Raw genomic sequence first — 144,179 nt, forward strand, 5'->3', positions numbered from 1 at the left:
AGGATTTTGAAAGTTGTGTAGTGTACACCCGGTTTAAGGTGTATTTTTCATCTGTTTTCTAAATTTGATTTTACTGCTTGCATGAGTTACTTGGTGTGGAATAGAGTAGTCATGGCTCTATGTAGTACTGTACGCCTCCCATAGTCTGTCCTGGACTTGGGGACTTTGAAGAGACCTCTGTTGGCATGGCTAGTGGGGTATGCATGGGTGCCTGAGCTGTGTGCTAGTAGTTTAAACAGACAGCTCGGTAGTGGTGATGAAGTCGATCTCTCCTCTACTTTGAGCCAGGAAGATTGACATGCATATTGTTAATGTTAGCTCTCCGTGTACATTTAAGGACCAGCCGTGCTGCCCTGTTCTGGGCCATTCGTAATTTATCTAAGCCTCTTTGTGGCACCTGACCACACGACTGGCCAGTGGTCCATGTGCAACAAAACTAGGACCTGTCTTGTTGATAGCAATGTTAAGAAAGTAGAGCAGTGCTTTATTATGGACAGACCTCTCCCCATCTTAGTGACTGTTGCATCAATATGTTTTGACCATGACAGTTTACAATCCAGGGTTACTCCAAGCAGTTTAGTCTCCTCAACTTGCTCAATTTCCACATGATTCGTTAGAAGATTTAGTTGAGATTCAGGGTTCAGTGAATGATTTGTCCCAAATAGAGTGCTTTTAGTTATTTCTTGCCACCAATTCTGTAACTGACTGCAGCTCTTTGTGAAGTGTTGCAGTGATTTCACTTGCTGTGGTAGCTGACGTGTATAGTGTAGAGTCATCAGCATACATAGACACAGAGGCTTTATTCAGAGCCAATGGCAGGTCATTAGTAACGATTGAAAAAAGTAAGGTGCCTAGACAGCTGCCCTAGGGAATGCCTGACTCTACGTGGATTATTTTGGAAAGGCTTCCATTAAAGAGCACCCTCTGTGTTCTGTTAGACAGGTAACTCCCGATCCACAATATAGCAGGGGATGTAAAGCTATAACACATGTTTTTTCAGCAGCAGGTTATGGCAAAAACTGCACTGAAGTCTAACAAAACAGCTTCCACAATTTTGATATCAATTTCTCTCAGCCAATCATGAGTCATTTGTGTAAGTGTTGAATAAGCTTGTTGAAAATCTGTTTATTGTGAAATAGCATTGTATTGGGTCAAACACCATTTTTCCCCAAAGTTTACTGAGGGTTGGTAACAGGCTGATTGGACTGCTGTTTGAGCCAGTAAAAGGTGCTTTGCTATTCTTAGGTAGCAAAATTACTTTTACTTTCCTCCAGGCCTGAGGGCACACACTTTCCTGTAGGCCTGGATTGAAGAAATGGCAAATAGGAGTGGCGGTATCGTCTGCTATCATCCTCAGTAATTTACCATCCAAGTTGTCATGAGATGTGCTAAATTATATTTAAAAATATATATCTCTTTCTGGTACTCCTGAAATTCTCTTTGGTGCCTAACATTTTTAAAGTGGGGATCAGTGTGTGTACCGTATGTGTTTGTGGGATGCTCATGGGCAAACGTCAAGGGTATCATAGGTCAAGCTATACAATACAGTATTCTGTACTTATTCACAAGTTTATGGTCAACATACTTTATTTTATGCCGATGTAGTATATAGTAGCCTTTACTTGCTTTTTGCCATACCATAGAAAACTTGCAATCCATTTTTTTTTATCTAGGCAAGTCAGTTAAGAACTAATTCTTATTTACAATGACGGCCTACCGGGGAACAGTGGGTTAACTGCCTTGTTCAGGGGCAGAATGACAGATTTTTACCTTGTCAGCTTGGGGTTTCAATCCAGCAACCTTTTGACAGCCACCCCAAACTGTTACATATTCAGGAAAATATAGTCCTTTTGAAGTGTGTATTATTTTATATGTATGTGTTATTATTTTATATTATATGTATGTTGTTTTGAGATATTCTGTTTATTGGTAAAGGAAATGTAATATTTGTTAATGCCAAATGACTAATACAAACATTTTGTAATGAATCTTTTGAAGACATTTTGTATCCTTTTTTATTTGTATTTACTTAATAAAATTAAATATTTGTATATAGCATCTTAACATTTTTTTGTAGTTTTATGTTATAAACACAGTTAATAAACTGATGACAGCACTCTGTTCAGTATAACGTTATAAGCAAGCTTTGATGTTCATGACAGAAATATGTATACTGTATAGCTTCCTTCAAACTGATCTCATACAGAAACACACAACTAATACAGCATACACTTCAAACATTCACAAACACAAATATTACATTAAAATGGACAGCAAAGAAAGAGAAAATACTGTTCAATCCAGTGTTGTACGTCCCATTTTAGCATGCAGCATTCCAGTGAGTGTGGGAGTGACAGAACATGGCACATGGATATTATAAGGTGTGTGAGTGAGTTAGGGGGAACAACTCAGGGAGGGATTTCTGGGGAAATGAAACTTACACCTTTACATAATGACAGCAGCAGCTCCTATCCCCAGCTCATTGCACTCTAACCCCGAGACACAGGGCCAGGCCTGCCTTCCTACACAGCTACCACTGGACTGACCTGACCCAATCTGAAAGATGGGGCCTTGGACCCTGCTGCTTCTGCACCTACCCCTGGGTAGGCTCTGTCTTTTTGAAGGGGGGCTCTGGGGGGAAATGAAGGGGAAGGCGATATCTAGTCAGTTACACAACTGAATGCATTCAACGAAATTTGGCTTCCACATTTTTCCCAACCCCTCAATTGATTTATTGATTGTTTGGGTCATGCATTTTACTTTCTGGTGAGGACTGCAGTATTTAATGTAGGATGTTCCTCTTGCAAGTTGCAACTCTTGAAGGAGGGCTGTATAATGTACTGTATATTGACACACAGCTTCCCTTATCTACAGTATCTTATCTTCATTGTTATTATTTGAAGAAAAACATTTCTGTAAATGTTTGATGTGTTTGTTTGCATTGTCTCTGGTACTAATATTTTGCTCTGCTAAAATGTCTCTCTGGCTGTCCTGTTCTGTGTCTGTCAATCATTTTGGATGTTTTTTGTGTCGGTCTCACTCTGTCTGTCTGCCTGCCTGTGTGTATCTTCCAGTGGTGTCCATGCTCCCAGCCCCTACCAACGTGTCCATTGTCTCCTTCAACCTGGAGCACACTCTGACCTGGCTGCCAGGTCCAGGGACTCCTGACAACACATATTTCACAGTTCAGAGCCTCAGGTCAGCTCACACTTACACTTCAGTCCCATGCTTTCATTTAGCTTATCCTTATACGTAGCTGCTGAAGAAGCACTTTCTTTTCAGGTTGTCTTCCAGGATGATCCAATGCTTTCGTTTCGTCTGGTTAGTTGGTCAAGGCCAATACTGAATCACTGCAATTGTGCAATGTAGAGCAGTGTAGATATCATCATCAGTGTTGCATTTCCTTAGCTTCTCCCCTCTATTTCTCTCTCTTTTTCTCTCTCAAATCAATTTCAATTCATTTTTATTTGCTTTTTTTCGGCATGACATAAATGTACATTTTGGCAAAGTGTACTTTGGAAATTGAATGATTCATTAATAATATCAATAACAACATCATGAAAAATTGTCAAGATTGTCACAAACAGGACAATCATTAACAACAATAATCAAGGGTGGGAGCGTGGAGTTGTATTAGAAATGGAAATTGTCACGAACCGGCTCAAAGCCCGTAACAAAAAGGAGACAACGTGGAGATAAGGAGTAACAAAATATATATTTATTAAATAAAGTAACTAAGTATAATATACAATGGTGTGTGTAATCAGTAATCAGTAGTGTAAGTGAGTATTTTGCATGCATGAATGTGATAATGCAGGGTGTTGAAAGATGCTAACACAAACAACCACAAAACCACCAAGAAACACAACCAAATCTATTAAGGTATCTGCATGGAGAGAGTCTCCTCCATGAATGGGGAAGTGGTGTATTTATCCTGGGAGACACCGGGCCCAGGTGTCTCCCATGTAGCTGACGACCCTCCCAACTCCGCCCACCGGCATCCTAATAAGGAAACAAGAACAAAGAAAGAACACGGCAGACAGAGTGGGAGGGTCGTCACAAAATCAGTAAGTAAATAAATAACTTGAAGATATGTGCAGGTTGGTTTGTCAGACACTGTCCCTCATTTTGGTTACATTTTAGTCAATTAGCAGACTCTCTTATCCAGAGCGACTAGGGTTAAGTGCCTTGCAAAAGGGCACATTGACAGATTTTTCACCTGGTTGGCTCTGAGGATTCAAACTAGCAACCTTTTGATTACTGGCCTAAGGCTCTTAACCGCTCAGCTACCTGACGTCCAGCAATGGGGTGCGCTGCCAACCCACAGCTCTCTGCGTCCTCCCCCTACAGGAAGGGTAGCCTCTTCTCATCAGAGAGGTCTTGGAAATCTTAAATTATGATTTCAAATTTGGCGAAATGAAACTCTCTAATTGCTTTATATCTCTCTCCCTCCTCCAGGAAGAACTCATGGCAGCTCGTGAAGGGTTGTGCTAGGTTGAAGACCAGCCAGTCATGTGACCTCACTAACACGTTCAAGGATTCCTTCTATCATTACAAAGCCCGTGTTCAAGCCATCACCACTACTCAGAAGTCCAACTGGTCCCTCTCTACGCTCTTCTACCCCTTGACTGACAGTGAGATGCTTTTACTGTACCTTTTCCCCTCCATTTCAGTCCCCTTTTCTTTTCATTGGAATACCGCGGCTCACTAGTCAAAATGCATGTTGAGAATGGTATTTGAGTGAAACGTTGGTCTACTCTTTTTTTATATTAGGAAATGAAAAAATATTGTCCATTCTAGTGGTCCTCGTTACATCATTTACCTGTATAGATTTACCTGTATAGAATCATTCAGTCTTCACTGTAACCTCTGACCCCTGATGTTGCAGCGTTGCTGGGCCCTCCAGTGGTGTCCGTGTCCGGCTGTGGGAACTGTCTGCTCCTGCAGGTAACTCCCCCCACATCCAGGGGCCTGCAGCGCTCCCTGTCCCCCACACAGCTCCTCTACAGGCAGTTCACCTGCAAGGTGCGCCGGACCAGGGATGGATCTCAGGTAGGGCTTGACTTGGTCGTTCAAAATGTGACCCCCAATGGGGTAAGTTGGGGGGGGACTTCTTAGCATATCTCTTTAGCTGACATCTGCTTACAGCTTTGATATTACATTCATTCTGATACCTTGTCCTGTCACGTTGGGTTTGACCTATCAACATCATTTTGAGGTTGTTGTTTTTTACAGTGTAAAGATATGTGAAAGGACGTATACCAAGAAAAGAAAGCAAGTTCTGAGAATGTGGTCAAACCCACACCCGTTATATTTGAATAGAACCTGAGAATAACATCAGGGCATTGATGAGAAAGCAGATCAGTATCTGTCTAATATAAGAATTTAATCATGCACATTTTTCCTCTCTGAGGGTTGTTAATCTTTCATGACTACAGATGTAGATACGTGTGGTTTTTGCCCACACCTTCCTCTCAGGAGCACACAGTCTGGTTTGTGTTCGAGGAAACTGCCTCTTGCTCTGAGAAAAAGTACGCCTACACAGATTCAGGAGGAGGGGTCTCTTCCCCTCATCTCTTTGTCAGTCATCTCATCTCCTTATCTCTAACCCACAGTTATTTGTCAATTCGGTACAGATACTGTGAATAAATAGAAGACAACAATGAATGAACAAATCATTAGTCATAGGACTAATATCTTAGTGAGATATTGATATTATAGCTACACACATGGCTATGAATTAGACCGTTATGGTCAATGATCAATGTGGAGTACTTATCCAAAGCATTACAGCATGGTAAACGGGTCTATAAACATTATATAAACATTGTGACAATGTCTCTGCCTTTTTGTAGTTCAGCATGTGGGTCACCTCCACTGAGAAAACTGTGATTGGCTACCTGGAGCCAGGGGCGGAGTATTGCGTGACTGTCACCCCATCTACAAGCTTTAATCCTCACTCTGTCCCCTCTGAGCCCCACTGTGCCTTCACCAGCCCTACTGCTGCCAACACAGGTACAGTACCAGGGCCTAACAGCACAGCTAAAAGACCACACAGTGTAGTACAACATAGCAATACAGCACAGGTAAATCAGTCTTACACAACATGCACGGACATTATTTTACATCAGTGTTTACATCTGTTAGCAATTATAGTCCGTAACCCTTGGTGTCTGTCTGTCCCCCAGTGCCTGTGGTTCTGAGTGTACTGTGTGCCTTTAGCCTCCTGGTGGTGCTCCTCTGTGGAATAGTGGTCTACAGTGGTCGCCTGCTCTGTATGCACAAGCCTCTCCCCAAAACACTGGTACTATTGCCACTTTATTCAACTGCACAGCAAAATTTAATTGGTAAATTGAACACTGCAGGTGTTGAGAACTCAGCATACGTGAGAACTCCTTCAATACTGTTGGAAAATGATTCCAGGTGAAACTGGTTGAGAGAATGCCAAGAGTTTGCAAAGCTGTCATCAAGGCAAAGGGTGGCTCCTTTGAAGAATCTTGCATTTCAGTAACAGGTGCAATAAATCCATATAACAGATTGGATTACCTTCGAAAAATGCATGTTATTTATATAAGCATAAGATTAATTAATCAACACATGCAATAGGGCATGCTGGGAAAGATGATAATGATGGCTGTGGTTTTGGTTTAACACTGGTTATTAACACCAACATTAGGGTTCTTTTACACAAATGAGTGTTAATGTAACACTTACAGAGTTAATTTCACACCTGAATCAACACTTGAAATGTTACAATGAAAAATCAACACTATGTAACACTGATTAATTTGACACCCTGCTTGAACAACAGTATTTTTTAACAGTCTGTTCATAGTAACACAAATTAACACCACATCAACACCATAACTGCTTACACCAGGATATGAACACAGATAATTTTGCTACTGAAACTTTGCCTGACACCAATTTAATTCAATACAGATTATTATTATTGTTATTTATTCACTCAGGGGGAAGGGAAATACCATCAACATCATTATAATGCTTTTGATATTGCCTCTTCCATGGCTTAACACCCAACCCATTTTGGCTCTACTCTCTCTGCCTGCAGTCCTCTGTTCCTCTCTGTGGTGGTGGTTAGATGCCCACAGATCCCTAGCCTGACCCCTTCAACCTGCTCGCAGTCCTGCTTGTGGTTGGACCCCCATCACCATGACTTTGTCCCTCCCAGGCCATACACAGGGGAGTAGACATGTCGAGGAAGAAGATGATGATGAAATCTATGGACTGGTGTTGGTCTCCTCGAGATCAAATACATATTTAATCCACAATTATCCAGTGATAAGAGTATAAGAAAACATTGGTTTATATTTCTGTCTGAGTCATGACAAAGTTCTATTATTATTTTCTTGTGAATAAAGCTACTTTGGGATTGATTATAACATGTAAAAAAAAAAGGCATAAGCAAAAACAAAATGTGAAATGTATGTCGATTTTTCTATAAATGTATTGAACTATGTCATATTCAACAAGTAGTTAAGGTTTTATTATAGACCTGTAATAAAAGGAGGAAATTGAATACTTTTTATTGCAATTCGTTCTTATCGACACTGAATATAGCGACGCTAGGAAATGCCCAGTGCGTGTCATGTTTTTCGTTTGAACCGTACGTAAGCTTCAGTATTCATGCGTAGCGTAGTTACGCTTACCTCGCAATTCTCAGACCATTCGGAAAGTTGGCTAGACAAACTCTCGAGAGCAGCAACAAGAAAAATATAGCCAACAGAACATTTGAGTGTCGTTGGATTACATTGAAAATCTCTTGGGAAACATGCAATCTACAGTTTTTACTATCTTGTTTGTCAAAGTATGTTTAACTTTACATGGAAATACAGGTCAGTATTTTGCTCTTGGTCTTACCATAGAAGGCATAGCCAACCAACGTGCTGTCAAGCGATTGGCTATGTTTGTTGGTGAAGGTTTTAAACCTCCTTTTGTAGATATTCCTTTATAATTTCACAGTCTATTATACATTTATTTAACACTCATACATTCCTCAATCCATTGTATTGCCAATTGTGGGAACGAATGGAAACACTTGACATTTTGTCGTCGTCATTGCTGTAAATATTTGTTTACTTCCTTCTCTATAACGACCAGGAATGGTCTCTGTTACATTTACATACTGATGATGTAAATACACATAGGTCTAAGGTTTTATCCATCAGCTTTGCTGAATGGCAGATTTGCTCAAGAGTGTTTATCTCTATGAAGCAGGCTTAATTTCTCTAGTACCTCTTAAAATAGTCTAAGACCTGAAACAGTACTATTTCCCCACACCTGCTGCATGATGTACAGCAGAGTATCCCAACCTTTTTTGGTTACTGTACCACCAACTGAATTTTGCTCTGCCCGGAGTACCCTTGATGTGCCCCCTCATCTAAATTTTACTAGTAAGCCTATGGTCTCATGAGTCTGTTGATGGGTCGAATACCCTCAGGGTTCCTACTACCCCTGGTTGGGAACCACTGGTGTACAGTATATTGTCAGTATGTTCAAATGTATATCTCGGTGCTTTACAGCAGTGTTAGCTGAACTTCCAAGTCCCAGTAACATCAGGATTAACTCTGTCAACATGGGATTAGTGTTGGAGTGGGATGCACCTCAGAACCACGCAGAAAACATAACCTACAGAGCAGGGTACAGGTGAGTGGAGACCGTGGTAATATGAAAAACAACACAATGGAGCTAAGTGAGGGTGACACATTGAAATATGAGGAACGTCCTCCTGTGGGTGCTGGGAAAGGGTAGAACTGACACACCTTCAAGTCGACTTTACCAGTAGACTCTCAATGTGTCATACACAGGCATGCTCACACTCTGGCGTGCTCTTTGTACCTACACACGTTCCTACTTTTCTCATACAGTATTGCTCACACTGACACAAACACAGTCAGTATATTTCTAAGAAATGGGTGCAACTATTTCACTCCTATTTCACTTCCACCTCAAAAAGCACATGAAAGAGGATTTTGGCCCCACAATCTATTAGAAACAGCTAAGATTAGCATTCCTGCAACATCATTTTGTTGAAATATAATATAATCTCTGAGAAATTAAGCTAATTGGCTATTTTAATTGATAGGATTCATATTCAATAAAAATAGGACCTAACACCTGAGTTGGCACACATTTTTCTAACAATGAGGATTCCAAAGAAATTGTCAAAGCCCCCCTGGACCCCCACAGACCCCCCACACCAACAATGAGTATATGGTATCAGTTCTCTATGTCTGACAAGTAGTATGGAGGTGCGGCTCAGAGTATTGTTTCTTCATCCTATGCAATGCAATTGTTTTTTTATTCACCTGTTCAGAGAAATTTGTCATTGAAGTTGTTAGGTTTTTACAAATTAAATGAAAAGCTGAAATATGTTCAACCCCTTTGTTATGGCAAGCCTAAATATGTTCAGGAGTAAAAATGTGCTTAACATGTCACAAAATAAGTTGCATGGATTCACTCTGTGTGTGTTAATAGTGTTCTCTGTACCCCACACATACAATTATCTGTAAGGTTCCTCAGTCGAGCAGTGGCTTTCAAACACAGATTCAACCACGTCTACCAGGGTGGTTTACCATGACCTCAGAAAGAAGGCTGGGTAGATATTTAATATCCCTTTCATCTTGGTGAAGTTATTCATTACACTTTGGATGGTGTATCAATAAATACACCCAGTCACTACAAAGATAAAGGCGTCCTTCCTAACTCAGTTGCCGGAGAGGAGTGAAACCGCTCAGGGATTTCACCAAGAAAACTGAGGATGGGTCAACAATATTGTAATTACCCTAAAATACTAACCTAAATGACAGAGTGAAAAGAAGTAAGCAAATATTCCGAAACATGTATCCTGTTTGCAAAAAGGCACTAAAGTAAAATGTGGCAAAGAAATTAACTGTATGTCCTCGGGGGTTCCAGAGTGGTGTAGTGGTCTAAGGCACTGCATCTCAGTGCAAGAGGCATCACTACAGTCCCTGGTTCGAATCCAGGCTGTATCACAACCGACCGTGATTGGGAGTCCCATAGGATAGGACGGCGCACAATTGGCCCAGGCTGTCATTGTTCTTAACTGACTTGCCTAGTTAAATAAAGGTTAAATAAATACAAATATATATAAAGTGTTATGTTTGGGGCAAATCAAAAAAATTACTGAGTAACATTCTTCATATTTTCAAGCATGGTGGTTATGGGTATGCTTGTCATCTGCAAGGATTAGAGAGATTTTGGGGATAAAAAGAAACATGATACATCTATAAGCACAGGCAAAGTCCTAGAGCAGTGGTCGCCGACTGGTTGATCACGATCGACTGGTCGATCTTCAAGGCATTCCTAGTCGATCACCAAATATTTCTGTAGAAAAGCCAACGAACGATAAAGGCTTGCGCTCCTTTTTTAAAATTGTGTTGAGTTGTTGCCGGTAGGTGCACTTGATTCAAAAGTCCTGCGCACCGGATAAGCAAAGTGTTCCCATGAGACAAACTACGCCTACCCGGCGGACCGGCAAATCTGTGACTAAATGGAGTGCACCTACTGAGCTGCCCAATCGGATAGCTCAAATTACCGTGGCTACAGAGCTTCCATGACCCTGGCCACAGACAAGTTTAATAGGCTACTAGCCTGCGTAAGATTTAATAACTTTTAAAACCATGACCACAGAGGGTCATGTTAAGGAATACAGCAAAGAGCTGCTGTTTTGATGAGTGAGTTCGTGTTTAAGTTTATATTCAGCACTGTCACTGTTTTATTCAACACTATTACAAAACGTGCTTCTCCGTACTTCCGCTCGGGCTGCAGCTGCAATGAATGAATAGCCAAGTATTAAAAGCCCTGCGTTTTATTATTATTAGCTGCTCGTCGTGTCGATTTTAATATTAAGGAATATTTAACTTTCTCTGGTCATAGGAACAACATTAATTTGTGCATGAGGCAGATGCGGTGCGCCTCAAGTCTCGTCATCAGGTGGATGTCTGTGTCCCCCTCTCTCTGGTCAGTCTCAGCGGAGGAAAGAAAGTTGAGAGCAGGGACCGTGAGAGGCGGTTGGGAAAGATAGTTTCGAACGGTCATCAAAGTCAGAAACTCGGGCGTCTTTCTAGAGCTCCGACTTTTCGACCTGAAGATCACTGACGTTGTGATTTGACCTTGTTGAACATCAGATGCAGGTACCATCAGTCCAGTAAAATAAATACGCTAATGTTCAATTCATGCTCCACAGTGCCTCACAAGTGCTAAACCAACTGCTCTATTTTGTTATTAAAGCTCGAGTTTTGAAATATAACATGGTCTGATTAACAATATTGGCAGGCCAATCCTATAGCCAATATGCTGTGATAATGTATTAGGCCTACTTCCCAAACCTCATTCCTACAAAACTGTTTGTGTGAGGTTAATGTAAATAAAAAAACATCTGAGCAGTAGATAGATCTCAGCTTGCTTTTTGACTGCGAAAGTGATCTTGACTCAGAAAAGGTTGGTGACTGCTGTCCTAGAAGAAAACCTGGTTCAGTCTGCTTTCCAACAGACACTGGGAGACAAATTCACATTTCAGTGGGACAATAACCTAAAACAAGTCCAAATATACACTGTATTTGCTTACCAAGATGTTCCTTAGTGGCTTAGTCAGAGACACCTTCCAGTCCATGGCAAGACTTGAAAATGGCTGTCTAGCAATGACCAACAACCAACTTGACAGGGCTTGAAGAATAAACAAGTTATAATAATGTGTTGTAATCGCTGCCAAAGTTTATTCTAACATGTATTGACTTAGGGGTGTGAATACTTATGTAAATTAGATATTTCCGTATTTAATTTATCAATACATTTGCACACAAAAAAATACATATTTTCACTTTGTCATTATCGGGTATTGTAATACATTTTGAATACTCACACTGGGAAATCAGATGTTAGGTACTGTAACACAACAAAATATGGAATAAGTCCAGGGTATGAGTACTTTCTGAAGGCATTTACTAGGTACCATTTACTTGCATTGGATTTGTGCCACAAATGCTAAAAAGTTAGCATTTGAAACAGTAGCCAGGTAAAGAAAACCAAAGCATGGGTTGCTGTCACACCTTGTCCATAAACTGCCTAAAGGGTAAGGAACCCAATATGTCATTTTATTTATTTGGGCGATCTATCCCATTAACATTGAGGGGGGCGGGGTGTGTATATATGTATCTATTTTTAATCATCTAGTAGCAGGAACAGCAACATCTAGTGGTCAGAACCTGGTAATATCAGGATGTAGGATAGGACATTTCTCAGAAAGAAAAACATTTAATAACAATAAATTCACTGCATTGGATGAAGAAACAATACTCAGAGCTGCAACTGTGTACTTTTTTTGTGCCTGGTTTGGTTGAGGGTCTGTCGGTGGCTGTTGACCATTTCTTTGTATTCCCCATGTCTTACTCATTGTTAGAAAAAAAAGTTTGGCCCAAATTGGATGTTAGGTACTGTATTTATTGGATATTGTATGAACGTTGAAAAGACGTCATTTATAGACGTCTGGGCCAAATCAAAGCTGGTCCAGACCGAACAAAATCTGAACCAAACATAGACTTCTATGATTGGTTCAGATTTGGACCGGACCAAAAACCAATGTCTGTGGAAATCAAGGCCGATCTGGACTTCACCAAAAATAGACGTCCAAAAGGCATCTGCATCGGTCCGTGCTGACTGAGGTGTAGCCTGTTGCCTGAAATCTAATTTATGAATGGCCATTTATGTGGTAAGCCTTCCGTTTGTAAAACACCAAAAAAGGCGTCCGGACAGGACCAAAAAAAGACGTCGGCTCGTGCTTACTGGGGTGTAGCCTACCATGTCGGGCAATGGAATTTTATGAATACCCATCCATGTGGTGGGCCCACCGTTTGTAAAACAGGCCGTTGCCTTTTTGTCCTGATTCCTGTGACTAATCAATTTGGCTATTTAAGCTCTGAATATCAGCTATGCAACTTTATGAGGAGTTATCGTGAGCCTATTTGCAATGTGTTTTACACATTGGGAAATGCAGAAGTAAATATATTTTTTCCGCTATGATCAGCTTGTCAAAAATGGTCAGATACAAACTTGAAACCACTGATCATGACAATAGGGTGAAACTCCTCGACAACAGTTGTGATTGTCCATTCCATATCGTTCATTTTACTTTGACCTGTACTGTTTTTAGGATATGTCGTTTGTTAACATGACAGCGCATTTTTTATTTGATTGGACACCATTTAGGTTATGCTATTTGATCGGAGTAACGTACATGTAAAAAGAGTCTGTCTCATTAAATACATTATCTCAAGCTTGTAGGCTAAAGATAAGGCAGCATACTCTTTCTATCACATCCTATATCTGCTACATGATTTATGTTAGATAATTGTTTTGACTGAACGCTGGTGGAGTGTTGCAGAGATGCGTCTCTCCAACGGCACCCTGGAGAGGCACGCTGGGAATGGACAAGCAAAATAATTTGCACACCTGCCTTTGATAAAGTGGGCACTGATTATCACAGGGCGGCATCAGCACTCATCTAAAAAGGCCATATGCCACTGGTTGAGAGAAATTATCATTGTTTTTGGGCAGAATTATGTAAGGTTTTATGTGTTGTTGGTGCGTCTTGGTCAGTTTAGCTCCGAAAATGCCGCCCTCGTCAATCTGCCGCCATAGGCTAATCCTGCCACCTAATCCTGCCTAATGAGCATCCAACCGTGCTGGTAATAATATTCTACTGCAATAACTATTATGCCATGTTTTGATTCAGGGGCTTGGTCAGCAGCTATGAGGTTGTATGTTGGAACACAACAGCCCAAAGCTGTGACTTCACCAGTCATCTACACAAATTTGGAGTATACATTTTCCAAGTGAGGGCAGAACGAGACGGGGACACATCTCGCTGGATGAAGACTGAGGCGTTTGTCATGGATGAACACAGTGAGTTTATACCCATCTCCGTAACAGCTTTGACAGATGTTCAGGGTATGAAAGTGTATTAACATGCACTGTTCAACCAGAGGTTGGGTGAATCCTGGAGCCTGACAGAATTGCCTCTTTAATAGACTAGTCTATGGTTATCAGCTAGCTAGTGTAATTTCTTTAACCCTCTTCATCTGAGAGGTGTTCACTTCCTCTAGGTCACTTCCTTTCAAATGTCTCTCTCTACAGCCACACTAGGCCCTCCCGGTGTGACGCTCGTCTCCAGTGGGGCTGACATTGAAGTGAGCATCAACGACCCAGTGCTCAGGATCTCTGAGTTCAAAGACGTATACAACCACGCAAAATTTAACATCTCCTACTGGAAAGAGGGTCAGGAGGAGAAGGTATGGTGACCATTTTACTTTCTATTTTTTCACCAAGGGATCTGATAATGTTAAAACAAAGGAAAACAGACTGTCGCCGGATCTTTCACATCTGGTGGTTAACAAGCAGTACTTCATAGTAACGGGAGCCTATAAGGAGTATGAGGTACAGGTTTAAGCAGATTGCGAATTATACCGTGACATGTTTATGGATCTAATAGTAAAGACGTGTCATTTAACATTCAAAATAGTTTTATTACCTTTTTAATTTGGCATGAACACCAGTCATGATGTTTTCATCTTATTGTCAAACAAATCACTTGAAAAAGTAGACTACTTGTGCATGCTCGTCCACTCCAAAATAGTTCCAGCATCCAAACAGTGCACTGTGCGCTTGCGCCATTTGATGAATGGAAAGAGACATCTGTTACAAAACACCCAACAGTTTAATGACAATCGGCGATTATCATTGGGTCTACACTCTTGTAGCCTGAATTAATTGATGCGTCTTGCTGACTGTCCCAGCATGACAAGTGCAGACACGTGGGTGTTTTATTATTTATTTTTTGCCTTGATACAGGTGGGGTTGTTCGTTTTAATTTGGAGTAAACTTATTTTAATATTTACCACTGTGGCAGTACATATGTCATTTTAAACAAATAAAATAATGGTAAAATTAGCATTACTTAGAGCATTACCCCCCCTCCCAAAAAAACAAGTTTCACTTTGTTGCTTTTAGGGGGAACCTTCTGGGTTTAGGGTCAGAGCACAAAAACGACTTATCCATCTGCCAATGGTAACTGTTATGACTGTGGGTGGGATAATCTGATGGCGCTGTCGATCCTCACTACTTCTCTATCACCCCCTCAGACCAAAACTACGAATATCACCCCACTGCGTAAAGTGGTCTTGGCGCTGGAGCCATGGACCAGGTACTGTGTTCAGGTCTGGGTGTACACCCAGAGGTTCTCCAAACACAGCCAGCCCAGCAATGTTACGTGTGAGAGCACCGCTAAGGGTGAGCCCCATGTCTCTCGCTCTCTTTCCGCCTCTCTCTCTCTCTTCCTCCCGTTCATCGGTTAAACACAAATGATTAGGATTTGATTAGATTGCTGCCTTCAGTGCTTCTCCAAGTACAAGTCCCCCCTGCTCAACTAAATCCTTCCTCCCTGGTGTCCTTTTTCCAACTCCAACCACTCCTCAGGCAATGACAGGCCTTGGGTGGTAGCCCTGGTGACATTGAAAATCTCTTGGGAAACATGCAATCTACAGTTTTTACTATCTTGTTTGTCAAAGTATGTTTAACTTTACATGGAAATACAGGTCAGTATTTTGCTCTTGGTCTTACCATAGAAGGCATAGCCAACCAACGTGCTGTCAAGCGATTGGCTATGTTTGTAGGTGAAGGTTTTAAACCTCCTTTTGTAGATATTCCTTTATAATTTCACAGTCTATTATACATTTATTTAACACTCTCATACATTCCTCAATCTATTGTATTGCCAATTGTGGGAACGAATGGAAACACTTGACATTTTGTCGTCGTCATTGCTGTAAATATTTGTTTACTTCCTTCTCTATAACGACCAGGAATGGTGTCTGTGACATTTACATACTGATGATGTAAATACACATAGGCCTAAGGTTTTATCCGGCAGCATTCCTGAATGGCAGATTTGCTCAAGAGTGTTTATCTCTATGAAGCAGGCTTAATTTCTCTAGTACCTCTTAAAATAGTCTAAGACCTGAAACAGTACTATTTCCCCACACCTGCTGCATGATGTACAGCAGAGTATCCCAACCTTTTTTGGTTACTGTACCACCAACTGAATTTTGCTCTGCCCGGAGTACCCTTGATGTGCCCCCTCATCTAAATTTGACTAGTAAGCCTATGGTCTCATGAGTCTGTTGATGGGTCGAATACCCTCAGGGGTCCTACTACCCCTAGTTGGGAACCACTGGTGTACAGTATATTGTCAGTATGTTCAAATGTATATCTCGGTGCTTTACAGCAGTGTTAGCTGAACTTCCAAGTCCCAGTAACATCAGGATTAACTCTGTCAACATGGGATTAGTGTTGGAGTGGGATGCACCTCAGAACCACGCAGAAAACATAACCTACAGAGCAGAGTACAGGTGAGTGGAGACCGTGGTAATATGAAAAACAACACAATGGAGCTAAGTGAGGGTGACACATTGAAATATGAGGAACTTCCTCCTGTGGGTGCTGGGAAAGGGTAGAACTGACACACCTTCAAGTCGACTTTACCAGTAGACTCTCAATGTGTCATACACAGGCATGCTCACACTCTGGCATGCTCTTTGTACCTACACACGTTCCTACTTTTCTCATACAGTATTGCTCACACTGACACAAACACAGTCAGTATATTTCTAAGAAATGGGTGCAACTATTTCACTCCTATTTCACTTCCACCTCAAAAAGCACATGAAAGAGGAATTTGGCCCCACAATCTTATTAGAAACAGCTAAGATTAGCATTCCTGCAACATCATTTTGTTGAAATATAATATAATCTCTGAGAAATTAAGCTAATTGGCTATTTTAATTGATAGGATTCATATTCAATAAAAATAGGACCTAACACCTGAGTTGGCACACATTTTTCTAACAATGAGGATTCCAAAGAAATTGTCAAAGCCCCCCTGGACCCCCACAGACCCCCCACACCAACAATGAGTATATGGTATCAGTTCTCTACATTTACATTTACATTTAAGTCATTTAGCAGACGCTCTTATCCAGAGCGACTTACAAATTGGTGCATTCACCTTATGATATCCAGTGGAACAACCACTTTACAATAGTACAATAGTGCATAGTGCTCTATGTCTGACAAGTAGTATGGAGGTGCGGCTCAGAGTATTGTTTCTTCATCCTATGCAATGCAATTGTTTTTTTATTCACCTGTTCAGAGAAATTTGTCATTGAAGTTGTTAGGTTTTTACAAATTAAATGAAAAGCTGAAATATGTTCAACCCCTTTGTTATGGCAAGCCTAAATATGTTCAGGAGTAAAAATGTGCTTAACATGTCACAAAATAAGTTGCATGGATTCACTCTGTGTGTGTTAATAGTGTTCTCTGTACCCCACACATACAATTATCTGTAAGGTTCCTCAGTCGAGCAGTGGCTTTCAAACACAGATTCAACCACGTCTACCAGGGTGGTTTACCATGACCTCAGAAAGAAAGCTGGGTAGATGGGTAAAAATGAAAAAAAGTAGATATTTAATATCCCTTTCATCTTGGTGAAGTTATTCATTACACTTTGGATGGTGTATCAATACACCCAGTCACTACAAAGATAAAGGCGTCCTTCCTAACTCAGTTGCCGGAGAGGAGTGAAACCGCTCAGGGATTTCACCAAGAAAACTGAGGATGGGTCAACAATATTGTAATTACCCTAAAATACTAACCTAAATGACAGAGTGAAAAGAAGTAAGCAAATATTCCGAAACATGTATCCTGTTTGCAAAAAGGCACTAAAGTAAAATGTGGCAAAGAAATTAACTGTATGTCCTCGGGGGCTCCAGAGTGGTGTAGTGGTCTAAGGCACTGCATCTCAGTGCAAGAGGCATCACTACAGTCCCTGGTTCGAATCCAGGCTGTATCACAACCGACCTTGATTGGGAGTCCCATAGGATAGGACGGCGCACAAATGGCCCAGGCTGTCATTGTTCTTAACTGACTTGCCTAGTTAAATAAAGGTTAAATAAATACAAATATATATAAAGTGTTATGTTTGCGGCAAATCAAAAACATTACTGAGTAACATTCTTCCTATTTTCAAGCATGGTGGTTATGGGTATGCTTGTCATCTGCAAGGACTAGAGAGATTTTGGGGATAAAAAGAAACATGATACATCTATAAGCACAGGCAAAGTCCTAGAGCAGTGGTCGCCGACTGGTCGATCACGATCGACTGGTCGATCTTCAAGGCATTCCTAGTCGATCACCAAATATTTCTGTAGAAAAGCCAACGAACGATAAAGGCTTGCGCTCCTTTTTAAAAATTGTGTTGAGTTGTTGCCGGTAGGTGCACTTGATTCAAAAGTCCTGCGCACCGGATAAGCAAAGTGTTCCCATGAGACAAACTACGCCTACCCGGCGGACCGGCAAATCTGTGACTAAATGGAGTGCACCTACTGAGCTGCCCAATCGGATAGCTCAAATTACCGTGGCTACAGAGCTTCCATGACCCTGGCCACAGACAAGTTTAATAGGCTACTAGCCTGCGTAAGATGTAATAACTTTTAAAACCATGACCACAGAGGGTCATGTTAAGGAATACAGCAAAGAGCTGCTGTTTTGATGAGTGAGTTCGTGTTTAAGTTTATATTCAGCACTGTCACTGTTTTATTCAACACTATTACAAAACGTGCTTCTCCGTACTTCCGCTCGGGCTGCAGCTGCAATGAATGAATAGCCAAGTATTAAAAGCCCTGCGTTTTATTATTATTAGCTGCTCGTCGTGTCGATTTTAATATTAAGGAATATTTAACTTTCTCTGGTCATAGGAACAACATTAATTTGTGCATGAGGCAGATGCGGTGTGCCTCAAGTCTCGTCATCAGGTGGATGTCTGTGTCCCCCTCTCTCTGGTCAGTCTCAGCGGAGGAAAGGAAGAAGAGAGCAGAGACCGTGAGAGGCGGTTGGGAAAGATTGTTTCGAACGGTCATCAAAGTCAGAAACTCGGGCGTCTTTCTAGAGCTCCGACTTTTCGACCTGAAGATCACTGACGTCGTGATTTGACCTTGTTGAACATCAGATGCAGGTACCATCAGTCCAGTAAAATAAATACGCTAATGTTCAATTCATGCTCCACAGTGCCTCACAAGTGCTAAACCAACTGCTCTATTTTGTTATCAAAGCTCGAGTTTTGAAATATAACATGGTCTGATTAACAATATTGGCAGGCCAATCATATAGCCAATATGCTGTGATAATGTATTAGGCCTACTTCCCAAACCTCATTCCTACAAAACTGTTTGTGTGAGGTTAATGTAAATAAAAAAACATCTGAGCAGTAGATAGATCTCAGCTTGCTTTTTGACTGCGAAAGTGATCTTGACTCAGAAAAGGTTGGTGACTGCTGTCCTAGAAGAAAACCTGGTTCAGTCTGCTTTCCAACAGACACTGGGAGACAAATTCACATTTCAGTGGGACAATAACCTAAAACAAGTCCAAATATACACTGTATTTGCTTACCAAGATGTTCCTTAGTGGCTTAGTCAGAGACACCTTCCAGTCCATGGCAAGACTTGAAAATGGCTGTCTAGCAATGACCAACAACCAACTTGACAGGGCTTGAAGAATAAACAAGTTATAATAATGTGTTGTAATCGCTGCCAAAGTTTATTCTAACATGTATTGACTTAGGGGTGTGAATACTTATGTAAATTAGATATTTCCGTATTTAATTTATCAATACATTTGCACACAAAAAAATACATATTTTCACTTTGTCATTATCGGGTATTGTAATACATTTTGAATACTCACACTGGGAAATCAGATGTTAGGTACTGTAACACAACAAAATATGGAATAAGTCCAGGGTATGAGTACTTTCTGAAGGCATTTACTAGGTACCATTTACTTGCATTGGATTTGTGCCACAAATGCTAAAAAGTTAGCATTTGAAACAGTAGCCAGGTAAAGAAAACCAAAGCATGGGTTGCTGTCACACCTTGTCCATAAACTGCCTAAAGGGTAAGGAACCCAATATGTCATTTTATTTATTTGGGCGATCTATCCCATTAACATTGAGGGGGGCGGGGTGTGTATATATGTATCTATTTTTAATCATCTAGTAGCAGGAACAGCAACATCTAGTGGTCAGAACCTGGTAATATCAGGATGTAGGATAGGACATTTCTCAGAAAGAAAAACATTTAATAACAATAAATTCACTGCATTGGATGAAGAAACAATACTCAGAGCTGCAACTGTGTACTTTTTTTGTGCCTGGTTTGGTTGAGGGTCTGTCGGTGGCTGTTGACCATTTCTTTGTATTCCCCATGTCTTACTCATTGTTAGAAAAAAAGTTTGGCCCAAATTGGATGTTAGGTACTGTATTTATTGGATATTGTATGAACGTTTAAAAGACGTCATTTATAGACGTCTGGGCCAAATCAAGGCCGGTCCAGACCGAACAAAATCTGAACCAAACATAGACTTCTATGATTGGTTCAGATTTGGACCGGACCAAAAACCAATGTCTGTGGAAATCAAGGCCGATCTGGACTTCACCAAAAATAGACGTCCAAAAGGCATCTGCATCGGTCCGTGCTGACTGAGGTGTAGCCTGTTGCCTGAAATCTAATTTATGAATGGCCATTTATGTGGTAAGCCTTCCGTTTGTAAAACACCAAAAAAGGCGTCCGGACAGGACCAAAAAAAGACGTCGGCTCGTGCTTACTGGGGTGTAGCCTACCATGTCGGGCAATGGAATTTTATGAATACCCATCCATGTGGTGGGCCCACCGTTTGTAAAACAGGCCGTTGCCTTTTTGTCCTGATTCCTGTGACTAATCAATTTGGCTATTTAAGCTCTGAATATCAGCTATACAACTTTATGAGGAGTTATCGTGAGCCTATTTGCAATGTGTTTTACACAGCGGGAAATGCAGAAGTAAATCTATTTTTTCCGCTATGATCAGCTTGTCAAAAATGGTCAGATACAAACTTGAAACCACTGATCATGACAATAGGGTGAAACTCCTCGACAACAGTTGTGATTGTCCATTCCATATCGTTCATTTTACTTTGACCTGTACTGTTTTTAGGATATGTCGTTTGTTAACATGACAGCGCATTTTTTATTTGATTGGACACCATTTTTAGGTTATGCTATTTGATCGGAGTAACGTACATGTAAAAAGAGTCTGTCTCATTAAATACATTATCTCAAGCTTGTAGGCTAAAGATAAGGCAGCATACTCTTTCTATCACATCCTATATCTGCTACATGATTTATGTTAGATAATTGTTTTGACTGAACGCTGGTGGAGTGTTGCAGAGATGCGTCTCTCCAACGGCACCCTGGAGAGGCACGCTGGGAATGGACAAGCAAAATAATTTGCACACCTGCCTTTGATAAAGTGGCCACTGATTATCACAGGGCGGCATCAGCGCTCATCTAAAAAGGCCATATGCCACTGGTTGAGAGAAATTATCATTGTTTTTGGGCAGAATTATGTAAGGTTTTATGTGTTGTTGTTGGTGCGTCTTGGTCAGTTTAGCTCCGAAAATGCCGCCCTCGTCAATCTGCCGACATAGGCTAATCCAGCCACCTAATCCTGCCTAATGAGCATCCAACCGTGCTGGTAATAATATTCTACTGCAATAACTATTATGCCATGTTTTGATACAGGGGCTTGGTCAGCAGCTATGAGGTTGTATGTTGGAACACAACAGCCCAAAGCTGTGACTTCACCAGTCATCTACACAAATTTGGAGTGTACTTTTTCCAAGTGAGGGCAGAACGAGAGGGGGACACATCTCGCTGGATGAAGACCAGCGTGCAGTTTGTCATGGATGAACACAGTGAGTTTATACCCATCTCCGTAACAGCTTTGACAGATGTTCAGGGTATGAAAGTGTATTAACATGCACTCTTCAACCAGAGGTTGGGTGAATCCTGGAGCCTGACAGAATTGCCTCTTTAATAGACTAGTCTATGGTTATCAGCTAGCTAGTGTAATTTCTTTAACCCTCTTCATCTAAGAGGTGTTCACTTCCTCTAGGTCACTTCCTTTCAAATATCTCTCTCTACAGCCACACTAGGCCCTCCCGGTGTGACGCTCGTCTCCAGTGGGGCTGACATTGAAGTGAGCATCAACGACCCGGTGCTCAGGATCTCTGAGTTCAAAGACGTATACAACCACGCAAAGTTTAACATCACCTTCTGGAAAGAGGGTCAGGAGGAGAAGGTATGGTGACCATTTTACTTTCTATTTTTTCACCAAGGGATCTGATAATGTTAAAACAAAGGAAAACAGACTGTCGCCGGATCTTTCACATCTGGTGGTTAACAAGCAGTACTTCATAGTAAAGGGAGCCTATAAGGAGTATGAGGTACAGGTTTAAGCAGATTGCGAATTATACCGTGACATGTTTATGGATCTAATAGTAAAGACGTGTCATTTAACATTCAAAATAGTTTTATTACCTTTTTAATTTGGCATGAACACCAGTCATGATGTTTTCATCTTATTGTCAAACAAATCACTTGAAAAAGTAGACTACTTGTGCATGCTCGTCCACTCCAAAATAGTTCCGGCATCCAAACAGTGCACTGTGCGCTTGCGCCATTTGATGAATGGAAAGAGACATCTGTTACAAAACACCCAACAGTTTAATGACAATCGGCGATTATCATTGGGTCTACACTCTTGTAGCCTGAATTAATTGATGCGTCTTGCTGACTGTCCCAGCATGACAAGTGCAGACACGTGGGTGTTTTATTATTTTTATTTTTTGCCTTGACACAGGTGGGGTTGTTCGTTTTAATTTGGAGTAAACTTATTTTAATATTTACCACTGTGGCAGTACATATGTCATTTTAAACAAATAAAATAATGGTAAAATTAGCATTACTTAGAGCATTACCCCCCTCCCAAAAAAACAAGTTTCACTTTGTTGCTTTTAGGGCAGGGGTGTCAAAGTCAAATGGACGGAGGGCCAAATAAAAAATTTAGCTACAAGCCGAGGGCCGGACTGTTCGAATGTTCATTGAAAATTTTTTAAATGACGCATATAGTCTAGTGAACCTAATTGAACCTACTGAAAACCTAACAAATATATTCCAATATGATCAGATAAATAAAGCAATATTTTCTTATGGCTCTGTCAGTAATCTTTAATTTTCAACAGACACAAAAGACAAATTTCCTTTATATAAAAATCCCCATAACATGAACATTAAATGAAAGAAACCGGTATTCAAGGCACCATCAGTAGCCTATATTTTCTATTTTAGCAAAAGTGGGCTAAATTTACTTCAAAGAAAAAAACAATAATAGCAATTTTCTATCATCCACTCAACTGAAATATTTTTAAAATATAATTGGATTGAAATACAATAAAATAAAGTGCAAAAATCTATTAATCAAAAACAACACTTTGTTTAAGGAGAAGTAACATGCAGTGAAAACAAATATTAAACTTTAACTTTTAAACTTGAACTGAGTAAAAACTCTAAATATGTGATTGCACAGTAATGTTCACTTGTTTGAGGTTGAGGGTGATACTTGGTGGTGTCCCATCTTTTCCACAAGTTCATCAATGTTCGGGGTAAGGCTCTGAGCTGAGGAAATCCTCAGAATTGAGTGGAGGTGTTCAGCAGTAAGTCGACTTCTGTGTGATGTTTTGTTCAGGTTCATCAAAGAAAACAGTTGTTCACACAGGTATGTGCTGCCAAACATAGACAACGTTTGAGCAGCCTGGATGCGCAGCTGGGGCATTGTGTCGGGGAGGAAACGGGCGAACTCCGCAGCACCCACTGCCGCATATTTTGCCCTCAGTGCATCATTGCATTGGAGGTCAATCAACTCCATTTGGAGGTTTGGTGGTGAGCTTTCCACGTCAACAGCAAATGGGTTACCGAGCAGTTCCAACCTGCTTTTTTGTGCTTCAAAGTCAGCAAATCGGCGTCGAAAGTCAGCGGCAAGCATACCTATTTTATCAGCCAACTGTGCGCTCGGGAACGCACTGGTAGAGAGCTTCTCTTTCATGGTCTGGCAGCTGGGAAAGTGGCTCAAATTTTCTTTCCGCATCTGCGTCTCCCACAGAGTCAGTTTGGTTTTAAATGCCTTCACTGTACTGTACATATCAGAGATGACATGATCCCGACCCTGCAGCTGCAAGTTCATTGCATTCAGATGACTCGTAATGTCACACAGAAAAGCCATTTCACACAGAAACATTTCGTCTCGGAGTTGTGTTGTGTCTTTCCCTTTGCTGTCCAAGAACAGACAAATCTCCTCACGAAGCTCGAAACATCTTTGAAGCACCTTTCCCTGGCTTAGCCATCGCACCTCTGTGTGATAAGGCAAATCACCATGCTCCGTTTCTAACTCCGTCAGAAATGCCTTGAACTGGCGGTGATTCAAACCTTTGGCTCTGATAAAGTTAACTGTGCGCGTGATGATGCTCATTACATGCTCCATTTTCAAGGCTTTACCGCACAACGCTTCCTGGTGTATGATACAATGATAAGCTGTCAGCTCACCTGTCGCGTTTTCCTCTTGCATCTTTTCCCGTATCTTCGCCACCAGTCCGCTCCTGTGTCCACACATCGCAGGTGCTCCGTCGGTTGTCAAACCCACGAGTTTTTCCCAAGGCAGCTCCATCTCATTTACACATCTTGACACCTCTTCATACAAATCATGCCCCGTAGTTGTGCCATGCATAGGACGTAAAGCCAAAAACTCCTCTGTCACGCTTAGGCTGGAGTCCACTCCGCGGATGAAAATTGACAACTGGGCAATGTCAGAAATGTCGGTGCTCTCATCCACAGCCAAGGAATATGCAATGAAATCTTTTCCCTTTTTCACAAGCTGCTCTTTTAGATTGATGGACAACTGGTCTACTCTCTCGGCAATGGTGTTTCTGCTCAGACTCACATTTAAAAAGAGTTGCCTTTTTTCTGGGCAAACTTCGTCACAAACTTTAATCATGCAGTTTTTGATGAAATCCCCCTCCGTAAATGGCCGGGCTGATTTAGCGATCTCTTCTGCCAAAATAAAACTGGCCTTGACAGCAGCCTGGCCTTGTGATTTGGCTTTTTTGAACAGAGCCTGTCGAGATTTGAGGCCTCGTTTTAATTCCTCTGCCTTTTGTAGCCTTTGTTCCATGTCCATATTCTTGTTTTTGTCCGCGTGTTTCGTTTCATAATGTCGTCTCAGATTATACTCTTTCAGTACCGCCACACTTTCTCCACACAGAAGACACACAGGTTTTCCAGCTACCTCCGTGAACATATACTCCGACTCCCACCTTGTTTGAAACCCCCGGTTCTCAGTGTCCACCTTCCGTTTTGCCATTTTTGATGGGTATCTGAAAGTTAATTTTACTGTGATGCTGACGACTGCTGTGCCAATAAATATTGAAATGAAGCAGCCTACTGCTCGGTGCGTCACCGTTGCATTGTGGGAAATGTAGTATTGGTGCGTGTAAAAGATCTGCGGGCTGCCGGCTTGCTGCGGTCTGCGGGCCGGTTCTAATAATAAATCAAGATCATCCCAGGGGCCGTAAAAAACCTTCTCGCGGGCCGGATGTGGCCCGCGGGCCTTGACTCTGACATATGTGTTTTAGGGGGAACCTTCTGGGTTTAGGGTCAGAGCACAAAAACGACTTATCCATCTGCCAATGGTAACTGTTATGACTGTGGGTGGGATAATCTGATGGCGCTGTCGATCCTCACTACTTCTCTATCACCCCCTCAGACCAAAACTACAAATATCACCCCACTGCGTAAAGTGGTCTTGGCGCTGGAGCCATGGACCAGGTACTGTGTTCAGGTCTGGGTGTACACCCAGAGGTTCTCCAAACACAGCCAGCCCAGCAATGTTACGTGTGAGAGCACCGCTAAGGGTGAGCCCCATGTCTCTCGCTCTCTTTCCGCCTCTCTCTCTCTTCCTCCCTTTCATCGGTTAAACACAAATGATTAGGATTTGATTAGATTGCTGCCTTCAGTGCTTCTCCAAGTACAAGTCCCCCCTGCTCAACTAAATTCTTCCTCCCTGGTGTCCTTTTTCCAACCCCAACCACTCCTCAGGTAATGACAGGCCTTGGGTGGTAGCCCTGGTGACATTTGTGGTGATGGCTGTGGCAGTGGCCCTGCTGGCCCTGGCCTTCTGGTACTGCTACAGGGTGGTCCGCTTCCTCAGGCCCAAGGCCAAGCTGCCTGAACATTTCACAGAGGTCAGTAGTATGACGCATGATCATTGTGTTTTAATGAATAATAGACTGTGTTTCTTTGTGTGTAGCAGTGGAGGGTGATAAAGAGGAGAATGGGTCATAATAATGTTGTTCTCTGTAACACAATTAAGTAGTATTCTATTCTATGCAGTAGCTGTTGGATCCCCCATGCTCCTCCATCCTGGCCATACAGAGCAGCCCCCAGCCTGAGGAGGTGTACCATGAGCTCCGCATCATGCCAGGTGGGGCATAGACAAAGGAGAGCTCTATCTGGTGGTCGGAAGAACGTAATACACACAGACTGGCAGACAACACAGACCGTCTGGCTGTGTTCGAGAGTATCAAAACTGTGAATTGAGACTGACTGACAGATCTACAAATAATATTGAGAAGTTATTTACGATGCAAGGTGATTTGTTGATCAGTCGTTCTTGACCCGCCTTTAAAGTCGGCTGCAATGTCGAACACGTCCAAAGTGGGTGGGGAAGATATGGGTCAAAAATAGGAAGTGAGTAGACCGATGTGAAGAAAAGAGGACAAGGACTGAAATAGACGGCAGAAAAGAGGATGTGTATTTTATTGAGAAATAATAATCTGGATTTAGTGATTTTATTCATGTTGATGAAATGCTAAGAGAGCTACTTACTGTGATGTGTTTATTTATGTGACCTTTAGGCAATATTGATCATTATCATACACATATCATTCATTATGGCCATGCATGGTAAGCCTACACTGGCATTTTTTGGGTATCATGGGTATAGGGCAACGGAAAGGGCAACACCAGGAGGGGAGTATTACATGTTTATGCCTTGATGCACCCTGTGTTTGTGCCTATATGTCTCTGTGTGACTCTGTTTGTGAAGGATATTTAAAGGACCAATGCAGCAATTTTTATCTAAATATCAAATCATTTATGAGTAACAATGAAAACAATCAGAGTAAGTTACTTCAATTAAAATAGTTAAAAGGAAACTAATAGCTTTTTATCAAAGAGCAATTTCTTAATCAAGACATTTGCTAGGACTGTCTGGGAGTGCTTTAGGCAAAAACAGAAAATGAACTGTTATTGGCAGAGAGGTTTGGAACTCTTTCTTATTGGTCTATTAACTAATTTACCACATGGTGATGTTACCATGGAAGGCCAAAACTCCATCCGACATAAAAAGGCTGACATTTCAGACGGTCTTTTCAAACAGCTCTTATACTTAAAGAACATTATCATAATTTTCATAATTTCACAGTATTATTCAAACCTCATAGTGTGGAAATTTAAAACACAGGTAACTTTTTGACTGCATTGGCCCTTTAACAGTTGAATGTACTCTATTAGCACTTGGAAGATGTCGTTTGACATTTGAAGTCATGTTTTATAGACTTTTTACCATTTATATTGTGGGAGACCACACACACACAAACAAGTTAAAAATGACTTGCCAAGGGAATAAATATATATTTTTAAATGCTCATAAATGGTTGGTGTTGCCACCTATCATTGGATATTATCAATGCATGTTTACTTAAAGTTGAAATATACTGAACAAAAATATAAACACAACATGCAACAATTTAAAGATTTTACTGAGTTACAGTTCATATATGGAAGTCAGTCAATTTAAATAAATTCATTAGGCCCTAATCTATGGATTTCACATTACTGGGCAGGGGCACAGCCATGGGTGGGCCTGGGAGGGCATAGGCCCACCCACTGGGGAGCCAAGTCCAGCCAATCAGAATTAGTTTTTCCCCACAAAAGGTCTTTTATTACGGACATAAATACTCGTCAGTTTGATCAGCTGTCCTGGTGGCTGGTCTCAGATGATCTCGCAGGTGAAGAAGCTGGACGTAGAGGTCCTGGGCTGGCGTGGTATCATGTGGTCTGTGGTTGTGAGGCCGGTTGGACGTACTGCCAAATTCTATAAAACGATGTTAATGGGAGAGAAATGAACATTCAATTCTCTGGCAACAGCTCTGGTGGACATTCCTGCAGTCAGCATGCCAATTGCACATTCCCTCAAAACTTTAGACATCTGTGGCATTGTGTTGTGGGACACAACTGCACATTTTAGAGTGGCCTTTTATTGTACCCAGCACAAGGTGCACCTGTGTAATGATCATGCTGTTTAATCAGCTTCTTGATCAGGTGGATGGATTATCTTGGCAAAGGACAAATGCTCACTAACAGGGATGTAAACAAATTTGTGCACAAAATTTAGAGAAAAAATATTTTTGTGTGTATGGAAAATTTCTGGGGTCTTTTATTTCAGCTCATGATACATGGGACCAACACTTTAAATGTTGCGTTTATATTTTTTTCCAGTATCTATCTTTATGCTTACATCCTTACAATTCACACACATATCAAGAGAACATCCCTGGTCATACCTCCTTCCTCTGATCTGACGGACTCACTAAACAATTGTGCCAGCTCAGCTCTGAACCGCGTAGCGCATAAAAATAGACTGTCCTCAGGTTGCAACACTCACTACCGAGTTCCAAACTGCATCTGGAAGCAACGTCAGCACAAGAACTGTTCGTCGGGATCTTCATAAAATGGGTTTTCATGGCCGAGCAGCCGCACACAAGCCTAAGATCACCATGTGCGATGCCAAGCGTTGGCTAGAGTGGTGTAAAGCCACTATTGGTCACCACCAACGCCTTCTCTGGAGTGATGAGTCACGCTTCACCATCTGGCAGTCCGACGGACGGATCTTGGTTTGGCAGATGCCAGGAGAACGCTACTTGCCAGAATGCATCGTGCTAACTGTAAAGTTTGGTGGAGGAGGAATAATGGTCTGGGGCTGCTAGTTCTAGGTCCCTTAGTTCCAGTGAAGGGAAATCTTAAAGCTACAGCATACAATGGCATAATAGACGATTATGTGCTTCCAACTGGGTGGCAACAGTTTGGGGAAGGCCCTTTCCTGTTTCAGAATGACAATGCCCCTGAGCACAAAGAAAGGTCCATACAGAAATGGTTTGTCGAGATCGGTGTGGAAGAACTTGACTGGCCTGCACAAGGCCCTGACCTTAACTCCATCGAACACCTTTGGGATGAATTGGAACGTGGACTGTGAGCCAGGGCTAATCTCCCAACATCCGTGCCCAACCTCACTAATGCTCTTGTGGCTGAATGGAAGCAAATCCCTGCAGCAATGTTCCAACATCTAGTGGAAAGCCTTCCCAGAAGAGTGGAGGCTGTTATAGCAGCGAAGGGGGGACCAACTCAATATTAATGCTCATGATTTTGGAATGAGATGTTTGACAAGCAGGTGTCCACATACCTTTGGTCATGTAGTGTATGTAGGCTACACTTGCCGCGTTCAAAACAACTGGGAACTTGGAAAAATACTCGGTCAAATTATGACTTCAGTGATCTTCAGGTTGGAAAGTCGGAGCTCTAGAAAGAGGCCCAAGTTCCCGAGTTGGAATTCTGAGTTGGATGACCGTTCAAATAGATATTTTTTTTCTTTGAGTTCCCAGTTGTTTTGAACACGGCAACTGTCCTGCAAAAAAATCAGACAAGTTTCAAATTCTCGCTGAAGTTTCAAGCCACAAATCATAAACTAGCTAGCTGGGGAGGAGGGCTCATTAGGACAACTGACTGAACTGAATCCGTTCGTCCCCCCCATAGACATTAAAACTAGGGTCTCCACTCAACTCTCAAGAAATATGTCATCCATGTTGGGCACCAGGCGTGTCCATATAGCTGTTCTCATTGTCTTCTTCGGTGGAGTTTATCGGCAGTTGGCATCCAAAGCTATGGTGCATTACCGCCACCTACTGTACTGGAGTGTGGGCCAGAGACAGGGAGAAACTAAATATACTCTTTAAACTAATTTCCTGTATCCCCTTCTCCCTCATTAGATCTCAGCCTCTCTTATTTCCCTCTGATACTGTAGCAATACATGCTCCACGGTCTCTGTTTCCTGTCAGTAATAACGGTATTCCTGTTGGATGCTTTCCTATCACATTTAAGGACTTATTTAATCGGCTGAGTCCCACCCTTAATCTTGTACAAATAGCTCTTCTGTCCTTTCCTGCTGTCCTCCCCTCCCCGACTTTCCTCTGTACTGCCTGCCTTAGTATCTCTATTCCACTGCTCCTGCCATCTCTACACCATCACTGTCCATATTTGACTTTTTGCCTCTGCCTTGCTCATTGAAACTACAACATCCCCACTACTAAGTGCTTGTTTAGCCAGTACATCCACTGCCTCGTTCCCCTTCATCCCCACATGTCCTGGGACCCAAGTAAATCTTATTTGTATAACCATCAGTCTAATCCTGCCATGGGTTTGTAGCACCTCATAAAGCAGGTCTTGTCTGCTACGTGAGCTGAAAGACTGTAGACTCATCAAAACTGCTCATGAATCTGAGCAAATAACTACTCTTTCTGGCTTAACTTCCTCCACCCACTGCAAGGCCAACAGAATGGCCATCAGCTCCGCCATATATACAGCCAGATGATTAGTAATACGTTTCCTGACTTTTACCCCACATTCCTGCACTACAAATGCTGACCCAGTACTTCCTATCCTTGGATCTTTTGAACCGTCTGTGTATATGGCCAGACGACTCTTAAACCAATCAGATGGCTCAACACCCTCCCTATCTTTCTGTATTCTCTCCAATACTTCTAGATCTACAACTGGAGGAAGGAGTAGCCATGGTGGATTTACAGGAATAGCTACCGTTGGACTAAACCCCCTTCCATACAGTCCCATCTCCCTCGGCTGGGTATTACCCACCCACCCAAAGCTTGTGTTCTGTCCTTTCTCATGTTCGCAGTATGCCTGTAAAATATATTTTGCAGGATGAGACACCCCATGTCCCTGTAGGCTGACCCAATAATTAGTTGCCAGCTGCTGTCTCCTAATCTGCAATGGCATATCCCCCATCTCCACCTGTAGTGCAGCCACTGGGGACGTCCGAAACGCCCCACTACATATTCTGAGTCCTTGACCCTATATGACATCTAGCCTTTCCAATGAGGTCGGGGCTGCCGAACCATACGCTATACTGCCATAGTCTATTACCGATTGGATCAATGGAACATAAATGGTCCTCAATGGGGAAGGCCCAGCCCCCCAACTCCTTCCCGTCAGACAGTGCATCACACAGTCTTTCAAAAAATTGGAAATCTATACCTTCAATGGGCAGTTTCAAATTCTCACTGAAACAATTGCTAATTAGTAGCACGTCTCAAAAGTGAGTCGTAAGATTATAATATGTGGCTGAGAAGGAAATGCCCGGGATAGCATATGGTCTGCCTTTTGATGCCTAATGTGTATCATTTTGTGATAGTCTTGTGTGTGTATATAAGACAATGAATGCTGTATATATTAGGGGTAAGTGAGACCAGGGAGATGTACCTGTCCAGAGTTGTTTATTAGGAAATGGAACTGTACTAATTATCTCATTTTATGAAACAAACAACTATTGTGTCTGTCATTGGTTGTTGCCACTGCAGTTGCCGCCTAACCTTGCTCCACCCCCTTCCCCCTCCGAAAGGACCATAATGAAAATAAGCTTTTAAGCTTTATTGTGTTAAATTATTCATTTGAATCAATCAATCAATTTAGCACCTTCTTACACTTTCCCACCTCTCAATGTGTTCTGCCCAGGTCAGTCTAGTGTCAAAGTATACCCCAAGGAACCTGAACGCCCCCACCCTCTCCAAGTTTCTCCCATATAACCTCAAGCGTACCTCATCTCCCACCTTCCTCCTGGTAAAGAACACTGTCTGAGTTTTCTCTACAGAGAACCTGAATCCCCACATTAATGCCCACCGTTCTACCCCATCAATTGCTTCCTGTACCTTCCTGACTATGTATGGCACATTTCTTCCCCTCTTCCATAAGGCCCCATCATCTGCAAATAATGACCTCCCAATATCCGTCCATACCTGAGAGTAAACATCATTGATCATGATTGAGAACAACCGAGGACGAATCACGCTCCCCTGCGGTATACCGTTATCCACCAGGTAGCTGCCCACCCTCACTTGGATAGACCTTCCGAACAAGAAATCCTTTATCCAGTTGTACGTTCTTCCTCCTACCTCCGTAATATCAAGCTTGATTAACTCCTCCTTCCACATCATATCATATGCCTTCTTCACATCAAAAGAGACAGCTACAACCGTTCACCTTAGCCTTCCTGACCACTGCTTCTAAGCAGAGCACTGGGTCCATAGTTCCCCTCCCCTTCCTGAACCAACTCGGAACTGGCCCCCTACTAGCCCCCTGCTCTCCAGGAAGTAAATTAGCCTCACCGTAATCATACGTTCCTTTATCTTACATACTGTTGATATTAAAGCTATTGGCCGATAGCTTGTCGGCCTCGTTGGGTCCTTCCCTGGCTTCCGGATTGCTACCACTACTGCCTCCTTCCAGCCGCCGGGTAGTTTCCCCTCCTCCCACACTCTGTTGTACAACACCAATACCTTATCCAGTGCCTCATCACTAAGATGGGCCAACATAACATAGCACACCTCATCTTTCCCAGGTGAAGTTAACCCAGGCTAACCTATTGCCCTTTTTATCTTTGCCATGGTAAATGGTGCATTCAACGCATCATTTACATCCTCCCTCCTATCCAGAACTCCAGGGTGCTCCTCTCTCCCCTTCTGCCCCTCTGACAAATTTGCAGAGCTATGCATCTCTGCTTTGTCATCTGTTACTGCCACATCCTTCCCACTTGTCAACACTGGATAATCCCACTCCCCTTCTGACCCCACTCATCCTCTTAATCATCCCCCACACTACTCCCACAGGTGTCACACTTCCAATGGTGTCACAGAACCGACGCCAACATGGCCTCTTTGCCTGACGGATAGTTCTCCTCACCAGGGCCTGGGTCTGCTTATACTGAAGCAGATGTTGGAAGTTATGTGTCCTTTTCAGTACTGTAAATGCGCTGTTCCTACTCCTCACCATTGCCCCACACTCCTCCGTCCACCATGGGACTGCTTTCCTCCTCCTCCTCTTCCTCCTCCCTGAACTCTTAGGTATAGCCTCAGTAGCTGCCCCCGCTAAAGCTGTTCTCACCCAGTTATTCATACTATCCACATCCCCTCTCATATCCACCCGAGCCATCACCTGCTGCTCATTCAACTCCTGAAACTGATCCCACTTTGCCCTTCCAAACACCCACCTGCCTACTCCATCCCCTGACATCTCCTCCCTCCGGCTTACTGTGCATACTATGGCGAAATGATCTATCGACTCCTCAACTCACAGATTTCTGCCATCGCACTAGATTTATTTTTATTTCACCTTTATTTAACCAGGTAGGCTAGTTGAGAACAAGTTCTCATTTACAACTGCGACCTGGCCAAGTTAAAGCAAAGCAGTGTGACACAGACAACAACACAGAGTTACACATGGAATAAACAATAAACAAGCCAATAACACAATAAACAAGTCAATGACACAGTAGAAAAAAAGAAAGTCTATATACAGTGTGTGCAAAAGGCATGAGTAGGCAATAAATAGGCCATAGTAGCGAAGAATTACAATTTAGCAGATTAACACTGGAGTGATAAATGAGCAGCTGCAGCGATCAGTTAGCTGCTCAGATAGCTGATGTTTAAAGTCTCCAGCTTCAGCGATTTTTGCAATTCTTTCCACTCACTGGCAGCAGAGAACTGGAAGGAAAGGCAGCCAAATGAGGTGTTGGCTTTGGGGATGATCAGTGAGATATACCTGCTGGAACGTGTGCTACGGGTGGGTGTTGTTATCGTGACCAGTGAACTGAGATAAGGCTGAGCTTTACCTAGCATAGACTTATAGATGATCTGGAGCCAGTGTGTCTGGCGACGAATATGTAGCGAGGGCCAGCCGACAAGAGCATACAGGTCGCAGTGGTGGGTGGTATAAGGTGATTTGGTAACAAAACGGATGGCACTGTGATAGACTGCATCCAGTTTGCTGAGTAGAGTATTGGAAGCTATTTTGTAGATGACATCGCCAAAGTCAAGGATCGGTAGGATAGTCAGTTTTACTAGGGTAAGTTTTGCGGCGTGAGTGAAGGAGGCTTTGCTGCAAAATAGGAAGCCGAATCTACAGTAGATTTGATTTTGGATTGGGGATGTTTAATATGAGTCTGGAAGGAGAGTTTACAGTCTAGCCAGACACCTAGGTATTTATAGTTGTCCACATATTCTAGGTCAGAACCGTCCAGGGTGGTGATGCTAGTCGGGCGGGCGGGTGCGGGCAGCGAACGGTTGAAAAGCATGCATTTGGTTTTACTAGCGTTTAAGAGCAGTTGGAGGCCACGGAAGGAGTGTTGTATGGCATTGAAGCTCGTTTGGAGGTTAGTTAGCACAGTGTCCAAGGAAGGGCCAGATGTATACAGAATGGTGTCGTCTGCGTAGAGGTGGATCAGGGAATCGCCCGCAGCAAGAGCGACATCATTGATATATACAGAGAAAAGAGTCGGCCCGAGAATTGAACCCTGTGGCACCCCCATAGAGACTGCCAGAGGTGCGGACAACATGCCCTCCGATTTGACACACTGAACTCTGTCTGCAAAGTAGTTTGTGAACCAGCTGAGGCAGTCATTAGAGAAACCAAGGCTATTGAGTCTGCCAATAAGAATACGGTGATTGACAGAGTCGAAAGCCTTGGCCAGGTCGATGAAGACGGCTGCACAGTACTATCTTTTATCGATGGCGGTTATGATATCGTTTAGTACCTTGAGCGTGGCGGAGGTACACCCGTGACCGGCTCGGAAACCGGATTGCACAGCGGAGAAGGTACGGTGGGATTCTAAATGCTCAGTGATCTGTTTATTAACTTGGCTTTCAAAGACTTTAGATAGGCAGGGCAGGATGGATATAGGTCTGTAACAGTTTGGGTCTAGAGTGTCACCCCCTTTGAAGAGGGGGATGACCGCGGCAGCTTTCCAATCTTTAGGGATCTCGGGCGATACGAAAGAGAGGTTGAACAGGCTGGTAATAGGGGTTGCAACAATGGCAGCGGATAGTTTTAGAAAGAGAGGGTCCAGATTGTCTAGCCCAGCTGATTTGTACAGGTCCAGGTTTTGCAGCTCTTTCAGAACATCTGCTGTCTGGATTTGGGTGAAGGAGAAGCTGGGGAGGCTCGGGCGAGTAGCTGTGGGGGAGGCGGAGCTGTTGGACGGCGTTAGAGTAGCCAGGAGGAAGGCATGGCCAGCCGTAGAAAAATGCTTATTGAAATTTTCGATTATCATGGATACCAGAGTGAGGTCCAAGGCAGACTCTTCCCTTGTCTACATCAATCCTGGTCTCTCTGCCATCATTCAGGCACACCAGATCGTTCATTTCTATCAGATTTTCCACCACTTGCCAATTTCCATCCATTAATCCCCCCCATTGTCTATCTAGGCATTCCTAACTGGTATTCTGCCCGCAGCACAAACAATGACATCAAGTTCATATGGTAATGACGAAACCTTTAAAATAAAAGCCAGCATTTCAAAACATTACAATGTGTATAACTCATTCAAATGATATAGAATTTTAATCAATGGCCACTTTTATTGTGCCAACAAGAAAATGCAATAAGTAATTTATGAAAACAAATAAAAAATATGTTACAAAAAATACAATGTTGACACTGGTATGTTGAGAATATTGGGTTGTAAAGAGAACCTTTCTACCCGTCTCAGCTAAAGTAGGGTGGAAATACTTAGTAGGGTCTCTACTTACCAAATGTGGTTAGTTTTGGAGAGGCACTGTGTTATAGACATATGCATTTAGTCCTGCATGTTACATTAATTCCAAACCAAAACATTAATGTACTGTTGTTGTGGTGAATATATAAGTTATAAAGACAAAACACAAACTTTATTTGTTTGTCCAAGCGATTGACCTGATGCATTTTTTTGGCACATGTCAAGGCTGGCCTTGGGCTGATTTAAATGTGTTAAGGTACAGCCATTACCAGTAGGTTAATCTAGATCGTTAACAGGTATGCCAGTCCATCATTGTTTACATTGTCTTTGTTTGTATTTTATTTCACACAAACATCTGATGTAATATCCCAGTAAAATCATGTTGCTACAGGTTTCAGAGGAAGGCCCTAAAAATTGTCTAAGACCCCAGCCATCCCAGTCATAGACTGTTCTCTCTACTACCGCATGGCAAGCGGTACCGGAGTGCCAAGTCTAGGACAAAAAAGCTTCTCAACAGTTTTTACCCCCAAGCCATAAGACTCCTGAACAGGTAATCAAATGGCTACCCGGACTATTTGCATTGTGTGTGCCCACCCCAACCCCTCTTTTTACGCTGCTGCTACTCTCTGTTTATCATATATGCATAGTCACTTTAACTATACATTCATGTACATACTACCTCAATTGGGCCGACCAACCAGTGCTCCTGCATATTGGCTAACCGGGCTATCTGCATTGTGTCCCATCCACCACCCGCCAACCCCTCTTTTACGCTACTGCTACTCGCTGTTTATCATATATGCATAGTCACTTTAACCATATCTACATGTACATACTACCTCAATCAGCCTGACTAACCGGTGTCTGTATGTAGCCTCGCTACTTTTATAGCCTCGCTACTGTATATAGCCTGTCTTTTTACTGTTGTTTTATTTCTTTACCTACCTATTGTTCACCTAATAAATGTTGTTGCACTATTGGTTAGAGCCTGTAAGTAAGCATTTCACTGTAAGGTCTACTACACCTGTTGTATTCAGCGCACGTGACAAATAAACTTTGATTTGATTGATATTACTCAAATTATGCATAGCCTTCCAACGAATTTCATAAACCCACCTCGGTCACAATCAATCCATAGGTTTCCCTCTTGGACTTTGGGTTTTGGACTAATTCATGGATCATAAACCATCTCTCCAAATGGTTGTGAGAAAATACAAGCGATGTATTATTTGGACTTATTAGAAACTTCAATGTTTAGCATTCCACAAAACATTAAAAGCATGCTAGACATTATTTTCAGGCAAACTATTACAAAGGGAGAAGCACCACACACATTCAGTAAATGTGCAACGGTACGATTTGGACCAGCACTCCAGATATACTTGTATTTTATGTTTCTCGTGTAAAAGATCAAAAGACACCAATGTAATATGAAACCTTGTATCCCCATCTCGCTTTATTGATCTTCCAGCAGTTGGCAATGAGAGGTTGACCTGGTGACTGAGTAATCAGTAATCTGTCATTCAGGGGTAAACTCCAAAAAGGACATTGGGCACAGCTTATATTTTACTCTCGAGATTCTCTATAGAGATCATCTCTACACTCTTAGGGGGGGGGGTGCTATCTAGAACCTTTTTGGTTCCATGCAGAACCCTTTACACCCACCTGCCTACTCCATCCCCTGATACCTCCTCCCTCCGGGTTCTACCTGGATCCCAAAATGGTTGTTCTATGGGGACAGCCGAACAACCCTCTTGAAACCCTTTTTTCTAAGAGTGTATAGAATCTACCAACATTGACACAGCAGGAGTTATATATTTTTATGAATTATGTAATGATGGCCTTTACAGAATATCTATCAGTGAGCAAGTACAGTCCTGTGAGTCAGATTCAAATGTTGATTTTATTCCATGTCATTACTCCATGTCATTATTTCCCCAATCATCTTGATGGTAAATAAAGCCTTTCCTGTTTTCACATTTCTGAAGAAAACATCCTCTTTCAAAGAATCGTAGAAAGAGGATGTTTTCTCGTAGAAGATTACTCAAAATTGCAATATGTAACTCTTGGAAGACCTGACCAAATTCACATAGAAATGTGACAGATCTGTCATTCTCATTGAAAGCAAGTCTAACACGCTGACCACACTGCTCACGTGTTGCAAAATAAATGTACACATACATGTTATTCAATTATTGCACCCACACTGCTCACATGTGTCAACAAGCGTCTGCATAGCCAGGCGCTAAAATAGAACTTAGTTCTATTTGTGATGTTTGACATGCAGCAAGTCCCGCCTCTCCCATCTCCTCATTGGTTTTTAGGCGCATAAACCCACGAGCGGTGTGGTCAGCATGTAAGCGGTAGATCTGCTCCATGTATGCTATTTCTATGCTTCCTTTTCTAAAGTTTTGTTTTTGCAACCTTTACTTTTGGTTTTGTGCACCAGCTTCAAACACAACATTTTTGGGTTATGGAAAATATATTTCACAGCGGTTTAAATGGTACAAAGATTCTCTACACTATACTTGCTTGTTTTGTCACAAACTGAAATTAGGTGAACTATTAGAATTATAGCAACCAGGAAATGGCGGAGACATTTCTGCATGGTGCAGCTTTAAAGCAAACCTTATGAGTCCAAATCAGCAAAGTAATTTCACAGTTGGATGCAGTGAAAACAGAACAGACTTCACAACTATTGCTTCAGAGACTTCAAAACGGCAATGTGTGATATTATAGAATCATTTGTGAAGGAAATGCTACCTGTAAATGTATTAGCCAATGATCTCCTCCACATTTACAGTTTATGCTCTCAAAATTGCAGTCAGTGCAAGAAAGTCATCTATAGCCAGGGTTAAAAAACGAATATTTGAACCAAGTTATATTTCTGAAAGAGCATCCCCGCATACTGCTAAACTTGATTGGAAAGCAACACATAGAGGCTTATTACTTATGATTAATGTTCTCCATTCTTGTTCTGAAAATTTGATTAAACTGTGTAATGTTAGACTTGTAGCCTTGTTTTCTCTTGTAATACATTTTAAACTCTACGAAAAAGTGCCTTTGCTCACCTTGATCGATAATCATGAAAATATAGCTTGCAAATAATCTTGTCTCTGTTATTATTTATTTGAACTAGGTAATAGGCCTTTACTGTATACTGCAAACCTTTGTAGATTAGAAGCACATACAGTATCAGCCTCCAACTTGTAAGTCATTTTCTCCATTGCTGTTCAGAAAGTGTGATTATACTGTGTCCTAATAGCCTGGTTAATATTCATTACATTTAAGTTGTAAATAAATTAGATTTTGTTTTAATAAAAATGTGTGGCTTTTGTTTCTTTTTTGTTGTTGTTGAGCAGTGGCAATCCTTCATTCAAGGCAGGCAGAGCCCCACCTGTTTTGAGCCCCACCTGTTTAGGTTAAAAAAATATATATATACAGGCTGTATCACAACCGACCGTGATTGGGAGTCCCATAGGGCGGTGCACAATTGACCCAGCGTCGTCCGGGTTTGGCAAGTGTAGGCCATCATTGTAAATAAGAATTTGTTCTTAACTGACTTGCCTAGTTAAATAAAGGTTAAATAAAAAATATGTCACCTCAAAATCTACAGAGAGAGCTCAAAAATTCAAGCCCCCTGGTGAATGATAGATAAAATGTATCGGTGCTCATCGGCCATTGGACATAAACATTACACAAGTTGGAAATCACAAATTCAACAATGAGTAGTTTGGAAGGAATCCGTGCCTAACTCCAAGTGTTGCAAAGCAATCAGTAGCCTGCTATTCAGTGGAGTGGGTGTGTGGTCCAAGTCTGGGTTTCAGGGTCGCTTTTCCAAGCTTAAAAGGATAAACATTCAACATTGGCCATGCATGTCAATCCACCGTGACTTCTGCCGCTTTCAAAACAACTGGAAACTCGGAACTGGGAAATCTCAGACTTCAGTGAGTTCAAGACAACTGGGAACTCAGGAAAAAACGAGCTCCGAACGGTCATCCGACTCGGAATTCCAAGTCGGGAACTCGGGCCTCTTTCTAGAGCTTCAAACTGAAGATCACTGACGTCATGATTCAACCTTGTTTTTTTCTGAATTCCCAGTTCTCTTGAAAGCATCATAAATCCAGAGAATGCCAGACTTTGATGACAAAGTTTGCCTACGAAGGACCGCCGCACCATCTTCCTGTTCATGTGAGCACAGCACAACAAGGTGAGTCCAAAAATGTCTTGTATGCTGCTGCATAAATTCTGTAATATGCCAGGGAGATAATGTATACTGTAGCTAAGAAAGTAATATAAAGTGTATGATGTGTAGTAAGCTGTTAGCTGTTGGTGGTGCACATGTAGGCTACAGCCTGTTTTAGAGAAATGTCATCATTGAATATTGTAAGAGCTTTCATTGTCTGCTTATGCCCCCTTTATTTATCCTACGGTTCTGACTTGGTGTACAGGAGAATACTGTAAGAACGGCCCATGTTCTGAATTCTGTCGCTGTACATTTCAAAAGTGCTGAACAAATAGTTATATTGACTATGTCCTAATCAGAATTGTCTTAATCGAAATTACGGATTGCCTCTTATCTGCTTGTCGTCCCCTTATGCCATAGTTTGTACATCTCAATTGTCAGTAGAAACCACATTTGTTCAAGCAAGTCAGCCATATCACCTATGTTTTTTAAAAAGACAGGAAATGAGGCTGAATGAACTGTTTTGCTGCCAAGGTTCCGCTGATAGCCAGATGTAGCAGTGGTAAGGATTCACTCCATGGTGAAAAGAAATCTCTGCTGTTGGGACAGCTTTATGAAGGCCCTAAAAGATTGGGGGCACCGTTTGTCACCGTTATCGTGCAAGTAATGTACTGTTTAGGGTTGTGTAGTGGCTTTGCTGGCATATCATTGTTGTGAATTGCTAGATATTACTGCACTGTTGGAGCTAGAAACACAAGCATTTCACAATAACATGTGTATGTGAGAATTAAATTTGATTTGATTTTAAGTATCCCATTAACCATGTATTGTATTGCAGTGAATGGAGTGGGTGGAGTAAAAGTCATTACTCTGTATTAAACCCGTTGCCCAGCACAAGAGACTCATTTAGGTCTTGCAGTAAGTCTTGAGTAATTCCAATAACATATATTAGTATTGTATTAAAAGTGTATTAACTTAAATATAGCCTACACAATAGCTTTCAACATACCAGTATTTGTGTGAACTTTTTATTTTTTCAAAGGTGGTCGCAATGCTGTGAAAAACAGTTGTACTACATTAGTGTTTAAAAAAAAGATATTCCCAAAGTTTAGCGTGTTTTTGCAGTAAGACTCTTATTTTGAAGAAACAAATCCGCCATGTGATGCCAGCATAATATCCTGCTGCTAGAAGAACGGTAATGTAGACCCTAGGCAGCAATCACAACAACTGGTGAAATTAACGATTTGTGAAGGCAGTTTGAGCAAACGTACGGTTGGATTCCTTGATAAATAATAATTACTCATCATGAACGTGGGCTTTGCTCTCGTTCTCATCTGGTCTCTCACAATAACCAATGGTAAGTAGCTAGCTAATGCTAGCTCTATATTGCCGTGTCTAACGGTAACGTTAGCCAGCTATAGTAGCTAAATATTCCGTTTTAGTGATGGCATGTACTATTATGTAGTTAACCAAGACTGGTCTTAGGGCAGTTATGGACAATTTTAGCTAACCCTTTAATTAACTTTAACCTAATTCTCGTAACCTGCCACGTTAATTATCTTAACCTGCCACAAAAAGTCACTTCTGCTAGTCAAAACCGACAGACCTGCCCTGAGAACAGTGTAAGTATCCGCTAATGTGATACAGCACTAGCTAGGCCTTCTTTTTTTTCTCTTCTTTTTTTACATCTTAACTTTTTTTAAAGAAAAATCAGTATACATACAAGAAGTATACAAACAGACAATGATAACATATGCTAGGGGGTACACCAAATTACAGATTATACAAAGACCTTAAAAGAAGCACATTGTTTTAACAGTTTTCTTATTAGAAGAATGTAGAATAGTCTTAATGTACTGCTCGAATTCCTTCTAGAAATCACAGAAGTGTTTTTTTATTAGTGAACTTACATCTATGAATATGACAATTTTTCCATTAGCACAATTAGATTTATGGAGGTAAAATTGTTTTTCTTTATTATGGTTAAGGAAACTGATCAGCACGTTCTCCCATAAAAAAACAAAAGTCATCAAGAATATTAACAATTATTCAACTGAATATCTTTCCAAAATTGTTTTACATGTAGACAATGCCAAAATAAATGTGAAACGGTTTCTGGATGCTCAACACAAAAAGTACAATCAATGTTAATGTATTTTTTGAGTTTCTTCAGGTAATGTTTCTTCACAGGGTAATACTTATGGATCATTCTAACAAAGAGTTGTTAGAAAAACAGCATTGGAGAGTCAACTGGATTAAGCGAGGGTAGGTCAAGAAGGTGAGGTCTGGCTACACCTCTAAATACCATGAGAGTTCCAGATGGAATAGCATCAAAGACTATGGTGAACTCTCTAGGTGTTACAGGGATATTGTAACGAGATAAAAATTCCTCTAACAATCCTTTTGCATGAAAAAGTTGACTCACCAGTAGGATATGATTATTGAACCAGTTCTTAAAAAATAAAGACTTGTTTCTATACCAAATAACCTTATTGTTCCAAATGAAATACCTATGCGGGGAAAAATTAACGACCACGCTAAGAATACTTGTCTATGAAAAGCAGATAATTTTGCAGGAAACTTATCAATGTTATAGTTACAAAGTCACATAAAATTGAGGCTACCAAAACAGGAGAAGATATGAAATTCCAAATTGAAGTAGGATTCTTTAAAAAATGTTTAGCCCAATTTATCTGAAGTATTTTTCAAAGTAGGAAAATCAACCCAAAAATTTGAGACCACCATATTCATGAGTTCATAACTACAGATTTCCTAATATAATGTGTACGATTTTTCCAGATGAAGTTGAAAAGCACCTGGTCAACCGCTTTACCTATTTTGTTGTTAAGATATAGGGACTGGGCTGCATAAGTAAGTCTGGTGATACCTTCAGCTTTAGAAAGCAATACTCTACCTTTCAAGGATAAATCCCTCTGCAACCAATGGTTCAACTTCTTTTTGATTTTTTCAATAATAGGTATAACATTTAATGAGCATCTTTCCTGTTGATCCTTAGATATGGTAATCCCAAGGTATATTACTTTTTCCTTGACTGGAATATTGCATATAGAGGGTATCACACAGTCTTTAACAGCAAACAATTCACACTTATTAAGGTTCAGGCAAAGACCAGATGCTTTGGAAAATATATTTATCACATCGACTGCTCTAGGAATCTGGTCAGCATCTTTCAAAAAGAGGGTTGTGTCATCTGCAAGCTGACTTATGATAATATCTCTGTCAGCAATAGAGATCCCTTTTATATCATTAGATTTAACAGAACTTGTAAGAAGTTGGGTTGCAAGTATGAAGAGGTAAGGCGAAATTAGGCAACCTCCTAGATTTGATTTGAAAAGAGGAATTAGGCAAGAAGTGCCATGCTTTAATTTAATAGTACTACAAAATATTTCCCCAAAACCAAATTTCGCAAGGGAGAGAAATAGAAACTCATGTTCCACTGTATCGAAGGCTTTATAAAAGTCTAAGAAGACAAAAAAACTATCTTCGAAGATTAAATCAGAATAGTCAATAAGGTCTAACACCAGTCGGATATTATTAGATACAGTGGGGCAAAAAAGTATTTAGTCAGCCACCAATTGTGCAAGTTCTCCCACTTAAAAAGATGAGAGAGGCCTGTAATTTTCATCACTTCAACTATGACAGACAAAATGAGAAAAGAAAATCCAGAAAATCACATTGTAGGATTTTTAATATATTTATTTGCAAATTATGGTGGAAAATAAGTATTTGGTCACCTACAAACAAGCAAGATTTCTGGCTCTCACAGACCTGTAACTTCTTCTTTAAGAGGCTCCTCTCTCCTCCACTCGTTACCTGTATTAATGGCACCTGTTTGAACTTGTTATCAGTATAAAAGACATCTGTCCACAACCTCAAACAGTCACACTCCAAACTCCACTATGGCCAAGACACCAGAAACAAAATTGTAGACCTGCACCAGGCTGGGAAGACTGAATCTGCAATAGGTAAGCAGCTTGGTTTGAAGAAATCATGGAAGATGGAAGACATACAAGACCACTGATAATCTCCCTCGATCTGGGGCCCCACGCAAGATCTCACCCCGTGGGGTCAAAATGATCACAAGAACGGTGAGCAAAAATCCCAGAACCACACGGGGGGACCTAGTGAATGACCTGCAGAGAGCTGGGACCAAAGTTACAAAGCCTACCATCAGTAACACACTACGCCGCCAGGGACTCAAATCCTGCAGTGCCAGACGTGTCCCCCAGCTTAAGCCAGTACATGTCCAGGCCCGTCTGAAGTTTGCTAGAGAGCATTTGGATGATCCAGAAGAAGATTGGGAGAATGTCATGGTCAGATGAAACCAAAATATAACTTTTTGATAAAAACTCAACTCGTCATGTTTGGAGGACAAGGAATGCTGAGTTGCATCCAAAGAACACCATACCTACTGTGAAGCATGGGGGTGGAAACATCATGCTTTGGGGCTGTTTTTCTGCAAAGGGACCAGGACGACTGATCCGTGTAAAGGAAAGAATGAATGGGGCCATGTATCGTGAGATTTTGAGTGAAAACCTCCTTCCATCAGCAAGGGCATTGAAGATGAAACGTGGCTGGGTCTTTCAGCATGACAATGATCCCAAACACACCGCCCAGGCAACGAAGGAGTGGCTTCGTAAGAAGCATTTCAAGGTCCTGGAGTGGCCTAGCCAGTCTCCAGATCTCAACCCCATAGAAAATCTTTGGAGGGAGTTGAAAGTCCGTGTTGCCCAACAACAGCCCCAAAACATCACTGCTCTAGAGGAGATCTGCATGGAGGAATGGGCCAAAATACCAGCAACAGTGTGTGAAAACCTTGTGAAGACTTACAGAAAACGTTGCCAACAAAGGGTATATAACAAAGTATTGAGATTAACTTTTGTTATTGACCAAATACTTATTTCCACCATAATTTGCAAATAAATTCATTAAAAATCCTACAATGTGATTTTCTGGAAAAAAAAATTCTCATTTTGTCTGTCATAGTTGAAGTGTACCTATGATGAAAATTACAGGCCTCTCTCATCTTTTTAAGTGGGAGAACTTGCACAATTGGTGGCTGACTAAATACTTTTTTGCCCCACTGTATATGTCTATTCCTCATGGAGCCAGATTGGGTTTCTTCTATAATTGAGTCCAATACTGCCTTCATTCTTTTTGCAAATATAGAGGCTAATATTTTGTGGTCATTATTGAGCAGACAGATTGGATGTAAATTATCGAGTAGAAGCAAGTCTTTCTTGTGCTTAGGGATTAATGTAATCAGACCTTGAGTCACACTGGGAGGAAGAGCATTATTTACAATGCTTTCAGAAAAGACCTCCAACAGAAAAGGGGCCAACTGTTGAGAAAGTTTTGTAAAACTCAGCAGATATACCATCAGTCCCAGGAGGTGTATTATTAAGGTGTTCAATAGAATAAACTATAATAGGGTCATCACGCTGTTCCCTCACAGCCTCCCCAATTGATTTCACATCCCCCAGAGAGTCAAAGAAAAGAGTTGAGGAAACCTCAGAATATTTAGAACTACACTGCTCAAAAAAATAAAGGGAACACTTAAACAACACAATGTAACTCCAAGTCAATCACACTTCTGTGAAAATCAAACTGTCCACTTAGGAAGCAACACTGATTGACAATACATTTCACATGCTGTTGTCCAAATGGAATAGACAAAAGGTGGAAATTATAGGCAATTAGCAAGACACCCCCAATAAAGGAGTGGTTCTGCAGGTGGTGACCACAGACCACTTCTCAGTTCCTATGCTTCCTGGCTGATGTTTTGGTCACTTTTGAATGCTGGCGGTGCTTTCACTCTAGTGGTAGCATGTGACGGAGTCTACAACCCACACAAGTGGCTTAGGTAGTGCAGCTCATCCAGGATGGCACATCAATGCGAGCTGTGGCAAGAAGGTTTGCTGTGTCTGTCAGCGTAGTGTCCAGAGCATGGAGGCGCTACCAGGAGACAGGCCAGTACATCAGGAGACGTGGAGGAGGCCGTAGGAGGGCAACAACCCAGCAGCAGGACCGCTACCTCCGCCTTTGTGCAAGGAGGAGCACTGCCAGAGCCCTGCAAAATGACCTCCAGCAGGCCACAAATGTGCATGTGTCTGCTCAAACGGTCAGAAACAGACTCCATGAGGGTGGTATGAGGGCCCGACGTCCACAGGTGGGGGTTGTGCTTACAGCCCAACACCGTGCAGGACGTTTGGCATTTGCCAGAGAACACCAAGGTTGGCAAATTCGCCACTGGCGCCCTGTGCTCTTCACAGATGAAAGCAGGTTCACACACACATGTGACAGACGTGACAGAGTCTGGAGACGCCGTGGAGAACGTTCTGCTGCCTGCAACATCCTCCAGCATGACCGGTTTGGCAGTGGGTCAGTCATGGTGTGGGGTGGCATTTCTTTGGGGGGCCGCACAGCCCTCCATGTGCTCGCCAGAGGTAGCCTGACTGCCATTAGGTACCGAGATGAGATCCTCAGACCCCTTGTGAGACCAGATGCTGGTGCAGTTGGCCCTGGGTTCCTCCTAATGCAAGACAATGCTAGACCTCATGTGGCTGGAGTGTGTCAGCAGTTCCTGCAAGAGGAAGGCAATGATGCTATGGACTGGCCCGCCCGTTCCCCAGACCTGAATCCAATTGAGCACATCTGGGACATCATGTCTCGCTCCATCCACCAATGCCACGTTGTACCACAGACTGTCCAGGAGTTGGCGGATGCTTTAGTCCAGGTCTGGGAGGAGATCCCTCAGGAGACCATCCGCCACCTCATCAGGAGCATGCCCAGGCGTTGTAAGGAGGTCATACAGGCACGTGGAGGCCACACACACTACTGAGCCTCATTTTGACTTGTTTTAAGGACATTACATCAAAGTTGGATCAGCCTGTAGTGTGGTTTTCCACTTGAATTTTGAGTGTGACTCCAAATCCAGACCTCCATGGGTTGATAAATTTGATTTCCATTGATAATTTTTGTGTGATTTTGTTGTCAGCACATTCAACTATGTAAAGAAAAAAGTATTTAATAAGAATATTTCATTCATTCAGATCTAGGATGTGTTATTTTAGTGTTCCCTTTATTTTTTTGAGCAGTGTAAATCAGTTGGCATTAACAAGCTTCCTGTCTTGTATGCTTTGTCAAGACACACACACACACACACACGCACACAGCAAATACAGGGACATTTACTTTTCAGTAAACATTAACATTGGGGCGGCAGGTAGCCTAGTGGTTAGAGCGTTTGGGCCATCGAATCCCGGAGCTGACAAAGTCAAAATCTGTCGTTCTGCCCCTGAACAAGGCAGTTAACCCACTGTTCACTGGTAGGCCGTCATTGTAAGTAATAATTTGTTCTTAACTGACTTGCCTAGTTCAATAAAAAAAGAAGCTGTGTCAACTTCAGTCTAGCTAAATGAGGAGGAGCTAACATTACAAAAACAAATATGTCAACAAAATGTATTACAGTAGTTGACTATCTGAGGTGGAAGCTAGCTATGGTAATTACCTAATAACAGGTACACGGAGAAACTGTTGCAATTTTAGCTGCAGTTGAGTTGCTTGCTGATGTTACTTGCTGGGGGTGTTACACAATTACCTAGTTGCCTTGAACTAGAGTTGCAACAGAGTTGTTCAGTGTCTAACTCTAGCCTAGTCAACAACAGTCATGACCGGTTAACGTTACCTCAGACTCCATTGCATTGACTCGCGTCGCCTCCTCCGTTCAGTCGTTTTTGAGATGTTGATGATGGTCGGTCGGTTACCCCTACACCATAACCCTCAATGTCAAATGGAGGCACAAGAAGAGGGCTTCAACATAGGCCTATGACTCCTTTCCATTCGGAAACTCCCAGTTGCCGCATCGAAAGTGCCCTTCATCGTGAAGTCTGCCTCCGCGAAGTGCGAGCCAGTTCATGTTTGAATTACTACTTGTTGCCATCTTCGTTGTCCGCACTTGACCTCACTCTCTTCGATTCATTTTTTGCGCAAAAACTCAATAACACAGACAATTTGCTGATTCCTGCCAGTGACGCACTGGCGTCAGTCGTTACTATGGCAATTTAAAATGGCGCTGACCATACCTCCAAATAAACCTTGTAGACGATCAAAATACAAAATATAGATGTTGTGTTAAATACACATGTTTAGTATTAGTGGATTGAATACATCTCTTTGCTTAGCTTTACTTCCTAAAGTGTTTCCATTTTTAAGCCCTGAATTTTAGGCTTATACAGTAATACCAGATAGCCTAAAATAATGAAAGAAAAACCTCAATGTAGCCTAAATTGCACAATGATCCATTTATGGATTTCTTTTACAGGTATTATTTCTCTTTATTCAACAATATTTAATAACCCTGAACCCGTCCACCGTGTGTTTGTCTGCAGAGACTGCGGGTTATGGGTCAACCCGCATATCACTAGTGTTTGTGCCTGCCACCATCAGGAGGTTGGGGTAATTGTGTTCATCTGGATCAAGGCCCTCCCAATCTAGAAAGAGGGCTAGACATTCTGAGTCGCGACTGAGAAAGAGAGTGGAAAAAGAGTGAGAGGAACAGATTGAATCATAGGGAAATATTGTGTAATGACCCTTTCAAATCGCAGCCCCTTTGGTGCACTGAAGTTTAGCAGACACACACACACACAGCTGTTAAGGGAACCATTCTCTAAATTATTCATTTTTTTATTCCCCCCCATCTGATAGTTCCTGTTGTGGTATTGCGAGGTCTGAGTCACGCAGCAGGCTGAAACCTCTTTTGTCTTGGATTAGCTTTACAGGGTTTTTCCTATTCAAAATGGCTGTGTACAATTGGTATAAAAGCGCTGGCTAGCTAGTGAGGTCAATGTCATTGTGGCTAGTCTATTCTTTCTTTTTTCACCACTGATGTTTTTGCTTCTTTGGTCTTTAGAGTTATTTATATTGGTATTTTAGCAAAAAAAAAAAAAATGTTGTAAATAGGAGGTGTGAATTTGTGGTTGCTGTGAAGTAGCGATGAAATACGTAGCCTAATTTATGGAAATATATACCACGTAAACTCACTCACTTTTGTACATCGCCTTGGTACGTGCAATTGACCTTATTTTAGCGCCCCAAAAACGTAATACTTCCAGATCAACTGTAATGTCAAAACCATTGTAAAGCACAATTTCTCCCCTTTCCAACAAAATCAATGACATGAGCTCCACGCTGCCCGTTTCTGCATAATTCAACAAGGCAATGAGCTACATCGGGTCTTTTTAAAAATGGTGGGTGGGGAAGCGAAACTAATGCGTGATAGTGAGAAGGACATATGTTGTGTGGGGCAAACTGCTTTTTTTCACTCGATCTGTACAACTTATCACCTTATCGCCTCAATGTAAATATAACACTATAAAGAGTTTATATAATGTGTCATTACATACCTATGTCCATTTCTTGTTTTTAAACGATGAGAGAAGTGCTACACCTGGTGGAGAGAGATTGTAAGACAGAAATAGTTGCTTTATGCGTGCTGTATTATGGCATGACACGTCATGATGTAACGGAGGGTCCGTTTTTTTCAACTTTTCTCCAATACTATAGAGCCATTACCATGTCAATCAACGCTTGAATAGAAACGTAGTTCACACCCCCGATTTTGAAGTCAACACAGTCGCTACAGTCCCATTAGTTTTCTTTGCGGCCTCGTTTGAATGTCGCGGTTGCACACATTTGTACGGACCAAGGGCAATTCCACGGTATTGAAGTTACGCTGAGATTCAGGTTTTTCACTTTAAAATGTATTTCAAAGTTTAGCTAACCATACAACTCTGGACTACTTTGAACAATTTACACACATTTCACAAAAACACATTTACTGGAAGAACTGTGCAGATGAAATGTTTGGTAACAGAAATATAGAAATCTGTTTTTTTTATGCAACCATGTTTTCTAAAAACTCTGAAATATCTGCTCTGAATTATGATTCAAAGATGCCTGCAGACACAATGGGGACGGTAGCGTCCCACCTGGCCAACATCCGGTGAAATTGCAGAGCGGGAAATTCAAATTACAGAAATATAAATATTTAACATTCATGAAAATACAAGTATTATACATCAAAATAAAGCTTAAATTCTTGTTAATCCAGCCACTGTGTCAGATTTCAAATAGACTTTATGGCGAAAGCACACCATGCGATTATCTGAGGACAGTGCTCCGCATACAAAACCCTAGATTTTTTTTTTTAACCAGGCAGGTGCGACACGAAAGTCAGAAATAGCGATATAATAAATGCCTTACCTTTGAAGATCTGTCTGTCCAAAAGGTCCCAGTTACATCACAAATGGTCCTTTTTGTTCGATAACATCCTTTATATCCATAAAAACTCAGTTTAGCTGGCACGCTTCATTTAATAATCCACCGGTTTCCCTCCTTCAAAATGCATACAAAATTAATCCCAAACGTTACCAATAAACTTATACAAACAAGTCAAACAACGTTTATAATCAAACCTCAGGTACCCTAATACGTAAATAAACGATCCAATGTAAGACGGAGAATATTATGTTCGTTGCCGGAGATAAATAACAAAGAACGCGCTTTCATTCACGCGCATGGAAACACTACAGCCAAAATGGGAGGCACTTAGAAAAACTACAACTTCTAGCTCATTTTTTCAAAAACCAGCCTGAAACTATTTCTAAAGACTGTTGACATCTAGTGGAAGCCCTAGGAACTGTAATCTGGGAGGACTTCGCCTCATAATAAACATGAAAGCCATTGGAAACAGTGGTAGGCTGAAATATTTTTGGGGGGGATGGTTTGTCCTTGGGGTTTTGCCTGCCATATTAGTTCTGTTATACTCACAAACATAATTTTAACAGGTTTAGAAACTTTTGTGTTTTCTATCCAACTCTACCAATTATATGCATATCCTAGCTTCTGGGTCTGAGTAACAGGCAGTTTACGTTGGGCACGGTTTTCATCTGGATGTGAAAATACTGCCCCCTACCCAAGAGAGGTTAAGAAAAATAAGTGTTAAGTAAAAAATTAAAGAGCAGCAGTAAAATTACAGTAGAGAGGCTATATACAGGGGGCACAGGTCATGTCCAATCAATTGAATTTACCACAGATGGACTCCCAAGTTGTAGAAACATCTCAAGGATGATCAATGGAAACAGGATGCACCTGAGCTCAATTTTGAGTCTCATAGCAAAGGGTCTGAATACCTATGTAATTAAGGTTTTTCTGTTATACATTTTTGCTAATAATTTTTTTTTAAATAGGTTTTTGCTTATTGTGTGTAGATTGCTGAGGATAAAAAATAAAAAATCTGTTTTACAATAAGGCTATAATGTAACAAAATGTGGGAAAAGTCAAGGGATCTGAATACTTTGCGAAGGTACTGTATGTTCTCAATTTAAAATGATACCAGTAGATAATGTATATGCGGCTAACCCATAAACCAGAAAGATTTCCTACATTATTTTTGTGACATGAAATTGTTTAGTACAAATTAAACCCTTGTATTCTAGGTATAGTAATGTTAATCAAAATAAGGAGTTGGCAATTATTAGGCTAATAAAAAAATTAAAAAAAGTAAAATGGGGAGCGTTGTTTGGGGAGCGTTGTAATTCTACCTTTTTTTATTTGCTGAACATGATTTTACAATAGAGACAACCAAGAAGGTCAATGTCATAGAGGATTGCAGACATTGTTGGTGATGGGTGAAGAGATCTGCACAACAATGTTTGCAAGTCAAAGCCACTATTGCCTTTACCCAAAGTACCCATTCATGTGCATTTTATATGTAGCCTTATGTGTTTTACAGGAAGTGAGCTGTAATCATAAATGTCATGACACATGTACAGTGAGGCAAAAAAGTATTTAGTCAGCCACCAATTGTGCAAGTTTTCCCACTTAAAAAGATGAGAGAGGCCTGTAATTTTCATCATAGGTACACTTCAACTATGACAGACAAAATTAGAAAGAAAAAAAAACAGAAAATCACATTGTAGGAATTTATTTGCAAATTATGGTGGAAAATAAGTATTTGGTCACCTACAAACAAGCAAGATTTCTGGCTCTCACAGACCTGTAACTTCTTCTTTAAGAGACTCCTCTCTCCTCCACTCGTTACCTGTATTAATGGCACCTGTTTGAACTTGTTATCAGAATAAAAGACACCTGTCCACAACCTCAAACAGTCACACTCCAAACTCCACTATGGCCAAGACCAAAGAGCTGTCAAAAGACACCAGAAACAAAATTGTAGACCTGCACCAGGCTGGGAAGACTGAATCTGCAATAGGTAAGCAGCTTGGTTTGAAGAAATCAACTGTGGCAGCAATTATTAGGAAATGGAAGACATACAAGACCACTGATAATCTCCCTCGATTTGGGGCCCCACGCAAGATCTCACCCCGTGGGGTCAAAATGATCACAAGAATGGTGAGCAAAAATCCCAGAACCACACGGGGGGACCTAGTGAATGACCTGCAGAGAGCTGGGACCAAAGTAACAAAGCCTACCATCAGTAACACACTACGCCGCCAGGGACTCAAATCCTGCAGTGCCAGACGTGTCCCCCAGCTTAAGCCAGTACATGTCCGGGCCCGTCTGAAGTTTGCTAGAGAGCATTTGGATGATCCAGAAGAAGATTGGGAGAATGTCATATGGTCAGATGAAACCAAAATATAACTTTTTGATAAAAACTCAACTCGTCATGTTTGGAGGACAAAGAATGCTGAGTTGCATCCAAAGAACACCATACCTACTGTGAAGCATGGGGGTGGAAACATCATGCTTTGGGGCTGTTTTTCTGCAAAGGGACCAGGATGACTGATCTGTGTAAAGGAAAGAATGAATGGGGCCATGTATCGTGAGATTTTGAGTGAAAACCTCCTTCCATCAGCAAGGGCATTGAAGATGAAACGTGGCTGGGTCTTTCAGCATGACAATGATCCCAAACACACCGCCCGGGCAACGAAGGAGTGGCTTCGTAAGAAGAATTTCAAGGTCCTGGAGTGGCCTAGCCAGTCTCCAGATCTCAACCCCATAGAAAATCTTTGGAGGGAGTTGAAAGTCTGTGTTGCCCAGCAACAGCCCCAAAACATCACTGCTCTAGAGGAGATCTGCATGGAGGAATGGGCCAAAATACCAGCAACAGTGTGTGAAAACCTTGTGAAGACTTACAGAAAACGTTGCCAACATTGCCAACAAAGGGTATATAACAAAGTATTGAGAAACTTTTGTTATTGACCAAATACTTATTTTCCACCATAATTTGCAAATAAATTCATTAAAAATCCTACAATGTGATTTTCTGGATTTCTTTTCTCATTTTGACTGTCATAGTTGAAGTGTACCTCTGATGAAAATTACAGGCCTCTCTCATCTTTTTAAGTGGGAGAACTTGCACAATTGGTGGCTGACTAAATACTTTTTTGCCCCACTGTATAATGAAAGAGCCATAAGCTGTAATATATGAGAATCATAATGTTAAGATACCATTTGTTAAGTGATACGGGCAATAAATGGTTCCTTCTCCCCTAATGTGACATGACCTGACCTCGACCCCCTTCATCACTAATCCACAGCTCTCTACCCATATCAGTGCCTGCCACATGTGATCGTCTTCCCTGCACTCAGCACATTCCAAGCTTAATTGCATACACCATATACATTCCTCCTACAGATAACCATTAACTTCTGGTGTAAACCCTAGAATATGGCACCCCTCATTTCTCTAGCATAACTATGGATTCATAATATTCAAAGTTTAGAACCCATCACCATAATCCAATTGGTAGCATATTACATGGGAAATTCATGTTCCGTTTACAATGTAATAAGTGTGTGTTACTGGCGACTTCTATCCTTTGGTGGGTGAATTTTACAATTTAATTTAGTCAACACATTCACAAATGGTAGCTTTATCACAGTTTTGAGGTTTAGGTTGATTGCGGTTCATAGCTAGCTTGTAGTGATGGGAAGTTCGGCTATTTTTACTGACTGAGAATTAATTGCTGTCAGCCAGCAGGTCAAACGAATGACTAAAATGAACAAGTCACTGAGGACAAAAAGAGTTGTTCAGAAAGAACAAATCTTTCGAAATACTGCACATCACTACTGTCGCGAGACAGCACAAGCAAACATTGTTGTGTAAATTTCTCTTCACCATCATCAAAAATCTCTGCAATCCTCCTCCATGCCATTGGCCTTCTGATTTTGTCTCTGTATTCTAGCAAAGCGACCTCATATAGAATTGGAAAACCAGACACAGCAATGATTGATTTGCTGTCCTCCATCATACTTTGTTTTTATTTGCCCGGCACTAATGACAGGCAGAACTATGTTTCATGAACGGAAGATTTTCAATAAAATATTTGCTCCTTACCTGATTGGTTAACGACAGTGGTGGCCACGTGCAATTTGCATAAAGTAGAGCAGAGATAAAACTCCACTAGCAGGGTTCTCACCACTCACCTTCCCCCTGTTCAAAATGAATGGGAGCAGAACTTTGACTAATTCGGAAGTGGTGAAAAAGTTTCTAATAGAGATTTTCATCTTTGTCACATGGAACCGCTCACATATGCTGTTTAGAACTGTGTTTCCCGGTGAATTGCATTTTAGCAAATGTTTGAATAGTTTTATTAGCCGCTTCATTACAGGAGTTACATGTTCAATAAGTCTAGCCTTTTGAACTGTAAGACAATACAATTGGCTTGCTATTGTTGCATGTTACCACTAAGCTCTTAATAAAAAAACGGCCGTTACATGTATGCATACGTAGTATTTTCTGTTGGTCACGTCATTTTACTGTTTGGAAAAAATGTAACCGTTTGTTGACCGGTTAGTGAGGGCCGGTTAGTCGGCAGCAAAATCTATCGAAATTTGAATCCCTAGTATTGTACTCTACTCTGCTTTGCTGTGCTGTCCAAATTTGTAAAACCATAGATGTCTATGATTTGGTTGGGTCACTAATCATGGACGTATATGTTTGGCCCAAATCATGGCCAGTCTGGACCGGACCAAAAACCAATGTCTGTAGACGTTGGAATCAAGGCAATGTACGGCCCAAAAAACGACATCTGTGTACATTTAAATCAGGGCCATGGCGGACTGACCAAATTTCAACTACTTTTCGACGTCTGATATTGGTCTGTGCTCAGGGGGTGTGGATGCTGGTTACAGTAAATAGAAAGAGGGGGCTCATGGGTAGGTGTCAGTAAGAGCCGGGAGAGGTGACATTAACTAGAAAGAGGGAGGGAGGGGTTGTCCAGACTGTTTTCACTCTCTTGCTTTGACCATGTGACAGAAAGAGAAATAAAACATTGAGCTGAACATAACTGTATGCCAGTGGAGTGAGGACAGTAGCAGGTGACCCAACTGTGGTTTGTGACTACTATGATTTCCTATTGCAGTCAATTAAATTCATAATGGATGTATTGTAATTGTTTGGTAATTCTATTAATGATTTGGTAACATAATTATGAGTTTTAATCACTTAAATACATTTTTGTTTATGAATTATTAAGTAAACAATAATTGGAAGGTCTACCTTGTTACTTCTGAACTTTCATTATATTCCCTCTCTCTTGAGGGAGAGAAATTGGAGAATATCTGGGTATGTGGGTTTTTGTTGACATAATTACAAGGCAATGTTTCTTAAAACCTCTCTGGGATATGTGGGAAGCTAGTGTCCCGTATGGCCAACATCCAGTGAAAATGCAGAGCGCCAAATTCAAATATATTACTATAAAAATTAAACTTTCATGAAAGCACACATGCAATACACGAAATTAAAGCTACACTTGTTGTGAATCCAGCCAACGTGTCAGATTTCAAAAAGGCTTTACGACGAAAGCACACCAAACGATTATGTTAGGTCAGTACATAGCCACAGAAAAACAGCCATTTTTCCAGCCAAAGAGAGGAGTCACAAAAAGCATAAATAGAGATAAAATTAATCACTAACCTTTGATCTTCATCAGATGACACTCATAGGACTTCATGTTACACAATACATGTATGTTTTGTTCGATAAAGTTCATATTTATATCCAAAAATCTCAGTTTACATTGGTGCGTTACGTTCAGTAATGTTTTGCTTCCAAAACATCCGGTGATTTTGCAGAGAGCCATATCAATTTACAGAAATACTCATTATAAATGTTGATGAAAATACATGTGATATGCATGGAACTTTAGATAAACTTCTCCTTAAACTTACAGAAGGCAAATAATTTATCCAAATTCTAAATGTGGTTATTAGTTGGCAGTGGTCTGTTTTGATGTGAAAAAGGTATAAGAAATAAAACATTTCTGGGAGATGTTTTCTCAAATCTGTTTGACCAGAAATCAAAGGTTTACTTGTGCCAAATTTGTAAGATGTAAAATGTATCGATCCTGTCATGTCCTAAATATATAATCTCTTTGCTTTCGTTCGGCACCCAATTTGATATTCTCCTATGAACTTCACATGTTGGTGCTCATGGATCCTTTTACATGGAAGTGACCCCAATTCACATCCTATAGCATACCATACCAAATGTCTTCCTTTGTGTGTTTCAGTGCTTGCAGAGCTACCTGTACCTCAGAACCTGACTCTGCTCACCCTGAACACAGAGTACCTACTAACATGGGACTGGGACCGGGACCAGACGACCACAGGCAACACTGTTACCTTCACTGCAGAGTACATGGGGTAAGTCACCACACACACACAGTTTCACACTCTTGGACACATCCTCCACCCCTCCCCATGTCACATAATATATCTCGCATGCTACAGTACACCCAAACTGTGGCTGGTCTAATTTTTCTTGCGCTACAATATGAGTGTCATGATCTGGTATTTGGCCAAGACTGCCTCTCATCAGTAGCAGGTAGTCTAGCCGTTGAGCACATTGGGCCAGTAACCAAAAGGTTGCTGGTTAGAATCCCAGAGTCGACTAGGTGAAAAATCTGTCGATGTGCCCTTGAGCTAGGCGGTTAAACCCAATTACTCTTATCCAGAGCAATGTCTGCTAAAGGACTAAAATGTAAATCAGTGACCCTCTCTCTCCCCAATAGGAAGTACAAGATGCAGAGGAAGAAGAAGAACTGGAGCCGTGTGTGTGAGAGGACCATACATACCCACTGTAACTTCACAGGCTCTGATCTGCACTACCTGGGCATGTATGTGCTCAGGGTCCGAGCCAGTGCAGACGAACTGAACTCAGACTGGGTCCTTAAAGACTTCTGCCCCGATAAAGACGGTGAGAAAGAGGAAATGGGGAAGACTGACTTTGGCACCGATTTAAAAACACAAACTAAAGAGATGTAAATGTGAGAAGATAACAAAATAATAAACACAGTTGCAAAGAGGCAGTCGCGTATCTGAGCACAACCACACATCAACATACATTATCAGTCAAAAGTTTGGACACCTACTCATTGTAGGGTTTTTCTTTATTTTTACTATTTTCTACATTGTAGAATAATAGTGAAGACATCAAAACTATGAAATAACACATGGTATCATGTAGTAACCAAAAAAGTGTTAAGCAAATCAAAATATATTTGAGATTCTTCAAAGTAGCCACCCTTTGCCTTGATGACAGCTTTGCACACTCTTGGCATTCTCTCAATCATTGATCAGAAATACAGTGTAGACATTGTTAATTTTGTAAATTACTTTTGAAGCTGGAAACAGCTGATTTGTAATGGAATATCTACATAGGCATACAGAGGCCCATTATCAGCAACCATCACTCCTGTGTTCCAATGGCACGTTGTGTTAGCTAATCCAAGTTTGTCATTTTAAAAGGCTAATTGATCATTAGAAAACCCTTTTGCAATTGTTAGCATAGCTGAAAACTGTTCTGATTTAAAGAAGCAATAAAAGTGGCCGCCTTTAGACTAGTTGAGTATCTGAAGCATCAGCATTTGTGGATTTGATTACAAGCTCAAAATGACCAGAAACAAAGAACTTTCTTCTGAAACTCGTCAGTCTATTCTTGTTCTGAGAAATGAAGGCTATTCATGCGAGAAATTTTCAAGAAACTGTAGATCTCGTGCAATGCTGTGTACTACTCCCTTCACAGAACAGAGCAAACAGACACTAACCAGAATAGAAAGAGGGGTGGGAGGCCCCGGTGCACAACTGAGCAAGAGGACAAGTACATTAGTGTCTAGTTTGAGAAACAGACCCCTTCTAGGCAGAGTTGCAAAGAAAAAGCCATATCTCAGACTGGCCAATAAAAATAAAAGATTAAGATGGGCAAAAGAACACTGGACAGAGGAACTCTGCCTAGAAGGCCAGCATTCCGGAGTTGCCTCTTCACTGTTGACATTGAGAGTGGTATTTTGCGGGTACTATTTAATGAAGCTGCCAGTTGAGGACTTGTGAAACATCTGTTTCTCAAATGTCTGGAATATGTTCCGGGATTCATCCAATGGCATTGAGGAGTATACCACCTCTGTCATCGGCTTCATCAATAAGTGCATTGACCACGTCATCCCCACAGTGACCGTACATATCCCAACCAGAAGCCATGGACTACAGGCAACATCCGCATCGAGCTAAAGGCTAGAGCTGCCGCTTACAAGGAGTGGGACTCTAATCCGGAAGCTTATAAGAAATCCCGCTACGCCCTCAGTCAAACCATTTAAACAGGCAAAGCGTCAATACAGGATTAGGATTGAAGCCCTGCTCATCGGATGTGGCAGGGCTTAAACTATTAGAGTACAAAATGGAAATCCAGCCACGAGCTGCCCAGTGACGTGAGCCTACCAGATGAGCTAAATGCCTTTCATGCTCGCTTCGAGGCAAGCAACACTGAAGCATGCATGAGCGCACCAGCTGTTCTGGCCGACTGTGTGATAACGCTCTCGGTAGCCGATGTGAGCAAGACCTTTAAGCAGGTCAACATTCACACATCCACGGGGCCGGACGGATTACCAGGATGTGTACTCAAATCATGCGCGGACCAACTGGCAAGTGTCTTCACTGACATTTTCCACCTCTCCCTGACTGAGTCTGTAATACCTACATGTTTCAAGCAGACCGCTGTAGTCCTTGTGCCCAAGGAAGCGAAGGTAACCTTCCTAAAATGATTACTGCCCCGTAGCACTCACGTCAGTATCCATGAAGTGCTTTGAAAGGCTTGTCACATCAGCAGCATCATCCCGGATACACTAGACCAGGTATTCTCAAACTGGGGTACGCGAAATGCCGTCAGGCTACGCCAAATAAAACTGTGATTCACGTTTAAAAAATTAAGTGTATAGATTTATTTTATTTTTTTCACATTTTCAAACAGTCCTTCTATAGTTTCCAACGGGGCTATACATTTGGGTAAGTTTTTTTTTCTCTCGCCTGAGTAGGCTCATTTCACTGCCAAAAATAAAATTTAACCATCTAGTGTTCAGTGAAATATCAACACAATGTCAAATAAGGGTAGCCTAGTCAAATAAGGGTAGCCTAGTCAAATAATTAACATCCAATCACATTAACCGTTACTCTCTCGTGGGAATTCCACTAACAGTCCATATGTAGCCAAACGTAGCTGCTGCTCATGTTTATCTGTACTTGTGGTGCAAAAGCCATGACAGGAGACGGAGTGGTAACGCCCGTGCAAGCAGTTGGTCCCGACGCCACTTGGGTACACTGCAGCATCCACCGAGAGGCTCTTGCTGCCAAGGGAATGCCTGACAGCTTGAAAGACGTTTTGGACACTACAGTGAAAAATTGTTAACTTTGTTAAAGCAAGGTCCCTGAACTCTCATGTATTTTCTGCACTATGCAATGATATGGGCAGCGACCATGTAACGCTTTTACAACATACAGAAGTGCTGTGGTTATCATGGGGCAAAGTGTTGCCATGTTCTTTTGAATTGAGAAAAAAAATCGTAGTTTTCTTTGCTGACCATAATTTTCACTTGTCTGACCGCTTGCATGAGTTTCTCACACGACTGGCCTATCTGGGTGATGTTTAATCTCGCCTGAATGATCTGAATCTAGGATTACAGGGACTCTCCGCAACTATATTCAATGGGCGGGACAAAATTGAGCCTATGATTAAGAAGTTGGAGCTCTTCTCTGTTTGCATTAACAAGGACAACACACAGGTCTTTCCATCATTGTATGATTTTTTGTGGGCAAATGAACTCAAGCTTATGGACAATGTCAAATGTGATATAGCGAAGCGCCTGAGTGAGTTTGTTGCGCAATTACGCAGGTACTTTCCCGAAACAGATAACACAAACAACTGGATTCATTATCCCTTTCATGCTTCCAGTCCACTTACCATTATCTGAACAAGAGAGCCTCATCAAAATTGCAACAAGCGGTTCTGTGAAAATGTAATTTAATCAGAAGCCACTGCCAGATTTCTGGATTGGGCTGCACTCAGAGTATCCTTCCTTGGCAAATCGCACTCTTAAGACTAGAGGTCGACCGATTATGATTTTTCAACGCCGATACCGATTATTGGAGGACCAAAAAAAAAGCCGATACCGATATAATCGGCCGATTTTGTATTTTATTTTTTAAATTTTGGGGTATTTTTTATTTGTAATAATGACAATTACAACATAAGTGTTCATTCAGAAAACTTAATATAATACATCAATAAAATCAATTTAGCCTCAAATAAATAATGAAACATGTTCAATTCGGTTTAAATAAAGTGATGGAGAAGAAAGTAAAAGTGCAATATGTGCCATGTAAAAAAGCTAACGTTTAAGTTCCTTGCTCAGAACATGAGAACATATGAAAGCTGGTGGTTCCTTTTAACATGAGTCTTCAATATTCCCAGGTAAGAAGTTTTAGGTTGTAGTTATTTTAGGAATTATAGGACTATTTCTCTCTATACCATTTGTATTTCATATACCTTTGACTATTGGATGTTCTTATAGGCACTTTAGTGTTGCCAGTGTAACAGTATAGCTTCCGTCCCTCTCCTCGCCCCTACCTGGGCTCGAACCAGGAACACATCGACAACAGCCACCCTCGAAGCATCGTTACCCATCGCTCCACAAAAGCCGCGGCCCTTGCAGGCAAGGGGAACAACTACAAGTCTCAGAGCGAGTGACATCACCGATTGAAACGCTATTAGCGCACACCCCGCTAACTAGCTAGCCATTTCACATCGGTTACACCAGCCTAATCTTGGGAGTTGATAGGCTTGAAGTCATAAACAGCTCAATGCTTGAAGCATTGCGAAGAGCTGCTGGCAAAATGGACTAAAGTGCTGTTTGAATGAATGCGTACGAGCCTGCTGCTGCCTACAATTGCTCAGTCAGACTGCTCTATCAAATATCAAATCATAGACTTAATTATAACATAATAACACACAGAAATACGAGCCTTTGGTCATTAATATGGTCAAATCCGGAAACTATCATTTCGAAAACAAAACATTTATTCTTTCAGTGAAATACGGAACTGTTCCGTATTTTATCTAACGGGTGGCATCACTAAGTCTAAATATTGCTGTACAATGTAACAACCTTCAATGTTATGTCATAATTACGTAAAATTCTGGCAAATTAGTTCGCAACGAGCCAGGCGGCCCAAACTGTTGCATATACCCTGACTCTGCGTGCAATGAACGCAAGAGAAGTGACACAATTTCACCTGGTTAATATTGCCTGCTAACCTGGATTTATTTTAGCTAAATATGCAGGTTTAAAAATATATACTTCTGTGTTGATTTTAAGAAAGGCATTGATGTTTATGGTTAGGTACACGTTGGAGCAACGACAGTCCTTTTTCGCGAATGCGCACCGCATCGATTATATGCAACGTAGGACACGCTACATAAACTAGTAATATCATCAACCATGTGTAGTTAACTAGTGATTATGATTGTTTTTTATAAGATAAGTTTAATGCTAGCGAGCAACTTACCTTGGCTTCTTACTGCATTCGTGTAACAGGCAGGCTCCCCGTGGAGTGCAATGTAAGGCAGGTGGTTAGAGCGTTGGACTAGTTAACCGTAAGGTTGCAAGATTGAATCCCTGAGCTGACAAGGTAAAAATCTGTCGTTCTGCCCCTGAACAAGGCAGTTAACCCACCGTTCCTAGGCCGTCATTGAAATTAAGAATGTGTTCTTAACTGACTCGCCTAGTTAAATAAAGGTGTTTTAAAAAAAATAAACTTGAAATCGGCCCTAATTAATCGGCCATTCAGATTAATCGGTCGACCTCTAGTTAAGACGCTTATGCCCGTTGCAACCACGTACCTATGTGGGAGTGGATTCTCAGCCTTCACTAGCATGAAAACTAAATACAGGCACAGACTGTGTGGAAAATGATTTAAAACAATACAACTCAACATTGCAGAGTTATGTGCATCCTTTCAAGCACATCCTTCTCATTAACCTGTGGTGAGTTATTCACAATTTTCGATTAACAAATAAGGTTTTATATGTAAGATGGTTAAATAAAGAGCAAAATTATTGATTATTATATGTGCCCTGGTCCTATAAGAGCTCTTTGTCCCACGAGCCGGGTTGTGACACAAACTCTCACTCATTCTTATGTTTAATAAATGTATCGTATAGTGTGTGTGGGAGGGAGGCTTACAATAATGGCAAGTGCGCTGACCCTGGTGCTAGAGGAGGTACGCTGCTGGAGGTTGAATATTTGAAGGGGTACAGGACTATAAAAAGTTTAGGAACTGCTGCCCTAGACCAACTCCAATTCGCATTCCGCACCAACAGATCCACAGATGACGCAATGTCAATCGCACTCTACACTGCCCTTTCCCACCTGGACAAAAGGAACACCTATGTGAGAATGACTACAGCTCAGCGTTCAACACCATAGTGCCCACAAAGCTCATCACTAAGCTAAGGACCCTGGAACTAAACACCTCCCTCAGCAACTGGATCCTGGACTTCCTGACGGGCCGCCCCCAGGTGGTAAGGGTAGGCAACAGCACATCTGCCACGCTGATCCTCAACACTGGGGCCTCTCAGGGGTGTGTGCTAAGTCCCCTCCTGTACTCCGTTCACCCACGACTCCCAACACCACCATTTAAGTTTGCTGACGACACTACAGTGGTAGGTCTGATTACCGACAACGATGAGGGTCTATAGGGAGGAAGTCAGAGACCTGGCAGTGTGGTGCCAGAATAACAACCTCTCCCTCAATGTGAGCAAGACAAAGGAGCTGATCGTCGACTACAAGAAAAAGCGGGCCGAACAGGCCCCTATTAACATCGACGGGGCTGTAGTGGAGCGGGTCGAGAGTTTCAAGTTCCTTGGAGTCCACATCACCAACGAACTATCATGGTCCAAAAACACCAAGACAATCGTGAAGATGGCACGACAACAACTTTTCCCCCTCAGGAGACTGAAAAGATTTGGCATGGGTCCTCAGATCCTCAAAAATGTCTACAGCTGCACCATCGAGAGCATCCTGACCGGTTGCATCACCACCTGGTATGGCAACTGTTTGGCATCTGACCGTAAGGCGCTACAGAGGGTAGTACATATGGCCCAGTACGTCACTGGGGCCAAGCTTCCTGCCGTCCAGGACCTATATACTACGCAGTGTCATAGGTAAGCCCCAAAAATTGTCAGACTCCAGCACCCAAGTCATAGACAGTTCTCTCTGCTACAACACGGCAAGTGTTACTGGAGCCTGGACAAATTAACAGCCATAAGACTGCTGAACAATTAATCAAATGGCCACCTGGACTATTTACACTACTGCTACTCGCTGTTTTATCTATGCATAGTCACTTTACCCCTACCAACAAATTACCTCTACTAACCTGTAGTGTTTCACAGTAAGGTCTACACTTGTTGTATTCGGTGCATGTGACAAAGTTTGATTTGAATGAGTAGGTGTGTCCAAACTTTTGACTGGTACTGTAAGTAGACACCCTAACACACAACTAGCACAGGAAGACCGCTATCGATCACCAATAACCGTTCTCTGGAGTTGGCTCGGCTGGATTCTGACTTGATGATTACTGAGAGTTTATTTATGCTTCTTATTTTTCTGTTCTTCCCCCTGTCTAGCTGCTTTGGGCCCACCGTCCAGGGTGGAGCTGGCTCCTGTGGGGAACCTGCTGGACGTGACCATCTCTGACCCCCTGACCAGCACCCAGGGCTCCATGAAGGATCACGTCCTCTCCCTGTATTACCACATCCTGTACTGGAGCCTGTCCGATGACCCTCGGGTACTGTCTTTTCTTACTAGCACTGACTTTTCTGATAGCTACTTTATTGGTGGAAAATGTACTGTCTGTGATATGTGGTGGCTCACCTAGCTACCTTAAAATGGATGCACTAAGTCACTACTAAATGACAAACATGTGAATGTTACTTTTTTTGGTTTCTAGCTGAAACTAGGACAGATTCATAATTTTTTGGAACAACTAGAAATCCTCAGAAGTTTTAAAAATACCTTTGTTTCTCCAGCTCACACTTCCCTTTTCTATGGTCCCTTAAGGCACCTGGGCCTCCCCTCAGTAACCCTGTGACTGCTATAAAACTCCACACACCAGAAGCCACAACATGTAACACTCTAAACCGCAACCTTAAAAAGAACACACCTGTGTTCCTACTCTGGTTTCCTATCCAGGGTTTCTATGTAGGTTTTCTATGTAACACAACACAATAATACCCCTTTCAGACGTATGGAATGTGGCGCCTTGAAAGCACTACGGCATGTGTGTTTGTCTGAAAGGGTACGCTACGGCATGTGTGTTTGTCTGAAAGGGTACGCTACGGCATGTGTGTTTTGTCGGAAAGGGTACGCTACGGCATGTGTGTTTGTCTGAAAGGGTACGCTACGGCATGTGTGTTTGTCTGAAAGGGTACGCTACGGCATGTGTGTTTTGTCTGAAAGGGTACGCTACGGCATGTGTGTTTGTCTGAAAGGGTACGCTACGGCATGTGTGTTTGTCTGAAAGGGTACGCTACGGCATGTGTGTTTGTCTGAAAGGGTACGCTACGGCATGTGTGTTTGTCTGAAAGGGTACGCTACGGCATGTGTGTTTGTCTGAAAGGGTACGCTACGGCATGTGTGTTTGTCTGAAAGGGTACGCTACGACATGTGTGTTTGTCTGAAAGGGTACGCTACGGCATGTGTGTTTGTCTGAAAGGGTACGCTACGGCATGTGTGTTTGTCTGAAAGGGTACGCTACGGCATGTGTGTTTGTCTGAAAGGGTACGCTACAGCTTTTTAAATGCCGCAAGAAACCTTTTCTGGAGGTAGTTTCGAAGCGCCACTGAACAGGCATTTAACTTGTCTGTAAAGGAATGCCGGGACTAACATCCATTTCTAGGCAACCAGAACTGTCAATTAAATGATCATCAGCATCATCTGGGTATGTGTGCAACGAAAGTTCAACATTCACCTTCTGGTACCATTTCTGTCAAGCCGTCTACACATAGTTTGACGCGTACGTTCGATAAATCCAACGTATGCACCACACAGAACGCACTGCAACTGCCTCTGCAACGCAATGCTGCGAGGCAAACGCAGTGTTCCATTGGAAGTTAATGTACTTCTGGTGTACCAAAATGCAATGATGATGTCGGTGTGGTCAAGGCGTAAGAAAAGGTATTTGAAGTTCATAAAATATGACTTACCAATAAAATTTGTAGAGGAAAAAAATAACATTTCTACCCTACCATTAAAAACAACAGCACATCAATCAGCAACATTTATTGTTTTCAGGGAAACGATACCAAAATTCTATGCTGGAGCAGAATTCTACTGTCTGAAAAGGTACATCAGGTTATCAATTGTTGCTATCGACCTGTTAATGTAGTGGCATCCTATGTAAGGGACTGTGTACTTGAGGTGTGTGGCCACTTGGAAACACCAGTTAGACCTCTCACTCAAACCCTTGTAATTTGTTTGTCTTATGTTGCACCTACCTCACATTTTCCAGGAATATTGGCCCAGCGTGGTCCGGGTTAGGGGAGGGTTTGGCCGGGGGGGCTTTACTTGGCTCCTCGACATTATAGCGACTCTTTATGACGGGCTGGGCGCTTGCAGGCTGACTTCGGTAGTCAGTTGAACGGTGTTTCCTCCGACACATTGGTGCAGTGGGTGTTTAGAAGCTCGGTTTGGCGGGTCATGTTTCGGAGGACGCAAGACTCAACCTTCGCCTCTCCCGAGCCCGTTGGGGAGTTGTAGCGATGAGACAAGATCGTAATTGGATCGCAATTGGATATCATGAAATTGGGGAGGAAAAAGGGGGTTAAAAAAAAGTATATGAAGAAATAAAATATATCAAGTGTAATGTTAGGATTCAGTCTTGTCAGGTGTACTCATGGTTATGCATATACTTTTCATATTTCTTCTGTAAGATTTCAATTTAGCCCTATCCATATAGGACAATCCCCACGAGTGTGAAGGGTTGAATATTAAAAAAGGTGTATTTATTGTAAAAAGTAAAGCCAACATTTTTCAGGTTTTGGCCACCTTCAGGGTTTTTATTCCGTTGGATATCGGAAAGGGCGTTAAAATGCGCATCAGATTGAATGCAAAGCTCTTATTACATATTACATATTCTTGATGTAATCCAGTACTAGCATAGATGGTTCATGTGAAGAAGGGCTTGGTGATTAGTTCACCAGTGGAATCAACTGTGCTAGTACTGCATTACATCAAGTAAGTGGAATGGCTGGAGGTACTCCAGAGAAGTTTGGGAAACACAGCCCCATCTTATTTCACTCTGCAAAAACCTATTTTAACATGTTTTTATTGTTTGACCAGGGTCTGAAGCCTAATGTGGTGAACTCTATCAACAACCTGGTGACGCTGCCTGAGCTGGAGGCCTGGACGTGGTACTGTGTCATGGTTCAGTCTCGCTACGACTACTACAACAAGACAAGTGGCTACACAGCACCCCAGTGCATGCAGACAGAAGGTAAAGACTTTGAGATTGGTTTTGAAATAGGATGACGTGTGTGTGTGTGTAACCTACCTGTATCCGTGTGAGTAAGTATACTGTATAAGTGTGTGTTATTTTTTTTTTTACAGGAGTATTTATATATTAATGAGGGCACTGTAATGTAGTGTGAAGGACACTTATGTGTGATTGTCTTCATCCACAGGTGCCACCCAGTGGTGGCAGATCTTCCTGTACTTCCTGGTCTCCCTGGTAGTATGTTTCCTGCTGGTGCTGCTGCCCTACACCTTCTTTAGGTTCTACAAATACACCTTCTACCCCACCATCCAGCTGCCTGCATACATCCAGGAGGTAGGCTGTACATGGGCTGTACATGGGCTAACGAGCACACACATCCTATCAAATTTTATTTGTCACATGCGCCGAATACAACCGGTGTAGACCTTACCGTGAAATGCTTAATTCAGTTTTAAGGAAATGGAGTCAAACAAAATTGACTAAATAAACAAAAGTTTTAAAAAGTAACACAATAACAATACTGAGGTTATATACAGGGGGTACCGGTACCGAGTCAATGTGCGGGGGTACAGGTTAGTCAAGGTAAATTGTACATGTAGGTAGGGGTAAAGTGACTATACATGTATAATAAACAGGGAGTGGCAGCAGGCCTCACAATGACTAGCATGTAAACAACAGTAATATTTAGGTGTCTGTGGGTGGTAGTGTGTCTCGGGGGGGTTGGGATAAATTGAGTAATCGTATGCTGCTACCTCTTCTCCCCCCCACCACCAGTACCTCTGTGACTCCTCCCTCGGCTCTGAAATGCCCATTCTCCTCACTCCTGAGTCGGAGCTGTGCTGTGATAATCTGAGCGTGTACGCCGAGGTGGTGCTGCTGGAGATCCACATCCCTCCCTTCACAGCTCCCCCCTCAGGGCTGCAGCATGACAGCAGCAGGCATAGCCGCCAGGGCAGTGAAGGCAGCGGGGACTCTGGGGTCTACTCCACAGAGGGAGGCTCCGGCCAGCAGGGTTCTAGTGGTGGGGGTGAGCGAATCAGGAGAGACAAGGAAGTGGAGAAGGTCAAGCTGGAGGAGATGGGGGAAGAGCCTGGAGACGAAGGAGTTCCGGATGAGGGAGTTGTGGATGTGTGCGTCTGAGGAGAGATGGAGAGAGCGAGAGGAGAGCTGGGTGGAAAGACCGTAGGTGATGGTTGAAGAATTGTAGTAGGGAAAGGAGGAGGGTCATACAGAATGTTCTCCGAAGTCTGTCTTTCTACCCCTCCTCAAAGGACACTTTGAAGTTGATGACATCTCGCAGATTAAAAGACACATCTCAAAAGTAAGGGTGTAACGGTAAACGTATTCATACCAACTCGTTCGGTATGGGGGACCTCTGTTCAGTCCGCACTGTGAACCCAGATTAAAACATAAACAATTTTACTGTACCAGTCAAACGTTTGGCCACATACTAATTCCAGGGTTTTTCTTTATTTTTACTATTTTCTAAATTGTAGAATAATACTGAAGACATCCAAACTATGAAATAACATACATGGGATCATTAGTATCTGAAAATGTGTTAAACAAATCAAAGTATATGTTTAAGATTCTTCAAAGTAGCCACTCTTTGCCTTGATGACAGCTTTGCACACTCTTGGCATCCCTCTCAACCAGATTCATGAGAGTCACCTGGAATGCATTTCAATTAACAGGTGTGCCTTGTTAATTTGTGGAATTCCTTTCCTTCTTATTGTGTTTGAGCCAATCAGTTGTGTTGTGACAAGGTAGGGGTGGTATACAGAAGATAGCCCTATTTGGTAAAAGACCAAGTCCATATTATGGCAAGAACAGCTCAAATAAGCGAAGACAAACGACAGTTCATTACTTTAAAACATGAAGATCAGTCAATCCGGAAAATGTCAAGAACTTTGAAAGTTTCTTCAAGTGCAGTCGCAAAAAGAATCAAGCGCTATGATGAAACCGGCTCTCATGAGGACCACCACAGGAAAGGAAGACCCAGAGTTACCTCTGCTGCAGAGGATAAGTTCATTAGAGTTAGCAGCCTCAGAAATTGCTGCCCAAATAAATGCTTTAGAGTTCAAGTAAGACACATCTCAACATCAACTGTTCAGAGGAGACTGCGTGAATCAGGCCTTCATGGTTGAATTGCTGCAAAGAAACCACTACTGAAGGACACTAATAATAATAAGAGACTTGCTTGCGCCAAGAAACACGAGCATTGGACATTAGACCAGTGGAAATCTGTCCTTTGGTCTGATGAGTCCAAATTTGAAGTTTTTGGTTCCAAACGATGTGTCTTTGAGACGGAGAGTAGGTGAATGGATGATCGCATGTGTAGTTCCCACCGTAAAGCATGGAGGAGGATGTGTGATGGTGTGGGGGTGCTTTGCTGGTGACACTGTCAGTGATATATTTACAATTCAAGGCAAACTTTTCCAGCATGGCTACCACAGCATTCTGCAGCGATACGCCATCCCATCGGTTTGCACTTAGTGGGACTATCATTCATTTTCAACATGACAATGACCCAAAACACACCTCCAGGCTGTGTAAGGGCTATTTGACCAAGAAGGAGAGTGATTGAGTGTTGTATCAGATGACTTGGCCTCCACAGTCACCCGACCTCAAACCAATTGAGATGGTTTGAGATTAGTTGGACTGCAGAGTGAAGGAAAAGCAGCCAACAAGTGCTCAGCATATGTGGGAACTCCTTCAAGACTGTTTGAAAAGCATTTCTCATTAAGGTGGTTGAGAATGCCAAGAATGTGCAAAGCTGTCATCAAGGCAAAGGGTGGCTACTTAGAAGAATATTAAATATTTTGATTTAACACTTGTTTGGTTACAACTTGATTCCATCTGTTATTTCATATTTTTTATTCTACAATGTAAAAATAGCTAAAAATCAAGAAACCCTGGAATGAGTAGGTGTGTCCAAACTTTTGACTGGTACTGTACATGGATATCTCACTAGGCCTATAGGCTACATCTACGCTGCATTGTATGCCTCTTGGGTAAATCTGAGCAACAAAAAAAAAACATTTCAGGCTATCCCGTTAAAACAACTAGAGACTACAGAATGTGCATGTTGTAATTACAATTTGAATCTTAATTGACATATTTCTAACTGTCCTTTTTGTGAGGCGCAGCCAGGAAATAGTTCTGTCCAATGGTGTGTGGTGGGGTCGATAAACCAGGAGGATTCTCCATCACCAGTTTGGGAACATTTTGGCTTCCCAGTAAGATTATTGCGGGGATGGACACAGAGTATGTTGCCAGTGCTGAAAGAGAATAGCCTATGCAGCTGCCAACACCTCAAACATGTTGACACAGTTACGCCGACATCACCCCAGTATTCCTACCACCAGAACAAGACGGCAACGCAAAAAAACAACGCAACTTCGTCTCCCCGCTGCATTCAAGCAGCTCTTCGCAGCTGATTCTGACCGGGCCAAAATAAATAAATGACAAGAGCGATAGGTATGTTTATTGCCATGGAAACGCACCCATTGTCGGTGGTTGAGAAGAATAAGGCATTTCAGCACTTCTTGAAAGTGCTCGAGCCACGTTACGAACTTCACCCACTCGCACCCATTTCAGCAGATGGGTAGTACCCACTCTATATAAGCAAGCTGAAACAGAAGTTGTCAATAAATAGGCCAATGCACCCTGTGTTGTGCTTACTACAGATGGATGGACCTCCCAGGGCTACGGAGAGCTACTTTGACAGCCCTTCACATTACCCTCAACTGGGAAATGAAAAGTACCGCGCTACAAACACGCCCCCTTTATGAGAGTCACACAAGTGCACATATTTTTCTCTTTGTAAGAAAACCTTATAGCATAGGCTTATACAATGTCTGAGCCATGTTTACATGTTGATTTCACACGCATATTGCACTTTATTTTAGTGTTGTTGAGTAATCATGTGTTCTCATTTAAGAAAATGCAAAGTTTGTATTTTCTTAAATAAACAAAAATTAACTACAGTAACTGTTGACATTTTCCCGCTGTACAAAATCCGAACCGTAGCGTGACCCCAAAACCGGGTTCTGTGAACCGTTACACCCCTACTCAAGGTACCATCCAAAGCCACCTTGTGACAGGATGGCATGTTATTAATGTGATTCCTGTTTGTCTTTGTTCTACCTGTTCACCGCGACTGTTGTGAATTTGTGCCTGGGTTGTTCTGGGAATCCCATGTTGCTCGATGTTTAAGGGCATAGAAACAATATTACAGGTGGGAGAGGAAGGAGCATCTATCAGATTAAGAATATCAACAAGACCCCAGCCCACCTTTCTTTTCTATGGCCATGCTGGAAGAGTGTAGTGGCATGGTGTCGTGAGATGGGCGTGCTCCAAACTACATGTCAGACAGTGCTGGTCACAGCCAATGGCATGCCTTCTTTTTCCAGCAAATTCTGTGACCGTTGGTCCATTGGCATGTATGAAGACTGACTGCTGCTGTTGCAGGATGTTGTGTGTTCCCCTATACTGTAACTAAAGCGGTAATCCCCATTAAAAATAAATGAAGGAATTCATGGGGAAACAGGGTAGCTTGTCAGTTTAAACTTGAACATTTTCAATCACAAGTATGGTGCAGATAATCAACCTCAAGTTTGTCCAGTCAAGACATTTTCAAAACAAAGCCCCTCGTGCATGTTGGTTTTTATGTAAATGTTAAATGCATTAGTTTGTCCTTTTTATGATTCTTATAGAATCTGAAATCAAGAATAGTGTCATGTTTTCTCTCTGAGACCTTCTCATTATTTGACTTCCTCTTTGTCATGAAAGGTGCTTTGCGCCAACTGTTGCTGGTTGGACCCCTGAGTCTTAAAGAAGAACTGAATCTCCTTGTGTGTGATTTATTTTAAGGTCTATGTTTATTGATGCATTTGTTCGCTGAGGTTAAAACTCCCCTGTCGAACAAATACCTCCTAGAGGTTTTTCATTATAAATGCAACAACATTTTGTCAAAGTTAAACAAGTGGAAATGATCAGCATCACTTATGTTGATAAGTGACAAAATATATCCAACAAATAACCATAATGTATATCAGCTAAAGCCTCAACCGAAGCCAATACAAATGTGAATTTCCTATGCTTTATTATAACCAGCTACAAACAGCTCTTTGTATTACATGCCTGTACAGTTGAAGTCAGAAGTTTATGTACACCTTAGCCAAATACATTTAAACTCAATTGAGATGTAAAAACTATGGCCATGCTGTCAATGAAGCATGCCAATGTTGAATGTTTTATCATTTTAAGCTTGGAAAAGACACCCTTAATCCCAGACTTGGGACCACACAGCCACTCCACTGAGTAGCAGGCTAGTGATTGCTTTGCAATGCTTGCAGTTAGGATTTGCCAGTAGATTGTCGACTTGATTCATAATGATGACTGCTAGCTAAGATTTTGAAACTATGATGTTGACATGATCCGTCCAATCAAAGCTACTTTAGATAATATTACGTCAGATCACATATCTGTGGCCAATGATCTCGAGCCTTCTTGGATGGGCACTTCTAATGTAACTCTATGGCAGCACCCAAGGGGCTTGAATTTTAGAGCTTTACCCTACCCTGACTACACATTTATTTTGCATTGCAAAATAAATGTAGAAATCTATGTCATTCAATTATTGCACCCACACTGCTCGTGCGCGTCAACGAGCGTCTGCGTTGCCAAGGGCTAAAATAGAAGTCCTTTCTATTTCTTTTTTTATTTTACCCCTTTTTTCTCCCCAATTTCGTGATATCCAATTGGTAGTTAGTCTTGTCTCATCGCTGCAACTCCCGTACGGACTCAGGAGAGGCGAAGGTCGAGAGCTATGCATTCTCCTGGAAGGAGGAGAGATGACTAGAAATGATTCGGTTGACCATTATGTGTGGATTAATTGTTGGCGTAGAGGACCTTGTGCATTTCAGGTAAAATAACAACTCAATGTTTATATCCCAGGACAAATTAGCTAGCAACAGCAAGCTAGCTAAATAGGACAAATTAGCTAACAAGTGCAAGCTAACTAGCTAAATTGCCATACATGTTTAATGCTTTTCGACCTGTCCCCAAATTAATGTCATTGGTTCAGAGTTTGTTTTGATATTTTAACCTGTGTGTCGTGATCGCGTTTGGTGTAGTGTTATAGTGCATTTCATGTATTGTTTTGTAGTGCCTTCGCTGGCATGCATCTAAAATAACATGTTTGCCTCACCAAGATTGACATGCTAAAATCGCCACTGAAAGTAGTCCTGGTGAATAGTGTGCACAAAACAATGGTTGTCATTTAAATCTTTGGTCATGCTGTACAATACTGAACATGCTGTATTATTGCATCCAAATTGAGTTTCATTCATATTAAAGTATTTAACTCTCACCTCATACGTCTTGCCTAAGTGTTTTATTGCATGCTGATTAATTGATGTTGCATGCTGTGAACTTGACCTCTGTTACATTTGTGATTTCACTTGTTTTATATATTTAAATGAGTATCGGTCACGTGTGGCATTGAGAGTGCGTGCTGCTACTTCCAGACAGTGACTAACTTTTAGCACTGTACTTGATTTCCTGTGTGTGGTTGGTTTCTAAATGAATTATACTGGGGCGGGAGGGGTTCGATCGTGAACACACGCTTGCACGTGTGTAGGGTATAATGAGAACAACACAATGCCGCGCATCCTTGAGAGGTCTTGTCGCTGTGACTGAAGGATCGACGTGGAAATAGAGGGGAGGGAAGCGATCAAGACCAGTGATTTAAGATATGATTTTACGCCTATTTGCATGGCCAGTTTTTCTCCTTGCTTACACCGGTAAGTCTTTTGATTCAAAATGAAAGCGAAACGACAGACCGCTCCACTCGGCTTATTTTTGCAATGATTGAGCGGTGAATAGACATTTTGATTAAACTAAATCACACCTAAACAAGTGTTACAGGTTAATCTAAAACCTTGCAATATTAATCGTGTATAGTCATTGTGTATTCTCTGAACTGTACCGATCTTTGCAGATTTAGGATGAGCAGCCACACGGGTTTAAAAAGTATGTACATAACAGAATAAAACAGGCTGAAGATGTCTTGGTTTCCTTTTCTTTCTCAACATCCTGTGCTACATGTCAGTAAACTGTCTCGTCTAGGCAAAGGTGTGTTATGAGTGGTTCATATCTTAACCACATTAATTCGAATTCTATTCATTTCACACTCCTTCCACAACAGCTTTATCATGTCTTACAGTGATACTGCTCCAGCAGACTAAAAAGTCTCAGTAGGCCTAGATGTTGGTGTAATGTCGTCATTTTCTTCCACCTCTGCTCTAACCTTACTATAACATCAACACTGCTGTGATAGTGAAGAACATCTGAATTCTGACATGATTCTGGTGTTGTTTCTCTCAGTGTTTGCTGCGCTGCCTAGACCTTATAATGTGAGGATGGATGCTGTGAACACTCGATACATCATGAGATGGGACTGGAATCACTCCATGGTCAATCACAACATCACGTTCACCGCTCAATACACATTGTGAGTACCAAGAGCCTTTCTTACTCCAGGACAATAAAAGGTACATATTTATTTCAGTAAAAAAGATGTTTACTCTCCATTTTTATTCTGCTTCAAGCATGCTGTCTGGTACTTGAATGAACCCCACCAACAAGCCATTTTTCCTCTGTCTCCTCATAGTTCTCAGACACAGTCGGACGAGAGTTCCTACACAGGGATGTGTATCAGGATAACTGAGGAGAGGTGTGACTTCTCTAGGGAGCTGTACTTCTACAGTGGGTCATACACACTGAGAGTGAGGGCCGAGGGCAGGGGTCAGATGTCAGACTGGTACAGCCTGACGTTCATTCCTGATGAACATGGTGAGGCCAACAACATCCGTAACTGGACATGCACACTTTGTGGCTGTGTGCAAGCTTTTGTTTCAGCCCAGCTCCAACACATTTTTGTCATTTAGCAGATGCTCTTATCCAGGCAAACTTAGTGGTAGGTGCATACATTTTCATACTTTTTTCATACTGGTCCACTGTAGGAATCGAACCTACAGCCATGGCGTTGCAAGTGCCATGCTCTAACGACTGACCTACACAGGATTCATAAAACACACCTGATTCAAATAACTGTGGTCTAAAATTTGAGTTTGTTGATCATTTGAATCATGTCTGTAAGTGGAACAATGCTAGCCTACAGACAGCATGTGCTCAAGTGCCATAGGTTGTTGCAGTGAAGGCTGTGATGTAGCCATTGACAGCAGTGTTTGTTCCTGTGTTACAGCGGACCTAGGCCCCCCATCCCATGTGGCGTTCGATCCAGGGGACGCCATGTTAACAGTGAGCTTCAGGGAGCCAATGACGGAGCAGAACACCCCCATGGGATCTGTGTTTGACTTGTCCTTCAGTCTGCAGTATTGGGAGAAACATTCACACAGCAAGGTCAGGACTCACTTCAACAGCTAGGCTTTTATGGTTAAGTAGTAGTGATGATTTACAAGTAGAGTGGTGGTAGGAGTTTTGTTAAGATGGGAATAAACGGTAAACTGCAGTGAACAGCTCTTTCTGAAGCACCGGCGGAGGGCCAGACAAATGTCATGTTATCTCGTGCACAAGCAAATAACACCACTCCACTGACCTTTCTCGTAACATAATATCCTCTAAACCAATTATAAAACAAACTGTGCTGTCCTTTCTTTGAAGTCTAGCAGCTGGATATGCTGTGATAAGAGACCGGGGGGTGGGGTGTAACATGTCCTCTGTCTAAAAGGGACGCGCTGCATTGCCTTTTCAAAGGTTGCCAGATCAAACAAGATTTTTGTGTATTTGAAGCCTGCAAAGATGAAGAAAAGGTTTCCATTTCACTTTTTTGTTCACTCTTCAATGCCTATCCTCAAGTGACTCACTTGTGTTATTGTCCCCTGTTGTGTGGTTGGGCCATGTGACCTAGAAAAGAGCGAGAAGGGCAGGAAACAGGAAGTGAAGGAGCTTTGGTGGTTTTCTCTCTTAATCCATCTGTTACATACATACTGTTGTGTCTTTACTATGGATTACATTATATTTGACATGCTATTGTATCAAATCAATTCTCTATAATTAATATTACCTGATTAAACTAATCATGTAAATGTAATTAACTAGGAAGTCGGGGCACCACGGAAGAATGTTTATAGAGCTGTTATCTTTCAAATAAACGCTTAAAGATCTGTTAATCTTTTATATCAATAGCAGTCAATTATTAATCGTCACTTTATCCGGTCTCATCTGAACGTCGTAAAATTCTTGGTTATGTTATCTTCACGAACCCTGGCTAACAAGTTGAATCAGCAATACAAAATTTGGTTGAATAATTGATTTACTAAATACCTAAATAATCACACAGGATGGATCATACATTGATTACTAATTATATCATAAAAGAAAATGTTCCTAGCGGACAAAACTGATATGACGGCTGGTTACACAAATAAAGGGGGTTGGACTTGAATATAAGAGCCGGAAGACTGAGGAACAAAAGGATTGTGTCTCTATCGGACCTTATGAAGCTATGCTATCGTAAATACAGAATCTTATGCATTCTAAATAACCGCCCATTTGAAAAAGGAAAATGCAAGAAATATATTTACTCTGAGCTTCGATAGATTGTTCGAAGATGGAAGGCTGGGTTGCCCAGCAGAGATCTCCCATGTCCTTTGAAGAATATTTTTGGTCGTAGGAGGGATACGTTGTAGTCTGTCGTCGTGTGGTAGAACAGATACGTTGTAGTACCCTGTCATTCTGAAGAGAATGTCTGTCCTTTCCTAGGCCACGCACGTTTACAGCTGCTGATGATAACTCGACTTCTAGGATGTATCACTTCTTTAGTGAATAAGAGTTCAAAGTTGATACCAAGTTGCCATACTCAGCTCGTGCTGTATTCTGGCTGGTATAGTCAAAATGTATTCTTCCAGCGTGGTGAATGTCACCTCCATGTTGAAATTAGCCCTTTTGAGCGTATGGACACCAGTCCTCACGTCATCGGGAACTAAAGTTAATTTCATTAGGTTGTAGTCGTTCAACCATTTGCAACCACAGCTCACGCTGGGGTTTGCTTAGTCTGCCATGAATTGGGTCACGGGGGCTCTTATAGAAATGTAGAAAAGGTGTTGGTTCATCATTTCCAACCAATGCCTATTCACTTGGGCGTGGCCACTGAGTGAGCATATTTTACTTATGAAAACAATTCTCTCATTTTAAAAAGGTTAACATCACATTACATAATTTCGCAAATAGTTACATCTTTACTCAAATAGTTACATCTTTACAAGAATTAGATGCACACCCTATAATTGAGAAATGTACACATTCAGAGATATATAGTTGTGTGTTTCCTGTCCTTCATGAGGTCACCAAATGAAACGCACTCGTCATAACTGTCCCTTAAGTGTCCACGGACCCTTCCCACATTCTCAAAAGTGAACATCTTGTTTAATTCTCCCATTTTGGGGATTTAGGAGTTTGGCCATGTCTCTGTTCTGGGAGACTCTCTCCCTCAATATGGCATGGTAGTTTCTACCCGGTATTTATGACCTGATGTAATAAACGTGGGTTAGGAGAGCGAGTGAGAGGGGGGGGGAGCCATGAGCTACACCCAGAAAGGTCCACGTCATGACTGTTGGAATCGACTAAACTTTGAACATTGAGATATTAAATAAATGATCAATCGGAAGCATAGAATATAAGGAGTGAAAGAGACTGAGTTTTATGTCAGAAGTTAATGGTTCTTTGTAGAAAGACAGATTGCTTTGGAATGTGTTGGGTAGACAGGAGGAGATCAAAGGATTGCTATAGATGGACATCTGTGGATTAGGCAAAGGAGGGGTTAAGGTCAGGAGGGCAGGTCAGATCCCCAGAAGGGAGTAATAAGGGTTTACTACCCTCTTCCTGTGGAACCATAAGATGTAAGGATTGGAGAGAAGAAGGAGTGTCTTAAGTGGGTTCTATAAACCTGTGATGGTGAGAAATGCTTTTTTGTCTGAATACAGCGGTGTCGACCCTTTGGGAAGAATTAAACTTGATTAAGCTTTTCTAGTGTCCGTGAGTTATTTAGTCTGAAAAATAAGAACCTAACATGACAATACATACAGTTAAAGTCGGAGGTTTACATACACTTAGGTTGGAGTCATTAAAACTCGTTTTTCAACCACTCCACAAATGTCTTGTTAACAAACTATAGTTTTGGCAAGTCAGTTAGGACATCTACTTTGTACATGACACGAGTAATTTTTCCAACAATCGTTTACAGACAGATTATTTCACTTCTTCTGACAATTCCGGTCAGAAGTTTACATACACAAAGTTGACTGTGCCTTTAAACAATTGGAGGTGTACCTGTGGATGTATTTCAAGGCCTACCTTCAAACTCAGTGCCTCTTTGCTTGACATCATGGGAAAATCTAAAGAAATCAGCCAAGACCTCAGAAAAAAGATTGTAGACCTCCACAAATCTGGTTCATCCTTGGGAGCAATTTCCAAACGCCTGAAGGTACCACGTTCATCTGTATAAACACCATGGGACCACGCAGCCGTCATACCGCTCAGGAAGGAGACGCGTTCTTTCTCCTAGAGATGAACGTACTTTGGTGCGAAAAGTGCAAATCATTCCCAGAACAACAGCAAAGGACCTTGTGAAGATGCTGGAGGAAACGGGTACAAAAGTATCTATATCCATATCCACAGTAAAACGAGTCCTATATCGACATAACCAGAAAGTCCGCTCAACAATGAAGAAGCCACTGCTCCAAAACCTCCATAAAAAAAAAAAGTTGGTACGGTTTGCAACTGCACATGGGGACAAAGATCATACTTTTTTGGAGAAATGTCCTCTGGTCTGATGAAAAAAAAAATAGAACTGTTTGGCCATAATGACCATCATTATATTTGGAGGAAGAAGGGGGAGGCTTGCAAGCCGAAGAACACCATCCCAACCTTGAAGCACGGGGGTGGCGGCATCATGTTGTGGGGGGGATTTGCTGCAGGAGGGACTGGTGCACTTCAAAAAATAGATGGCATCATGAGGCAGGAAAATTATGTGGATATATTGAAGCAACATCTCAAGACATCAGTCAGGAAGTTAACGCTTGGTCGCAAATGGGTCTTCCAAATGGACAATGACCCCAAGCATACTTCCAAAGTTGTGTCAAGCTTGTGGAAGGCTACCCAAAACGTTTGACCCAACTTCAACCATTTAAAGGCAATGCTACCAAATACTAATTGAGTGTATGTACACTTCTGACCCACTGGGAATGTGATGAAAGAAATAAAATATGAAATAAATCATTCTCTCTACTATTATTCTGACATTTCACATTCTTAAAATAAAGTGGTGATCCAAACTGACCTAAGACAGGGACTTTTTACTGGGATTAAATGTCAGGAATTGTGAAAAACTGATTTTAAATGTATTTGGCTAATGTAAACTTCCGACTTCAACTGTACATACAGTATTTACGTATTATTACCATATAATAAGCTCCCTCATATTTGATGTATGCTTAAGTCTTGGGTTCTTCAACTTGATTTTGATCTTTGGAGTAGAGACGTTTTTTGGGGGGAGATATCTGAAAAATGTAGAGCTCACTGCTTTATCAATCAATGTCACACCTTTTTGTTTTTTCAAACCATTCAACTCAAGTACTCACACTATTCATATGTCTTATTGGTGTGCTTTTGTCTCCATCATACAGAAACAAGAGAACGTTTTTAACACCACAGAGGGAACACTGTTCCCGCTGAAGCCCTGGACAGAGTACTGCCTGCAGGTCAACGCATTCAGCAAACCGTACAATAAGACCAGCCCATACACACAGCAACAGTGTGTGAGGACCCTGGGTAAAATTCAGAACCATTTACACACCATTACATTTAAATCCACATTGTCCCTGAAAAAGGGATCTTTCAGATTTGAGCTTAACATCTATATTGACGCCTGCTCTGTTTGTCCCTCTAAGGACAATCTCCTGTGTGGAAGGTGTTGCTGGCTCTGCTGGGCTGTGTTCTTCTGATTACGACAGTGTCTGTCTACAGATGCCACAAAAAGAGAAAAAGTATTGTCTCAAAGCACACATTTCCCAGCAGTATACTGCAGAACACACAGGATCAAATATCCCTTCTCCTCCTGCATCCGGAAGAGAGCTGTGTGGCCACATGTGTGGTGGCTGTACAGGTAGAGCAGACAAGCCAGGGTCAACAGCAACAGGTCAAGGGTCAGGGAGATGTTGAGGCGGAGCAGGACAGTGGCTCCTCCTCCATCCAGAGAGGACAAGGCAGCTCCAGTCAGGACTCTGGGATCTACTCAGGAGAAGACAGTGGAAAGAGGAGCGCAGGGTCAACAACAACAAGTCAACCTGAAGAGACTCACTGATCACTGAGAAGAAGAAAAAATGGATCCCCATAGCAAACTGCTGTAGAGGGATTAGTGGAGTTTTGGGGAGCAGCTTGGATTCACTTTCAAGAGGAGAGCTCTTGGGGAAATAATTTTTTAGTCAAATGACTTTTTAAGACTTTTTTAGACTAGCTATAAGACCTGATGCATTTCTCTAGTTGAGTTTATTGAGTTGCCTGGGAATAATGGCCAATAATGCAGGTTATGGGATGCAGGTTATGGAATGTACTGTATATGTTATCATTTTTGTTATTCCCATGGAATAGGTGAAGGGAGTAGTACACAGCGTTGTACGAGATATTCCGTTTTTTGGCAATTTCTCGCATGGAATAGCCTTCATTTCTCAGAACAAGAATAGACTGACAAGTTTCAGAAGAAAGTACTTTGTTTCTGGCCATTTTGAGCCTGTAATCGATCCCACAAATGCTGATGCTCCAGATACTCAACTAGTCTAAAGAAGGCACATTTTATTGCTTCTTTAAGCAGGACAACAGTTTTCAGCTGTGCTAACATAATTGCAAAAAGGTTTTCTAATGATCAATTAGCATTTTAAAATGATAAACTTGGATTAGCTAACACAATGTGCCATTGGAACACAGGAGTGATAGTTGCTGATAATGGGCCTCTGTACGCCTATGTAGATATTCCATTCAAAATCAGCCGTTTCGATCTACACTAGTGATTTACAACATTAATGTCTACACTGTATTTCGGATCAATTTTATGTTATTTTAATGGACAAAAAATGAGCTTTTCTTTCAAAAACAAGGGCATTTCTAAGTGACCCCAATCTTTTGAACGGTACAATAAGAATATTTTGAAAATAAATACACAACGCAGAGGATGAGAGGAGTAAAAACTAGAGTACTAATGGTCAATAGTGAATTGTAAATAGGAGTTGGGTTTCAGTTCAACATAGGTTAGAATCTGTGGAATGTCACTCCTGAAGAGTGACGTGTGCTACGTGTGCCAGGTTTTATTGGTCTGTACATTGAGTCGAGAGCAGGATACTTGTTATTTGGCTATTGGCCAAGTTGTACTGCAAGGACTTCTGATTGGGCAACCCCAGGCTAGGGTGGGGGGTTATAAATGGCATCATGTTCCTTTGTTCAGTGGGGAAAAGCTGAGGACGGGAGAGTGAACATCTACCTTCCAGCATAACATCTTGATTTGTCCTTTCTGAATAAACCTATTTTTCTCCCCCTGATTTGCTTTGGAGTTTGTGTTATTGAAGAATAACATAAATTGCTAACAGTAGTGTACCTAAAAAATCTATTATTAAAAAAAAATGAATGAATGAAGAGATCCCAGTAGAGGGAGACGGGCTCAATTCCAACATCCACATTAGCATACCACTGGTGCACCACTTGAACAATTAAAATGTTTACTGTCACGTGTCCTTGGGTATCTTGAAAAATGCTTCAAGTTGTTATTATGTAAGTGATATGCTACTGTACTGTAAATAAGAATCACTTAGGCTCCTTTTTGAATGCTGGTCAAGATATAAATAAACCACTCAAATAAAATACCGACTCGAGATTTCATTTTTACCCACAGTGGCGTCATTTTGAATGTTATTTTGGCATTAATGCTTGTCACACATCAGTTTGCAAACAATGTAAAAAAATAAAAAAAAATAATGTATCATTGAATGAATAAAGCTCTGTATGAACATTGTATTTTTTTTGCTATCTTGATTAAGGCAGCACCAAAATACAGGTGTTTCAGCCTAGTGCTTTCTGTGGTAGTGAGGCATCCAGCGGACAATACAGAGCGTAGGGGTTGGTAATGTTCTCTAGTTGCGCCGTGATTGGCTCAGTGTTCTGTCACTCATGGGGACACAACGTCACTGCAAAATCTACGGGGAGAGCTCTGAAATTCAAGCCCCTTGGGTGCTGCCATAGAGTTACATTAGAAGTGCCCATCCAAGAAGCCTCAAGGTCATTGGCCATAGCTAAAATGACATCAAATCACGTTATATCGACATTAGCTTTGATTGGACTGATCATGTTAATATCATACTTTCAAAATCTTAGCTAGCAGTCCTCATGAATAAAGTCGACAATCTACTGGCAGTCCAGCATGACTTCTGCTATGCTCAAAACAACTTGAAACTCAGAACTGGGAAATCTCAGACTTCAGTGAGTTCAAGACAACTGGGAACTCTGGGGGAAAAAACAAGCTCCAACTTGGAAAATACGTTTTGAACGGTCATCCAACTCTGAATTGCAAGTCGGGAACTCTGACCTATTTCTAGAGCTCCGACCTGAAGATCTGGTCAATTTTCCCCTCAGAATTTAGCCTACTGTTCTGACTTGGTGGTATACATGTAGCCTATAACCTGTTTTAGAGAAATGTAAATATCTAATTTTGTAAGAGCTTTCATTGTCTGCTTATATGCCCACTTTATTTATCCTACAGTTCTAACTTGGTGTACAGGGAGAATACTGTAAGAACGGCCCATGTTCTGAATTCTGTTGCTGTACATTTAAGAAGTGCTGAACAAATAGTTATATTAACTACGTCCAGACTAGCTCGCTCATTAATGTCTTAATCAAAATTACGGATTGCCTCCTATCCGCTCGTCATCCCCTATGCCATAGTTTGTACATCTCAATTGTCAGTAGAAACGATATTTGTTTAAGCAAGTCAGCCATATCAGCGAAGGCAATAAATGAGGCTGAATGAACTGTTTCGCTGCCAGACAAGGCTCCGCTGATAGCCAGGTATAGCAGTGGTAAGGTGTTGGGACTGCTGTTGGAACAGCTTTATGTAGACCCCAACAGTTTGTGGCCACCGTTTGTCACCGTTATAGTGCAATTTAATGTATTGTTGTGTAGTGGCTTTGCTGGCATGCATCAAAATATTTTGGGGGGTTTTGCCCCACCCAGATTTCACCTAGACGATGAAAACCAGATGTTTATGTAACTGTGGTTTGTTTGCCACACATCTGTGCTCTATTAGCTAAGAAGCCTCTTTGTACCTGGCCAACTAACTGCTTGATTGCCTGTTGTCCATCAGAATCTTGGCCTTGAATAGTGGGTAAGAGCTGCTTAATATGTAAGATGCCACACACAGACAGCTTTGGCTTCCACAGGGTTATGTGCTGTTGTCTTCTAGTAATTATCCTTTCGGATCAGATATGCCGTTTCAATTGGCATTGTTTTTCTGTTAACAGGTGGAAGAATTTCAGCATTAGTAAACGGGGACTACAGATGTAGATGAGCTGTTAGCTAAATCAGGTGCAAAGCATTTCTCAGTGCTCTGAAACATATGTTTTTGCTGTACTGTACATTGTCCCTATCCAAATAAACGTATTAATAAAAATGGATGCTCTATGCAGGTATTCCCAAACTGGGGTACGCACAATGCCGTCGGGGGTCCGCCAAATAAAAATGTGATTCACATTTTAAATAAAAATTAAATCTTCACATTTTCAAACAGTCCATTTATAGTTTCCAACAGGGCTATAAATTTGGGGGAGGTTTTTTTCTCGCCTAAGTAGCCTCGTTTCACTGCCAAAAATAAAATTAAACCATCTAGTGTTCAGCTAAATAACAACACAATGTCAAATACAGGTAGCCTAGTTGAATAATTAACATCCAATCACATTAACCGTTACTCTCTCGCAGGAATTCCACTATCGGTCCGTATGTAGCCAAACGTAGCTGCTGCTCATTCCGTTTGCTCGAAAATGGATAATAGAGACTCATACCAGCTCTACTGGTAGTACTGCTACTACAAGCAGTACTGCACCTGTCGATGACACAAGTTGTTCTGCTTCCAGGAACACATCCAATTCTATCATCAGTAATTCTACATTTGTGGTTAGCCCGGCTAGCATGGACACTGACAGTTGTGAATCTGATGCAGCCGAAGAGCTACTGCCCCCTTACACGGGGAAGCACCGAACAACAGACAGGGACGTTGGACCATCGAAGAGGCGCAAATATGATGAGAACTACATTGATTTGGGGTTCACTTATATTGGGAGTAGTGCCTTACCACAGCCACAGTGTGTTATATGTGCAAAAGTAATATCTCACAACTCAATGAAACCTTCACCCTTGCACAGACATTTAGAAACAAAACATGGCAATTTGAAAAATAAGCCGCGGGAGTTTTTGGGGCAAGAATTAAGATGACTTTTGGGTAGTAAGACTTGTATAAAAGCAACAGATAACATTAATAAGAAGGGGCTAGAAGCATCTTATATGGTAAGTGGCTAGGACAGGCATGCCCCATGCTATTGTGGAAGACTTAATTCTTCCTGCTGCTGTGGATATGTCTGGGACAATGCTGGGGGGAAAGGCCAAAAAAACTATACAGACAATGTCTTCATCAAACAACAGTTTCATGACGGATCAGTGACATGGCAGGAGATGTTTTGAAACAATTACTGCTTCGCATACAAGCCAGTGAATTCTATGCGTTACAACTGGATGAGTCAACAGACTTGGCGGGCCTGGCACAGCTCCTGGTATATGTTATGTTTATGGGGGGTCAATTAAGGAAGACATCCTCTTCTGGAAACCAGGACAACAGGAGAGGATATTTTTTAAGTACTGGACAGCTTTGTGGCATCAAATGGACTTTGGTGGTCAAGATGTGTTGGTATCTGTACTGATGGCGCCAAAGCCATGACAGGGAGACATAGTGGAGTTGTAACACGCGTGCAAGCAGTTGCCCCCGACACCACTTGGGTACACTGCAGCATCCACCGAGAGGCTCTTGCTGCCAAGGGAATGCCTGACAGCTTGAAAGACGTTTTGGACACTACAGTGAAAATGGTTAACTTTGTTAAAGCAAGGCCCCTGAACTCTCGTGTATTTTCTGCACTATGCATTGATATGGGCAGAGACCATGTAACGCTTTTACAACATACAGAAGTGCGCTGGTTATCAAGGGGCAAAGTATTGACAAATTTTTTTAAATTGAGAGACAAGCTTAAAGTTTTCTTTACTGACCATAATTTTCACTTGTCTGACCACTTGCATGATGACGAGTTTCTGACCCGACTGGCCTATCTGGGTGATGTTTTTTCTCGCCTGAATGATCTGAATCTAGGATTACAGGGAGTAATATGTCAAGCCACTGCCTGTACTGTACATGTCAATGTTGTTCATGTCAATGACCAAGACATTACAATTCTGCATTGAAACATTGTAAAGAGCATTGCATCTTACTTATTGTGAACTTGATGCCACGGCCTGCCTCCAAAATGCTAGATAGTCGGTCCGTGCCATAGTGGGAGGGCTTTTTTAACTCTATCCCACCTGGCATACCCCAAGTGTACACATTATTCCAAGCTTCTACCAGTGATCTAGAAATCTGCTTACTTGAATATCAACAATGTAAACAAACAAGGCACAGCTATAAATACGTTTTTATAAATCAAATGTCAGCCTTTTTATCCAGAACTCTGCCTGTGAATTTTAGTGGTTACTTTTTTTAAGCTTGCTTAAAAGCGGAGCAGGACCGTTATTTAATTGTTGAATCACAGATATACAGTACATTTGAATAGTTACCTAAAATAAAATGATATATACTATACTTCTGGTTGAATAAGGCTTGTACTCCTTGCACCCTAGCCTTGTCAAACCCTTAAACTTTGACTGTGAAGCTGCAGGTTTGCCTAGATGTAACAATAAAAGAGGCCCAGTGCTGTATGAGTGTGTTTAAATGCATTATACAGTGGGGAGAACAAGTATTTGATACACTGCCGATTTTGCAGGTTTTCCTACTTACAAAGCATGTAGAGGTCTGTAATTTTTATCATAGGTACACTTCAACTGTGAGAGACGGAATCTAAAACAAAAATCCAGAAAATCCCATTGTATGATTTTTAAGTAATTAATTTGCATTTTATTGCATGACATAAGTATTTGATCACCTACCAACCAGTAAGAATTCCGGCTCTCACAGACCTGTTAGTTTTACTTTAAGAAGCCCTCCTGTTCTCCACTCATTACCTGTATTAACTGCACCTGTTTGAACTCATTACCTGTATAAAAGACACCTGTCCACACACTCAATCAAACAGACTCCAACCTCTCCACAATGGCCAAGACCAGAAAGCTGTGTAAGGACATCAGGGATAAAATTGTAGACCTGCACAAGGCTGGGATGGGCTACAGGACAATAGGCAAGCAGCTTGGTGAGAAGGCAACAACTGTTGGCGCAATTATTAGAAAATGGAAGAAGTTCAAGATGACGGTCAATCACCATCGGTCTGGGGCTCCATGCAAGATCTCACCTCGTGGGGCATCAATGATCATGAGGAAGGTGAGGGATCAGCCCAGAACTACACGACAGGACCTGGTCAATGACCTGAAGAGAGCTGGGACCACAGTCTCAAAGAAAACCATTAGTAACACATTACGCCGTCATGGATTAAAATACTGCAGCGCACGCAAGGTCCCCCTGCTCAAGCCAGCGCATGTCCAGGCCCGTCTGAAGTTTGCCAATGACCATCTGGATGATCCAGAGGAGGAATGGGAGAAGGTCATGTGGTCTGATGAGACAAAAATAGAGCTTTTTGGTCTAAACTCCACTTGCCGTGTTTGGAGGAAGAAGAAGGATGAGTACAGCCCCAAGAACACCATCCCAATCGTGAAGCATGGAGGTGGAAACATCATTCTTTGGGGATGCTTTTCTGCAAAGGGGACAGGACGACTGCACTGTATTGAGGGGAGGATGGATGGGGCCATGTATCGCGAGATCTTGGCCAACAACCTCCTTCCCTCAGTAAGAGCATTGAAGATGGGTCGTGGCTGGGTCTTCCAGCATGACAACGACCCGCAACACACAGCCAGGGCAACTAAGGAGTGGCTCCGTAAGAAGCATCTCAAGGTCCCGGAGTGGCCTAGCCAGTCTCCAGCCCTGAACCCAATAGAAAATCTTTGGAGGGAGCTGAAAGTCCGTATTGCCCAGCGACAGCCCCGAAACCTGAAGGATCTGGAGAAGGTCTGTATGGAGGAGTGGGCCAAAATCCCTGCTGCAGTGTGTGCAAACCTGGTCAAGAACTACAGGAAACGTATGATCTCTGTAATTGCAAACAAAGGTTTCTGTACTAAATATTAAGTTCTGCTTTTCTGATGTATCAAATACTTATGTCATGCAATAAAATGCTAATTAATTACTTAAAAATCATACAATGTGATTTTCTGGATTTTTGTTTTAGATTCCGTCTCTCACAGTTGAAGTGTACCTATGATAAAAATGACAGACCTCTACATGCTTTGTAAGTAGGAAAACCTGCAAAATCGGCAGTGTATCAAATACTTGTTCTCCCCACTGTAGATGTACAGATGTATGAGTCAGTTTGCTACAGCAGGAAAATAATTGTGCAGTAACAGGTAATGTGAATTGTTATGTAGATTATAATAGATTTACATTTTTGTCTGGGGTTGATACATTTTTTGCAAGGGAAAATCAAGTCTGATTCATTTTTTTTTTTTAAATGTGTACTAGAAAATTGTACAGAAAACTTTGCGATCAGATCCTGGCCCTCAACAAATTCCTTTCTCCTCCCAGATGAGGCTGTGCTGACTGGTATGGGGTCATCGGGTTTGTGGACAAGCAATGCTGTGTCGACCCCCATACCTTCCAACTCGATAACAAAAAATTATGTAAAAATAGACAAGATAGACAAGATAAATAATAAATTATATTAGATGTAAAAAAAAATACAATACCTAAAAATATTTATAGGAAAAGACTGAAATCCTTCCATAAGAAAAATGCCTGTTCTTTGTATCTTAAATCTGTATGTCAAATCTAACTCCAACTATCAAATCCAAATCCATTCTTTTTTTTAGGTAAAAGTTTCAAAATGTCATGACTTACTATTGTGACCCTATATATTGCCACCAACCTTCTTCAATAACCTTTTACTTTTACTTTTAATGCCTTCAGGTTCCCTTTCAACTCCTGACCTCCTGCCAGTAGCTTGCCTGCCTCCTCACTGTAATGGGCTTTTGTGGCAGGTGGTAATGCCTGCCATTTGACCTGTGTACCTGCCATAACTCCTGACATACAACAGAAAACATGACAATATCAGTGACATTGTTTTATCTATCTATTCTATCAAGGTATTACAACAACATAACATTTACTTGTTGAAACAATGTAAAAATATGTGTCAGATGGAGACAGTAGACTTTAGAATTTGTTGTTAGACCCCAAAAGTTCTGAAGGGAAACCCCTGTGATAATTCATCTAAATATAATAATAATTAACCTACATCAAAGACACACTGATTGAGAAATGCATACAGTCCACAATACTTGAATGCCCGCCTTGCTCTTGTAATTTAACAGGTAATTAAAGCCAAACCTGACCTCCCGAGTGGCGCCGCACTGCTAGAGGTGTCACTACAGACCTAGGTTCAGTCCCAGGCTGTATCACAACCGGCTGTGATCTGGAGTCCCATAGGGCGGCGCACAATTGGCCCAGTGTCGTCCGGGTTAGGGGAGGGTTTAGCCGGGGGGGCTTTACTCCTTGTGGTGGGCCGGGCTTTTGCAGGTTGACCTCGGTCGTCAGGTGAAGGGTGTTTCCTCCGACACATTGGTGCGGCTGGCTTCCGGGTTAAGCAGGCGGGTGTTAAAAAGCGCTGTTTGGCAGGTCATGTTTTGGAGGATGCATGACTTGACCTTCACCTCCCGAGCCCGTTGGGGAGTTGCAGCGATGAGACAAGATTGAAAAAGGGGGTAAAATACCAAAAAAGAGCCAAACCTGCACAAACCTTTTGCTTTATGGTGGTCTCTCATAAACAGTTTGTAAGCTGACACATTACGTTTGTAGAGCTTCGTTTTATTTTGAGGGACAGCTTGACCCTGGGCCAGTTTTCTTCTTTCATTCCCTAACCAATTCTAGAGGAAGCATTAGGAAGACAACACAATAGTAAAGAATACTGCATCACATTTTCAAATCAGAGTAATTGTACCTAATACTTTATTAAAAGGTTAGACAAAAATATTGCTCAGCCTACCTGGTTACATAAAGGTGAAATAAAAAATAAAAAATACTCTATACACTCTATACTGGTAGAGATACATTTAACGTCTACATGATTCTATGATATATTCAAATAAATTTGTATTGGTTGCATACACATATTTAGCAGATGTTATTGCGAGTGTAGCGAAATGTTAGTTTGTTTCGCAACAGTGCTATAGTAGCTAACAATTCACAACAATTCACACAAATCTAACAGCAAAAGAATGGAATTAAGAAATCTATAAATATTAGGATGCGCATTGTCGGAGTGGCATTGACTAGAATACAGTGTATACATATGAAATGAGTAAAACAGTATGTAAACATTATTAAAGTGACCAGTGATTCCATGATATGTACATAGGGCAGCAGCCTCTAAGGTGCAGGGTTGAGTAATCGGGTGGTAGTCGACTAGTGAAAGTGACTAAGTTCAGGGCAGGGTACTGGGTAGTGATGGCTATTTAACAATCTGATGGCCTTGAGATAGAAGCTGTTTTCCAGTCTCTAGGTCCCAGTTTTGATGCACCTGTACTGACCTCGCCTTCTGGATGATAGCGGAGTGAACAGGCCGTGGCTCTGGTGGTTGATGTCCTTGATGATCTTTTTGGCCTTCCTGTGACATTGGGTGCTGTAGGTGTCCTGGAGGGCAGGCAGTGTGTCCCCGGTGATGCGTTTGGCAGACCGCGCCACCCTCTGAAGAGCCCTGCGGTTGTGGGCGGTGCAGTTGCCGTACCAGGCGGTGATACAGCCCGACAGGATGCTCTCAATTGTGGATCTGTAAAAGTTTGTGAGGGTCTTAGGGGCCAAGACAAATTTCTTCAGCCTCCTGAGGTTGAAGAGGCACTGTTGCGCCTTCTTCACCACAGTGTCTTTGAGGGTGGACCATTTTAGATTGTCAGTGATGTGTACGCAGAGGAACTTGAAGCTTTTCACCTTCTCCACTGCGGTCTCGTCGATGTGGATGGGGGCGTGCTCCCTCTGCTGTCTCCTGAAGTCCACTATCAGCTCTTTCGGTTTTTTTGACATTGAGGGAGAGGTTATTTTCCTGGCACAGCTATATATTGTCCGTTTTTTCATGTATTTTTACTGTTCTATATTATATTGTCTCTTGCAATTCAAGAGTCAATGCAATTCATACTGTGCCTTAAAATGTTCTACTTGTCTACTAATAAATTCAAACTAAACCCTTGTGAGAGCTTTTTCCTGTCATGCTGTACCAAAAGCAATTGCCACCAACTCTGATTGTGTTGCAGTAAAGAGTCTTGCTGCGACCAGTGTAACAGATCAATCTAAAGACACTACACACAGATGAAATGGGAGACCACGACCAGTACATCATTCATTTTGATCTTTCCCGTGAGCAGTGGTAGTCTTTCTGAATTCATAAAGTAGAATCTGGGTCGGCCATCGGTCAACGACCAATGCGTGAGACTGCTCTCGACACAAAAACAAAACTGAAACTATAGAAGTGCAAATGAGCCGTTGTGGGGCACTGAGCCCACAAAAGCCTGGGACTTGGTTGGAGGCAGTACAGGGTCGTATTCAATAGGCACCAAACAGAATGAAAATGGACTGAAACTGCAAGGGACTACCTGAACTTGTCCTATAAGAAACGCTTGTTTTTAGTTTTACATTGAAAAAGGAAATTCTGCTACGTTCCGCACCAATAAATATGACCTTGTACTTATATAGGTTATAACAGATCTACCTAACTATCTTCCTGGAGATTTACCACCCTGTTGGTATTCAGTCCAACATTAACCTAACATATCTGATTCAACTAGTTGAGGGTCATGTTCCAGGCCCTGACCAAATTGCAGATAATGCATTGTATCAACCAATAGTTGCATAGCACGTCATTTGCATGCCACGCCATTGGCACGTGGGTGGCATTCCTGCCTGACTACATTGCAGACGGCTGCCAGATCTCACAAAGCTTGGATAGGTGTTTAACATATCAGCTAACCACATCATATTGTAGCGACCCGCACAGACAGCTGTGTGTTATGTGTTAGGCTAGGAGGTGGTTGTGTTGTACTGACCAGTACCCAGTGTTCGCGGGGTCCGACATGTCAATCAACCTGCTATCTGCCAATCACGGGAATGCCTGGAATGTTCTGATGCCGGGCATCCTGGTGGTTGGCGAAGTGGCGTGGAGGGGGGTTGGGCAGGGGGATGGAGCATTGGAAGTTAAGACCAGGTTTAGCCTTTGTTCTCTCTCTCTTACGTCTGGGCTTCACAAGAGAAGGTCACGATTGGCTTGTGGGTTATCTGTCATCTATTTGGCGTGTGCTACGGCCCAAACAGTAGCCTGTGTAAAGTTGGTTTAATAAACCGTCAATTCGCAAACTCAAGCCTCTGTCTGGACAATTGTTCATTTATGATCTAGTCAGGTCATTACATTGGTGTCAGAAGTGAAAACGTTGATACAAGTTAGCCAGCTAGCTAGCTGACTTATGTGGCTAGCTACCGTAGGTGAGAACGGGGATTGAAAATGCTTCGAGGGAATCCGAAAGTGAAGGTGGAGGTAGGGGACGATTATGGCCAAAGAGGTGCGTGTGAATGGACGTCGGGGGTTCTGGCTGAGGAGATCGCCAGGGCGTCGGAGCGCAGAGGCCGCTTGAGGGAGGACGTTAGAGCGATGGCGGCTGAAGCGGGCATGAGTGCTTCGTCGACTGTATTTCGCGCGGATTCTGGTGGGCGGACCGAAGTGGTGACGTCGACGCGGCGTGACGAGGAATCTGGGGCTCAGGATGTAAACAAACATGGCGGCGCCCAGTTCCCAGCTGCGTCCGTATCTGTTAAGACCCCGAAGTATTCCGGTAAGGCGGATTGGGAAGCTTTTCATGCTCAGTTTGAACTGTTAGCTCATTTTAGGGGGTGGTCGGATGAAGAAAGGGCACTGCAGTTGGCTTTATGCCTCACGGATGAAGCTCTGGCCTGTTTGATATTGATTAGCCCCGAGGACAGACATGATTATGGTGCTTTAGTGGGAGCACTGAGGAGGCGCTATGGACAGTGTGTACAGCCCGGGCTACTGCGCTCCGAACTGAGTAATAGACGCAGGCAGCCTGGAGAGCCTCTACGGGTGCTAGCTAATGACATTGAGAGCCTCTCTCGGCGGGCATATGCTCACATGCCCCCCTCCGTGCAGAGCGAGCTAGCACGGGACCAGTTCATACAGGCGCTCTCTCCTACGGAGCTGCGCATACAGACCCAGCTGGCTCATCCTGAGTCCACCCATGGCCGAAATGACAGAACTCATTCGTGCTGTGTCGCTACAGGCGGCACGAAACACACGCCCTGGTCCCAGGGTCTGCTGGGGTTGTGGCCAGCCAGGCCATCTGCGCCGAGATTGCCCCATGTCCCCCAGAGCTCAGGGAAACGGCTCGGGGTCCGCATAGACCGGGTAGTGCGGACCCCTGGCTTTCTATCCCAACCACCATCATCTTCAGGAGGAGCCCACCGGCACAGACGGGGAAGCAAGGCTCCACTTTCCCCAGAAGCAGACGAGGGCAAGCGGATGGAGCCTGTTGTTGTGGTGGGCCGGACCTGTGTTGGGGACTTTTGTCATGTCCCTGTCACTGTGGAGGGGGTGCCCTGCTCCGCCCTGGTGGACACTGGGTCCACAGTAACCCTGGTGAGGCCAGATATTGTGCCAGGTTGGACTCAGTGTGAGCCTACAACTGTGCAGCTCCGCACAGTCACAGGTGAGCTGGCACCCATGAAAGGGAAGGGAATAATGACTCTGACAGTAGGGGGCAGGACTGTGCGTCATCCTGTGTGGGTGGCGGCTGTGCAGGACCCTTGTATCCTGGGGTTGGACTTTCTTAGGAGCACAGGCTGCCAGTTAGACCTAAATAGGGGCACACTGAGCTTCCAGGGAGGGCCGGAAGTCACCATGGCCCCCCCTAATGTCACATTCACTCAACCCAACAAACCCTTTACTCCAACAGTTAAAGCAGCAGAGACTCATGGCTGCCCCCCCTCCCCCACAGCTGTGTGTGACTTTTCCCCAGTCCCCCTGTCACCTACGGCGGTGTGTTACATTCCCCCAGCTACCTCCATGACACAGCCCTCTGTGAGCCCGGGCCGCGCCCCCCCAGCCCAGCTGCCCCAGATGGGAGAGGAGAGGACACTGTCTGCAGTGAGGGAGATATGGGGGAGGAACTGTGTTGGTCTTGACCCCGAGCAGCAGGAACGGTTGTGGCAGTTGCTGTTTGAATTCAGAGACAGCTTTGCGTTGAGTGAGGAAGAGGTGGGTCAGACTCATCTGGTGCAGCATGAGATCGACACAGGTGATGCTCGACCCATCAAGATGCGTCCCCGCCGTATCCCGCTGGCACGCCAGGAGGCGGCAGACAAGGCTGTGTTGGAGATGCAGCGGGCAGACTTCATTGAGCCCTCAGACAGCCCCTGGGCGACGCCAGTCGTCATGGTTCCGAAGAAGGGGGGTAAGCTGAGGTTCTGTGCGGACTACAGGCGGCTGAATGAGGTAACTAGGAAGGACTCATACCCCATACCACGTATCGATGAGTCGCTGGACCTGGTTAGGGGGTCCTCCTGGTTCTCCTCACTAGACCTCCGCAGTGGCTACTGGCAGGTGCCCCTCTCCCCAAAGGCCAGAGCCAAAACTGCGTTCTCCACTAACAGAGGACACTGGCAGTTCAAGGTCCTGTGCTTTGGCCTGTGCAACGCTCCAGCTACTTTTGAGCGTTTGATGGACAGGGTGCTGGATGGCATCCCCCGACAGCAGTGTCTGGTATACCTCGATGACATCCTGGCCCATGGCAGCTCCTTCCAGTCAGCCCTGGGGGCGCTACGGCGTGTGCTGGAGAGGGTGGCTGCCGCAGGTCTGAAGCTCCACCCCGAGAAGTGCCACTTCATGAGGAGAGAGGTGTCCTTCTTGGGCCACCGAGTGGGGAAGGAGGGGATCAGCACCATGGAGGACAAGGTAGGGGCTGTCAGAGACTGGCCCACCCCCACCAACCAGCGTCAGCTGAAGAGCTTCCTGGGCCTGGCCTCGTACTACAGGAGGTTTGTACGGGGCTTCTCAAGCGTTGCTGCTCCACTGAACCGCCTGCTGCCGAAGGACAAGGCTTTCACTTGGACAGTGGAGTGTGAGGAGGCGTTCAACACCCTCAAACGTGCACTGATCGAGGCCCCCGTGCTCGCCCCCCCTGACCTCACCTTGCCCTTTATCCTGGACACAGACGCGAGCAATGTGGGCATGGGTGGGGTGCTGGCCCAGGTGGGGCCAGAGGGGGAGAGAGTGGTGGCGTACTTCAGCAAAACATTTGACAAACATGAGCGCCGCTACTGTGTCACCCGGCGGGAGCTCTTGGCTGTTGTGGCTTCCGTCAAACACTTCAAGTACTACCTGGGTGGTCTGCCCTTTACTGTAAGGACTGACCACTCTGCTCTCCAGTGGCTCATGTCTTTCAGAGAGCCAGAGGGGCAGGTGGCACGCTGGTTGGAGGAGCTTCAGCCGTATGACTTCACGGTGGTGCACAGGGCAGGGGCACGCCACTCCAACGCCGACGCCATGTCCCGTCGGCCCTGTACTGCAGACGGCTGCCGCCACTGTGAACGGAGAGAGGGACGGGAGAGAGAGCTGCGTGCAGAGGAGGGTGTCTGTGCCACAGTGTGTCGGGCGAGCGGGCCTGTCTGCTGTGAGCTGCAGACTGTCGACGTGGCTGAATGGCGGCAGCAGCAGGGACGGGACACAGACCTACAGCCAGTGCTACAGTGGGTAGAGGCGCAGGTGAGGCCACCATGGGAAGAGGTGACAGCGCTCTCACTCGCGACCAAAGGGTTGTGGTCGAAGTTTGAGAGACTGCGGCTGGCTGATGGCGTGCTACAGCGGGCATGGAAGGAGTCAGCTACGGGAGAGGAGAGGTGGCAGGTGGTGGTCCCAAAAGCATTGCGGGAGGCTGTGCTCCAGAGTACTCATGGGGGGGTGGGGACTGGACACTTTGGGGTCACAAAAACACTGCGCCGTCTCCGTCAGGGCTTTTACTGGGGGCAGCACAAGAGGGATGTGGAGGACTTTTGTCGCCGCTGTGACAACTGCACAGCGAGAAAGGGCCCCCCAGGCCGCTCTCATGCTCAGCTCCAACAGTTCCCAGTGGGGGCTCCCATGGAGAGGGTGGGAGTGGATGTAGTTGGGCCGTTCCCCACCACAGACAGTGGAAACCGCTGGGTGCTCACGGCCATGGACTATTTCACAAAATGGCCCGAGGCCTATGCTCTGCCTGACCAGGAGGCAGAGACCATCGTCGACGCCCTGACAGCGGGGATGTTCAGCAGGTTTGGAGCTGCAGAGTCCATCCACAGCGACCAGGGCAGAAACTTTGAGTCCCGTGTGTTCGCCACCATGTGTGAGAGGCTGGGTATGCACAAGACCCGCACTACTCCTCTCCATCCTCAAAGTGATGGCCTTGTAGAGCGCTTCAACAAAACACTTGGACAGCAGCTGGCCATCGTCTCTTCCAAACACCAGCGTGACTGGGACAAGCACCTGCCTATGGTCCTCATGGCATGCCGCTCCGCTGTCCAAGACTCCACCTCCTGCACGCCTGCCCTCCTCATGCTGGGGAGAGAGATCCGCACCCCTGCGGAGATGGCGTTTGGTCGGCCCCTGGATAGCCCTCATGTTCCTCCGGGGCCGGAGTATGCCCGGAGACTCCAGGACCGCCTGGAGACAGCCCACACCTTCGCCAGAGAGCAGCTGGTGAATGCAGGTGTGAGGCAGAAAAGGAACTATGACGTGCACACCCGGGGAAGGCACTTTGTGGCTGGGGAGCTGGTCTGGGTCTACAGCCCCTTAAGGAAAAAAGGCAGATGCCCCAAGTTGGACAGTCACTGGGTGGGACCCTGCAGTGTCCTGGAGAGGGTAGGGGAGGTTGTTTACCGGGTGCAGCTTCCTCCCAGGGGGAGAAAGGTGGCACTGCACCGGGACAGGTTAGCCCCATACAGAGGGGCCTCTTCTCCCCAAACCCCAGGAACCCCCACAATTCCCCTCTCTGGCAATGACATTCTCCAGGCACCCACCCCCAGGTGCCGCAGACAAGGCTCCAGACAGCCCACTCCCCCTGTCTCCCCCCCTGTGTCACCGCGTGGTTCCCCAGAGCCACAGACTGTATTACCTGTTCCCGCTTCCTTGTCCCCCATATCCCTGCCTTCATCCCCTGGTTCCCAGAGGGGCACTCTGCGACCATCACGGCCACGCAGGCAAAGGAGACCTCCGGGTCGCTTCAAAGACTTTGTTTGTTCCCTCGGGGACGAGGGACTTTGTGGTGGGGGGGCTGTGTAGCGACCCGCACAGACAGCTGTGTGTTATGTGTTAGGCTAGGAGGTGGTTGTGTTGTACTGACCAGTACCCAGTGTTCGCGGGGTCCGACATGTCAATCAACCTGCTATCTGCCAATCACGGGAATGCCTGGAATGTTCTGATGCCGGGCATCCTGGTGGTTGGCGGAGTGGCGTGGAGGGGGGTTGGGCAGGGGGATGGAGCATTGGAAGTTAAGACCAGGTTTAGCCTTTGTTCTCTCTCTCTTACGTCTGGGCTTCACAAGAGAAGGTCACGATTGGCTTGTGGGTTATCTGTCATCTATTTGGCGTGTGCTACGGCCCAAACAGTAGCCTGTGTAAAGTTGGTTTAATAAACCGTCAATTCGCAAACTCAAGCCTCTGTCTGGACAATTGTTAATTTATGATCTAGTCAGGTCATTACAATATGATATAGGAATGTAATGCCCGACAGTCGATGACGTGGCGCACAACCATTGCTTGATGCAATGCAACGTCTTCAACGTAATCAGGCAGGAACACCACCAGTATGTGGCTAGGTGATATGTTCAACACTAGCCTTGCGTGGCCATCCTTCCAAATCTTGTTTTAGAAGTCTGGAGATATCCAGTATAGGATTCTGGGTTTGAATGGGAGTGTAGGTTTTTGTTCAAACCCTTATCTAGTGCACCTAACTAACTGGTTGATAAGTTTAATCACTTTAGTTACTAGTGGGTTTGGAGCGAAAACCTACAGGATGGAAGCTCTCCAGGAACAGGAACGAAATTGCAATAGTGATTTGGGATTTGTAAAAAATAAATACAAGTAGATGCCAATAAATCTTTAAATAATCTGAACCAATTATGTTAATCTGGTATGTTATCTATCCGTTGTAATACACCCAGAAATTATGAAGCAATAAAGATCAATTGGAACACCCCCGTGACGATCTGCGATTCGCCCACGGGCTAGCAACGCAACCGCAGCCTAGCAATGATCGCACCCGTGTCGACCTGCAACCTGTAACGCGCCCGCGGGCTAGCAACGCGATCACAGCCTAGCAATATCAGTAAAGCTGTGTCAGTGTCAGAAAAGCCTGCTGGGCAACGAGTTGCCGGAGCTCGTTCAGAGATCACGTTTAAAACTACCTTTTAAATGTTTTTATTAATTTAGGAGCTGCAAATGCAATGCTCACTTATTATTTATGAATTACCATTTAACTTCCTATGGCGGGCAAGGGAGTTGTGGTTGTCGGCCATGCTGGAATTGTGATCTTGCGTTATTGTGTCATTGTCAATACAGTAACGTAAACTCACCCCATTCCGTACAAATGTGCGCAACCGCAACATTCAAAGGAGGCTACAAAGACTGTGGGACTGTAGCGACTGTGTTGACTTCAAAATCGGGTTTGTGAACTAGGTTTCTATTCAAGCGTTGATCGACATGGTAATGGCGCTAAATTATTGGAGAAAAGTTGAAAAAACGGACCCTCCGTTACATCTAGACGTGTCATGTCGTAAAGTACAGCATGCATAAAGCAACTTTTTCTGTCTTACAAACTCTCTCCATCAGGTATAGCACTTCTCTCATCCTTTAAAAACAAACGGGGTAAGGGAGGATACCTAGTAATTTTTTGCGTCTTCATTGCATGCAATCATCATTCTCAAAGCCGCTGTTTACTTCTAAGATCACTTTAGCACCGCCCTAAAAACCCAAATCAAATTCGACACAAACCTTCAAATAGGTATGTAATGACACATTATATAAACTCTTTACAGTGTTTTATCTACATTTTTAGAGGCGATAAGTTGATAAGTTGGACAGATCGAGTGAAAAAAAGCAATTTTCCCACACAATATCTCTCCTTCTCACTCTCACGCATTAGTTTTGCTTCCCCACCCGCCATTTTTAAAAAGACCTGAAGGAGCTCATTGCCTGCTTGAATTATGCAGAAACGGGCAGCGTTCAGGTTATGTAATTTATTCTGTTGGAAAGGGGAGAAATTGTGCTTTACAATGGTATTGACATTACAGTTGATCTGGAAGTATTACGTTTTGGGGCACTAAAATAAGGGCAATTGTACGGACCAAGGCAATGTACGAGTTTACGTGAGTTTACGTTACAGCTACACCACGATATGAAACGAAGATTTGAACTTTCTGACCAACTAGTGGGTCAGGGGCGCCCCATTTTCTGCTTGAAATTGCTTGATTTCTGATGATAGTTGTCAATTATATTGATGGATTGCAATTGTATGGGCTGGTTCTGAACACCTCCAAAACAAAGGTAATGTGGTTTGGTAAGAAGAATGCCCCTCTCCTCTCCAGTGTGATTACTACCTCCTGAGGGTTTAGTGCTTGAGGTAGTCACCTCATACAAGTACTTGGGAGTGTGGCTAGACGGTACACTGTCCTTCTCTCAGCACATATCAAAGCTGTAGGCTAAAGTTAAATCTAGACTTGATTTCCTCTATCATAATCGCTCCTCTTTCACTCCAGCTGCCAAACTAACCCTGATTCAGATGACCATCCATCCCATGCTAGATTACGGAGAAGTAATTTATGGACCGGCAGGTAAGGTTGTTCTCGAACGGCTAGATGTTCTTCACCATTCGGCTATCAGATTTGCCACCAATGCTCCTTATAGGACACATCACTGCACTCTTTACTCCTCTGTAAACTGGTCATCTTTGTATACCTGTCGCAAGACCCACTGGTTGATGTTTATTTATAAAACCCTCTCAGGCCTCACTCCCCCCTATCTGAGATACCTACTGCAGCCCTCATCCTCTACATACAACAACCGTTCTGCAAGTCACTTTCTGTTAAAGGTCCCCAAAGCACACACATCCCTGGGTCGCTCCTCTTTTCAGTTCGCTGCAGCGACAGGAACAAGCTGCAAAAAACACTCAAACTGGACAGTTTTATCTCCATCTCTTCATTCAAATAATCAATCATATACACTCTTACTGACAGTTGTGGCTGCTTCACTTGATGCATTGTTGTCTCTACCTTCTTGACCTTTGTGCTGTTGTCTGCACCCAATAATGTTTGTACCATGTTTTGTGCTGCTGCCATGTTATGTTGCTACCATGTTGTTGTGATGTTGTGTTGCTACCATGCTGTGTTGCTAACATGCTATGTTGTTGTCTTAGGTCTATCTTTATGTAGTGTTGTGGTGTGTCTCTTGTCGTGATGTCTGTTTTGTCCTATATTTTATTTTCTATTTTTGTTGGTAGAAAAAAAACGCTGGTTATTTTCTTTGTATTTTCTTATACCAGATCTATTGTGTTATATTCTCCTACATTCAATTCACATTTCCACAAACTTCAAAGTGTTTCCTTTCAAATGGTACCAAGAATATGCATATCCTTGTTTCAGGGCCTGAGCTACAGGCAGTTAGATTTGGGTATGTCATTTAGGCGAAAATTTTAATAAAGGGCTATCCCTTCAACACACTTGGCAGAGAAGTAATGTAGAAGTCATTAAGTTTATTTGCCATCATCTGTTGTTGTTTTCTGGTGGGAGTCATATTAGTGATGGATTTTATTGTTAACCCTTGTCATTCCTTAAATACTATCCATTCTAAGCTGGTTTGCTTCCCAATTATACAAGAGTAATTATATTGAGCCAAACACAAGTTTATTGTCATCATCTGATGATTGTCAAATAGATGCCATGAGTTATAAAAATCAAACATAGATTTATCGGTAAATGAAAAACCGGTAGGGTGTTTGCTGCCCAAATATACAACAGTAATTATAATTATTTGTAATAAATAAAAACGGGTAGACTTAACTAATGTCAAAATTACCTTTATTTTAATATTTAGGCTATGTGCCCCCCCCCCCCCCCCACACACACACACACAACAACAACGGGCCCATATTTAAGTGCCGATACGATATGTATTACGAATCTATATGTATTGCGATTCGATACAGTGATTCGATGTTCCAAACATTTTTCTCACTTTATGTCTGCCACATAGAGACAAGAGAGACCCATGAGAAAACAACTTTTGATCAGTCATGGAAATGCAAGAAACATCGCACAGTAGGCCTCTTTCATTATTTCTTTCTGGCTTTCATTATTGTCATGATGCCATGCCAAGCTAGAATTTGTACATTGTATTTGCAGAAATGTCAAGTGTACAAAAAGAGGTCTGTGAAGAGCGGTGGGTTTCTTTAGGATTCAGATAAGGCGTAGATGCTTGTAATGTCCAACACTTGGCAGAGAAGTCATGTAGAAGTCACATCGTCTGTTGTTGTTTTCTGGTGGGAGTCATATTAGTGATGGATTTTATTGTTAACCCTTGTCACGCCCACTTTCAGACACTTCAGTTTGCATTTACCCATACTTGAAAACTGTAGTCCTGAGAGGTTAGGTTAGAGGTTAAAGAAGCAATAAAACTGGCCTTCTTTAGACTAGTTGAGTTTCTGGAGCATCAGCATTTGTGGGATCGATTACAGGCTCAAAATGGCCAGAAACAAAGAACTTTCTTCTGAAACTCGTCAGTCTATTCTTGTTCTGAGAAATGAAGGCTATTCCATGCGAGATATTGCCAAGATACTGAAGATCTCGTACAACGCTGTGTACTACTCCCTTCACAGAACAGCGCAAACTGGCCCTAACCAGAATAGAAAGAGGAGTGGGAGGCCCCGGTGCACAACTAGGCACAACTAAGTACATTAGAGTGTCTAGTTTGAGAAACAGATGCCTCACAAGTCCTCAACTGGCAGCTTCATTAAATAGTACCCGCAAAACACCAGTCTCAATGTCAACAGTGAAGAGGCGACTCCGGGATGCTGGCCTTCTAGACAGAGTTGCAAACAAAAAGCCATATCTCAGACTGGCCAATAAAAATAAAATATTAAGATGGGCAAAATAATACAGACACTGGACAGAGGAAGATTGTAAAAAAGTGTTATGGACAGACTAATCTAAATTTGAGGTGTTCAGATCACAAAGAAGAACATTTGTGATATGCAGAAAAAATGAAAAGATGCTGGAGGAGTGCTTGACACCATCTGTCAAGCATTGTGGAGGCAATGTGATGGTCTGGGGGTGCCTTGTTGGTGGTAAAGTGGGAGATTGTACAGGGAAAAAGGGATCTTGAAGAAGGAAGGCTATCTTCTCCATTTTGCAAGGCCAAGCCATACCCTGTGGACAGTGTTTAATTGGAGCCAATTTCCTCCTACAACAGGATAATGACCCAAAGCACAGCTACAAACTATGCAAGAACTATTTAGGGAAGAAACAGTCAGCTGGTATTCTGTCTATAATGGAGTAGCCAGCACAGTCACCGGACCTCAACCCTATTGAGCTGTTGTGGGAGCAGCTTGACCGTAAGAAGTGCCCATCAAGCCAATCCAATTTGTGGGAGGTGCTTCAGGAAGCAGGAAGCAATCTCTTCAGATTACCTCAACAAATTGACAAGTAGAATGCCTCAAGTCTGCAATGCTGTAATTGCTGCAAATGGAGGTTTCTTTGACGAAAGCAAAGTTTGAAGGACACAATTATTATTTCAATTCAAAATCATTATTTATAGCCTTGTCAACGTCCTGAATATATTTCCTATTCATTTTGCAACTAATTTCATGTATGTTTTCATGGAAAACAAGGACATTTCTAAGTGTCCCCAAACTTTTGAACGGTAGAGTATATATATATTTAACTGATATGCTGCCGACTATTAGGCAGTGAGCAGGTTGTTACTGAGTTAGTGAATGAATGTTGGGGAGGGCCAGAGGGGTGTGTGCGTTGAGAGCACTGGTTGAGAGTTCTGCAGCAGTGGCAGTTGAGTCATGGAGACAGCACAGCACGCGAGCGCGCGCAGCGTGACAACGTTTGACCAGTTGTTGGTCGGCTATTTACATTGGTCGATACACCCTTTTTCCATAAAACATATTAACGCGCTAGAACTGATATAACTGCGACAAGGCATTGGGAAATAACTTTAGGCGCACTAGATCTCTTTAGAGAAATTCGCTCAGAGGTGGTTTAAAGTAAACGTCTACTTTTCTTATGGATAACCGTATCAAGCGAAGTGTTTTACTCATGTTCAGTTCTAGGGTCTAGTTTTAGGGTCTGGAGCGCTATGGAAGTATGGAACTCCCTCGTGTGCTTCTGTTATAGGTAAAAGTTCACAATGAAAATTACATTAAATGTGGAGAATGATAGGCTACATTTGCACCTGTTAGCCATCAAGTAGGTTATTAATTTATATGCCATTGTAGGCTACTGTAGCCTACCATTTGATACAGTACAATACATATTCTGAATTGACGATATCACTGGAATCATTGCAAATCAATTTGTGCCACTTGTGTAGCCTACCTGGAGCTGGCAAACGAATTTAATAACTTGCCTATAACTCCATTTTTTTGTTGTAGCCTTGTGTTATTATGCAATTGTTAATGGCCATGTTTAGTTAATTAAATAGGAAGTTATCGATTGTGATCACGATCACAGCTCTATCGCGAAGGTATCATTCTCCACATTTAATGTCAGTTTAATATTGGACTTTTCCATGAAATTAGATGTTGGCCTTCAGGGGCTACAGGCTACCTGCATCTAGCTCAGCAAACCATGGCAAAGTTTAATTGCAATTTTAGCCAGTAGCCTCTGCCTATTGAAATAACAAGTCAATCTCGAAAATAGGCAATTTATTATGGTTTGTAGTTTAAGATCTGGCACACAATGAAGGCACAACTGCCAGAAAATAGCCTAACATTTGTTTTTTGAGATCCTCTGTCCAACTTTCATCATTCAAACTATCCTGTTGGATTTATCTATAGTTATGCAGATGCACAATTTTTTATTCATTTAATAAGCAATAAGTCACGAGGGGTTGTGGTATATGACCAATATAGAGCTAAGGGCTGTTCTTACGCACGACACAGCCCTATATACCACAGCCACATATATTATGCGTTATTGCTATTATAAACTGGTTACCAACGTACCAACGTAATTAGAGCAGTAAAAATAAATGGTTGAATAGTGGACTGTGTACCATGGGAATCACTTTTTACTATTCTAATTATATTGTTAACCAGTTTATAGCAATAAGGCTCCACAGGGGTTTGTAGTACATGTTGAAAGAACAGCCCTTAGCCGTGGTATATTGGCCATATACCACACCTCCTAGGGCCTTATTGTTTAATCATAGCAGTCAAAACAAGTTACATCGACATCCATTGATGGAAAATGATCTGGAGAGTTTAATAAGGGCGATTTATCTTTTCTCTTGCGAAATATTCTTAAACTTGCAATAATTATTATTTAGATGGAAAACCGAATTTTACTCCCTTTAAAAATGGCGTAGACATTCCTTATTTATTAGCTCGATAACGTTACGGAATAGGGTTTCATGGATGACTCAGGAAACTCCGCTCTTGCTGCCAAACTATTTTGGGGGGTATTTTTCAGGCCTGGTGGGCGGGTTTTCCGGGGTTATTGGGCTAGAGTTTTCCTGGACTTGGCAACACCGCTTCCCGGTCGTAGCTGTGTTGAAGTGACGTGAACAGTTTTTCTCAATTGCACGTAGGTTTCGCTATAATGCTAGTCACAATGTAGTGATGTATAAGATTATGTTGCCGTCGCATACAGCTCATTGATCGAATAAAATGTTGTGTCTGAAATGTGTTTTGTCGTTTTGGACTCTCTGTCAAGTCATCAAACAAGGTAAAACATGTTTCTCCCTTGGATTATTCCTCACTCTTTATTTTCGATTTGAAGGCTAGGCTACTCTTATTCGTGTTTGTGAGTAGCTAGTAAGCATGCTATGACTTCCTTATCTATCATAAAATCATGAACATGTTATTATACTAGCTATAACTGCCGATAGACATTCCTGAATGTATTAGATTTCACGTAGCAGACAATACCAACCTGGCTGCAACACTGTTTTTGGGTGATGGGATAATTTTTCTTGTGTTAAAGGCACATTTTAGCAATGATGGTGAATTACAGGTGGTGTGCTCAGTCAGAACATATCCCAGAACGTTCTGCCACTTTTCCTGATCATGTGACCAGAGACACTGACACATGCACTGATGAACATAGGCCTGTGGGTCTATCAAACAATATCCTGTTGGGTCTATCAAACAACTGATCCGTTACCATCCTGTTGTGGATTCTTGGTAGATGGTGTGTGTCTGGGTTCCGGGAAGGGAACCGCACCTCAGCCATCTGAGCCTGTAGCCATGGGAACGGATCAGTTCACTTCACTCCTGATAAACTTGATACAATTGGAGCTGACCTGCTTTATTTCATGTCCAAGGCTTTCTCTGCTACATCAGAAGGCCAGCACACTGGAAGAAGTGTGGTTTGGTTAGAAAGCTTGATCAACTGTATTTATAATCATGTTTTCACCACCCTTCTTTCTCTAGCCCACCCAGCTGATTCCTGCAGCCCTGTAGTCCAGATAAAACCCCAGGCAGGATCCCTGATGGTCAACATTGGGAAAAATTGTCTCTGGGATGAACATGGGGACCATTGTCATTACGTGGTCAACTACGGTAGAGAGGGGGAGAAGCTCGAAGTGAGTAGTATGGGTAGCCAGGCCTTTTATCCAACGCAGCACTGAAACACCTAATTCATCCAAGGTCTTGGCAATTATTTGGCAGGATATCTGGTATTTTAGTGCTGGAACAAAAAGCCTGCTCACCCTGCATCTCTGTAGGACTAGGTTTGGTGACAACCACTGCTGTAAGGTGATATGTGTGGTCAGAGATGAGTTGATGTGCCTTTCTCTACTCTTGTTTTACCAGGAGTATGTCTCCAAATCCCCTAAGACCCTCCGAGGTCTGGAGATTGGGGGGAGGTACTGTGTACAGGTCCGCTATGTCTGTTACCACAACCCCTTGGGAACCTCTAGCCCCCTACAGTGTGTATCCATCCCAGAGTCAGGTGAGGCTCAACCAGTTTTTCTTTGTACGAGTTGACTTGCCATTAGTATAATCTTATCCTCTGTTAACACTTCACCAAGTAACTAATTATGCCAGCTTTCTCTCTTGCTATTTCTTTATCTTCCTGTACAGAAAGGACAAGGCATACCAGGATTGTGGCTATCAGTGTGACCCTTACCATCCTTTTGGGATTCTTGGTAGTTGGCCTTGCGTTCATCTACAGGCACCATGAGAAAATTAAACAGTTCCTTCGACCCCCACTACAGCTACCAGACCACTATCGTGAGGTACATCTATGTCCTGTGAAACAAAATGTTTCATGTGATAACAGGATCTAGTCATCAGGGTATATGTAAACTCAGCAAAAAAATAAATGTCCTCTCACTGTCAACTGCGTTTATTTTCAGCAAACTTAACATGTGTAAATATTTGTATGAACAAAACAAGATTCAACAACTGAGACATAAACTGAACAAGTTCCACAGACATGTGACTAATAGAAATTGAATGTGTCCCTGAACAAATGGGGGATCAAATCAAAAGTAACAGTCAGTATCTGCTTTGGCCACCAGCTGCATTATGTACTGCAGTGCATCTCCTCCTCATGGACTGCACCAGATTTGCCTGTTCTTGCTGTGAGATGTTACCCCACTCTTCCACCAAGGCACCTGCAAGTTCCCGGACATTTCTGGGGAGAATTACCCTAGCCCTCACCCTCCGATCCAACAGGTCCCAGACGTGCTCAATGGGATTGAGATCCGGGCTCTTCGGTGGCCCTGGCAGAACACTGACATTCCTGTCTTGCAGGAAATCCCGCACAAAACGAGCAGTATGGCTGGTGGCATTGTCATGCTGGAGGGTCATGTCAGGATGAGCCTGCAGGAAGGGCACCACATGAGGAGGATGTTTTCCCTGTAACGCACAGCATTGAGATTGCCTGCAATGACAACAAGCTCAGTCCGATGATGCTGTGACACACCGCCCCCAGACTATGGACCCACCACCTCCAAATCGATCCTGCTCCAGAGTGCAGGCCTCGGTGTAACGCTTATTCCTTCAACGATAAACGCGAATCCGACCTTCACCCCTGGTGAGACAAAACCGCGACTCGTCAGTGAAGAGCACTTTTTTGCCAGTCCTGTCTGGTTCAGCGACGGCGGCTTTGTACCTTTAGGTGACGTTGTTGCCGGTATGTCTGGTGAGGACCTGCCTTACAACAGGCCTACAAGCCCTCAGTCCAGCCTCTCTCAGCCTATTGCGGACAGTCTGAGCACTGATGGAGGGATTATGCGTTCCTGGTGTAACTTGGGCAGTTGTTGTTGCCATCCTGTACCTGTCCCGCAGGTGTGATGTTCGGATGTACCGATCCTGTGCAGGTGTTGTTACACGTGGTCTGCCACTGCGAGGACGATCAGCTGTCTGTCCTGTCTCCCTGTAGCGCTGTCTTAGGCATCTCACAGTACAGACATTGCAATTTATTGCCCTGGCCACATCTGCAGTCCTCATGCCTCCTTGCAGCATGCCTAAGGCATGTTCACACAGATGAGCAGGGACCATAGGCATCTTTCTTTTGGTGTTTTGTCAGTCAGTAGAAAGGCCTCTTTAGTGTCCTAAGTTTTCATAACTGTGACCTTAATTGCCTACCGTCTGTAAGCTGTTAGTGTCTTAACGACCGTTCATTAATTGTTTATGGTTCATTGAAAAAGCATGGGAGCAACAGTGTTTACAATGAAGATCTGTGAAGTTTGTTGTATTTTTACAAATTATCTTCGAAAGACAGGGTCCTGAAAGTTACTTTTTCTGCTGTTTATATATCTCAATATTCTTTCATTCCCCTCTAACACCTATTATTTAGTGTGAGACACCTATTAAATGGAACTCCCCTGCTTAAATAAAATAAGTTACCTTGTCCGAGCCAGAATGTCCCATAGGGCAGGAGCCCATCTCCTGTTTCTGTAGTGTGAGGCACCTTGATGTACAAGTATTTTTTTTAATTTTATTTAACTAGGCAAGTCAGTTAAGAACAAATTCTTATTTACAAAGACAGCCTACCAGAAGGCAAAAGGCCTTCTGCAGGGATGGGGACTAGGATTTAAAAAATATATATATGAAAACACACATCACGACAAGAGAGACACCACAACACTACATGAGAGACCTAAGACAACATAGCATGGCAGCAACACATGAAAACACAGCATGGTAGCAACACATCGTAGCAGCACAAAACATGGTACAATTATTATTGGGCACAGAGAACAGCACAAAGGGCAAGAAGGGAGAGGCAACAATACATCACACGAAGCAGCCACAACTGTCAGTGAGTGTCCATGATTGAGTCTTTAAAGTAGCTTACATCCCCTGGGCTAAACGCTAACAACTTTCATGATTGGTTCATTTTCCAGTACCTATCAGGGTACTTCCCCCAGCAGTGCCTGTCCATCACAAGAACAACCAGGGCCTGTGAAGAAAGCCATGATCTCATCTCCATCGTCTGCTGTGAAGAGGACCAGTCTGACAGAACAGGACTAGCTCGCCTACTGAACTGGAGTCATCCTCTGGCCCTTTAGATCATTACCAATGATCCATTGATCCTGTGACTTCAGACAAGACATGAGCATTTCACACTCACTGGGATTTTAGATGAACTTGATAGCGTCAGTAGATTAACTGTAGTAGGCCTATCTGACTGTTTACACTCCGAAGCCCCTGCTTGCATCAGCTGCAAACATTGCGTTTGATCAAAAGGTAACTATTTTACAAGAATCTGGTAACTTCTCTAGGCATGTTAGTATGCTCTGCTGCAGAGGACAGAGACAGGTGCATATGGCTCACTAATTAGACCTACCCAGTAATGATTCATTTGATAATAATGTGTCATCAGGTCATCCAGCTTAAGACAGAAGCACTTTATTAAAAAGTCATTTGACATGTGTCCTTGGGCCAGGACTTTCATTTAACATTTTTGGCTGTTTAGTAATGGGATTACTATGTTCAACTGTGTATATATCACACTATTTCTTCAGTTTTTTTACTGAACATATTAGACAAGTACTAGTAGCAAGGTTAAGGCACATATTGTAATTCACTAATCAATGAAATTACATTTTGAGGTATACATGGTCAAAAGTTGGCTGAGGGGCTGTATTAAAATGAAAACAGACATAGAACAAGTTCTTGAGACTTATCTATGCTTGCACTTTATATGAAAATTTACCTCTAGCATTATATTGATTGAACGTATTAACTTTTTTTGTATTCCTTTATGCTGAAACTGTTAAAGTCAAGGTGAAATTGGAAAAGTGTGTGTTACATTGACTTTTGTTTGACTGTAAAAATGAATATTCTACGTTGATGTGAAAGTGCCAGGGCTTTGACCCACAAATTATTTAATACTGGGTTTAAATAAATGAACACAGCCATTTTGATATGTTGCCTCAATTTCTCTTCCTGTTTTCTAGCATGAACAAGCAATGTAGACTAGAATAACTCACAACCACATTTATCAACATACATGCAATTCAACATAACATAAAACATCCAAACTTTACATTTAAAATGTTTTTTTTTATTGAAGCAGATTACGTGACCATTTATTCCACGTCTGTCGTTAAATTTGAACAGAGGAAGTCAATGATCAAGGACAGAGAACTACTACAAAACGCTTGATGAATCAGTACCCCGTAACACTTCCCCTTTTAACAAATTGAAAGTGGTTATTTTTTGGGGGGGGGTATAATAGCATATATAACCCATTGAAACACTTCATAATGACCTCTCATTCACTGGTTGTAGCTCATTCACATCCAGATCGACAGATTAATGTCATGAGCATTGGATGCTTAGCAGACAACATGAAAAATTCAGATAAGTCAAAAGTCATCTGTGTTTACTTCTCTTGGAAGTCAATAACCAACCAATCACGCTGCATCTGTCAATGCTACTTAAAAATACTTAAAAAAAATTCACACCTAAAATTCCTTCTGTTAAATTTAGCTACTTTGGGGACGGAGTTTTTTTATTTAATCAACTTCCTCCAGCTAGAGGAAGTTGATTTCAGCCCGTATCTGGTCAGCTACTCACCACCAGACAAAAACATTATCTCCAGCTACCGAGCTCCAGTTTACAGACCGCGATCAGCCATATTCATCCACCTCTAGGTCAACACTGACCTGACGCCAAATCCTTATAATAATGCCTTCCAAATTTGTTCCCTTTCTAAAAAATACATAGCTAGCACAGCCCTGGTGCTTCAGATTGACATGTCTTTTTTTTTTTTAACAGGTGAAGGAGGGTGAGAACCAGGGCAGTCTGACTCACATGGCTGCTAAATGGAACAGCTATCACACAAAGGGGATGAGGTAGTCGATAGCAACACTAGAAAAAGGAGCCACCTGTCTACTACCATACATGCTTGACCCTTTTCTTCAGCTATTGGCGTAAATGGTTATTACGGAGCTGATACGTCCCAGCATGCTTTGGGCTGGCTGATGCAAACTGCTAATGTGACTGACATCATGCACATACCCTTCTTTATCTACTTAAGCATTTTTAAGATGCAGGATAGGCCCGCTATAGCACAATCTGTGGGGTAGTAGTGTAGTATACGTAATAGTATGGGATTCAGATGCAGGATCTCACTGTACCTAAACTAGTGCTATTTTGGATGAGAATTCGATTTGTAGAATACAGAAACATTGTTTAAATGGGCGAGGGGAACTTTGCTATGATAACGACGACCGTTAAAAGATTACCTTTGTTCATATAAAGATACTTGTCACTTTCTGAAAGGAACGACGATAGAAAAAATGCTTCGGACCTCTAAAAAAACAGACTTCAAAAATGACGAATCCTGAGACAGAACGACAGCTACCCCATTTAAAACAAACAGGAACTGATCGTAGTTTGAAGCAGACAAATTTCCCATAAACGCTTTGCTTAAAATATATATGGCTTCCCATAAACGCTTTGATATAATCCAGTGCATGTGATAAAAGTGATAGATAACAACTTGCTAAAATAGAATTTAGAGCAGATCAATCAAAAAGCTTTGTTCCCAGTGATAACATGTGCTCTTATTAGAGGTCTCCACCTGTACCCGAATACCAGACACCCGATCCCGGGACCATCAAGAATTCTAAATATCACGGGTCTTAGTCGGATCTAATGGTCATGGGTATGTGTCAATTTTAAGTGACTTGACCGGTGGGGGTCCCACCGGTGGGGTACCGATCCGTACGCGACTGCTGCAGGAGAGAGAAAACGAGAAATTGTATAATTTATGCTGCTGCTCTGGCTTTTCATAATATTGGAGCGTGAAGCTTGTTGTTGTTGGCCAATCATAAGTCATCAATGCAGCAATAGGCTACAGTCATAGAGCCTCCGTGTGGCAAAGGTTAGGAGATATCTAAATCAATGGAAGATGGAATTAAAATGACGGAATTAAAAGGTGAAGGATAGCTACAATGACCTAGAATCAACAGGTAGGCTGCTACTTAATATTCTGAATGGAGTTGTAGTTTAACTGTTTAGGACGAGAAAGGGCATGCAGCCTCAATTAGCTTAGCTAGCTGGATAGCTAGCTAAGCTAGCATATGTAACCAACTTTTGGTTGGTTGCGGTCTGTTGTCTCTCTCTCACTCCTCCACGTCATCACTCGCTCACTCACAGTAGCCACGAACACACAGCACTGGATCTGGATCTGACCAGGTCTATACGGAACAGGTCTCTATATTAAAAAAAACTAAATTATGCATATCGGGTCCGGGTAGAAAATCCCCAGGTCCAACTTTTTGGACACGTGAAGGCCTCTAGCTCTTACAATATATGTATTTACATAAATAAACAATATTTGGGAGATGGTAAATCACTTGAGGGTAAAACAATAATACTTCAGAGGTGCTCTGGAATATGGGGGTGATAAATATGAAACCAATGTCATGATTACATTTGACAAAGTGTGAATTTTCCCACCGTCTATCAACATACAGCGTTACGACACTGTAAAACTGTTTTAGTCAAAAGCATAAATCTAATGTCCAGTATGTGAATATGGCTGAACTTCAGGGCCCAGTTATGGAAGGGTACCTCTAAGGAATGCCAATCTAAGACATTATAATTCCTCTAATCAAGACTACATGAAAGATAAGCGGAGAAAAAGAATTGCCTATACTCGGCAGAGGCTAGTTTGACACAGTACATTACTCCAATGTTCATAGGTAGGCGTATAATGGTAATACATATGCTACTATATTGAACATTGTAGATGAGAGCTGAGTGGTATTAGTCAGTTGGCCTTGACTCTGGTAAAAACAACGATAGTACCCCAGCGAGTGAGTGTGTGTGTGTGTTGGGGTTAGGGATGTACTATGCAGAGAGCTCTAAGCCCACAAATCCTCGGTTCGTCCAAACTTGTAGACCAGCGTGCTATAAAAAAACAAAACAAAAAGAGAGCAACACGTAAGCTTTTCAGATTGTACTTTCAAAGTGTCCATAATATACCTGCAGTAATCGTGGAATGATAGTTTTGGACAATCATTTTTGTGGTCCACTGTAGATCAGTTGGTAGAGCATGGCTCTTGCAACGCCAGGATAGTGGGTTTGATTCCCAGTACCACCCATACGTAAAAAATTTATGAACATGACTAAAAGTCGATTTGGATAAAAACGTCTGCTAAATGGCAAATATTACTGATCTGGCCCAAAAAACTGCATCCTGATGAAAGGGCACTTAGTTACTCTCATTTCCTGGTTTCTTCTTGTCTGACAATAGAGTGATACGTAACACCAGACAAGGTCCATCAAACTACACTTTTATCAACGTCTTTGGCGTACTTACCTGAAAAATATCAGAGCATTCTGAAAGAACACTGCCAGTCCTGGATACACGTCTTTCTCTACAAAGAAAAAGGGGGAGGGGGGAGAGAGAAAAAGGCCATTAGTATAAAAACGCATCACAGCAGGAACATTAGAAAAATGAAAGACGTTGGCAAAAAAATAAGAGAGCTGGACAGCACATAAAGACCAACTACTGAAACCCATTTCAACCCCAGGCTGATAGAAAATTACACATGGCTTACCGGAAAATATTATTTCGATTCTTCAAAAGATAATACCTTCCTAGTCAAACCATTTAATCAAGAGCAGGGGAGGATCTCAGCCTCCTCCAACCTGACGAAAAGCAATATGGAATACGGAGGTAATGAGCTCTAAATATAGATTATACTACCATACCACTACCTCCACCATCTGAATTAATAACAGAGAGAGGGACTTTTCTATTCTGTAGCCAGTCCCAACAGGGTGAACAGGAGAGATAATGAAGGGTTGTACTGTTCAGGTGTAAGACTGTGACCAGAAATAATGACTGAAAAGGATGAAGTCAGGAAATATGGTGGCTGATGGCGGTGGTTGCTAACGTGGAATACTGCGGGAGAAGAAGAAGTGGGGGACTGCAGAGCACAAGGGAGAGACTGTAAAAGAGGAGTTAGTGTCATGGTGATTGAAACCAACCATCCAGAGTGAATGTGGGCAAATGGGTTTCAGCTCTATCTCACTATCTGTGGCAGGATGATGAGGTTGTGTTGTGTGTATCAGTGCATCAGATACAGGGGAAGACTCATCAGCAATTAGAGAGTCAGCAGCACTTTGGCCAACTAACCAGTAATTACACCTCTCTGGACACACACAAGTCAGGAAAAGGGAGAAAGGTCATTCAGGCTGGACTTTTAGGGGCTTTGTAAAAGAGAGACAGAAAACCCAGAAGAAAGAGCAGGAGAGAGAAAGTAACATGACTCACTGGGAACCACATATCCTCCAAACAGGATCCAGATGGAAGCGATGAGGGAGCCGAACATCATCAAGAAACCGATGAACAGCCAAAGACGAGCTCCTGCAGAGACAGCCGCAAGGAAAGCCTCCACTCAACATGATAAATATACAACTGCCTTTTATCTTACAAGGAAAAGTAGTATCGGCTATCAGCCAAGTATCATCCCTAAAACGTAGACATAAACACACAGTAACATTCTTGACATATGTAGCCATAGATATTAGAGGTCGACCGATTAATCGGAATGGCCGATTAATTAGGGCCGATTTCAAGTTTTCATAACAATCGTTAATCTGCATTTTTGGACACCGATTATGGCCGATTACATTGCACTCCACGAGGAGACTGCGTGGCAGGCTGACTACCTGATATGCGAGTGCAGCAAGGAGCCATGGTAAGGTGCTAGCTAGCATTAAACGTATCTTATAAAAAACAATCACTCTTAACATAATAACTAGTTAAACTAGTAATATCATCAACATGTGTAGTTATCTAGCTTGTCCTACGTTGCATATAATCGATGTGGTGCCTGTTAATTTATCATTGAATCACAGCCTACTTCGCCAAACGGGTGATTGAAAAAGCGCATTTGCGAAAAAAGCACTGTCGTTGCACCAATGTGTACCTAACCATAAACATCAATGCTTTCTTAAAATCAATACACAAGTATATATTTTTAAACCTGCATATTTAGATAATATTGGCTACTAACATGAATTTCTTTTAACTAGGAAAATTGTGTCACTTCTCTTGCGTTCCGTGCAAGCAGAGTCAGGGTATATGCAGCAGTTTGGCCGCCTGGCTCGTTGCGAACTGTGTGAAGACCATTTCTTCCTAACAAAGACCGTAATTAATTTGCCAGAATTGTACATAATTATGACATAACATTGAAGGTTGTGCAATGTAACAGCAATATTTAGACTTAGGGATGCCACCCGTTAGATAAAATATGGAACGGTTCCGTATTTCATTGAAAGAATAAACGTTTTGTTTTCGAAATGATAGTTTCCGGATTTGACCATATTAATGACCTAAGGCTCGTATTTCTGTGTGTTATTATATTATAATTAAGTCTATGATTTGATATAGCAGTCTGACTGAGCGGTGGTAGGCAGCAGCAGGCTCGTAAGCATTCATTCAAACCGCACTTTCCTGCATTTGCCAGCAGCATTTCACGGTGCTTCAAGCATCGCGCTGTTTATGACTTCAAGCCTATCAACTCCCGAGATTAGGCTGGCAATACTAAAGTACCAATTTGAACATCCAATAGTCAAAGGTATATGAAATACAAATGGTATAGAGAGAAGTAGTCCTATAATAACTACAACCTAAAACTTCTTATCTGGGAATATTGAAGACTCATGTTAAAAGGAACCACCAGCTTTCATATGTTCTCATGTTCTGAGCAAGGAACTTAAACGTTAGCTTTTTTACATGGCACATATTGCACTTTTACTTTTCTTCCATGTTTCATTATTTATTTGAGACTAAATTGATTTTATTGATGTATTATATTAAGTTGAAATAAGTGTTCATTCAGTATTGTTGTAATAGTCATTATTACAAATATATATATAAAAAATAAAAATAATTTTTAAAAAAATCGGACGATTAATCGGTATCGGCTTTTTTTGGTCCTCCAATAATCGGTATCGGCGTTGAAAAATCTTAATCGGTCGACCTCTAATAGATTTGTATCTCAAGCCAAACCAACCGGTCCTGCCGAAGCAGCCCTCTCCATAGGCATCACCTCGCACCTGGCCATTAGACACTGCATTGATCCTGGAAAAACACACAAAAACACACTGTGTGGGTGCTTGTACTAATACTTACTGTCTGTCTGTCTGTGTCTGTCTGCGTGTGTGTTTGTGTCTCACATGAAGAAGGCTATAGTGGCGAAGACTCCACACGAGTGGAAGGCAGGGTTCATCTCCTGGGTTGTGTAGGACACGGCTGCATCAATAATGATCCACCAACCAGTGAAGAACTGAGAGAGAGAAGAGAGAAAGAAAGAGAAAGAGAAAGAGAGAGGAGACACAGAGAGAGACACAGAGAGAGAGAGAGAGAGACACACAGAGAGAGACACAGAGAGAGAGAGAGAGAGAGAGAGAGACACACAGAGAGAGAGAGAGAGAGACACAGAGAGAGAGACACACAGAGAGAGAGAGAGACACACAGAGAGAGAGAGAGAGAGAGAGAGAGAGAGAGAGAGAGAGAGAGAAAGAGACACACAGAGAGAGAGAGAGAGAGAGAGAGAGAGAGAGAGAAAGAGATATACAGAGAGAGAGAGAGAGAGAGAGAGAGAGAGAGAGAGAGAGAGAGAGAGAGAGACACACCGAGACACAGCAAAAGAGAGAGACAGTGAGAGAGAAACAGAGTTAGTTTAGAGGGAGAAGGGTACAACTAAATAATGTAGGTTTGTAGTTTGCACTGTTCAGATATTCAATTGAAGTCTAACAACTTAGGCTGTATCAAAGTACAAAGAAAACACATTCATTAACACTGCCCCAAAAAAGTGTGCCAAGGCAGAGAGAGAAACATTCTGTACTGTCAGCTTTGTCTTGAAGGGTTTGATGTTTCTCACTAAATGTTCACTGGAATAAAGTTGTCTATCATCCTGCTGTGGCAAACAGCATTTGAATGAAAGCAGAACAGATATTATTTCAGTTTCTTTCTCATTCTTTATTCAAGAACTGCTGCCTGGGGACAACGCTGCCTTGCTGTGCCTAGACACATAGCATTATGTAAATACAACACAGCTCTCAATGTGCTGTTCCATGGTTGACAGAGTTGTCTAGTTACTGTCTGTGTTAGTGTGTGTCTCCAACAGATCTCAGTATTTCCCCATATTCATTTAGAAGCGGTGGACCACCACTGCTAAATCGTTGCCGTCACTCCCCAAAAATATATAATTTACATTTATTCTATATATTTCTGCCGAGACTCACTTTTAAAGGAATAGTGTGAGATTTAAGCCCTTGTTCCATTTAGTCAAAGAAAAGTGGTATCCATGAGTTCATGTCTCTGCATGCCGTTTTGAAGGACGTTATTAGCGTTAGCGCAATGACTGGAAGTCTATGGGAACAGCTAGCATGTAGACATTGCACTAACGCTAGTTAGCAATGGCTCACAAAACTACCTTCAACCTTCACGCAGAGACATAAGATTATGTACCCATACGTTCATCTGACTCTGGGTAAGTAGAAAAAGTGCTTAATTGCTAACATCTCACACTATAGTTTTAAGATCAGTGTGACAAGTTATTTGTAGCAAACAGAGCAAGCAGTGGTGCAAAAGAGAGCCACCATCTGCTCCTCATCATCTCCCTACAGTGCAGTGGCGCACATTCGTTATATTTCAGACGGTGTCAACATAATTACATTTTTATGTATTTTGGAGTAGAATGTCGCTGGACCCCCGCAGCAAAGAGCACGATGCAATATTATCACGATATTATACTTAGGTGCCGATATGATATGTATTGCGATTCGATACTGCAATTTGATTGCAATTTAATATTCCAAACATATTGCTCACACACACACACACATAAACTCAGCAAAAAAAGAAAATGTCCCTTTTTCAGGACCCTGTCTTTCAAAGACAATTCGTAGAAATCCAAATAACTTCACAGATCTTCATTGTAAAGGGATAAAACACTGTTTCCCATGCTTGTTCAATGAACCATAAACAATTCATGAACATGCACCTGTGGAACGGTCGTTAAGACACTAACAGCTTACAGACGGTAGGCAATTAAGGTCACAGTTATGAAAACTTAGGACACTAAAAAAGGCCTTTCTACTGACTCTGAAAAACACCAATAGAAAGATGCCCAGGGTCCCTGCTCATCAGCGTGAACGTGCCTTAGGCTTGCTGCAAGGAGGCCACGTGTAACAACACCTGCACAGGATCGGTACATCCGAACATCACACCTGCGGGACAGGTACAGGATGGCAACAACAACTCCCCGAGTTACACCAGGAACGCACAATCCCTCCATCAGTGCTCAGACTGTCCGCAATAGGCTGAGAGAGGCTGGACTGAGGGCTTGTAGGCCTGTTGTAAAGCAGGTTTTCACCAGACATCACCTATAGGTACAAAGCCGCCGTCGCTGGACCAGACAGGACTGGCAAAAAAGTGCTCTTCACTGACGAGTCGTGGTTTTGTTTCACCAGGGGTGATGGTCGGATTCGCGTTTATCGTAGAAGGAATGAGCGTTACACTGAGGCCTGTACTCTGGAGCAGGATCGATTTGGAGGTGGAGGGTCCGTCACGGTCTGGGGCGGTGTGTCACAGCATCATCAGACTGAGCTTGTTGTCATTGCAGCCAATCTCAACGCTGTGCGTTACAGGGAAGACATCCTCCTCCCTCAAGTGGACCCTTCCTGCAGGCTCATCCTGACATAACCCTCCAGCATGACAATGCCACCAGCCATACTGCTCATTCTGTGCGTAATTTCCTGCAAGACAGGAATGTCAGTGTTCTACCATGGCCAGCGAAGAGCCCAGATCTCAATCCCATTGAGCACGTCTAGGACCTGTTGGATCGAAGGGTGAGGGCTAGGGCCATTCCCCCCAGAAAAGTCCAGGAACTTGCAGGTGCCTTGGTGGAAGAGTGGGGTAACATCTCACAGCAAGAACTGGCAAATCTAGTGCAGTCCATGAGGAGGAGATGCACTGCAGTACTTAATGCAGCTGGTGTTAACTGTTACTAACTGTTACTTTCGATTTTCACACCCCCTCCCCTTTGTTCAAGAACACATTTCATTTCTGTTAGTCACATGTCTGCTGAACTTGTTCAGTTTATGTCTGTTGTTGAATCTTATGTTCATACAAATATTTACATTTAATATTTATGTTAAGTTTGCTGAAAATAAACGCAGTTGACGTTTCTTTTTTTGCTGAGTTTATATATATATACACTTTTTTGAAATTGATACTTGGGAGTCAAATAGATATAATATTGTCAAAAATGAATATTGTGATATGAAACTATCCATTTTATTCTTTTTTTTTGCAAATAATTTGCAATTGCCTGAAGGTGTTTTCGAATGAGTAGCTCATCTCTGGCACTCTGAGGTGAATTGTCCACCGCCAACCAAATGACAAAAGGCAGGAGAAAGAACAATGCTGCATTATCCATGCAGGAGGCCATTTCCTACACACTTCTGATAATTGAGAAGAAAACAAGCACCAAGAGAATGCTAGCTGTGTGACGACACTCTCTCTCCAATCAATGTAACTCTGTTTTGATTGCTCTGTGACATGATTCTCACATCTTCTTTCACTTTTTGGTGGCAGATTTCATCTCATAGGCATTGCCTGGACGTGCTAGTTTATTTCTGTACTAGGGCGATTCCCTGTAAAAGATACCTGAGTATGCATCGATCTCTCTTCCACCGCAGACAGCCTGCCACTGTCACATGTGAAACCTGCAGTATCACAGCATCTCAGAGTGGAGAAGCTCAGCCTGGTGCGTCAGCATCTGGATGAAATCCGGGAATTGCAGTATGCTATCAGGTGCGTTGAGGAGGACAACCAGTACCTCAGGATGGAAGTGCGCAGAGTGTGAGAGGAACTGTCCACCACTGTCAATATAAGACATCACCAGGAACCTGCAGAAGGAGCTACAAGATCCAAGGCAGGAATTGGTCAGCCACCACCACCAACTCCTTAATTCCAGTATAAACCTAGGACCCAGTAAACTGTTGAACAAGGACCCATCAACCAACCAAACCATCCAACCAATCCACCAACTCAGCTGACCCCCTCCGCCCCAGTCTCACAGCCTGTGATTGCTCCTACTCCTGCCATCCTCCACAGGCTTGAGAATAAGCCTGACATTGTTTTGATGATGGACCAATGGAAAATAAAAATAAATAAAAAAGGAGTGGTGGCAAAGTTGCATGGCCCACATCTGAGAGAGCCATGGAGCTCCTGACCGTAGCCCAGCTTGGTTCACCGAGCGTTATCATTGTACATACTGGAACCAATGACCTGCATGATCAACAGGAGATGGTGGCCACATCACTTGGGAGGGTGTTGGAGCAGGCCTCTACCACCTTCCCTGATGTGATGATTGTAATATCCACCCTGCTCCGAAGGAGAGATTTTCAACCTGCCACCATCTAGAGGATAAATGCCAGCTTCTCCTGGGACTGTGCTAAATGACCAAATGTAAAATTGGCCCAACTTCCCACCTGTAGTTTGGACTGCCTGCATGATAATGTACATTTGCTCAAAGAGACAGTCCCCACCTTCGCCAGGATGTTGCTCTAGGTGGCCAGTCCACCTCATAGGAGCAGCAGACCAGCAACCAACTCCCTGAGACAAATCAGATGCACGTTTAGACCTGCATCCAGTGCCACCTCACAGAGACTGGAGAACAGCCAGCAATACTGCCCACCACACCACCTTTTACCACTTATCTCCCAGGAACTACATGCAGATACACTGAGCTATGCCCAAGCCATACGCAGTCAGAGGCCCCACACAGAGTTTGGGGCCTCCGCCGGCCACACTGCCCTCCACACCACCCTCTTCAAATCCCCTTACAAACTCCTTCCCATGTTACCAGACCAGGCCTGCCTAAGCACAGCACAACCAGACCAGGCCCACCTCAGCACAGCACATCTAGACCTAGCCCATCACAGCACAGCTCTACCAGGCCCACCTCAACTCAGCTATACAGTACACAGCACCGACTACTACCCTAGGGTCTGGCAAAACACTGTTGAGGGTAGTGCACCACATGATGCAGTACACACCATGTACTCTTCACATCATCAGCCCTCATATGCTGAGAGTTTGGATCTTCATCAGCCACACTGTCCTCCGCATCACCCTCCTCAATTCCCCCACAATCTCCTCCCAGGCTAGGTTTGGTTACCCTCCCTGATCCCATTCCCAGGACAGGCCTGGGACCATAGAAATGAATAGAATGGGCTTGGAAGCTCCTAACCCTAGCAATTGACTGGTAAACTCATGTGTACACTCACAATGGCTTCCTGGTATTGTGATGCAATAATTTCCATGGTATTTAGACATTTTCTATTAATTGATGACGGATTGCCACAGTAATGTGGGATGTTCATTCAAATAATGCTAACTGATGTGGCTCACGCAAAGTATTTTTTGTAACGTCAGTATGTCCATTTTATGTAACATCAATAATGCTTCTTATTTGCTATTTTTCTCCAACATGTCAATATTTACAAGAGGCACTATAGGCAGACAAAAGTTTCATTTATATTTTGTTTGTTCATTCTGTGAGACATTTAAGTTGTGATTTTGCTAATTTAATGTCCATAAATCGCTGGAATCTCCCACTATTGAGTTTTGTTGTTGTATTGCCAGGACATGTGTAGTCACACACACTTCCATGCCCCAGCACTCACCAGGACTCCGGCGACGATGGATGCAAGAGTATTTCTCCTCTCCCCCCAGTCGATGCATTCACACTCTGGCATGCGGAAGTTGTCCAGGAACCCAGCCATCTTCAGCCCTTCTGACCCCTGTGGTCAAACCTTACTGTTGTCTCAGTCAATCTCTAATGTTCCTTAGGTAGGTAGGTAGGTAGGTAGGTAGGTAGGTAGGTAGGCCTCGGACTGTTGACACTGACACAGATGAACGTTAAGCAGTAATCTGCTGTGCTGGTTCTGTACACTTGACTCTCTGGGATTGGTTTGTCAATCAATCGAGTTTGTTTCCTACAAAAACAAGGAGGTAGGATTATTGATTCTGTATCAAACTCCAATATTCACATCAAGCCCCTAACGTTACACTTGATCGAGGTAGGTCTAGAAACTTTCTTGGCCAGCTTCAATATGGTAATCATATTGCACTCTAGGTGGAACTTTCCACACAATGTTTACCTATCCAATCCGTTTTATCCATTGGGGTACATAGCTAGCCATTTAGCAAATACTATTGGCTGTGGGAAGAGCATAGGCAATGTGACAACAATAAGTGCCAGCAAAAGTTAGGTAGTTAGCTAGCTGTTTACAGCAACAGACTAACGTTAGTTAATCTAGATACCGTTATTTAGCTAGCTAGTTAAACCTACAAATGTCAAGATAGCCATGAGTAGCACATTACATTGCGAACTCAACTGCAAAAGAGTGAAATATTGTATTATTTGAATTAACAGAAAAAATAAAAGCTAACAAGGTTTGTTTCATCTATCTATCTAACTGTTAGCTAACTACGTTAACGTTATCAGATAACGTTAGTTATTATTATTTTGCACTGATGCAGTGCCCTGCTCTAGTCCACCTATCCAACAAACAGGCGCTTTCTGGCAAAAAAGTGCGTATACATGTCTTGAATGTAACCAAATTACTCGTAGAAAATATAATTTTGCTCACCTCAATGGCAATGTTTTCAGTTTCATTTAGCTAGCTGTGCTACAACGACGAGGATGAAGCTACGTTGTATCAAGGAAGCGTGCTAACCAATCAAAGTAAGGCAATCACAGCAAAGTGACCAATCCATTTTCGCTTATAGAAAAGTGTACGTAGAGTGTCTTGTGACACAGTAGCTATTCCTGTAAATCCACCATGGCTACTCCTTCCTCCAGTTGTAGATCTATAAGTATTGGAGAGACTACAGAAAGATAGGGAGGGTGTTGAGCCAGCTGATTTGCTCAAATAGTCGTCTGGATACTGTGTATCAGGATTGTGTGGCCATATACACAGACGGTTCAAAATATCCAAGGACAGGAAGTACTGGGTCAGCATTTGTAGCGCAGGAATGTGAGGTGAAAGTCAGGAAACGTCATCTGGCTATATATACAGCGGAGATGACGGGCATACTGTTGGCCTGCCTTGCAGTGAGTGGGTGGAGGAAGTTAAGCCAGAAAGAATAGTTATTTGCTCTGATTCATGTACAGTGCTAAGGGGTCTCCAGTCCTTTATATCACGTAGCAGACAATATCTGCTTTATGAGGTGCTACAAACAGGAGTAAACAAATGGGTATACAGATAATATTTACATGGGTCCCAGCTCATGTGGGAGTGGAGGGGAACGAGGCAGTTGATGTACTGGCTAAACAAGCACTAAGTAGTGGGGATGTTGATGAGGTAGCTTAAATGAGCAAGGCAGAGGCAAAAAGCATGATATGGAGAGTGATGGTGGAGAAATGGCAGGAGCAGTGGAATAGAGATACTAAGGGCAGGCATTTATTTCAAGTACAGAGGTAATTTGGGGAGGGGAGAATGGCAGGAAGGGACAGAAGACAGGAGGCTATATTTACAAGATTAAGAGTGGGACACAGCCAGTTGAATAAGACTTTACATGTGATAGGAAAGCATCCAACAGGAAAATGTGAGTATTGCCAAGAAACAGACAGTAGAGCATGGGGTGGCAGGTAGCCTAGGGGTTAGAGAATTGGACTAGTAATTGAAAGGTTGCAAGATTGAATCCCTGAGCTGACAAGTTAAAAATCTGTCGTTCTGCCCCTGAACAAGGCAGTTAACCCACTAGGCCGTCATTGAAAATAAGAATTTGTTCTTAACTGACTTGCCTAGTTAAATAAAGGGGGGGGGGGGGGAATGTTATTGATACAGTGTGGTCATTATTGGAAGGAAAGAGAGAGGATGAGATTAGTATGAGGGAGAAGGGGATACAGGAAATTAGTTCAAAGAGTATATTGAATAGAACGTCATTAGATATTGTGTTATCTTTTTTAAGAGAAACGGGGCTGGCAGGTAGGATTTAGTTTCTCCCTGTCTCTAGCCCACACTCCAGTACAGTAGGTGGCGGAAATGCACCATAACATTGGATGCCAACCGCCGATAAACCCCACCGAAGAAGAAGAAGTCTTGTGACACTCTTTTCACGCCACTTCGATACAAAGTGATTTCTGTAGTAGGTTAGGAGAGCATTTTCGCTAACCATCACTATTTTCATAATCTTAATATCAGTATTGTAACCTAGTTAGTTCTCAGTGGTTCCCAACCTCTTTCGGTTACTGTTCCACCAACTGGATTTTGCTCTGCCCGGAGTAGCCCTGAAGTACCCCCTCGTGCATTTTACCAGTAAACCTATGATCTCATGAATCTTCTCAAGTACCCCTGGTTGGGAACCACTGTCCTAAACTGCTCCGAAAAAGTCACTTTGGTATCGAAGTGGAGTGAAAATAGTGTTTTCCCTTTGCTTTCAATTGGAGACCCAAACAGCTTTGTCTTTGTTGTATAAAGATGTTTTCTAGTCATGCTAGCACCAGTTCTGGCTTCTTTTATTAAATTTTTTATATCCAGGTTGTCTAGGATATAACATTTCTTGCAAGAGGAACCTGGTTCAACATCAAGGTAGAGTCAACAAAGCTACATGTATTACAAATAAATGAAAACATCCATTACATGTATTGCACATGTATTAATGGGATAGGTGTCCCACTAGCGGAACAACTTCCGGTGAAACTGGAGGCTACGCAATTCAAATAAATAATCATAAAAATTATGGATATTAACCATTTAGGTACATATAAGTGTCTTATATCGGCTGAAAGCTTAAATTCTTGTTAATCTAACTGCACTGTCCGATTTACAGTAGCTATTACAGCGAAAACATGCCATGCGATTGTTTGAGGACGGCGCCCCACATCAAAATATTTTTCCACCGGCACAGGTTTCATACATTCACAAATAACGATTAAATATTCACTTACTTTTTGAAAATCTTCCTCTGATTTGTCATCCAAAAGGTCCCAGCTATAACATGTAGTGTCATTTTGTTAGATAAAATCCTTCTTTATATCCCAAAAAGTCAGTTTAGTTGGCGCCATCGATTTGAGTAATCCACTCGTTCAACATGCAGAGAAAGGAATCCGAAAATCTACCCCTAAACTTTGTTTCAACAAGTCAAAATATGTTTCTATTCACTCCTCAGATACCCTAAAATGTAATCAAACAATAATATTTCTTACAGAAAGAAGTATGTTCAATAGGAAACCGATTTTAGCAGGTGCGCCCTGTTTTTATGGCGCGTGCAAACACGGATTTCCAAGACTGTGTCCCTGTTCTAAAACTGACGTTTCTTATTCGTTTTTGAAGTTACAAGCCTGAAACCTTGAACATAGACTGCTGACACCCTGTGGAAGCCATAGGTGTTGCATCCAGGGAGCTCATTTTCAATATGATCTTTTACTTGCCTTTCTAAGAGGATGGTCTCTCAAAAAACCATTCTGGTTGGTTTTTCTTTGGATTTCCTCCTACCATATCTATTGTGTTATATTCTCCTACATTATTTTAACATTTCTACAAACGTCAAAGAGTTTTCTTTCAAATGGTACCAATTATATGCATATGCTGGCTTCAGGGTCTGAGCAACAGGCAGTTTACTTTGGGCACGTCATTCAGGCGGAAATTGAGAAAAAAGGGGCCTAGCCCTAAGTTAAATAGCAAACAAATCATAATAATGTGTAAATGTCAAGTGTGCTGTCCTAGTGACACACATCAATAACATTCATCAGAACAGATACAAAATGCTTCAGAGGCAATCATAACAGGTGAAATCGTATGATTAACTTGGACTTTGGCTGTCCTTCCCTCTCTTCAAGTCATGCCTGTGCAGTAAACACCACACTCCTCCCAATGAGTCATGACATTAGGGGGTTGGTCAGGGAAGGGGTTAACATTTGTTTTGACATAGAGAAGCCACAGCAGTTGACAGTGCTGGAGAGACTAACTGCTTTTTATATTTCATCAGACACTTTAGCTAACTAACTTGTGTATCTGTGACATCTCTGTGTGAAATGGTGTGACGGATTGTCAACTGTGAGTCTCTTTTTGAATATCTGCTACTAAATTCATGTTGTATTAGATATACCAGATACTTATATTTACTTAATATAAGGCTCTGGGTTAGCTAGGCTATGTCAGTGAGAGCAACATGAAAATGCATAATGACTAAATAAGTTCTCCTTGAGTCTTGGCAGTGTTTTCCTGCCTTGGTTTTACAGTCAGCATTACAGCAGTGCCTTCCCTTCCCTGTCTTACACACATTCCCCCTGCAACTACCCACTTGTATAAACACTTCAAAACAAGTGTACAGTAAATAGGTCTTGTGACTTGCTGAGTTAATTGCAACTTGGGCTTATGTGAAAAGAACAGAAGAGACGGGAAGAGGATTCAGATTGAGACAGAGACAGTCTATTAGAGTTTGCGACACACTCTTTTCATACCACTTTGATACAGCTAACCCTTTTCCTAACCTTAATCTAATTATGCTTACCTGCTACGTTAATTATCCCAACCTGCTGTGTAAGTTCTCCTAACTTGCTACGAAAAAATAACTTCCGTTCGTAGCTGTATCAAAGTGGCGTGAAAATAGTGATTCTCATTACAGTTTGCAACTGAAGCATGAGTCAGCATATTTCTAACATAAATAATACCGAAGGCCATATGCCTTCAGTATTCCCCATTCAAACCTGTATATTTTGTCGTTCTGAAGTACGTTTAAACCCATGAAATATATCAGTTCAATTAGTCCTCCACTCTTCAGCAAAGTAGGAGGGGTGCTCACTGCTCAACGACAATGACAGGAATCAAATAATTGGGCTTATACACAGGAAAAACTTAGAGTTCTATGGTACTATAATAAATGGTGTTGGAGCACTCAATGAAATATGTGGATACACTTTATTTGAATCCTCTGTCAGGGTTACATAATGTGATCATAACACTGACATAGCCGTTGTAATATCTTAAGTCAGTTGACAGAAGCTACATTACTGTTAACCAGTATATGTAGGCCCACACACTACCTGTTCAATTCCACTTCACATATACATGGTGTTCATTCAGGCACACTTTTCAAGGAGAGAAGACAATAGGGGTGGAATTCTATTTTACACTATAAAAAATGCTGGATTAAAAACAACCCAATATGGGTTCTTTTGTAACCCAGCGCAGGGTAAATATTGGACAGAACACACACTGGGTTGTTTTTGACCCAGCCAGTTGGGTTGCTTGAATAACCCAACATGTTGGGTTGTTTGCATTACCCAAAAATGTGTTAGTTTAACCTTCAGTTGCGTATTTTTTTACTTTCATGCTGGGTTGACTTAGCAGCTGTGTCTTTTTTAATGTAATTGTCAGGTTATTGTCAGGAGGTGTGTCTTGTTAGGGGCGTGGCTTTCTTATAGATCTTATTGGCCACCCGTGAGAGTACATTTAATTCCTGTTCATCATGTTAAGTTTACTGCAAATTAAAAATATCCTTACTTTCTTTCGCATTTTACACATTCTTCTAGAATATTAAGACTATTTATTACATATTATAATAAGGTGGTATCTATCCCAACAATGGGATATGCATAGGCTTTTGTGCAACTCATACATTTCTGTAAGCCTCAGTGAAGCTGAAAAAGTGTAAATGTTCAACCTTAACATGTAATAAATATACAACAGAACAGATGAACATGAATAACATTTACTCTCATGGGTGGCAAAAAAAAAAATCTGAAAGCCACGCCCCTACTAAACTACATCGCTAGTCTTCTGTTCCGCTGGGTCATATCTCAATAAAACCCAGCACCAATAACCCAGTATTAACAACCCAACCTTGTTATTTTTAAAGAAAACAACCCAACTAAGTGACCGAACTCCTGCAACCCAGCAGTTGAGTCAATCAAACAACCTACCTCTGGCTCAGAAATGCTGTCATGAACAATCAAGGGTCTTTCATTGAGCCTTATTATTGAATCATTCAATAAAATGATTCAATTATTCAGAGTGAGCTTCAATGATGATAGCTAGAGCAATTCCATCTAAACAACAGTGGACATACTGTTTCGGTAACGTCTCCAATTCATATAATCCTGATTAGATTCTATATCGTTCATCTCCTCAGGGACATTTCACCCAAGGATTTTGGTCAGGAATAGCTATTGAACAAGTAGGCTACATCTGGCTTCCTGAATCCTTGAGTCCTTGAGTGTGTATACAGTGTTATCATTCATAACTCTCTGGTTATTAACACTAAAAGTAGGGGTTATTTTACCTCACTGTGCCTGGGGCTGTTGTAGAATGAAATACCGCAGCCTGCAGCATATATCCAATATATGTAGTTATAATTGAAGAGTTTATTTATGATTCACTATATCCACCAATTTTTCACAATTGTGTTTTTCCATCAGAAATTATTACTTATGGGTACCTTCATGTTTGTGTAAAATATGAATGCTCTCAGATTTTTAATTCATAGATTTTTGAAAAATGTGTTTTTTATGCAAAACGATATGCACTGTTTAGCTGGAATGGAATGTTCATATCCTGTATATTTGACTGTGATGTGGATGTCTCACTTAGCTAGCATAAGATGAATGTACTTACTATAAGTCACTCTGGATAAGAGCATCTGCTAAATGACTAAAATGGTCAATGTAAATGTTATACATAAAGATCTCATGTTACTTCCTGTATTGAATTATTTAAAAAATAAAAATAAATTTGATGTCAAAAATGTATCTTTATAAATATAAATAATGTAGTTAGTTTTTACATTTGACTGTGTTAAACCTAGCAGTACTTTCTTTTTTTTACGGGGTAGATCAGCTTTAATATTGCTAACAGATTGTAGCTTTCATCAATGTAATTGTCTGCATCATTTCCAATCCCCCATATATATATATTTTATATACAGTACCAGTCAAAAGTTTGACCAAACCTACTCATTCAAGGGTTTTTCTTTATTTATAATGTTGTCTAATAGTGAAGACATCAAAACTATGAAATAACATATGAAATCATGTAGCAACCAAAAAAGTGTTAAACAAATCAAAATATATTTAATATTTGAGATTCTTCAAAGTAGCCACCCTTTGCCTTGATGACAGCTTTGCACACTCTTGGCATTCTCTCAACCAGCTTCACCTGGAATGCTTTTCCAACAGTCTTGAAGGAGTTCTTATATATCCTGAGTACTTTTATATATATACAGAGTGAAGCTTTTCCTTCACTCTGCGGTCTAACTCATCCCAAAGCATCTCAATTATTTTGAGTTCAGGTGATTGTGGAGGCCAGGTCATCTGATGCAGCTCTCCATCACTCTCCTTCTTGGTCAAATAGCCCTTATACATCCTGGAGGTGTGTTGGGTCATTGTTCAGTTGAAAAACAAATTATAGTCCCACTCAGCGCAAACCAGATGGGATGGCATGTCGCTGCCGAATACTATGGTAGCCATGCTGGTTAAGTGTGGTATGAATTCTAAATAAATCACTGACAGTGTCACCAGCAAAGCACCCCCACACCATCACACCTCCTCCTCCATGCTCCATGGTGGGAACCACAAATGCAGAGATCATCCGTTTTCCTACTCTGCATCTCACAAAGATAAAGAGTAGGTGTCCAAACTTTTGACTGGCACTGTATATGGTACTGTATATTTCCTTTATTATTTTCCACTAACCCAACCACCCCTCCCCTAATTGGAGTAAACTAATGAACAACAACACTTGTGCTTCTACTTCAGCTTATACAGTTGAAGTCGGAAGTTTACATACACCTTAGCCAAATACATTCAGTTTTTCACAATTCCTGACATTTAATCCGAGTAATAATTCCCTGTCTTAGGTCAGTTAGGATCACCACACTATTTTAAGAATGTGAAATATCATAATAATAGTAGAGAGAATGATTTATTTCAGCTTTTATTTCTTTCACCACATTCCCAGTGGGTCAGAAGTTTACATACACTCAATTAGTATTTGGTAGCATTGCATTTAAATTGTTGAACTTGGGTCAAACGTTTCAGGTAGCCTTCCACAAGCTTCCCACAATAAGTTGGGTGAATTTGGGCCCATTACTCCTGACAGAGCTGGTGTAACTGAGTCAGGTTTGTAGGCCTTCTTGCTCGCACACACTTTTTCAGTTCTGCCCACAAATTTTCTATAGGATTGAGGTCAGGGCTTTGTGATGGCCACTCCAATACCTTGACTTTCTTGTCCTTTAAGCCATTTTGCCAAAACTTTGGAAGTATGCTTGGGGTCATTGTCCATTTGAAAGACTCATTTGCGACCAAGCATTAACTTCCTGACTGATGTCTTGAGATGTTGCTTCAATATATCCACATACTTTTCCTCCTCATGATGCCATCTATTTTGTGAAGTGCACCAGTTCCTCCTACAGCAAAGCACCCCCACAACATGATGCTGCCACCCTCGTGCTTCACGGTTGGAATGGTGTTCTTCGGCTTGCAAGCATCCCCCTTTTTCCTCTAAACATAACAATGGTCATTATGGCCAAACAGTTGTATTTTTGTTTCATCAGACCAGAGGACATTTCTCCAAAAAGTACGATCTCTTTCCCCATGTGCAGTTGCAAACCGTAGTCTAGCTTTTTATGGCAGTTTTGGAGCAGTGGCTTCTTCCTTGCTGAGTGGCCTTTCAGGTTATGTCGATATAGGATTCTTTTTACTGTGGATATAGATACTTTTGTACCTGTTTCCTCCAGCATCTTCACAAGGGCCTTTGCTGTTGTTCTGGGATTGATTTGCACCAAAGTACATTTATCTCTAGGAGACAGAACACGTCTCCTTCCTGAGCGGTATGACGGCTGCGTGGTCCCATGGTGTGTAAACTTGCAAACTATTGTTTGTACAGATGAACGTGGTACCTTCAGGCGTTTGGGAAAACGCTGCCAAGAATGAACCAGACTTGTGGAGGTCTACAATTTTTGGCTGATTTCTTTTGATTTTCCCATGATGTCAAGCAAAGAGGCACTGAGTTTGAAGGTAGGCCTTGAAATACATCCACAGGTACACCTCCAATTGAAATGATGTGAATTTGCCTATCAGAAGCTTCTAAAGCCATGACATAATTTTCTGGAATTTTCCAAGCTGTTTAAAGGCACAGTCAACTTAGTGTATGTTAACTTCTGACCGACTGGAATTGTGATACAGTGAATTATAAGTGAAATAATCTGTCTGTAAACAATTGTTGGAAAAATTACTTGTGTCATGCACAAAGTAGATGTCCTAACTGACTTGCCAAAACTATAGTTGTTAACAAGAAATGTGTGGAGTTGTTGAAAAACGAGTTTTAATAACTCCAAACTAAGTGTTTGTAAACTTCCGACTTCAACTGTACATACTGTAAATATTTTATGGACACAATTTGTTTTACAATTGTTATATTTTGTTTTTATTCCTCTCCTTCCTCTACCCTCAACCTCTCCCATCTATTCCTGATGTCCATCCAGTTCATTTTTTCTCTTTGCCATATATTTTTAACTGTGCTGTTTCACAAAAGTTCTGAACCTATATACATTTTACAGACACAGTATATTTGACATGAGTTATCTTGTTGTTATTAGTCCCAACCTTTAGCTCCATTCAACCCCTCCCATCTATCTCTTAACACCATCCATATTTTCAAATGTGCTGTGATGTTTCACTAAAGTTCTGAACCTTTCTATTCTCATCGTTTCTACAGATTGTAAATTAAACTTAACATTTTTCGCTAAAAGTGTTATTATATTATTGATCGATTGACTATGACGTTTCAAATCACCCAGTAGTGCTATCTGTAGAGTTAGCCCCAGGTAAATGTTGTGATTCTTTAGCCATTCCTGGACCTGTGACCAAAGATAAGCTACATATGGACAGTTCCAAGATAAATTATCTAAAGAGAAAAAATGAATCCGGTGTCGTTTTGCGTATCAGTTCATAAACTGTCATTTTATTGGTCCTTAAATTAAACTGGTATACTTTTTTATTTATCGCAAATGTCTTTAACCAATTTTGGTCTTTAATGCAGGACCGACAGACAAGTTCTTTACTTTCTCCCCCTTCTACTTATGTCTTCCATTTTTTAGGTAATTCTGCAATTAGTTGGTTGTAATTTTGGGTAGAGCAGACGTTTCCTAGCAGTACTACTTAATTCTCTGAGAGTGAGGTGGGTATACAGCATTTAGAAAAAAACATTATAACTTCTCTCTGAAATGAAACCATCAAGTGATAGATTTTAAACAAATACATGTGTGTCATAACATGATTAGATAGTGAAAAAACACCGATCTCTTTCATAATTCCTTTAAGCAATAAAAGCTCATTTGAATATATAGCGTTTTGGAATAAAACTCTTCAATTGCTCCCATCACTCCTATTACTGTATGCGTGTTTCATTCTATCTATTTCTCCTATCCGTCTCTCTTCTATTCTATGACAGCCTATCCAAAATCACACCTATCACTTGTATGGGCGTTACTCCTCCCATAGGAACAGTTCATTAACTAAAAACTGTTCTTCCTTCAGCCTGCAGTTACGTGGTGCGGCGCATCCGGGCTGCAGTGAGAAGGGGAGAGCAGCCAGAGAAGCCCACCGCAGCATGTAGCCAGGCCAAGGGTGAGTGGGCTCAGCTGGTGCAAGAGGAGGCCTGGAGGTCCTTGGGGTCTGAGGGTCAGAAGGATGCTGCTCAGACAACAAATAGTTTGATTTAGGCCCAATATCAGCTGATTGATATTACCTGAAACATACCGCACAGATAATGATAATGATACGGTTTGCTTTTGTCTTATGAAAGTCACATATACCTGGATCCTGTGTGTTTGGATGGGTATGTGCGTTCATGCATGCTTGTACAGACTCAAGTGAACAGGATTATAAGAAATATTTGCACTTTGCAAATGTTAGTTTTTTTGCTTTTGTACTCCATGTTTGTCCGAGGCTGTATGATGAGATGTGTTTTTGCTGGGATTAAAATTGAATCCTGTGGGTGTGTGTGTGGGGGACACACGAGGGTGACGGCTATTTTAAGCTCGGGGGTTATCTTTAGGATTAGGGTTACAGTTAGGGTTAGAATTAGGGTTAGGGTTAGGGTTATGGGTTAGGAGTTAGTTACAGTTAGGGGTTAAGGTCAGGGTTAAGGTTAGGGCTAGGGTAGGGAAACTAGGTTTTTGAATGGAAATGATTTTTAGGTCCCCACAAGGATATTAAAACATATGTGTGTGTTTATGTGAGTGTGTGCACACAGTGTGAGGGTTGTACAAAGTTGTACAAAGCCGAAAAGCTGCAAAGAGATGACATTTAACAAATCAATTCCTCTTTAATGTAGGCCTACTGGTGTTTTTCATTCTTTCTGTGCAGCGTGGAAGGAGGAGGGTATGCAGAAGAATGGACAGGTGGAGCTGGTGTTCAAACCCCTGGTAACGGAGCCTGAACCAGGCCTGAAGGTGGCAGAGTGTGCCTCTGGTGAATGACGTTAAAGAGGGCTGGATAGACAACAGGAGAGAGTGTGGAGGAATGGATGAGAGGAACAACTGTGTAAAAGATGCACTGACTCAGTTGCATTATTATCTGTATTCTGTAAGACTATAGCAGCAACCTCATATGTTGTCCTATCACATGCTATGGAGAGAAGGCCACTGCATTAACTTATCCTTGCTCATGCCATGTCAGTATGAGGAGTTACATGTACTGCATGTTTTCTCTGGCTCAGTATGAAATTGTATGACACTGACCTTGCACATACAGATGCAGTCACCTGCTAATACAACAGATCACATTTACTGTGGAAAAAATATTCACACATTAGGTGCACACACACACACATACACTCTCCCCCTCCCACTCCTCTCCTGTGGCCAGGTCTCTGTTCTCTGGGGTAGTTGAAGGTCAGAGTGAAAGAGTAACAAGCAGTAGCAGGCAACGAAGGGAATGATTGCCTGGACATCAATTCCCCACCAGAGGAAATGCCCAGTCAGGAAGCCAAAAACAAACCTTCTGCTGTTAATAAAGATACTGCCTCTGTTTTTCACTGTGTTCTGGGAGATGTGCATTTTCAATAAACAAAGTACTCTTGCCCCCAGTGTGTTTCTGGGTTTCATCAATACTTTTTAAAACATTGAGCAGCAAAGAGCACACACAGCACATGACTTCTATAATACATATCAGGATTATTGTTTAATAATGTGTTGAAGTAAAAAAAAAAAAAAAAAAACACTCACACACTCACATAGACGCATATGCACACTCACTCTATCTCCCTCCCTCTGTCTCTCTCATTCTCCCTCTCGGACACACCATTTTTAATCAGTTGCATGCTTAGAGGAAATACAACATATGAATAACATTATCTGGTGTTGGTTGACAACACATAATTACAGTGCCTTCAGAAAGTATTCATTCATACCTCTTGACTTATTCCACCTTATGTTGTGTTACAGCCTGAATTCAAAATGGACTAAACATATTTTTGTTTTTTTCACCTACCTACAAACAAAACCAAATAATAACAAAGTGTAAATATGTTTTTAGAAATGCTGGCAAATTTATTGAAAAGGAAATACAGAAATATCTCATTTACATAAGTATTCACACCCCTGAGTCAATACTTTGTAGAAGCACCTTTGGCAGCGATTACAGAGTGTTTCTAGGTAAGTCTCTAAGAGCTTTCCAAATCTGATTTGTGCAACATTTGCACAGAATTTTCAAAATTCTTCAAGCTCTGTCAAAATGGTTGTTGCTCATCAGTGCTAAACAACCATTGAATGGTTTTTCAGGTCTTGCCATAGATTTTCAAGTAGATATGTCATAACTAACTCGGCCACTCAGGAACATTCACTGTCTTCTTGGTAAGCAACTCCAGTCTAGATTTGACCTTGTGTTTATGTTATTGTCCAGCTGAAAGGTGAATTCATCTCCCAGTTTCTGGTGGAAAGCAGACTGATCCAGGATTTCCTCTAGGATTTTGCAAGTGCTTTAGCTCCATTCTGTTTATCTTTATTCTGAAAATCTCCCCAGTCCTTAATGATTACAAGCACACCCATAACATGATGCAGACATCACTATGCTTGAAAATATGGAGTGTTGTATTTGATTTACCCTAAACATAACACCAGGCATTCAGGACAAAAAGTGAATTGCTTTGTCACATTTATTGCAGTATTACTTTAGTGCCTTTGGTAGAAAACAGGATGCATTTTTTGTAATATTCGTATTCTGTACAGGCTTCCTTCTTTTCCCTCCGTCAAGTAAGTTAGTATCGTGGACTAACTACAATGTCTTTGATCCATCCCCAGTTCTCTTATCACAGCCACTAAACTCTAACTAAACTCAGCAAAAAAAGAAATGTCCCTTTTTCAGGACCCTGTCTTTCAAAGATCATTCATAAAAATTTAAATAACTTCACAGATCTTCATTGTAAAGGGTTTAAACACTGTTTCCCATGCTTGTTCAATGAACCATAAACAATTAATGAACATGCACCTGTGGAACGGTCATTAAGACACTAACAGCTTACAGACGGTAGGCAATTAAGGTCACAGTTATGAAAACTTAGGACACTAAAGAGGCCTTTCTACTGACTCTGAAAAACACCAATAGAAAGATGCCCAGGGTCCCTGCTCATCAGCGTGAACGTGCCTAAGGCATGCTGCAAGGAGGCATGAGGACTGCAGATGTGGCCAGGGCAATAAATTGGCAGGACGGACTGCTGATTGTTCTCGCAGTGGCAGACCACGTGTAACAACACCTGCACAGGATCGGTACATCCGAACATCACACCTGCGGGACAGGTACAGGATGGCAACAACAACTGCCGGAGTTACACCAGGAACGCACAATTCCTCCATCAGTGCTCAGACTGTCCGCAATAGGCTGAGAGAGGCTGGACTGAGGGCTTGTAGGCCTGTTGTAAGGCAGGTCCTCACCAGACATCACCGGCACAAACCCCCCATCGCTGGACCAGACAGGACTGGCAAAAAGTGCTCTTTGCCGACGAGTCGTGGTTGGTCGGATTCGCGTTTATCATTGAAGGAATGAGTGTTACACCGAGGCCTGTACTCTGGAGCGAGATCGATTTAGAGGTGGAGTCATGGTGTGTCACAGCATCATCGGACTGAGCTTGTTGTCATTGCAGCCAATCTCAACGCTGTGCGTTACAGGGAAGACATCCTCCTCCCTCATGTGGTACCCTTCCTGCAGGCTCATCCTGACATGACCCTCCAGCATGACAATGCCACCAGCCATACTGCTCGTTCTGTGCATGATTTACTGCAAGACAGGAAGGTCAGTGTTCTGCCATGGCCAGAGAAGAGCCTGGATATCAATCCCATTGAGCACGTCTGGAACCTGTTGGATAGGAGGGTGAGGGCTAGAGCCATTCCCCCCAGAAATGTCCGGGAACTTGCAGGTGCCTTGGTGGAAGAGTGGGGTAACATCTCACAGCAAGAACTGGCAAATCTGGTGCAGTCCACGAGGAGGAGATGCACCACAGTTCTTAATGCAACTGGTGGCCACACCAGATACTGACTGTTACTTTTGATTTTTCCCCTCCTTTGTTCAGGGACACATTATTCAATTTCTATTAGTCACATGTCTGTGGAACTTGTTCAGTTTATGTCTCAGTTGTTGAATCTTGTTATGCTCATACAAATATTTACACATGTTAAGTTTGCTGAAAATAAACGCAGTTGACAGTGAGAGGACGTTTCTTTTTTTGCTGAGTCACCATTGGCCTCAGTAAAATCCCTGAGTGGTTTCCTTCCTCTCTAGCAACTGAGTTAGGAAGGACACCTGTATCTTTGTAGTGAATGGGTGTATTGATACACAATCCAAAGTGTAATTAATAACTTCACCATGCTCAAAGGGATTTTCATTGTCTGCTTTTTCTTTCTTTTTTCTATCAATAGGTTCCCTTTGTTGAGAGGCATTGGAAAACCTCCCTGGTCTTTGTGTTTGAATCTGTTTGAAATTCACTGCTCGACTGAGGGACCTTACAGATAATTGTATGTGTGGGTACAGAGATGAGATAGTCATTCAAAAATCATGTTAAACACTATTATTCCACACCGAGTGAGTCCATGCAACTTATTATGTGACTTGTTAAGCACATTTTTACTCCTGAACTTTAGTGTAACGATGTGCGCTGAGAGTCGGGAAGCAAGTTCAGGGAGTGAGTGTTTTAATAAATAAACACAACATAATACAAAATAAGAAACACGAACAACACACAGACTTAACACTGGGACAGAAACAATAACGCCTGGGAACGATGGTGACAGGTGTGCGCCGTAACGAGCAGCCTGGTGACCTAGAGGCCGGAGAGGGAGCACACGTGACATTTAGGCTTGCCATTACAAAATAGTTTAATACTTATTTACTCAAGACATTTCAGCTTTTCATTTTTTAAATTAATTTGTAAACATTTCGGAAAAAGAATATTCCACTTTGACATTATGTGGTATTGTGTGTAGGCCAGTGACAAACAAATCTGAATGTAAGACATGTTAAATTCAGGCTGTAACACAGCAGAATGTGGAAAAAGTCAAGGAGTGTGAATACTTTGTGAAGGCAACGCACAAAAGACATAGCAAACTCCTGTAACACACCCCAGCAGAAACAGGGTCAACGTCATATAAAAACATAGCTATTTTGAGAAAACGGACAACATTGAATTTGTGGCCTTCAAATTAATCTCGATTAACTCAGAACTAAAATCTTGCATAATTTATGTCCACGACCGATTACTTTCAGGTGAATCCCGCACACCTTCGTAGTTCTCCACGACTGAGGATCTCTGCTGGGAAAGGAGAACAAGTGGGTGTGTGAACTTAAAGACACCAGGTCTGCCTCTGCATGAGTGGACCAGGTAATTAGGATTAGGTGACCTCTCAGTGGTGAAGTGCCTTTCCTTTGTTAACACCTCCAGGAGCCTACGCCACATGATTGCCTTCCTTCTTCTTATCCTCGCTTATCCTCTATTTTCCACTCTGAGCTGTGAGCACCCCATGCCCTGGAGGAGGGGGAACAACCAGAAGAGAGGAGATAAGGATGAATCTGAAAAGGAGAGGTGACACGGTGCATCTCAAGCGGAGCTCTGCAGATGGGGTGTGAGTGGTTGAGTGGGAAAGCTGACATCCAAGAAGGTATGGGGAGAGGAGGAGTGGAGGGTGGAAATGTAACGCGCGTGTGTGTGTACGTGCACTTACATGAGGAGGGATGTGAAGGAGGGAAGTGTGTGTTTGTGTGGGTGTGTGTGTGCGCTGGTGGTAGGTAGGGCATGTTCTCCTGGATGCTCTTTAAGTAGATCAGACAGAACAGGTGCTTTAACCCCTCCACGCCTTTAAACATCTCTTCTCCTCCTGCAGGCCTGGAAGTGTGCAATGTGATGAGAATGAACAGGAATGAAACATGCACAAACACAAACAGATAGCAAATACAGTATGCCACGTCGGACGCACCCATCCCAGCCATAGTCCCTCAAAATAATGAAATTAATTCATAAATAAATCTCATCTAAGCTGCACTAAGGCAATTGCCATGCATGTCACATGGAGACAAACACAGACACACACAGGAATGGGCTGCACACAAGAAGCACGCACAAACACACACACACACAGGTTGGAAATTAGATTTCGGTTACACTTCAGATGCTGTCAATTCCCCCTGGTTCAGATTCGTGAATCCCGGTGCCTCTGGGTGATATTGTCTCAGGAGAACAAGGTGTACAGTAATTACCCCGTTGTACAATAATTACACCGCAAATTACGCCGCATCTACTCTCTCTTTCTCAACCTCTCTGTGTCACCCTCTTTATCACTCTCTTTTCTTCTCTCGTCAATTCAACGTCTATTCCATGCTGGTTCAATGTAATTTCATTGAAATGACATGGAAACAACATTGACTCAACCAGTGTGTGCCCAGTGGGTTCCTTCTTTTAATCTACCACTCTCTGTCTCATTCCCCTGTTTCTCTTTCTGTATTTACTCTTTCTCTCTCCAATGGTTGTTCCTGTTACCAGAGGTGTCGTTGTCCGTATGGTTGGAGTGCTACAGTACATTATTATACATATTGTTCAAGTAAACAAAGAACATTTGATCATCTTAAAAAGTCTATTAAACAGTGACAAAACTGTCTCTTCTTGTACATACAGTATGTATGTGTATGCTACACGTGTGTTCTACACATATCTTAAATATGATCTTTAAAAAGGAATTAGATGTACTGACTAGAGGTCGACCGATTAATCGGATTGGCCGATTAATTTATTGCCGATTTCAAGTTTTCATAACAATCTGTAATCGGCATTTTTGGACACTGATTATGGCCGATTACATTGCACTCCACGAGGACTGACTACCTGTTATGCGAGTGCAACAAGGAGCCAAGGTAAGGTGCTAGCTAGCATCAAACTTATCTTGTAAAAAACAATCAATCTTAACATAATCACTAGTTAACTACACATGGTTGATGATATTACTAGTTTATCTAGCTTGTCCTACGTTGCATATAATCGATGCGGTGCCTGTTAATTTATCATTGAATCACAGCCTACTTCGCCAAACGGGTGATTTAAAAAGCGCATTCGTGAAAAAAGCACTGTCGTTGCACCAATGTGTACCTAAGCACTGTGATTCGAAACCAAGATGGCGTAGCAGTCAGACGTCTTTGTCCTGTCGTGTCCCTTGTATACATCTTTTTACATATTTTTCTTTGCATATCTTTTAAAATATTTTCCTAAACCTCAACTTCTAAATACTCTCCTGCAACCCGCCTCACCCAATGTGGTCTGGATCTGCTTTTTTCTAAAGTATTTCTATTTACTTCGGATCTGGAATCCCTCAACTGAAGCTAGCCAGCTAACTACCTACCAGCTATCAGTTACCAAACCATTGCTAGCGGTCATCAGCTAACCTTTAGCTTGGAAAGCTCTCGCCAGTTCGAACAATGTGACTCAAACCAGAGCATAACGGACCTATTTCTCTCCATATCCCCGGATTCCTACCGCAAACTCTGAACATTTTCAGCTGGGTCTTCGCAACTAGCTAACCGCAATCCCGGGTGACCACTCCTGGCTAGCGTTTATATCCCGGAACAAGCACCAATTAGCCTAAAGCTAGCCCGGGCAGGGCTCCTGCCCTACCACCGAAGCCCACTCTTGGGCTACAATATCCGAACCCCTTCTACTGCCGGTACGGGGCACGGAACCCCGCCGATCCTCTATGACTGGAATACCAACATAATCTGCCCGAGGATTCCAACAGGCCCCGACGCCAACAGGCGCGACGCCTGCTGAAGGCCCATTCTGCTAACCTGCTAGGCCTGCTAGCTACCTAGAGCTACTTGGAACCCTACTAATTCCACGACTGGTCTATCGACGTTACCGCACGAAGAGGCAAAAACAGACTTACCCCCATCTGCTAACTGCTAGCTTGCTTGCCCTGGTCTGCTAACTGCTAACGTTAGCTTGCCTGCCCCGGTTTGCTAACTGCTAGCCCCTGCTAACTGCTAGCCCCTGCTAACTGCTTGCTTGCCAGCCCCGGTCTGCTAACTGCTAGCTTGTTTAGCCCCGGCCTACTAACTGTTAGCTTGTTAGCTAACTGTCTGAATCGCCGTGTCCCCAGTCAGCCCAACCACTCACTGGACCCATATGTTCACTTGGCTACGCATGCCTCTCTCTAATATCAATATGCCTCGTCCATTACTGTCCTGGTTAGTGATTACTGTCTTATTTCACTGTAGAGTCTCTAGCCCTGCTCAATATGCCTTAACTGACCATGTTGTTCCACCTCCTACATATGAGATGACATCACCTGGTTTAAACGTCTCTAGAGACTACATCTCTCACATCATTACTCAATGCCTAGGTTTACCTCCAATGTACTCACATCCTACCTCACCTTTATCTGTACACTATGCCTTGAATCTATACTATCGTGCCCAGAAACCTGCTCCTTTTACTCTCGGTTCCGAACGTGCTAGACGGCCAGTTCGTATAGAATTTAACTGTACCCTTATCCTACTTCTCCTCTGTTCCTCTTGTGATGTAGAGATTAATCCAGGTCCTGCAGTGTCTAGCTCCACTCCCACTCCCCAGGTGCTCTCATTTGTTGACTTCTGATAACCGTAAAAGCCTTGGTTTCATGCATGTTAACATTAGAAGCCTACTCCCTAAGTTTGTTTTACTCACTGCTTTAGCACACTCTGCCAATCTGGATGTCTTAGCCGTGTCCGAATCCTGGCTTAGGAAAACCACCAAAAACCCTGAAATCTCCATCGCTAACTATAACATTTTCCGCCAAGATAAAACTGCCAAAGGGGGCGGTGTTGCAATCTACTGCAATGATAGCCTGCATAGTTCTGTATTACTATCCTAGTCTGTACCCAAACAATTCGAGCTTCTACTTCTAAAAATTCACCTTTCCAGAAACAAGTCTCTCACTGTTGCCACTTGCTATAGACCTCCCTCTGCCCCCAGCTGTGCCCTCGATACCATATGTGAATTGATTGCCCCCCATCTATCTTCTGAGCTCGTGCTACTAGGTGACCTAAACTGGGACATGCTTAACACCCCGGCCATCCTACAATCTAAGCTTGATGCCCTCAATCTCACACAAATTATCAATGAACCTACCAGGTACAACTCCAAATCCGTAAACACGTGCACCCTTATAGATACCATTCTAACTAACTCGCCCTCCAGATACACCTCTGCTGTTTTCAATCAAGATCTCAGTGATCACTGCCTCATTGCCTGCATCCATAATGGGTCTGCGACCAAACGACCACCCCTCATCACTGTCAAACGCTCCCTGAAACACTTCTGCGAGCAGGCCTTTCTAATCGACCTAGCCGGGGTATCCTGGAATGACATTGACCTCATCCCGTCAGTAGATGATGCCTGGCTATTCTTTAAAAGTGCCTTCCTCACCATCTTAAATAAGCATGCCCCATTAAAAAAAAATTGAACTAGGAATAGATATAGTCCTTGGTTCACTCCAGACCTGTCTGCCCTTGACCTGCACAAAAACATCCTGTGGCGTTCTGCATTAGCATCAAATAGCCCCCGTGATATGCAACTTTTCAGGGAAGTTAGGAACAAATATACACAGGCAGTTAGGAAAGCTAAGGCTAGCTTTTTCAAACAGAAATTTGCATCCTGTAGTACTCAAAAAGTTCTGGGACACTGTAAAGTCCATGGAGAATAAGAGCACCTCCTCCCAACTGCCCACTACTCTGAGGCTAGGAAACACTGTCACCACCGATAAATCCACAATAATTGACAATTTCAATAAGCATTTCTCTACGGCTTGCCATGCTTTCCACCTGGCTACCCCTACCCCGGTCAACTGCCCGGCACCCTCCACAGCAACCCGCCAAAGCCCCCACCATTTCTCCTTCACCCAAATCCAGATAGCTGATGTTCTGAAAGAGCTGCAAAATCTGGACCCCTACAAATCAGCCGAGCTAGACAATCTGGACCCTCTCTTTCTAAAATGATCTGCCGAAATTGTTGCAACCCTTATTACTAGCCTGTTCAACCTCTCTTTCGTATTGTCTGAGATTCCCAAAGATTGGAAAGCTGCCGCGGTCATCCCCCTCTTCAAAGGGGGTGACACTCTAGACCCAAACTGCTACAGACCTATATCTATCCTACCCTGTCTTTCTAAGGTCTTCGAAAGCCAAGTTAACAAACAGATTACCGACCATTTCGAATCCCACCGTACCTTCTCCGCTATGCAATCTGGTTTCAGAGCTGGTCATGGGTGCACCTCAGCCACGCTCAAGGTCCTAAACGACATCATAACCGCCATCGATAAGAGACATTACTGTGCAGCCGTATTCATCGACCTGGCCAAGGCTTTCGACTCTGTCAATCACCACATTCTTATTGGCAGTGTCACGGCTCCTCCTCTGCAGTGCAGGGGGCGGTTCCTCCTGCAGGCAGAGGAGGGTCGTTAGTGATTGGAGTCACCTGGGCTCAGGGTATTTAAACTGCTGCTTCACTAATCTCTCTCTCTCTCTCTCTGCTCCTCCAGGTATGATCCTGTTTTGTTTGTTCCTTTGTAGTTTTGCATAGTTTTCACTCAGTCATATTCACACACACAGATTCACGCATCCATGCACTTTACATACACCTTACATTATGATACTTCCACACCTCATTCCTTTTTCTTAGTTTAAAGTTAATAGTTTGGTTTATAATAAAGAACCTTTTTAATTGGCCTATACCTGTTGTTCGTGTCCCCTCATTTTTGTCACAGGCTATGAGCCGGCTTGTGACAGCAGACTCGACAGCCTTGGTTTCTCAAATGATTGCCTCGCCTGGTTTACCAACTACTTCTCTGATAGAGTTCAGTGTGTCAAATCGGAGGGCCTGTTGTCCGGACCTCTGGCAGTCTCTATGGGGGTGCCACAGGGTTCAATCCTTGGGCCGACTCTCTTCTCTGTATACACCAATGATGTTGCTCTTGCTGCTGGTGATTCTGTGATACACCTCTACGCAGACGACACCATTCTGTGTACTTCTGGCCCCTCTTTGGACACTGTGTTAACTAACCTCCAGACAAGCTTCAATGCCATACAACTCTCCTTCCGTGGCCTCCAATTGCTCTTAAACGCAAGTAAAACTAAATGCATGCTATTCAACCGATCACTGCCCGCACCTGCTCGCCCGTCCAGCATCACTACTCTGGACGGCTCTGACTTAGAATACGTGGACAACTACAAATACCTAGGTGTCTGGTTAGATTGTAAACTCTCCTTCCAGACTCACATTAAGCACCTCCAATCCAAAATTAAATCTAGAATCGGCTTCCTATATCGCAACAAAGCATCCTTCACTCATGCTGCCAAACATACCCTCGTAAAACTGACCATCCTACCGGTCCTCGACTTCGGTGATGTCATCTATAAAATAGCCTCCAACACTCTACTCAACAAACTGGATGCAGTCTATCACAGTGCCATCAGTTTTGTCACCAAAGCCCCATACACTACCCACCATTGCGACCTGTACGCTCTCGTTGGTTGGCCCTCGCTTCATACTCGTCGCTAAACCCACTGGCTACAGGTTATCTACAAGTCTCTGCTAGATAAAGCCCTGCCTTATCTCAGCTCACAGGTCACCATAGCAGCACCCACTCGTAGCACGTGCTCCAGCAGGTATATCTCACTGGTCACCCCCAAAGCCAATTCCTCCTTTGGTCGTCTTTCCTTCCAGTTCTCTGCTGCCAATGACTGGAACGAACTGCAAAAATCTCTGAAGCTGGAGACTCATATCTCCCTCACTAGCTTTAAGCACCAGCTGTCAGAGCAGCTCACAGATCACTGCACCTGTACATAGCCCATCTGTAAACAGCCCATCTATCTACCTACCTCATCCCCATACTGTATTTATTTATTTATCTTGCTCCTTTGCACCCCAGTATATCTACTTGCACATTCATCTTCTGCACATCTACCATTCCAGTGTTTAATTGCTATATTGTAATTACTTCGCCACCATGGCATTTTTTGCCTTAGGTCCCTTATCTTACCTCATTTGCACTCACTGTATATAGACTTTTAGTTTTCTTTGTTCTACTCTATTATTGACTGTATGTTTTGTTTATTCCATGTGTAACTCTGTGTTGTTGTATGTGTCACACTGCTTTGCTTTATCTTGGCCAGGTCGTAGTTGCAAATGAGAACTTGTTCTCAACTAGCCTACCTGGTTAAATAAAGGTGAAATAAAAAATAAAAAAATAAACATCAATGCCTTTCTTAAAATCAGTGTACAAGTATATATTTTTAAACCTGCATATTTAGATAATATTGCCTGCTAACATGAATTTATTTTAACTAGGAAAATTGTGTCACTTCTCTTGCGTTCTGTGCAAGCAGAGTCAGGGTATATGCAGCAGTTTGGGCTGCCTGGCTTGTTGCGAACTGTGTGAAGCCCATTTCTTCCTAACAAAGACCATAATTAATTTGCCAGAATTGTACATAATTATGACATAACATCGAAGGTTGTGCAATATAACAACAATATTTA

The 144,179-nt window shown here is 42.4% G+C and overlaps 6 protein-coding genes and 2 long non-coding RNA genes across 14 annotated transcripts; 6 read left to right on the forward strand and 2 right to left on the reverse strand.

Moving 5' to 3' along the window:
• Window positions 1-2,476: 2,476 nt before the first annotated feature.
• LOC139538527 (interferon alpha/beta receptor 2) lies at window positions 2,477-7,542 on the forward strand. Of its 2 annotated transcripts, XM_071340674.1 has the most exons (7): window positions 2,477-2,603; window positions 3,075-3,198; window positions 4,459-4,634; window positions 4,889-5,052; window positions 5,856-6,015; window positions 6,189-6,304; window positions 7,073-7,542. In XM_071340674.1, exons 1-7 carry the CDS (start codon window positions 2,564-2,566, stop codon window positions 7,100-7,102), a joined length of 810 nt encoding a protein of 269 aa, XP_071196775.1. In that variant the 5' UTR covers window positions 2,477-2,563; the 3' UTR covers window positions 7,103-7,542. The 2 variants fall into 2 exon arrangements, with proteins under 2 accessions (XP_071196775.1, XP_071196776.1); XM_071340675.1 differs by lacking the exons at window positions 2,477-2,603; window positions 3,075-3,198 and adding an exon at window positions 4,107-4,377.
• Window positions 7,543-7,605: 63 nt separating this feature from the next.
• On the forward strand, window positions 7,606-27,830 carry crfb4 (cytokine receptor family member b4). Of its 3 annotated transcripts, none has more exons than XM_071340677.1 (11): window positions 7,606-7,856; window positions 8,544-8,667; window positions 13,775-13,944; window positions 14,176-14,330; window positions 15,180-15,327; window positions 16,322-16,445; window positions 21,707-21,879; window positions 22,111-22,265; window positions 25,782-25,929; window positions 26,114-26,259; window positions 26,408-27,830. In XM_071340677.1, exons 1-11 carry the CDS (start codon window positions 7,793-7,795, stop codon window positions 26,408-26,410), a joined length of 1,410 nt encoding a protein of 469 aa, XP_071196778.1. In that variant the 5' UTR covers window positions 7,606-7,792; the 3' UTR covers window positions 26,411-27,830. The 3 variants fall into 3 exon arrangements, with proteins under 3 accessions (XP_071196778.1, XP_071196777.1, XP_071196779.1); XM_071340676.1 differs by having other exon boundaries at window positions 26,411-27,830; XM_071340678.1 differs by lacking the exons at window positions 7,606-7,856; window positions 8,544-8,667; window positions 13,775-13,944; window positions 14,176-14,330; window positions 15,180-15,327 and adding an exon at window positions 15,462-15,632 and having other exon boundaries at window positions 26,411-27,830.
• On the reverse strand, window positions 27,820-47,963 carry LOC139538532 (uncharacterized). Its single transcript, XR_011667752.1, has 2 exons — window positions 47,807-47,963; window positions 27,820-28,172 (listed from the first exon to the last, which is right to left on the reverse strand). It is a non-coding gene; the product is annotated as an uncharacterized lncRNA (long non-coding RNA).
• LOC139538529 (interferon alpha/beta receptor 1a-like) lies at window positions 41,278-68,487 on the forward strand. Of its 2 annotated transcripts, XM_071340679.1 has the most exons (8): window positions 41,278-41,455; window positions 56,658-56,790; window positions 57,159-57,343; window positions 64,103-64,263; window positions 65,769-65,819; window positions 66,816-66,969; window positions 67,157-67,302; window positions 67,744-68,253. In XM_071340679.1, exons 1-8 carry the CDS (start codon window positions 41,404-41,406, stop codon window positions 68,107-68,109), a joined length of 1,248 nt encoding a protein of 415 aa, XP_071196780.1. In that variant the 5' UTR covers window positions 41,278-41,403; the 3' UTR covers window positions 68,110-68,253. The 2 variants fall into 2 exon arrangements, with proteins under 2 accessions (XP_071196780.1, XP_071196781.1); XM_071340680.1 differs by lacking the exon at window positions 65,769-65,819 and having other exon boundaries at window positions 67,744-68,487.
• Window positions 68,488-73,580: 5,093 nt separating this feature from the next.
• On the forward strand, window positions 73,581-81,906 carry LOC139538531 (interferon alpha/beta receptor 1a-like). The gene is made up of 6 exons (XM_071340681.1): window positions 73,581-73,778; window positions 74,362-74,488; window positions 74,648-74,829; window positions 75,242-75,399; window positions 79,683-79,827; window positions 79,947-81,906. The coding sequence occupies exons 1-6, from the start codon at window positions 73,730-73,732 to the stop codon at window positions 80,357-80,359; spliced, it is 1,074 nt and encodes a 357-aa protein (XP_071196782.1). The 5' UTR covers window positions 73,581-73,729; the 3' UTR covers window positions 80,360-81,906.
• Window positions 81,907-102,506: 20,600 nt separating this feature from the next.
• LOC139538533 (uncharacterized) lies at window positions 102,507-109,012 on the forward strand. Of its 3 annotated transcripts, none has more exons than XM_071340685.1 (5): window positions 102,507-102,807; window positions 105,066-105,217; window positions 105,447-105,585; window positions 105,717-105,871; window positions 107,990-109,012. In XM_071340685.1, the coding sequence occupies exons 2-5, from the start codon at window positions 105,125-105,127 to the stop codon at window positions 108,152-108,154; spliced, it is 552 nt and encodes a 183-aa protein (XP_071196786.1). In that variant the 5' UTR covers window positions 102,507-102,807; window positions 105,066-105,124; the 3' UTR covers window positions 108,155-109,012. The 3 variants fall into 3 exon arrangements, with proteins under 3 accessions (XP_071196786.1, XP_071196783.1, XP_071196785.1); XM_071340682.1 differs by lacking the exon at window positions 102,507-102,807 and adding an exon at window positions 104,115-104,358; XM_071340684.1 differs by lacking the exons at window positions 102,507-102,807; window positions 107,990-109,012 and adding exons at window positions 104,115-104,358; window positions 106,157-106,416.
• A 118-nt stretch (window positions 109,013-109,130) lies between these two features.
• Window positions 109,131-121,922, reverse strand: LOC139538534 (transmembrane protein 50B-like). Its single transcript, XM_071340686.1, has 7 exons — window positions 121,785-121,922; window positions 120,816-121,127; window positions 115,293-115,402; window positions 115,130-115,197; window positions 113,383-113,475; window positions 112,423-112,480; window positions 109,131-112,010 (listed from the first exon to the last, which is right to left on the reverse strand). Exons 2-7 carry the CDS (start codon window positions 120,912-120,914, stop codon window positions 111,965-111,967), a joined length of 474 nt encoding a protein of 157 aa, XP_071196787.1. The 5' UTR covers window positions 120,915-121,127; window positions 121,785-121,922; the 3' UTR covers window positions 109,131-111,964.
• A 3,130-nt stretch (window positions 121,923-125,052) lies between these two features.
• On the forward strand, window positions 125,053-133,226 carry LOC139538535 (uncharacterized). The gene is made up of 3 exons (XR_011667753.1): window positions 125,053-125,195; window positions 131,675-131,764; window positions 132,506-133,226. It is a non-coding gene; the product is annotated as an uncharacterized lncRNA (long non-coding RNA).
• The last annotated feature ends 10,953 nt before the right edge of the window (window positions 133,227-144,179 follow it).

The sequence above is a fragment of the Salvelinus alpinus genome, chromosome 14 (assembly GCF_045679555.1).
Source record: "Salvelinus alpinus chromosome 14, SLU_Salpinus.1, whole genome shotgun sequence".
Taxonomy (NCBI): domain Eukaryota; kingdom Metazoa; phylum Chordata; class Actinopteri; order Salmoniformes; family Salmonidae; genus Salvelinus; species Salvelinus alpinus.

Bases quoted from the DNA above. Each gene is read 5' to 3' on its own strand.
- LOC139538527 (XM_071340674.1), top strand. From the start codon at position 2,564: ATGGGGCCTTGGACCCTGCTGCTTCTGCACCTACCCCTGG. The intron at 4,635-4,888 runs GTGAGATGCTTT...CTGATGTTGCAG, and splicing joins CTTCTACCCCTTGACTGACA to CGTTGCTGGGCCCTCCAGTG. The intron at 5,053-5,855 runs GTAGGGCTTGAC...GCCTTTTTGTAG, and splicing joins GGACCAGGGATGGATCTCAG to TTCAGCATGTGGGTCACCTC.
- LOC139538529 (XM_071340679.1), top strand. From the start codon at position 41,404: ATGAACGTGGGCTTTGCTCTCGTTCTCATCTGGTCTCTCACAATAACC. The intron at 56,791-57,158 runs GTAAGTCACCAC...TCTCCCCAATAG, and splicing joins TTCACTGCAGAGTACATGGG to GAAGTACAAGATGCAGAGGA. The intron at 64,264-65,768 runs GTACTGTCTTTT...TATTGTTTTCAG, and splicing joins GCCTGTCCGATGACCCTCGG to GGAAACGATACCAAAATTCT.
- crfb4 (XM_071340676.1), top strand. From the start codon at position 7,793: ATGCAATCTACAGTTTTTACTATCTTGTTTGTCAAAGTATGTTTAACT. The intron at 13,945-14,175 runs GTGAGTTTATAC...CTCTCTCTACAG, and splicing joins GTTTGTCATGGATGAACACA to CCACACTAGGCCCTCCCGGT. The intron at 14,331-15,179 runs GTATGGTGACCA...TCACCCCCTCAG, and splicing joins AAGAGGGTCAGGAGGAGAAG to ACCAAAACTACGAATATCAC.
- LOC139538533 (XM_071340682.1), top strand. From the start codon at position 104,301: ATGTTGTGTCTGAAATGTGTTTTGTCGTTTTGGACTCTCTGTCAAGTC. The intron at 105,218-105,446 runs GTGAGTAGTATG...TTGTTTTACCAG, and splicing joins GAGAGGGGGAGAAGCTCGAA to GAGTATGTCTCCAAATCCCC. The intron at 105,586-105,716 runs GTGAGGCTCAAC...CTTCCTGTACAG, and splicing joins TGTATCCATCCCAGAGTCAG to AAAGGACAAGGCATACCAGG.
- LOC139538531 (XM_071340681.1), top strand. From the start codon at position 73,730: ATGATTTTACGCCTATTTGCATGGCCAGTTTTTCTCCTTGCTTACACC. The intron at 73,779-74,361 runs GTAAGTCTTTTG...TGTTTCTCTCAG, and splicing joins TTTTCTCCTTGCTTACACCG to TGTTTGCTGCGCTGCCTAGA. The intron at 75,400-79,682 runs GTCAGGACTCAC...TCCATCATACAG, and splicing joins AGAAACATTCACACAGCAAG to AAACAAGAGAACGTTTTTAA.
- LOC139538534 (XM_071340686.1), bottom strand. From the start codon at position 120,914: ATGGCTGGGTTCCTGGACAACTTCCGCATGCCAGAGTGTGAATGCATC. The intron at 115,403-120,815 runs GTGAGTGCTGGG...TCTCTCTCTCAG, and splicing joins CCATCGTCGCCGGAGTCCTG to TTCTTCACTGGTTGGTGGAT. The intron at 112,481-113,382 runs GTGAGTCATGTT...TTTTCTTTGTAG, and splicing joins TGGAGGATATGTGGTTCCCA to AGAAAGACGTGTATCCAGGA.